Source organism: Anopheles arabiensis, chromosome 2, assembly GCF_016920715.1.
Source record: "Anopheles arabiensis isolate DONGOLA chromosome 2, AaraD3, whole genome shotgun sequence".
Lineage (NCBI taxonomy): Eukaryota > Metazoa > Arthropoda > Insecta > Diptera > Culicidae > Anopheles > Anopheles arabiensis.
In genome coordinates this window covers 62723649-62867827 of record NC_053517.1, presented here as the reverse complement: position 1 = coordinate 62867827, position 144179 = coordinate 62723649, and the positions used below count along the sequence as shown (strand labels likewise).

General features: G+C 43.3%; 6 protein-coding genes across 14 annotated transcripts in view; 2 read left to right on the top strand and 4 right to left on the bottom strand.

Moving 5' to 3' along the window:
* Positions 1-4058, top strand: part of LOC120897848 (homeobox protein extradenticle) — a 51412-nt gene extending 47354 nt beyond the window's left edge. For 8 of the 9 annotated variants that reach the window (XM_040303040.1, XM_040303031.1, XM_040303014.1 and 5 more), the window contains one exon: positions 12-293. In XM_040303040.1, coding sequence (XP_040158974.1) covers positions 12-293 — 282 coding nt within the window. Of the gene's footprint in view, positions 1-11 lie in introns of all 9 variants that reach the window. The other variant, XM_040302989.1, reaches the window with a different exon arrangement.
* A 5815-nt stretch (positions 4059-9873) lies between these two features.
* On the bottom strand, positions 9874-10709 carry LOC120893365. The gene is made up of 2 exons (XM_040295193.1): positions 10005-10709; positions 9874-9900 (listed from the first exon to the last, which is right to left on the bottom strand). Exons 1-2 carry the CDS (start codon positions 10707-10709, stop codon positions 9874-9876), a joined length of 732 nt encoding a protein of 243 aa, XP_040151127.1.
* Positions 10710-10751: 42 nt separating this feature from the next.
* LOC120893357 lies at positions 10752-20383 on the bottom strand. Its single transcript, XM_040295180.1, is given in 3 exon segments — positions 10752-12122; positions 19450-20140; positions 20142-20383. Coding segments are annotated over 3 exon segments (2304 nt in total).
* Positions 20384-20742: 359 nt separating this feature from the next.
* Positions 20743-22144, bottom strand: LOC120893348. Its single transcript, XM_040295166.1, has 2 exons — positions 21552-22144; positions 20743-20995 (listed from the first exon to the last, which is right to left on the bottom strand). Exons 1-2 carry the CDS (start codon positions 22142-22144, stop codon positions 20743-20745), a joined length of 846 nt encoding a protein of 281 aa, XP_040151100.1.
* A 39276-nt stretch (positions 22145-61420) lies between these two features.
* LOC120895192 lies at positions 61421-64092 on the top strand. The gene is made up of 2 exons (XM_040298309.1): positions 61421-63908; positions 63976-64092. Exons 1-2 carry the CDS (start codon positions 61892-61894, stop codon positions 63984-63986), a joined length of 2028 nt encoding a protein of 675 aa, XP_040154243.1. The 5' UTR covers positions 61421-61891; the 3' UTR covers positions 63987-64092.
* Positions 64093-102659: 38567 nt separating this feature from the next.
* LOC120897046 lies at positions 102660-104292 on the bottom strand. Its single transcript, XM_040301654.1, has 3 exons — positions 103611-104292; positions 103209-103499; positions 102660-103119 (listed from the first exon to the last, which is right to left on the bottom strand). Exons 2-3 carry the CDS (start codon positions 103473-103475, stop codon positions 103000-103002), a joined length of 387 nt encoding a protein of 128 aa, XP_040157588.1. The 5' UTR covers positions 103476-103499; positions 103611-104292; the 3' UTR covers positions 102660-102999.
* Positions 104293-144179: the final 39887 nt, after the last annotated feature.

Here is a 144179-nt window from a genome sequence, read left to right as displayed (position 1 = left end):
TTGTTTTGAAGGTTTCACAAGTTTCAAATTGGTTTGGAAATAAGCGCATACGTTACAAAAAGAACATTGGGAAAGCTCAGGAGGAAGCAAATCTGTACGCTGCCAAAAAGGCAGCAGGCGCATCCCCGTACTCTATGGGAGGACCTCCTAGCGGCGCCGCTACTCCAATGATGTCTCCCGCCCCTGCGCAAGACTCAATGGGTTATTCATTGGGATCTGGTGGTTATGATCAGCAGCAGCCCTACGATGGTAGTATGGGATACGATCAATTACACCAGGATTTAAGTCCGTAAATTGATAAAGAGGATTAGTCGGGTATACAAAAATCAATACTTCCGAACGCTACCGGTGCTGTTCTTGGCAACAATATCAGGATTTTGTGTTTAAAATTTCGTATTCGTTATTTTTAACATTTTTACTACAAACATTTTGCAAAAAACAGCCACCGATACCGATACACACTAGAAATGAACATGGAATAGCTCTTGAAGCGTGCAAAATATGAAGTGTATCTTTAGTTTTACTTTCTACCTTAAAGTACATCACACATCAAGATGAGAACACAAGTATACGGATAAATGGCATTAAACTAACTTTGAAAATAAGTCAAATAAAGTGTGTTTTGCCGAAATGATTGGTTCCCGCCTAACAATACAAATATTTAATTTAACGATAGCGCAAAGCAACTGATATGATTCCTACTGAAATTGAAATGGAAAAAGTCTCATGTAATACGTCACACTCATGACATGTAACTAATCATGAAGACATGTAATGAGTAGTAGAATTTGAAAATATTTGTTTCTTCGTAACCCATCCCTTGGCTTTGGTGAAGAATGGTATTTTAATTTCACGAATTACTATATAACGAATTCATACTATTGACATTATGAACCTCTTGGAATTCAATATATGTCACATTATGTGCTCTATGTTTTTGTTTTTGCAAGATGGATTGAAATGCTTTTCGCATGTTTTGTAACAAGCTGCAAGGTTGAAATAAAAATAGATGGATTCTACAGTGTACGCTTTACCCGATGTAGCCAACTGATTCAGAATTCATGTATTATATAATTTTACCGGATCAATAATATGTGTTATTTATGATGTTACTATTATAATCTCATAACCTTTTTTTCAAATACACTGGATGATTAAATGCATTATCATAATTTACATCGAAAGCCCTGTTGCATACACAGCAATCAAAATATTTAAAATCTTCGAGATCACCACTATCACCTGGCAATAAACCACAACATACTTTTTATATTTACTTTGCAAAAAAAAATTTTTTGGATGATGCTTCAGAAAGAAACTGAACACATAAAAATACCATTTTCATGATGAAATTTGAAGACAACAACATAAACTGCATAACTGAATACGGAGAGAAATGTAATCATAGAGGAATCTGGGAATCAAACTCACGGTGTATACTTTTAGATAATAGGATTGGATAAGAACGATGATAGAAAAAGCAGCGCTACAATGGATGATGCAATGGCAATAGAATGCAACACGCTAATTGGATGCAGAAAGTATAATGCGTCGCACCAAGGTCGAGAAATAGTAATCTTACGTGAACGTGACACTAAATACAACAACATAAAAAACTACATCGAAATTGAAAACTATAAGATAAATACAAAATTCAAATATTATAAGTTGCACACATACCGAATTTTGCCAATCTGTAGGGAATCTATTGAATTAAAACTGAATTAGTGTTTTATTTTGAAGGCCTATTTAAAATTACGTTAAAGATTAAGGTCATCCTGCATGTGCATTATTTTAGCCGAAATTTGCTTAAATTCCCAATTGTTTGATTTACTGAGAAGTTATGACGGTATACAAAAGATCATTCATGGCATAGGATGATGCGGGCAGTCAGCACCATAGACATTGTTTATGGTGCAAATTATATACGTAATTAAAAAATAATGAACTGCAAAGAATCCGCTTAGTTTGCGGTGAAAACTTTCTACAACAAGGGAGTAACTCACGAACAAACATTTTGCGTAGTGAAAAACGGCAAAAGCAAAATAAAAAATCTTCGGCACAAGTTATAACATCTGGACAGTCGATTTTATTTCAAACCATATTAAAAAATATGTTTCAAAATATGGCTATCAATTTCATGCTGCATGCAAACTCAATGGGACACGCATTTATGATAATTTTTGTGTAAGGCTAAAACTATACCACATATTAGTTTTCTTTTTTTTTTAATATTGTGTTTGCTTCTTTTGGAAGCGTTATATACATGCAATTGAATTTTTTTTAATTTGACTATTCTTTTAAATTTTCAAACGTTTCTAAGCTACTTGCCAGGTTACAAACATTCATATTACACGATTAAATTGCATTTTGTGATGTGCCCATAAAATATGATTCATATTTTCTTCCCTCTTCGAATTACCGAATTAAAAAATAGATTTTTTTTTAAATGTGTAATTTCATGAAAACCATGAACAAACAGGACATTGTAAAACATTAGAAACTAATGTACAACTAGTGTACCAGCAAAAGTGCTACGATCACGATTGTGTGATTACAATACAGATGTAAATCCTGAGCAGATAATATAGAAGCACCCAAAATCTTCAATTAACCATAGACCGTAGCATTTTTTGCTTCATTTGAGTAAAAAGTCAGTGAGTAAATTATAGCAAAGAGAGCTTCCAATAGTCAAAAAACGGTTACTACTGTAATTTGACGTACGACGCCTCTTGCGAAATACAAACAGAAATAAGATAAAATACATCTGAAACGTCAACGACAATATACGTACGAAAAGTGTATGTAGGTGCAAAAAAACTAGAAATAAATAATCTGCGAAAACAAAATCTCTAAATAAAAGTATGAATGACACATTGAATGCGAAAAGTGTTGGATCGCTTAGGCAGATGGAAAAAACTGAGTTGAAAAAAATAATCATTTGTATACGAATTATGAAGAAATAATTTCAAGAAAATCTAATAATTTCTGCAAACACAGTAGACAACTTTGACAATAAGTGTGTCTGCACAAATAAGTTTAAGCGTAGTGTGAACAAAGTAAAAAAACAACAGGAACATGTTAAGAGGTCGCGAAATAACATACATTATACACAATATTTTTAAATTTATTTGCGGTTGAAATATACTTCAGTGCCGTTCAATGCACATAGCGTTTTTCTGTATCCATAGTTATGATATGTGCTATGATTTTGGTATTCAACACATTGTGGTTATTCTTTTCATTTCATCTTCAGTACTAGTACTAGCCAATTCGAACAACTGCTTCAATGTATAACATTCACACGATTGAATGAATTTGATGATGAAATAATCCGAACTTAAACGGTATTGACTCATACAAATCAGCATAAAAATCTCATTTTACTTAAAAAACAAAAATTACACATAAAAACAAACAAAAATAGAAGAAAAATCTTATTAGTGTACAAAAGGATTTGTCTATTAAATGAGAAAAAATATTAAGACTCCCTCAGGTATACGAAAGCAAATGCCCAAAATTTTCAAGATGCAAGGTCCATAAAATGTCATTGTAATAATGTAAATGACATTAACCATTCACGAAAAAAAACTGTCTCAGTAATTAACACACATCTGAAAATCGATTTGAGTGTTATGTCTTCATAAGTGTGTTGTGTAACTACTTAGGCTGATTAAAAGCTTTTATTGTTTCAAAAGAAGTATCAAAATCCATTGATCGAAAAACCGCGTTAATTTCAACTCACTAAACAGTAGTAAAATATGATATTATGTATTTCGTTTTTTTATTCTGTATTTTTATAGACAAATACATTATACCGATAACAGAAAGTGTGGTAAAAATATTTCTGAATGAAACAAATAACACGTGTGAATGGCTAGCTGTTTCCAGAGTAAAAACGAACGCTGTAAGAAAAAAACACACACAAAAAAATCAAGTAGGAGACGAAACAAAAGCATGTATACGAAAACGATTTAAAAATCTATCTATTAAATTTAAATTTTATGTGTACTTAATTATAATGCTACAGAATAATAAAAAATCTACTTATTCATCTATATCATGTAAGAACAAAGTGGAAAGAATGTGTTTATGTATGTCCTATATAGGATTATTCAGAGTTTCTCATCTTTTTGGGACACTTTCATGACTATTGTTACGCGAAGTGAACTTAATGTGGTGGGATCGGACTCGTCGGTACTCTTTTTCGACAGCCACATTGGAAATTGGACTCTAAATGCACCTATCCAAAAGGGTACCATAGACCAGTTATCACATTCGAAGCTTACCTCGGAGTAAATGTGGCGATCAAAGTTGAACACTGACTTTATTTTCCATGATTTTCCCCATTTATTCTCAAATGATTCCTAAAAACATGTACCTATATTTTTTTGTTTTTTCTTCCTAAAAATGCTGCGTCGTCAACATACCGATCAGCCACCGATCGGACACGTGAATGTGGCATTGTTTATTATTGTTTGTCAGCGCAGCCAAACCGTTTCGATTGTTCGATCGAGCGGATGGCTGTGGTGACCTTCTTACTACTATCTATCTCCCTATACAAAATAAAGTAACAAATGACGCTCACATGTAGTGTTGGGTAAAGTAGCACAATTTAGTGTGCTGTGCGCACACACACATTGCCCTAAGTGTGCTGTGCGCACTGTGCACTTCGAACCAGTGCGGAAGTGCTAGCACAGTGCTAGCACTTTCGCACAGTACTACCACGTTCGCACAGTGCGCTCTCTGAGCACAGAGCGTCAGTGCCAGTGTGGCCAGATTATTTTGGCAGATTTCGGTAGCAGCGTCAATATTTTATCGATAGTATTCGGTAGGAGTGCCGATACCGACCATACGCAATGCCCCCGGACTACTCTAAAAATGGGCTCATGGAACGTACGCACTCTAAGCGAAGCCGGAGCCTTGAAAAAACTTGATGATGCCCTAGCCACACTGAGCATGGACCTCGTAGCTTTACAAGAGATTCGGTGGCTAGGGAACGGTGTGCACAACAGGCGTGGTAAGCATTGCTACGACATATACTACAGCTACCATGACCGCCACCGCGTGTTCGGAACGGGTTTCGCCGTAGGTCCCCGGTTGGAACCCGCAATCATGGATTTCAAGGCTATAAACGATAGGCTATGCACCCTGCGCATGCGAGACAAATTTTTTAATATAAGCCTCATAAACTTTCACGCCCCTACCGAAGATAAAGAGGAAGAGGAGAAGGACCTTTTTTACGGCCGTCTCGCTAGAACTATAGATGCGTGCCCCAGGCATGACCTCAAAATCATCCTGGGGGACTTCAACGCAAAAGTCGGTAGGGAGCCAATGTACCGCCAATACACTGGCTGTCACAGTCTGCATGAGCACAGATACGGTAATGGTAGTAGATTGGTCCAGTTCGTCGCAGCGAACAATCTGGTTGTAGCAAGTACCAAATTTGCGCGGAGGGACATCCACAAAATGACGTGGGCGCACCCGGATGGCGAATCCTTCAACCAGACCGACCACGTGTTAATAAGCCGCCGACGACAGTCGAGTCTGTTAAATGTCAGAACATATCGAGGAGCCAATATCGATTCCGATCACTACTTGGTTGGCTTAGTGATACGTTGTAAAATCGCCCGCCCCCGCGACAATGGGGGCGGAGAAAACACGCAGCCTAGGCTCAACACGGACTCTCTAAGGGACACTACTGTCTAAAAGGAATTCAAAGCCGCTTTAGAAGAGTCTCTACTACCAGAAAACAGATATTAAACTACGAGCGAGAGGTGGAACGCTCTAAAAACAAAAATAATAAACTGTGCAAGAAATATACTCCCACCACGTCGTGGCAACACCAAATCTGGCTGGTTCGACGATGAATGCAGACAAGTGACCGAACGTAAGAATACTGCATACCGAGCAATGCAGCAACGGCATAGAACGCGGGCATGCGCAGAGGAATTCTCACGGCTCAGACGCGAAGAGAAACGAGTTCACCGCTCCAAGAAGCATGCTTTGGAAGAGCAAAACATGCGGGAACTCGAGCAAACCAGAGAGGCGTACGGACCGACACGAAAATTTTACCAAGCGATAGCAGGTCACCGAAACAACGTTGTACCTAAGGTGCTGTCGCAACAAGGATGGAGATCTGGTCAGTAACCAGCCAGAGGTCCTCTCGCGGTGAGCTCATTACTTTGATGAATTACTCAACGACCAGCTTAGCGAAAAGCTAGAAGCGCCACTAGCAAATAGTGTCATGCTACTGCCACCTAGCATAGCAGAAACACAAAACGCTATCCTTCGGCTGAAAAATAACAAGGCACCCGGAACCGACGGAATTGCAGCCGAACTGGTCAAGAATGTAGGTGTAAGACTAGAAAACGAGATTCATCAAATCGTTACTGAAGTGTGGGATAGCGAATCGATGCCTTGTGATTGGAATCTCGGCATCATCTACCCCATATACAAGAAGGGAGACAGGTTGGACTGCAACAACTACAGGGGTATTACGGTGTTGAATACGGCCTATAAAATATTCTCCCTGACCCTTCAAGATTGCCTTGTCCCGTACGTCGAAGCGATAGTAGGAAACTATCAAAGAGGATTCCGAAACGGAAAATCAACCATTGATCAGATCTTCACCATGCGGCAGATCTTGGAGAAGATGGCTGAATACAGACACGACACATACCATCTCTTCAATGACTTCAAAGCCGTATATGATAGCATAGCCAGGGTAAAACTGTATGACGCTATGAGCTCTTTTGGAATCCCGGCCAAACTGGTAAAGCTAGTTAGAATGACTATGACCAACGTCACATGCCAGGTGAGGGTGGATGGAAAACCCTCAGGACCTTTTGCTACCACTAAAGGTCTGCGCCAGGGGGACGGGCTTGCTTGTCTCTTATTCAAACTGGCGCTAGAGAGGGCCATCTGTGACTCGAGGGTGGAGACTACGGGAACCATCTTCTATAAGTCAACCCAGATCCTGGCATACGCTGATTATATAGACATCATTGGTCTGCGGCTCTTCTATGTAGCCGAAGCCTACCAAGGGATCGAGCAGGCGGCAGAGAGCCTCGGATTGCAGATAAACGAGGCAAAGACCAAACTGATGGTGGCAACATCAGCGAGCCTACCAACAAATAATCAGAATCTACGTAGGCGTGACGTGCAGATAGGTGAACGCACTTTTGAAGTCGTCCCACAATTCACCTATCTTGGGTCTAAAGTCAGCAATGACAATAGCATGGAAGCTGAGTTGCGCACAAGGATGCTGGCTGCCAACCGGTCATTCTACAGCCTGAAGAAGCAGTTCACCTCAAAGAACCTGTCGCGACGGACGAAGCTGGGACTATATAGTACCTATATAGTTCCAGTACTCACATACGCCTCTGAGACATGGACACTGTCCAAATCTGACGAAACCCTCTTAGCCGCGTTCGAGAGGAAGATGCTCAGAAGGATACTTGGCCTCGTATGTGTGGAAGGACAATGGAGGAGCCGCTATAATGACGAGCTATACGAGATGTACGGCGACCTCACTGTCGTACAGCGTTTAAAGCTCGCCAAGCTGATGATGATGATGATGATAAGTCCCACCTCTTACCCCAACACAGGTTTGAGAAGGACGGAAGTATCTTTACGATAATATTACTCTAAGGTAGTTTTTAAGACGTCATTCAAAAGAATCCACCAAGTCATACACACACCCAAGACGACCGACGTAGTTTCATCAAGAAAAAACGGGTCAACTCCATCGAACACATCAGGACATAACTGCGACATGTATATGGCCAGTTCCACTGGTGCCACACCGGCTCCAGGGCACTACCTTCCGAAGCAGCAGAACCTAATGTATTGGAAATTATCAGGACACACTGCAACATGCATATGGCCAGTTCCGCTGGTACCAACGATGGCACCATGGCACCTTCCGATGCAGGAGAACCTAATGTATCTGGAATTGGCCACTTACAATCATCAATGAGTGAATCTCGCTGTGACCTCCCAGACATGCAGACAGCAAGCTGTCCACTTGTACGCGCGCGTGTCTCAAACTTATGTTGTCTCTTTCTTATATATTTTTTCTAATTTGTTTTCATATATCAAGAAAAATCTTATCATCATCATCAAGCTCATGATGACAAGTGCAGTTGTACATAGCATAGTGACATAGGACTTCTACACAAATATGACATTACACAGTTTGTTTAACATATGCCGCACACCTACGTTTGAAGTCTGGCAAGTTACTCGCATTCTTGATTTCTCCGGGTAATCTGTTGTATAATTGAATCCCCTTGAAAAACAAAGAGTTTTTCAACGAGGAGGCACCATGTGAAATTAAGTTGGGAACCCTCGGCTCATTTGCTCTGCGTGTACAGTTCCGATGAACATCAGATCCTCGAACAATGCGTTCCCCTAAATACCCTGGCAAAAGCCCCCCCAAAACTTTAAATATAAAGGTCATGGTTTGATACACAATCCTCTGCTCTACAGACATCCACTGAAGAATATCTAGCATAACAAAAGACGACGTACGTTGGCCACAGCCTAAAGCTAACCGCATAATACGATTTTGCAATCTCTGAAGCCTTTTAATTTGTCCCTGTAGAAAATTACACCGGGTGTGAAATTGGAGGAAAACTTATGATATTTTGGGAATAAGAAAAATAACGTGTAGGCGGTTGAACTTTCACTTTGAGTTCATTTGTACATGCTATAATTCATTACATAGTTCATTTCATCCTCATCTATTTCCCTGTTTATATTGTAGCCTTCAAGTGTTGTTTGTTTCTAATCCCGTTACCATAATCCCATAATTCATGCCATAATATAATTCAAATAAATATATACATTGAAATTCAAACATTCCGACCACCAAAAGAGAATTCTTTTTAAAATTTCAAAAATGCCATAAATTCAAAAAAAGAAGTGAGAAAATTAAAAAAATGCCACAAATTCAAATAAAGAAGTGAGCGAGCAAAGTATAAACCTAGCTGACCTATAAAACTTGACATCTCGCTAATGTCAACAAGGTTTGTTTACTATATTTCACGTGGTGAAGCTGCGCGACATTCTAACCTTTGCTGCTCAATGGGATTAGGTAGCAATGCGATCCTATTTACTGCTCTGACGATTTCCTTTCCCGTGCCTGTTCGTAGTGTAACTACTCTAACTACACCGTCTTTACCCGGATGTAAAGCAGTTATTCGCCCTTTCGGCCAAACGGTAGGTGGAACGTTATCTTCCTTTACTATAACTAGCTGATTTATTTCTAGCTTGACCGTCGCATTGTTTGCGTGCCTTGCTCTGGCTTGCAGCTGCTGCAAATATTCTGGGTACCACCGAGACCAAATTACTTGTAAATGCTTTTGCACTACTTGGTACTCTTTTAACCGATTGGAAGAAAGCTTACTTAAATCAACCTCCGGTACTGCCTGCATACTACAACCTGTCAGAAAATGAGCCGGGGTTAATGTTTCCAAATCAGTTGGTTCGTCGGATAATGGTACCAACGGGCGAGAATTAAGACATTGCTCAACTTGAGCTAAAAGGGTAAGCATATGCTCCTGTGTAATGCTACTAACTCCTATTGTTTTTAGAAGGTGCTTTTTGGCCGATTTTACTGCCGCTTCCCAAAGACCTCCGAAATGAGGTGCACGCGGAGGGATAAATTTCCACACCATCTCATTTTCGGCGCACCAATCAAAAATCCCTCTTCTATCAACCTCATCGATTTTTAGAATCTTGTAGATACGATGCAGTTCATGCGCTGCCCCCTTGAATGTTGTTGCATTGTCTGAATGCAATTCAGCAACCTTCCCTCTCCGCGCGACAAAACGACGTAATGCAGCCAAAAATGCAGTCGATGTGAGATCACTCACCAGTTCGATATGAACTGCCCTGGTCGCGAAGCAGACGAATATTGCGATATACGCCTTGGTGGGACTGCGATTGCGGATGGTGGACTTCAACAAGAACGGACCGCAATAATCCACCCCACTCACCGCAAACGGTCTCGTTGGTGTTACCCGTGACTCAGGCAAATCCGCTACCGCCTGTTTCACAAACTTCGGCTTGTTTCTAAAGCAAGTGTGGCACTGGTGATACACACGCTTTACCATATTTCGGCCTCCAATTAACCAAAACTTCTGCCGCAGTATGGTTAACATTGCTTGTGGTCCGGCGTGCATCTCCTGCTGATGGACCCTTTCTGCCAATAGCACTGACAGACGATGTGATGCTGCAAGGACTGTCGTATGCTTCGTTGCCTCTGGGATGTTGGCATTACCTAGCCGGCCACCGACACGTAACACACCCTGTGCGTCGATGTATGGGAACAACCACTTCAGCTTCGATCTCGCACTAACCTGCTTCCCTCGTTGTAGATCGACCAGCTCTTCCGCGAACGACTCCTGTTGTGCTAGCTGGCACAAACGCAGCTCGGCTTGCTGTAGCTCCTCTGCTGTAAGCGGTGGAACGGAGTGCAGCAACGTCTTGATGTCCGCTTTTACCTTAACGCGCTTGCACGATGATGCCTTGGTTGCCTTAAGCGTTGTGATGAACCGCAAGCAGAAAGCCACAACTCTCCTTAACTTGCCATACCTTGAGTATTTGGCGAACAGTATGTTGCTAAAATCACACATCGTAGATGTAGTGACAATGTGTGAGACTGCCAGTCGCTCTTCGATGTCAGCCTCGCCTTCCTTCATCGCCGGTTGATCATGGGGCCACTTCTCTTGTCCGTAGGACAGTCAACTCGGTCCATGCCACCAACGTGTACACTGCAGCAATTCTTCCGGACTCAGCCCGCGCGAGATGTCATCCGCCGGGTTATCAACTCCAGGAACATGACGCCAGCTGGAGATACGCGTTTCTTCCTGTATTTGTGCCACCCTGTTGGCCACAAATGGTTTCCAGCGACGCGGTGATGAGTTCAGCCAGTGCATTACTGTCATCGAATCTGTCCAACAGATAGCCGTAGCTGACACCTTGAGTGCAGAAACCACCTTCTGAAACAGGTGTACTGCTAGCCGTGCTGCACACAACTCCAACCGGGCGATTGAGTTCGTGTTTGCTAACGCTACCACCTTGGACTTGGCAGCTAGTAATCTGACCTGGATGCCTCTTGCGGATACTGCTCGTACATAGCAGCATGCTCCATATGCTCCTTGTGAAGCATCAGCGAATACATGTAGCTGCAGGTCTTCTGTGCCGGATTGTGAAACAAACCGAGGCACTCGTAATTCGCGTAGCGAGTACAATGTATTGTGCAGCTTTCTCCATTCCTCTTGCAGGTCCATTGGTAGTGCGCGATCCCAATCAGGCGTTTTGCCGTCTTGCTTCAACCCCCATAATCGCTGCAGAAACATTTTGGCAAGTATTACCGTTGGCCCTAGTAGGCCCAGGGGATCGAAGATTCTGGCCGTGTAAGACAAGACCAAACTTCGCGTAAGCTCTTGAGCTGGTCGTGGAAGGTCGACTCTGAACCGTAGCATGTCGTTAGACGGTTCCCAAACCAAGCCCAATGTTGAAATCGCTTGATCTTCCTGCCAGTCTAGAACTGATTTGATCGCTAGATCGTCGCTCGGAACTCCTTCAAGCGCTTCGGAGACGTTAGATGCCCACTTCTTCAAGAGGAAACCTGCCGATTCAAGCATTTGCGAAATTTGCGTTCGCATTCCAACGGCCTCTACTACATCTTCTGCTCCAGTCAACAAATCATCCACATAAAAGTCATGTAGCACTGGGTCGACTGCCAAAGGGTATTGTTGTTTGTGGTCGTGCGCAATTTGTTGTAGCGTTCGAGTAGCTAGAAATGATGCTGTTGCGGTACCGTAGGTCACCGTTTGCAACTCATACGTGGAAATGGGATCGGAGGGACATTCACGGTAACGTATGCGCAATAGATTTCGATCGTTTTCACAATGACGAATCTGCCGGTACATTTTCTCTACGTCTGCCACTATTGCGACAGCGTGTTTTCGAAAGCGTAGGATGATTGTAAGCAGATCATCCTGCACTGTTGGACCACTCAGCAGAGTATCGCTTAGCGAGTAGCCAGATGTTGTTTTGCAGGATGCATCAAAAACAACACGCACCTTGGTTGTTGTTTCGTAACGTAACTGACAGCATGGGATGTCAAAAAGGCCGGGAAGGACTTCGGCAGCGATCGGGTGATCGATCGCTGCGACTCGGTATCAGGCTGCGGACTAGGATGGTCGATGTTTTATAATTGTTGTAATAGAGTATAAGTTTTAATAAGAGTCCGAGTGTGTCGTTTTATTAAGTGTGTCAAATGTACGTCCCGTTCCGAAACACAACAGTGGCGACGAGTGTCTAATTCTTTGTGTATTATTTATCTTCTGGGGAGAAAAATTCCGCGCCGCAAGCGACCAAGGATGAGCACCGAGGAGACGGGTGCTGCGGAAGAGCAAATGAGGATCGATGAGGAGCAGCGTCGTGCATCGTTTGGATTGGCCAGCGCCAGCGGAGGGTTAAATCCGCAGAACGGAGGACTGTTGCAGCCGCAATTACATCCTTTTGCTGACCAGCGCATGCTCGGGAGTATGCCGCGAAGTGAAACCGCCGCGATGCAGATATGTGCTCAGCCGCCATCGCACTTGGGGTCATTGCCTCACTTCCACGGTGGTCAGGCGCCATCGCAGTCAGCTCCAGCGCCGCCATCGCAAATGCAGCAAGCTTCTGGTCCGTATGCTACCGAAAGTTCGATGTTGCAAACGCTTCAGCATCTGCAGCAGCAGATGACACAACAACAACAACTGATTAATCAAATGCTGTGTCAGCGTCTAACTAACCTTAGTGCACCTACGGCCGCGATACAGCCCGAACAAATAATAGATACGTTAGCTAGGAACATTACGGAATTCAGATTTGATGAGGAAGGTGGAGTTACGTTCGGTGGGTGGTTTGCGAGGTACGAAGAGTTATTTAAAAAGGACGCGGAGCGTATTGATGATGCAGCAAAGGTCAGATTATTATTGCGGAAGCTCGGGCCGGTCGAGCATGAAAGATATGCGTCATTCATATTACCGCAGCGGGCGGGAGATATCTCTTTTGTGGAAACGGTTCGGATGCTTACAAACCTATTTGATACACGGGAATCCTTGTTAAGTAAACGGTTTAAGTGCATGCAAATAACTAAGAAAAGGAATGAGGATCACTTAGCGTATGCGTGTCGGCTTAATAAGGCTTGCGTTGAGTTTGAGCTTAGCAAGCTATCGGAGGAGCAATTCAAGTGCTTGCTCTTTGTGTGTGGTTTGAGGTCAGAACATGAGGTCGAATTTCGTACGAGGCTTTTGGCGCGCATCGAGGATAAAGCCGATCTGACGCTTCAACAATTGTCGGCAGAGTGCAACCGAATAGTGAATTTAAAGAAAGATAGTGCCATGATAGAGTCCCCAGCACAGGAAAGTGTGTTGGCAGTCCAGTCAGAACGAGTACATTTTAAAAGGTCGCAACCGGGTCAGTTTATGGGACCAAGTAAACCATGTTGGGCATGTGGTGATAGGCACTGGGCGCGCGATTGTCCATATCGCAACAAAGAGTGTTTCAAATGCAAGGGGATAGGCCACAAGGCGAGCCATTGTAAGAAAGACCGAAGGCCATTTGGACAACCAAGGTTCCAATTTAATCGTGGATATAAGAAGCGGAATAACAGCGTATCACGGGTGGTTACGGTAAAAGTGCAGAATATAGAATCCGGAAGAAAATATGTGGAGGTATTACTGAATAATGCGCCAGTTCGCATGCAGCTCGACACAGGGTCGGACATATCAATTATCAATAGAAGCGCATGGAAGTCTATAGGGAGTCCAAAGCTTACGCCCGTATCGGTTATAGCGAAAACTGCATCAGGAGCTGGACTTGAGCTCGAAGGCGAGTTTATATGTGAGACCACATTAGGGAATGCAACGACAAAGGCAACCATAAGAGTGGCAAAGCAAGATCTTCTGCTTTGTGGTGCAGATCTGTTTGATGCTTTGGATTTGTGGTCGTTACCCATACAGAGTTTTTGCTGCTACGTAGAAGGCTCAGATTCGAAACCGCTTGATGTGCAGAAACGGTTTCCGCAAGTGTTCCAAGGCACGGGGCTGTGTAAGAAGGCAATTTTAAAGTGTGGTAGGTTCAGCGCGCACTTTGCTTACCAGTACCGTGTGCGGTAAGCCGATGCGCCGAATGTGGAGGAAGAGTGCAGAACGAGGCGGGGTATCGAGGCGAGAACGTACCGTAGTTGGTTTAATTGCGAATGAATTGTATCATTCGTTCACTTCGTTAGGAAGAGATGGTCAAGTTACGCTTATGCAAAGGACGGGTGAGACTACGGGACTTTACTTGCGCGATGGATCGGATTCCAGGCGGCGTTAAAACGCTGCGGGAGTATTAACCGATTAAGGTGCAAACTTGCACTTCTTCCGTAGAAGGGGTATTGCTGATCGGTCAACCGACTGAACAGCTGATAACCAAACGCGGTTACCAATTGGGCAGAGCCTTCGGCGGCTTCTGCTTAATGGGGAGAAACACTAAACACGAGTGATCTACGTGTCTGAAACTAGTGAACTGTCTCACTGTTTCGAATAAGCTTTATTTATAACGCATTCTTAAACAGTGATGACACAATGTATTTTTACACTTATTTTATGTTTACGACTAATATTGACCTACTTTCATTATGTGGTTGCTAACCTTCCTGTTTTGAGGTTTGTTCATCAAAATATAAAGTCAATGTCCGGTTGTTTGTTTGTCCCTTGGTGTTATTGTTGCGCAATCGTTTTGCAGCCGTTCTGAGTTGTGAGGCGCGTTTCATGTTACCGTCGCGTTATGTTTTTATAAGTTGTCGGTTCGCGCTTCCTGTCCTACGGTTTGTGTGTGCTAAGCATTTATTGCATGGTAGGTTTTCTGTCTCACCTGATTTGATTGCTGGTTAATTTGAATGTGTTTTTAGTTGGATGGTTTTGGTTAGCAACGATTATGTTGAGGCGGCTTTAAGAGTTGGTTCAACTGTTAGCAGTAAATCTGCTACAAAAGCTTGTGATCAAGGACAGCTGTCAGCCAATATTTAGACCAAAAAGGCCAGTAGCGTACGCCATGCAAGAGGTCGTCGAAAAAGAACTTCGGCGCTTAGAGGAGATTGGTGTGATAACCCCGATAAATCATTCATAATGGGCAGCACCAGTAGTGGTAGTAAGGAAAGCCAGCGGAGCAGTGAGAATTTGCGGAGATTATTCCACGGGACTGAATGATGCACTTCAGCCGTATGATTACCCTTTGCCTCTCCCGGAGGATATTTTCGCACGTTTGGCAAACTGCAGCGTCTTCAGCAAGCTAGATCTCTCTGACGCTTTCCTCCAGGTAAAGATAGATCCACAGTATCGGTCGTTGTTGACCATCAACACGCACCGTGGGCTTTTTAGTTACAACAGGCTACCACCCGGTTTAAAAATAGCACCGGCTGCTTTTCAGCAGATTATTGATGCCATGTTAGCTGGTTTGAATGGCGTATTTGGATACATGGATGATATCGTTATTGGTGGTTCAACAGTTCGAGAACATAATGCCAATTTAGAAGAGGTGCTGAAACGTATAGAAGAGTATGGATTTACTATTAAACCGGAAAAGTGTGCATTTAACGTGGAGCGTATCAGCTATTTGGGGCATGTTATAGATCGTAGAGGATTAAGACCGGATTCAGCAAAGATTGAGGCTATCTTTAAACTCCCAGAACCGACTGATGTTACCGGAGTCCGTGCATTCTTAGGAGCTGTTAATTATTATGGGAGATTTGTGAAGAGTATGAGGGAGTTGCGATACCCTCTAGATTGCTTACTAAAGGGAGACAAGCCATTTCGTTGGACTGAGGAATGCAGGGCGGCGTTCGAGAAGTTTAAAGCAGTGCTATCGTCTGATCTTTTGCTCACCCATTACGATCCAAGACAAGAAATTATTGTTTCCGCGGACGCATCGTCAACAGGCTTAGGCGCTACTATAAGCCACAAGTATGCGGATGGATCGGTACGTGTAGTTCAACATGCCTCGCGAGCACTAACAAAAACTGAGCAGGCCTACAGTCAGATAGATCGCGAAGCACTTGCTATAGTATTTGCCATCACAAAGTTCCATAAGATGATCTTTGGCCGCCGCTTCCTTTTGCAAACTGATCACAAGCCGTTATTGAGGATATTTGGATCAAAGAAGGGGATCCCGGCCTATACCGCGAATCGCTTGCAGCGTTTTGCCTTAAGTCTGTTGGCGTATGATTTTGAAATCCAGTATGTGCGTTCGGAAGAATTTGGAGGAGCAGATGTCTTATCGCGGTTGATCGGAAACCACAGTAAGCCAGAGCCAGAATGCGTAATCGCGAATATAGAGACCGACAATGATTTAGCGTACGTGGCAGTCAACGCGCTTAGTATTTTCCCGCTTTTGTTCAACGAGGTTGCTGAAGCTACGCAACGAGATTACCTTTTACGCAACGTGAAAAACTACATAGTGAATGGATGGCCGAAAACGATGGAACATGGCTCAGAGCTTGCTACCTTTATAGTAGAAGAGAATGGTTGAGCAACGTAAAAGGGTGCATTCTTTTTGGAGAGAGGGTAGTGATACCAAGAATACTACAAAAGCGATGTTTAATGCAGTTGCATAAGGGACACCCGGGAATCGTACGCATGAAGGCAATTGCGCGTAGTTATGTGTATTGGCCGCATATGGATGAAGACATTATTGAGACAGTGGGTACACTGGTTGACATAAAAATAGGAACTTTTTTCTGTGACCGAAAGAAATAGTTCTTGTCAGAAATATTTGGTAGCCCTGAAAAGGACTGTTTAAGTGGTTGTTGGGAGGAGGTGTTGCGGTGTTCCACTGAGCGAAAACACATTCTAACGGTCAATCTGGTGACCGTTATTCGCTATCACTTCCTGACAGCGTTTGGCCATATCGCCGATGAGTTTACGGCATTCGCTTCTGTCTATGCGTTCCCACATAAACTTGCAGCGTGTCCATAGATCATCGGCTGAACGTGCAGGCTGGTTCTTAAGCTGACGCTTGAGAGTTGACCACAGATTTTCAATCGGGTTGAGGTCAGGACTCAACGCAGGCCACGGTAGAACTTGCACATCCTGGTTTGCCAAATAACATTTAACTGTTCGCGATGTGTGCTTAGAGTCGTTATCATGCTGAAAGATGTAATGCTCTTCGTCTCCGAATTGTTGTCGGGCGTATGGCAACATCTCACGACTAAGTATTTTTCTATACCCTTCCGAGTTCAGTGTCCCGTTGATACGGAACAAAGGACCCGTGCCGTGCCAGGAGAAGCAACCCCACACCATAACGTGGCCGCCTCCGTGCTTTAGGGTTTTTATCGTATTTTTCGGATGATACGCCTGATTAGGAAAGCGCCAGACGTATTTAATACCGTCTGAACCATCCACATTGATTCTGGACTCATCCGAAAAAATGATTTTGCTCCACCAAAAGATGGATGCAGCTAAATGTTCTTCGGCAAACCGAATGCGCGCTTCTACGTGGTGCGGCTGCAGCTTACGAACCTTCCTCGGTCTCCGGGCACAGAACCCAGCGGCGTGTAAACGGCGAGACACCGTTTTCGCCGAAACTTGCAAACCAAGCTCCTGCTTGATACGAGTGCAAGTTTTGAAAGGATCCGCCCTGATCATCTCAACAATCCGCGCGTCAACGTCGGCCGTAGTTTTTCGCGGACGACCTGTCGATTTACCCGTAGCCTCGCTACGAATGGCGTTGTCAACAAACGTCCGCGAACGGCCGAACGCCTTGCAGATTGTCTTGATTGGCACGTTCTCACGATACAGCCCCTGAATGTGTTTTCGCTCCTCTGGTGTGCAGTGCTTTCCGCGACCCATGATGATTTTGTGGAATTTTTAAACAGCAACCTTTCACCTTGACCACTGATGGAAGAATGAAGCACAACACGGTTTGGCCCTCCTTTTATACTGCCGCAAAACGCTGCCGGCACTCAAAACTCAGATAAGTAGCGCACCAAAAATGAGAGTATAAAAGGCAAAATTCGGCTATTACAAATTCAGTACGCCTCGAACTGTTGGCGATGACACACCTAGTGTATGCAAAAAAAAACACACAAAAAAATTTTTTTCCTATTTTAATGTCCACCAGTGTACCTGTACATCATGTCAGTGCGCATCGAGATCTCCGCCGAAGGTGGAACCAGCAGCTTGGCCCAAGCCGTTAGGTCCGTGGAAAAGGATACACATTGATTATGCCGGGCCGATAGACGGAGTGTATTTCCTTGTGATCGTGGATGCGTTTTCTAAATGGCCAGAGATAATTAAAACCACGTCTATATCAGCATACGCAACCATAGCCTTGTTAAGAGCAGTATTTGCTAGATACGGAGCGCCTATAACCCTCGTAAGCGACAACGGCCCGCAATTTGTCGGACAGAACTTTAAGGATTTTTGCAAGCGTTACGGCATAGCACACATAACCACTGCACCATATCACCCGCAATGTAATGGACAGGCCGAACGCTTTGTTGATACGTTTAAAAGAGCTTCGAAGAAAATAAGAATAGCCGATATAAAACTCGATGAAGCTCTTGATACATTTTTGCTAACGTACCGCACTACCCCGAACCCTTTGTTAGACCGAAATCAAACACCCGCTGAAATAATGTTTAATAGACCTATTCGTACCGATTTGGATCTCATAAGACCGACTGCAAGCAAAACCGAGAATGAATCGTTGAAAACCACAAGAGCTTTGAGTGCAGGAGATAGAATATTTGCAAAGGTTTACGCAAACAATAAGTATAGATGGATGCCTGGTGTGATTAGTAAGCGAATCGGAAATGTTATGTATGAGATTAGATCTGGCAATAATCAGTTACACAGGCGTCATATAAATCAGCTACGTAAACGCATTATACCGAACCAAAGCATAGAAACCACTAGTATTAACTTGCCGCTTGATATTTTAATGGCTGAGTGGAAGCTACCGGAACAGCGCAGCCCGTTAGAAGTGTTAGAAGCTAGGCCACCTACTCCAGTTTTAACGAGTGATATATCGAACCCTCCGAGACGTCGTGAACGCGTGTATGTACAACTGGACGGTCCACCTCGCCGTTCTTCTCGCATTAGAAGACTGCCGCGCAGATTACAACCGTACCAGTTGAATTAAGAGAAGGAGATGTTGTGTAGGTAGCGCAGGTGTAGCCGCGACTCAATGCTGTCACGTAACTGACAGCATGGGATGTCAAAAAGGCCGGGAAGGACTTCGGCAGCGATCGGGTGATCGATCGCTGCGACTCGGTATCAGGCTGCGGACTAGGATGGTCGATGTTTTATAATTGTTGTAATAGAGTATAAGTTTTAATAAGAGTCCGAGTGTGCCGTTTTATTAAGTGTGTCAAATGTATGTCCCGTTCCGAAACACAACAGTTGTACTGGTCTCTTTGACTACCGCGTGATGAGGAATGTAGCAATGTGGTTTGTTGTCATCAACGGGTTCCGTGAGTTTGATCATGTGTCCCAACGACTCATACTCTCTCATAAATTTAATATATTCCCTTTCCATTTCAGGATTGGCCTTCAGTCGACGTTCTACACCCAGTAAACGACGATCTGCTATCTCTTTTGACAAACCCAGCGTTCTTTCAGGTTTGGGGCTTCGCGGCAAAGACACAATGTAGCGACCTTGTGCATTACGGCTCGTGGTAGCTACGTAATGTTTTTTGCACATGTCCTCCTCAATTGACAAGGCAGGACCTTCCATAGTACTCTCAGCCTTTAAAAACCGCTGGAGCAAGCGTTCGATGGCACCTTCGTTGGCGGCCGTGTGACACAATCGTAGATTGGGGCCAGCAAGTTGGGAAGTATTCCCCGAGACCGCCCATCCAAACGCAGTTTCTATCAGCCATGGCCTTCCGTTACCCAATGACTGTTTCCTTCCAGTATGTATCTCCCAGAACGTGTTTCCATCGATTACAACATCGACCTTTCCCGGAACGTGGAAAGACGAGTCTGCCAACTGTACGTTTGGGATGTTCCATTTCGCAATGTTTAAGGGAATGGTTGGAATTTCAGCTGACGGAGTCTTGAGCACTAGAAATTCCATTGACGAATGGAAGCGATCGAACGGTCGCTGTGATGGAACCCTTCACGTGCTGTTTGATTTGCTCTATACCCGTTACAGCAATGCTTACTTTGGACAGCGGTGTCAACAGTCGATGGGCCATAGAATCGGAGATAAAGTTGCACATCGATCCGGAATCTAACAGTGCTCGTGGTGTATGTTTATTGCCATGATCATCTACCAGTTGTAGTTGGACTGTTTCCAGCAGAACCACTTCATCATCCGACTGCGCAACCATTGTGACAATTGGCGTTACGTGCAGCAAGGAGTGATGGCGTGCATTGCACGTAGTGCATTTAAACGAGGAACGACAATCCCTCACATGATGACTGCGATTGAGGCAGTTCCAACACAGTCGCTCACGGGTGGCTACTTCACGGCGTTGCTGTACGTCCTTTCGCAAGAATGCAGGACAATTGCGCAGATTGTGAAGCTCTGCACAACCCAAAACACACTGTTGAGCTGAAACATTCGGCGAAGCTCTCCTTGCAGTTGTAACATTGCCCACAATTCTCGGCCTATGGTCGGAGACCCTTCTGTTGCCGACCACCTTTCTCAAACTGCCGTCACCGTTATTGGAAAACTCGCGCGATGATTTTAATATTCGTACACGATCTTGCAAAAGTCTACTAATTCCTTGTACTTATCTTTTTTATGTTGCGCTGAGTGGTTCTCCCATGCCAGAATGGTCGACGAATCCAGCTTCATCAGAAGCAGGTTGGCGAGCGGCGTGTCCCAGGTGTCCACCGGTTCGTCGAGCTTCTTCAGCCCGTTCACATGCCGCGTGAATTCATCGACGAGCAGCGCCAAATCGACGAGCAGCGGCTGCAGCTTACGAACCTTCCTCGGTCTCCGGGCACAGAACCCAGCGGCGTGTAAACGGCGAGACACCGTTTTCGCCGAAACTTGCAAACCAAGCCCTGATCATCTCAACAATCTGCGCGTCAACGTCGGCCGTTGTTTTTCGCGGACGACCTGTCGATTTACCCGTAGCCTCGCTACGAATGGCGTTGTCCACAAACGTCCGCGAACGGCCGAACGCCTTGCAGATTGTCTTGATTGGCACGTTCTCACGATACAGCCCCTGAATGTGTTTTCGCTCCTCTGGTGTGCAGTGCTTTCCGCGACCCATGATGATTTTGTGGAATTTTTAAACAGCAACCTTTCACCTTGACCACTGATGGAAGAATGAAGCACAACACGGTTTGGCTCTCCTTTTATACTGCCGCAAAACGCTGTCGGCACTCAAAACTCAGATAAGTAGCGCACCAAAAATGAGAGTATAAAAGGCAAAATTCGGCTATTGCAAATTCAGTACGCCTCGAACTGTTGGCGATGACACACCTAGTGCACGCAAAAAAAACACACAAATTTTTTTTTTCCTATTTTAATGTTCACCAGTGTACCGCTTCAGCAAGGCAGCCCACGTCACCTCGTAATTGTCTGCTGTCAATGTGGTGTGCTCGAAAAGCAAACCAACCTCGCCCTTCAAGGAGGACAGCAGATACTGCAGCTTCATTATATTCGGTATCTCACTGGCACTGTCGATCATCGCCACAAATCGGTCGCGGAACGTTAACCACTTGGTGGAATTGCCATCGAACGTAGGCAATTCGATTTTTGGAAGCCGCAAATTTACTGCACCTGATCGTCCCGAACTATTGAGTGTAGAGCTCGCTAATAGCATCGACTCATTCGACATATTTTGCGCGACCGTAGGAGGTGGTTGCTTTCGTAGAAGAAAGCCCTTAACGCGACGATACCGTGTATCCAAATCACACCGCTCAGTTACACTCGCATCTGTGGCCTCCTCATCGAGTTCCATCACTTTCGCATTTGCATGTAGGAAGTCCTCATAATACCTTTCTAGTTGTTCCAAACACACTGGTATTTCACTGGCATTTTCCTCGACGTAGCCGATCGTAAACTGTTCTATACTTTTCACCAATTCGACCGCTTGATGCCTTTTCAGTTGCACCGATTTCAACTTCTTCTCCATTTTTATTTTAAAAATTGGCGCGAAAGTTCACTGACTTCGCACAGCTTGCACGAAAGTTGTACGCAACGACGATCACGATTGGCGCGAGCTTGATGCGCTAATGGTTACTTACAAGGATGGCGGTTTTCGCAATGGTTCCAACGGTCGGCGTCACCTTTCTCACGAACTAGAATACGCACGCACGAAATGTTTTTATCAACACGGAAAAAACGAAACAAGAATCACAGCACACTAAAGTCAGATTTGCCCGTGATAGCGGGGCAACCCACGTTGTGATTTGCGCAACACAACGGATAGCAAACGAATAAGTCCACACTTTGGTTCACACCAACGGTCACGGAGTGCCGTTTTCCCAAAATTAAGGCCACGTAGTGTCCGTACACAAATTTTCACTGCACGTAGTGCTTCCTTTCACGATCCGGTTCCAAGGACCAAATGTAGAAAATTACACCGGGTGTGAAATTGGAGTAAAACTTGTGATATTTTGGGAATAAGAAAAATAACGTGTAGGCGGTTGAACTTTCACTTTGCTAATGTGTATTCACTTGTTCATTTGTGAATGTGTGTTCACTTGTTCATGCTATAATTCATTACATAGTTCATTTCATCCCCATCTATTTCCCTGTTTATATTGTAGCCTTTAAGTGTTGTCTGTTTCTAATCCCGTTACCATAATCCCATAATTCATGCCATAATATAATTCAAATAAATATATACATTGAAATTCAAACAGGCAAAAATCAAAATGTGGTGAAATCAGTGACTTATGGAGGTTAACTATCCCAAAAAAATCTTTTCTCTTGAGATCTTTTGCCAGCCTACTAATAACCCCACACTTTGATGCCACTTTAGCGATGACCCAGTCTATGTGAGTGTTGAACTTCAATCTGTCGTCTAAAATAACCCCCAGATATTTAACCTGACGGACTCTTTCGATTGGTTCCTTATTTATCACGATGGATGGGGGAGTGTCTAATACACCAGCAGGCATTACCATGTAACTAGTCTTCTTAACGTTTAATGCTAGCTTTTTGTACCTAAGCCAACCATCCAGAGCGTTTAAATCGAAATTAATCAGAGACTCTGCTTGCTTGATGTCTTTGTGCGAGATAAACAAAATAGTATCATCGGCAAAAAGATTGCTCTCACAAGACTTCAAAACCTGTTTCATGTCATTGATATACATTATAAACAAAATTGGTCCAAGAACACTTCCTTGCGGAACTCCAAGGGTATTTTCTATAGGCTCTTATATAGAGTTTCCAAAAACTGTTCTCTGAGTTCTGTCTTTTAAATTATTTTCGAACAAATTTAGCTCTTTCCCCACTATACCAAAACGCCTTAAGGTCTGCAGCAATAACGGTCTTGATATAATCTTAAATGCTCGTTTTAGATCCAAGAAAACGGCAACTATCGATTCCTTTCGATCCATCAACACCTTCCACCTCGCCAGTACAAGATTTAAAGCAGTTTCACACGAGTGTCCCTGTCGATATCCTGATTGTTCACTAATCAACAGGTCATTTCGAGTTAGAAACTGGACCAATTGCTCCTTAACCAACAATTCCAGCACCTTTTCGAGTACATGCAACATATTGATGGGACGAACCTCTTCCGCACTGGCAGCTCCGCTCACTTTAGGAATAGGTATTACCAATGATTCCTTCCAAGTCTCCGGAAAAATACCCTCCTCCAGCGACTGATTGATCACTATAAGAAGAGACTCTCCTACCACATGGAAGCAATCCTGAATAGTATTACAGTTAACATTTCCTATGCCCGCTGTTTTGGACAGGCTGAAACAAATAGTTTTTAATTTCTCTTTTGTAATTTTCTGAAATTTGAATTGGTTTCCTGGAGCATCATTACAAAACAAAGAATCAGGCGCTCTGGCATCAGCAATGTTTTGATTTATATCTAAAACACTTTACAAAAAACAAATTGAATTTCTGGCATATTATTGAATCTTCCGATTCTACCAACCCATCAAATTTTACAACAAAAACGCGTGATTCCTCTGACCTTAGTAAACTTTTAAGCACTTTCCACAACTCCTTGCTATCTCCTTTATGCTTAGATATCTCACCACTAAAGTAATTTCTACGAGTAGTTTTGAGATACCTGCTGTATGTATTCCTTAGGCTACGATTGGACTGAATACACTAGACTGAGTTTGATCTAATAAAAAGTTGGTATGCTTCGTCTCTTCTCCGTTTCGCACGGCTAAGTTCCAAAGTATACCACCTACTAGTCTCTCTTGCTTTTTCAATGTGTTCCATAACAAAAATGCAGCTTCGTTGAAGCTCGGTGCTTCTTGCCTTAAACCTTGTGACACATGATTGCAAAGAGCAAATTTAGAGTACCTATTCTAGCATTTAAATTTTCGTTGAATCGTTTCACCACGTTTCACGTTTATATTCAAAACAAGTGTTTCATTATCCGATATTTTTAATAACGGATCAGTAGTGACCTTGATTGAGTCTGTGCTACTGTAAACCTGATCGATCAATGTTCTGCTCTGCCTAGCAATTCGTATGAATTCGTTAACTTTTTGTTTCATGTTTACTGAATCCATTAAGCTTTTCAACTTCGCAGATTTTTCAACATTTAACCAGTCAATATTGAAATCACCGACGATAATGTTAAGTTTGCTAAAATTCAAGAACCTATCTAACCATTCTTCCAAAATGTCAACAAACCTTGAGTCACTTGCACTTGGCGAATGATACAATATCCCGTAATTGCCTGCTGTCATTCCCTTAGAAACTGCAACACCAAGAAACCAATTACCATCCAATGATTCATTAAAAATCACCTTTAGGACAATTTCGCTCCTGGCATAAACAGCTACACCTCCTGTATGACGTGAGTCGCAAGTGAGTTGGCCACTGAAGCGTTTGGACGTGTTTCTGCGTTGCTCCTGTGTACTGTCTGTTTTTGGTGTGATTTTGGTTTGAAATCGTTCGTTTTTGAGTTTGTGAAGCTGTTCCTATCGCAAGTTTTGCTGTGTTGCTGTGTTGAAGCATTTTGTTCCTGCATCGTACGAGAATTTCTACGAGAACGCGTGCCTGAATTTGTATTTTCTGCGTGATTTGTGTTTCATCGGAGACAGCGGTTCAGTGTTATTGACCCTGCTTAATACACTCAGAGAGTAATTCGCACCAGCTCATCAATAAGTGTCCTTTCCGTTCACTCTCACTGCTCACCTAAGTGATCGATACTCTCTCTCATAATGGACTGTGCAATCTGCTCTACTACTATCAACAAAGATCCGGTTGTTTGTATTGGCAATCTTCCTTTTTCGGAGTGCAATTCTGCCTTTCATCCGGAATGCATGAAACTTGCCGCCACTTGTGTTAAGGAGGTGGCACGCAATCGTGGTCTCTGCTGGATGTGCGAGAAATGCCGTGACTCGAGATCAGATTTATTCTCATCAATTTCGTGCTTGATGAATACACTGAAAGATGAGTTGAAAAATGTAATACGGAGTGAGCTTGATCAAAGGATATCTCAGCTGGATCCAAATAGAGTGATGCCGCAAGAGCGTGAGAAAATCGCTCCGACTGTGAGTACCATCTCTCTCACCGATAAAACATCCCACACATCCACCGATACTCCTATGTCACCAACACCAACTCCCGTCAAACAGAACTCACTACCACACTCTCAATCGCGTATGCTCTCTGATAATGAACACATAAATCCAACACAAGCAATTCTTCACACCGGCACTGCCAATGATCACATCAACACAGACACCATACAATTCATTCCTGCACCTGAGCCAAAAGTTTGGATGTTTGTAACTAGGATTGCACCCACTGTAACTGAGGAGAATATGAAAATGTTCATTCTAGGAAGGTTAAAATGCACTGACTGTTCGGTGAAGTGTGTCATACCAAGAGGTCGCGTTACAAGCTCACTAAAGTATGTGTCCTTTAAGATCGGCATTCCATCGGAGTTTGGCGAGCTCGCTTTCTCTCCTTCAACTTGGCCATGCGGATTTGTTTACCGCCAGTTTGAATTTCACCAACGTACACAGAAACAATTCACACCAACACTCCCGGTATCTTGCTTTCCTGCTTCAAACAATTCAACTGCCAGTAGTTTCTCAACTACTAATTTTATGCATTGTTCGGATCGTCTCTATAGTGTGAGTGTTAATCGCGGTAGTTAATTCTGCTCAATTTTATTTCCGATGTTCTCTTCTGGAAGCTCTCCTACATTGTGTAGTTATTCTAAACTATAGAACCGGTATGAACAAACCGGTTCTAACGCTAACGGTTTACCGCTAACGTTCACCGTTCCCCGATCAACAAATTCAATATGATCTAAACCGAACATAGCGGCCACCTAAATTTACTTAATTTACTATAGAGTTTTCTTTTCTGGTTGATTATTAAACCCTTCAAACGGCAACAGACAAATTTTCGACACCGGACGCTTGAAAATGCCTTCACGTGCTTTCAACGTCACGACGCGAACTATCCCATCTGGTCCTGGATGTGTCTCTACTATGCGGCCTAAGGGCCACGATAAAGGCATAGAGTCGTCTTCCTTTAACAATATCATTTGGCCTACTTTAATCGGAGTAATCTTCCTATCACGCTGTTGAATGTTATGTAACTCGGATAAATATTCCTTCTTCCATCTTCTCCAATGACGCTGTACTATTTGCTGAAGTACCTGATATTTGTGTAGTCTATTTTCTGCTTTTAGAGTAACATCGTCCTCTGGAAGGGCATTTAACGCTGTTCCGATCAAAAAATGGCCTGGGGTTAATACATCTAGTTCCTCAGGATCTTCGGACATAGGTGTTAATGGTCTACTATTTAATTGTGCTTCCACTTGCGATAGAACCGTAACCATTTCACCAAATGTTAATTTATGCGTGCCTATTACTTTCGTAAGCCCTCTCTTGGTTGCTTTTACAGCCGCCTCCCAAAGGCCACCAAAGTTTGGTGCCCTAGGCGGAATAAACTCCCATTCTATACCTTGTCTTGTAGCTGCTACTTGGATATCGTTCAAACTTTTTTGCATTGAAACATATCATAGAGTTCCCTTAAACAGTTACTGGCACCCTTGAAGTTCAATCCGTTATCCGAAAATACTTTCGCAGGAATGCCCCGACGTGCGATGAATCTCCGAAATGCGGACAAGAAGGCTTGTGTCGACAAATCTTCTACAAGCTCAATGTGTACGGCCTTTACACTGAAGCACACGAACACGGCGATGTAAGCTTTTTGTTGAGCAGCTCGTCGATGGACTGGTTTGAGGTACACTGGGCCGCAGTAGTCTATGCCCACTATCGAAAACGGTCTCGAAGGGGTGATACGATCTATTGGTAGTTGTCCGGGGGGTTGAAACACGGGCACAGGGTTCAACCTAAAACAAACAATACAATTTCGATAAATATGATTTGCCAATGTACGCGCCTTAAGAATCCAATATTCCATCCTGAGTGAACTAAGTGTTGATGTAGGTCCTCCATGCAACGACATACGATGATAGGTTTCGACGATTGCTCTCGAAAAATTTCCCATTGCTGGCATTATCCAAGGATGCTTTACTGCATAACTGGCGCTGCCAAGACCTAGGCGGCCACCAACTCGCAGTAGACCATCTTTATCCAAATATGGTCGTAATTTGCGAATTCTCGAATTGGCTGGAATCGGACGCTGATGAGAAAGTTCCTTGATCTCATCCAGGAAGTGTTCATGTTGTACGGTTAATATTAACCTTTTCTTGGCTCGTTGCAGTTCACTGAAGCTGATCGGTTCTATAAGTTGTGACACTTCCCCTTTTTTTCCTCCCCTCGTGGCAACTCTCATACAGAGGGCTGTGATACGCAGCATCTTCCAATATTCTGAGAAACGATCCAAGATCGGATGTTGTTCTGCTTTCACTACAGTTAGTACTACTTTTCGCCTTTCTGGTACATCATCTGCAAGTAGGTTGAGGTGGTCTGCATTTTCCCAAAAGTTGTATACGTCTGTAGAACGCAACCATTTTGGGCCATGGAACCACTCAGCTTTTTCCAATAAATCCACGGGCAAAGTGCCCCTTGATACGATATCTGCGGGATTTTCCGATCCCTTTACGTGAAGCCACTGGTGATTTCCGCATTCTTCTTGCACAAGAGCGACGCGATTAGCAACATAGGTCGTCCAGGTGTAGGAGGGTGACTTTAACCAATGAAGTACCACCATCGAGTCGGTCCAGAAGAAAGTGGAGTTTTGTTCAAGTTTCATCGCATTGCTCACCTTTTTCCAGAGTTTTACCGCCATTACTGCACCACATAACTCCAGTCTAGCCAAACTAACTCTTTTCAAAGGGGATGGTTTTGATTTGGCAGCCAATAACATCGTTTTTATCTTCCCCACATCATCAATCGATCGTGCATACAAACAAGCTCCATACGCTGCTTCCGAGGCATCCGAGAAGCAATGAAATTCAAATATTGAGGCTTCTGTGGCTACGATGTAACGCGGAACCGTTAATTTCGACAATAACGGTAGCTGTGATTGGAACTTAGTCCATTTCTCAGCCAGCTCGATGGGTAAAGGATCATCCCAGCCCTTAGTTGCAATCCATAACTGCTGCATGCGAATCTTGGCCCAAGAAATGACCGGAGCAATTAATCCTAGGGGGTCAAACAGTCTTGCAACCATAGAATATGCCAAACGCCTTGTTAATGGAGCAGGTGTCGAATGAGTATTTACAGTTATGTGCAGATTGTCAGAAGCAGGTAACCAAGAGATGCCTAATGCATTGATGTTTTCTTCGAGAGTAAATGATATTTCGCTGTCAGTGGCCCTTGTTTCTGGGGGGACAGCTTTCATTATCGATGTCTTATTTGAGCACCACTTTTTCAATTCAAAGCCTCCCTTCCTTAATATTTGAATTAATTCCATTTGCAATTGTAAAGCTTCGTTTTCGCTATTCGCCCCGCCAATAAAATCATCCACATAGAAATTTTCTCGCAGAGCCCTTTGAGCAAGGGGGTATGTTTCGCCTTCATCAACAGCAAGCTGTAATAACACTCGGGTGGCTAAAAACGATGATGGTTTGAGTCCAAACGTAACTCTCTGTAGTTCGTATGTGCTAATTGGGTTTTCTTCGGACGATCGCCAAAGGATGCGCTGAAGAGGGGTCTGATCCGCATGTACCTTTACCTGCAGATACATTTTCTCTATATCTGCTACCAATGCTACACGATGCATCCGAAAACGCAGCAACAGATCAAACAGGGGATCTTGAACAACCGGTCCTACAAGTAGAGCATCATTTAAAGAGAAACCCGATGAAGTTTTAGCCGAACCATCAAATACTGGCCTGATTTTCGTGCTTGTGCTGGATGCTTTTAAAACCGGGTGATGTGGAAGGTAACAGATTGGCTGATGTGTGACCTTTCTTTCTTCTGATATCTTGTTCAGATATCCTCTAGTCATGTACTCATCGATGACAGCTTCATAGCCCCTTTTCAACTCCGGATCGCGTTTGAATCGCCGCTCGAGTTGCAGAAACCGCTTAAGTGCTGTATCTAGAGAGCCCCCAATTATCTCCTTGAAATTATTCTTAAATGGAAGCTTCACTACGTATCTACCCTCTATGTCTCTTGTGTGATACTGCCGAAAATGCTCCTCACAATCACGTTCTTCTTGAGATTGTTTAGTTGATACTGGTAACTCGTCAACTACCCAAAAACGTTCTATCTGTTTGGCCAAATTGTACTCATCGCTGACAGTGCACACGCTAGCTTCAGGTATATTACATTGAGGGATGCACTGTATTTTACCCATGGTGATCCAACCAAAACCAGTTTTGACTAAAGCTGGTAGTGGTCCTTCGGCCTTTTTAATATAAGGTCGGTTTCCTTCGACTGACAAAAAATCGACAAAAAATTCCGATCCTAATAGCAACTCTATGTCTTGCATTTTATCAAAATTTGGATCGGCAAAGTCGAAATCTCTAGGTAAGTTGGTTCTTATTGCTGCTAGGTCTACACTTGGTTGATATCCAGTAATCCTCGGCATCAACACAAAATCCATCTGCTGTTCATACTTCTCGTTTCGAGCAGCAATTGATGTGGATACGGATCTTGAGGTAGAAACACTCCGCCTACCAACACCAAACAGACGCATACCATTTATGTTTTTCGCCAAACCAAGTCGTTCACAGAGGGCCTCTGTCATCAAATTGACTTGTGCACCATTATCTAATAGGGCTTTCACAAAAATCCATTGCCCGTTTGCTGATTCAACCTTTATAATTGCCGTAGATAGCAACACTTGATTCGCCTTTGCTACCGGAATACTAATAGCCGTCAAATTGGTTACCTCATGCTGTCTATCGAAACGTCGATCCTGTGGCTGAATGCTCTGTTCCAGCTTTAAATTACCATGCATTAAGGTATGATGCTTACCAGAACAATGAGTGCACCTGAATCTCGACTTACATGTCTTCGCCCAATGTCCAGGAGATAAACAGTTGTTACACAATTTTCTCGCTCTTACGAATGAAGCTCGCTCCTCCAGTGTTAATAATTGGAAAGCGCCACATCGCCCTAGATGATGCTCTTCGTTGCAATTTTCGCAAACTATTGGTGAGTTGCTAGCCAAAACATTTGCCACTAAACGCCGTTGCGGGGGCCTTCCTGTGAGACGATAGTCCGCCGCTGCCGCATCAAGAATTCTAGTCTGTGAATGTAGAAAATCATAGAGTTCACTGATCGAGTGTTTACCTGTCGCTTCCACCTGCACCTCCCAATCGTGCTTGGTTTCCTCATCCAGCTTAGATACCAAAAGTTGGGTTAGCAGCATACCATAACCTGATACATCTTCCCCTAGTTGGGACAAAAGTTTCGTATGCCGTTCAAATCCGTCCACTAAGTTATGTATGCCTTCGGTGCCTTTGCTTCTCAATTTTGGCCAATTAATGATCGCATTCACGTGTTGTTTTGTCAGAACATACTTGTTGTTAAACCGCTTTTTTAGCATTTCCCATGCGGGTTCATAACTGGCATCACAAGTTGGAAATGTGTCAATGACCTTTAGTGCTTCACCCTTTAGAGATGACCGCATGTAACACATTTTGTGAGTTCCACTTAAATGCTTGTTATCGTGCACTAATGAGACAAATAGATCATGAAACGACAGCCAATCTTCGAATTTTCCAGAAAATTCAGGTAGAGTGATTTTCGGTAGCCTCATGCTTTGTGCATTGTTTTCTACTAGTAATGGCGCAATTTTCCTTTCATCACAGCTTGACTCTGCATCTAGTGCAGTAAGAAGGCCAGCTTTAGTTTTGTAGAATAATTCCAAAAATTTGTTCGCCGTTTCTTGATGCATTGGCAGTTCAGCAGCCGGACACTCGTCTTCGATCGCTTGACGGTTTTCATCAAATCGTTTGTATAAATCATTTACATTATCGAGGCGGCACTTCAATATCGATTTATCTCCTTTCATTTTGTTTTCAACGAAAACCGCATGGCTGTCTAGCGCAACCATGCATGCATCTCTTCGGCGTACTTTCAACTCTAATTCAGCCATTTTCTTTACAACCTTTTCTTTGAGCGGAGTATCAGTATTTTTCTTTAGTGGTGTAACGTATTTCACTGCAGATTTTCGAAGAATCTGTTTGCTCACCGAAGTAATTTTGTTTGCTGGTACTGTCGTCCTTACTTTAAATTTCGCACGCGTTTCCATCTGTTTTCAACAACCCTTTCCCATAGTGCGCTTCGTGTGCACGTTACTCTCACTCTCGCTCTCCTTACGCTCTCGCTGCACTGGCTTACTGGTAGGTTTCTGCCCGCTTCCAATGTACGTGTACATGTGTGTACGCGTCCGCGTTAACACTATCCCTACACTCTATCAGCACGAGATTGCCTCTTTTAGGGCACAATTAAACCACGCGTAATTCACTTACGATCTTCACGAAACTAACTGTGCACAATTTTGCACAGAAACTTTTCGCCTTCACGTGAATTTTACGCAAACTTGGAAGTCACTAACTGCACACTACTCTGCACAGTATCCGCACTAACACTTTATCTAATGATCCTGGTCACGGCACCAATGTTCGGATCGTCTCTATAGTGTGAGTGTTAATCGCGGTAGTTAATTCTGCTCAATTTTATTTCCGATGTTCTCTTCTGGAAGCTCTCCTACATTGTGTAGTTATTCTAAACTATAGAACCGGTATGAACAAACCGGTTCTAACGCTAACGGTTTACCGCTAACGTTCACCGTTCCCCGATCAACAAATTCAATATGATCTAAACCGAACATGCATAATGATGTCAACTGCATAAATGTGATCCCACCAACACACACAACACAACATAATCCATCACCGAGCCATCATCTTAAAAATGCAAACTCACCTGAAACTCACCTGACTCAAAACAATTCCTCCGGTTCGACTTTTTTAAGCCAACATTAAGTCATTCAACTGTACCTATGGAGCCAGTACTAAACACATTCAATATATTTTATCAAAACGTGAGAGGCTTACGTACTAAAACCTCTGAATGTTTTGCTAATACTGCAATCGCCGACTGGGATGTTATCGTTCTTACGGAAACGTGGCTAGATGACAGCTTTCCATCTGAGCTTTTGTTTGATAACAACCGCTTTAATACATTCCGTACGGATCGTTCTGCAGCAAACAGTAACAAATGTAGAGGTGGTGGTGTCCTCGTTGCGATCAATGCAAATTATGCTTCCTCTCTGTGCTCGACAAACACATCTACAATTGAATGCCTTTGGGTTCGAGTAAAAGTTCTTAATGTTTCGCTAATCATCGGATCATTTTATTTGCCTCCTGATCAATCAGCCAACATGGACACCATAAATGCATTCTGTAATTCATTGCACTTAACGAGAGAGAAATATAAGAATGACTTTTTTATTCTGTTCGGGGACTTCAATCAACCTAATCTTAAGTGGGATATCAACGGCAAATTTCCGACACTGAATCTTATGCTTACCCGACTATCCCCTACCAGTCAAGCTCTACTCGATGAACTAAGCTTTGAAGGTCTTCGCCAACTTAACACTGTTCTAAACCACAATAACAACATGTTAGATCTAGTGTTTGCGAACGACAAAGTTACTGATTACATGAGGCCAATCGAATTATGCATCGAAAGTATTGTTGAACCTGATGGACATCATCCAGCTTTACTTACATACTTCACGCTCCCGCAATACAGTGTGCCGTCATCTCAACCCCCACGTCAAGCAGATTTCAATTTTAGACGAACTAATTTCACTGATCTCGTTTCTGCACTTAACCAAATCAACTGGGACTCTATCGCTGACCATGACGACATCAACGACAGTGTGGCTGAATTTTCTTCTCAAATGAATGAACTGTATGAACAATTCATCCCACGGTTTAATGTTCGTGCTCATCCACCATGGACCAATTCTGCACTACGTTTGGCTAAACGTCGAAGATCACGGGCCCTTAAAAAACTGCATCGACTAAAAAACAGCACTAATCAAATAAATTTTGCTCGCGCCTCAAAAATATATAAGCAGCTGAACCGAACCGCCTACGCCAACTACGTCAGGAAAATTGAAATCAATATCAAAAGACATCCCACATCATTCTGGAAATTTGCTAAAGATAAGGAATCCTGTGGACGACTTCCTTCCTCGATGCAGTTTGAGGGAAACACCATTACCGGAGATGAAGAGTTTTGCAATGCATTTGCCTCATATTTCTCTTCTGTGTACACCAACAATTCCTCGGTTCCGTCTAACTCAACATCGGCTTTATCCTTCATAAATGATGAGGTTAATTTATGCACACCACTAATCAACGATGATGAGGTGGAATCTGCTATTTCGTTGTTGAAGCTTTCCTACGCACCTGGGCCTGACAATATTCCCAGCGCAATTCTCATTAATTGCAAGGCTGCTCTCATTCCCATACTGACCAAACTATTCAACAAATCCTTGCAATCGAAATGCTTCCCGCGTCTTTGGAAATCATCGTGGATGTTTCCTGTTTATAAAAAATCTGACAAAAGTAATGTGTGCAATTATAGAGGAATTTCTATGTTATGTGCGTGCAGTAAACTGTTTGAAAAGATAATGTCTCGTCATATGCTCCAAGCCTTTTCACCATTAATTTCTAATGTTCAACATGGCTTTATGCCGAAACGATCGATTGAGACCAATCTAATATACTTACTTAACTTTTGCCACTCCTATATTGACAAGGGCTTACAGGTTGACGTCATCTATACTGACTTCTGCGCTGCTTTTGACAAGGTCAACCACTTTCTATTGCTATCTAAATTATCAAAGTATGGTGTTCACACAAATGTTGTTGAGTGGTTAAGAAGTTATTTAACTGATCGTTGCATTAACGTTAAGATAGGAACTAGTTTATCTGCCACATTCCATAATTTATCTGGTGTTCCTCAAGGGAGTATATTAGGACCTTTACTATTTATTATATTTATTAACGATGTCGTGTTTGCTATTCCTCATGTTAAATTGTTATTATATGCTGACGATCTAAAAATGTTCCTACCTGTTAAATATTCTGACGACTGTGAAATGTTACAAGACTCGTTAAACTATTTTTCTGCATGGTGTTTTAATAATGAAATGTTACTTAATGTTAGCAAATGTAGTTGTATAACATTCTCAAAGAAAAAAAAATCCTATTATTTATAACTACAAAATCAATGAAGACAGCGTTAAACGTTTTTCTCAGGTTCGGGACTTAGGAGTTATTTTAGACAGTAAGCTTAGTTTATCTAGCCATTATCAAACTATCGTCACTAAAGCTCTTAAACTGTTAGGATTTGTCTTACGTGTCTCGGCCGACTTTAAAGATCCTTTCAGTTTAAAAACATTATACTGTTCTCTAGTCCGTCCCATCCTGGAATTTGCCAGTGTAGTTTGGTGTCCCCATCAAATCACATACATAGATAAAATTGAAAAAATTCAGAAAAAAATCACACGTGTTATGTTTCATCGTCTTCCCTGGTCAAACCAAATTCCACGTCCTTCGTATAATGTTCGGTGTTTACTATTCGGCTTAGAGACTTTACAGCATAGGAGAACTACGGCTCAGATAACTTTTATGCATAAATTATTAATTGGAGATTTTGATGCACCTGACATTTTAAATTTTATTTGCTTTTCTACTCCCTCTAGAGGTCTTAGAAGTAGAGAGCTACTAAGAAGCCCTTTTAGATCGACTGGTTTTGGTGCCAATGATCCACTGCTCAAAATGATTGATGTGTATAATAGGTTAGGGTTATCAGCAGATTTCAATCAATCCGTTAGTCAGCTGCGTCAGCATATTCAAGTTAGTTCTAGGGCCATAATTTAAACTTGTACTCTGTAAGCATTAAGTTATTTAGGCATACTGCCCGATAACTTTGATTTAAATAAATAAATAAATAAATAAAAATAAAAAATAAGAGTGGGACAAACACGACACAACCCTATAACCATTAATATGAAACTGCTGAAATGCTTCTTCCTCAATCACATGAGTTTCAGAGATTAAGACCAGCAACGCTTGAAATTTCCTTACTGTCTCACGAAACATGGCGTAGTTGGACGAAAGACCGGCTACATTGAAATATAAAATCTCTCTGAACCGTCCCAACTCCTCCCCTACCTGCTATTGAGAAAGTTGCATACGCCTTTCTATCTGTTTTTTAAACATCGGACAATTATAAGCATTGGCCGCATGTCTTACATCTAGTTTAAGGTTTCTAACAGAGTTTGCTAACACGCAATTCACACATTTCAAAGAAGATGAAGTACATTCGGACGTTTTGTGTTCATTACCACATTTTGAACAAGCTTGCTTATTCTTGCACTCGGTGCTCTTGTGATTAAATTGACCACATTCATAACACCTCATAACATGCACGGACTTCGAAATTTTACACCTATCAAATCCCACATTTTTTTTCCTAATTTTGCCAGACATAGGTCAGACTCATAATCAATTTCCAAGACCGCATTATATTTTTGGTACTTGTAAATTTTATTTTCAAACATTCCTATGACCTTGACCTGTTTCCAGGGTATTCCCTCATTTTGAGTTTTTAAAAGATCTACTAAATGTGAGTCAGTGTATTTTTCGCTCATCCCAATTATCTTTACATGTGACAATGGTAAATCCGTTGCATACTCATCTCCCAAAATGTTTTCTACTTCTTTCCTGAGTTCATCTAATTTAACCTGAGCAGAACATTGAACATACACCTGACCGTCCTTGCCGTTACGGAATTCCGACACCTGCTGCTTCCTTGGATCCAGCTTAGCGCGAAGGTCAGCTCTTGTCTTATCACAAGATTGACCCACCTTTGGTACAATAACCAGAGTCTTACTATTCTTATTTTTGTTTGCTAAAATGGGTCCAGTAACCTTGTCAGAAATCTTAGGCGTCGAATTAACATTCCCCGTGTCAAAACGATTAATAATGGTTTGAACATTGCTGTTCCCACTATTCGTCCTTTTTCTTTTCTTAGTCACTGTAGCCCAACTTTCATCCTCTACTGTTTCTCTGGCCTTAGTATCGTCAAAGGTTGCACGCGAGGCTTCCTTTGCCTTATTTGAGCATTCTACGGCACTCAAGCTTTCACGCAATGTTTGGTCCAATTTGCGTTCCACTTGTGCGCAGAGCTCAGTTTTTAGAGTCTCGATTCCCTTTTCCAAGGCACTCGATATCCATACACTCACATTCGACTCCAAATTTTTTATGGATTGTGTGAGTAAATCGTACGATCCTCTCACATCTACATCCATACCTGCCAAGCCCGATTTGTGTTCTAAACATCTATCACACATATACAGTACATTCTTATTCTCATTAATTATTTTGGCTGCTATTTTCGAGAGCGAGGGGGTAACGCAGCGACGATGAAAGTTGCCACCACATTTCCCCGCACACAAAATTGGGTCATCGTTTATTAAAACTACGGCGGAGCATGCTAAACACTCCATGGCGTAAAAACAAAATTCGGGCGAGCTGTTTTAGAATTAAAAAAGTTATCATCACAGACATGAAAAAAAGGTAACAGCAAATGCACACAAACACTACTCTACTACAGCCTGCGATATCAAACGCTTACACTCGTGTACACGTCTTGACAAACGGACAACGATATGTATGCTAGCACGAACACAAACACATACCGAGTAAAGATTAATCACTTTCGACAACGCAGTGACGCTGTCGACCGAGATACTTCACCCGTGTTTTACATTCACAAAACAATAATACAAATACTAAACAATGATACCGCAGGTAGCACTAACATTAAGTACCAAGTAGAACAAAACAAAATAACACTTAGCTCTCTATTTCACAAGTTTTCACAGTTCACAAACGAGAGCTACACATTCACAGGACTGCACTTGTCCCCATTCACCTCAAGCTCCGGTGGGCTGGCATTGTTATACGCATGGAAACGGACGACCCAGCCCGTAAAATCTTTTTAGACCGTCCACAAGGACAGAGGAGGCGTGGTAGGCCCAAATTGAGGTGGCAACATGGCGTGGAGGCGTCCGCCATTAAGGCCGGGATAACGGACTGGTATTGTATTGTTGTTGTATTGTTTATTGTTTTAAGTGATTGGCCAAACAAGCGGCCTTATCACTGAATTAAAACTAAAACTTAAATAACTAACGCAGTGTACAATGACAAAACGGATCAACAGAATCTAGTAGGTAGGTGCCAGTCAAATAAAATGTAACGCTGATTAAATTTACGGGCCATCGCAGTCATTGGGTCGTTCTCGCTGTATGCACGTCTTGTAAGGTCAGTTCTTATTAGTCTGTAGTTACGGAACACTCTAGGAGGGACATTTATGTTGACTCTAGCCAGTAGTTCTGGCGAATCTATCTCACCGACAATAAGTTTGGACAAAAACGTACATTGGGCATTATCACGTCTCCTAGCAAGTGTGTCCAGACCAAACAACAAACAACGAGTATGATACGATGGACGAGGGGTTACATTACGCCACGGAGTGAAGTGTAGGACAATACGAGTAACTCTCTTTTGGACAGTTTCTATTCTATAGGACTAAACACTAGAGAACGGACACCAAACTGTAGAACTAAACTCGAGGATGGAACGAACATAGGACTTCCCGCACGACAAAATCGAGCAGTTTTTTAGATCGGATTTTCGATCGCTTCCCGTCAAAAGCTATCGAAAATGCGAACAGAAATGTCAGGGAAAACGCTTGGATTCCGTTCGAAGATATATTTCAGCGCTGAAAATTTCGTATTTTCATTTCATTTATAAATTTGAAACAATTTAAAATGCGAAATATTTCGCAGCGATGGGCTGCGAAATATGTTTGTAGTTTGAGTTTGAGAAGTTTTCGATCGCTTTGCGCAGCGGGTTATACAGAGTTAACAGGCAGTGTGGGTCATTAAGTTCTCTCGAATGTCGACGAATAAATCCTAGCATTTTGTTAGCTTTGTCTAAAATATCACAGTAATTTTGTCGGAAATCTAGTTTGCGATCCAGGGTGACTCCTAAATCCCCGACCGTATTGCACCGCGGTAGTTGTGTCCCTGATATGCTATAGATATACCTTATCGGACTAGCTATTCTAAAGAAAGACATTGACGTACACTTATCAACAGAAATTAGCAGGTCGTTGTTGATACACCAGTCAGAGAAAACATCAATCGATCTTTGCAGTGAAAGAGAGTCGGAAGTGTTCCGTACGATACGAAACAGCCTAACATCATCCGCATAAAGCAGACAATCTGCTTCCGTAATGGCCAGTGTGACGTCGTTAATAAAAAGCGAGAACAGCAGTGGTCCCAAGTTGCTGCCCTGAGGGACGCCAGATGAACTCTCGAAAACCTTAGAGGAGACACCATCGATTTGTACGTAGTAGCTACGTTCAGAGATATAGGACCTGAACCAATTCACCAGCGGAGTAGAGAGACCGATCCGGGCGAGCTTAGCCAACAGCAAGCGATGGTTCACACGATCAAACGCAGCCTTAAGATCAGTGTATACTGCATCCATCTGAGCTCCGGAAGTAAAGGCTGCGTGGCAGTTGGAGACGAATTCCTCCAGGTTTGTGGTAACACTGCGTCGAGGAAAGAAACCATGCTGGCGTGTAGAAATATAAGAACGACAGTGATACATTAGCGAGTTTTGTATGACGATCTCAAACACCTTGGCACAAGAAGGCAAGGTGGTTATACCGCGGTAGTTCTCAGCAGAGTTTTTATCCCCTTTTTTGTACACCGGAAACATCACAGAGGATTTCCAGGCCGTGGGTACAGTACTTTGTGCAAAAGAGAGTTGGTAGATTTGAGACAGAGGCTCTGCTAAAAATTCGCGGCATTTGGCAAGGATTGCCGTAGGAATACCATCGGGTCCATGGTTGTATGAGGTTCTGACTTGCTGCAGAGCACGTAGTACAGTATCTACCGAGATAATAATATCGCGTACGTCAATGTCAACAACATCACGGGGCACATTATTTAAAGCTGCTTCTAATGATAAGCTTGCATCATCCGTAGTAAAGCAGTCCTTGAAACGATCAGCAAATAAGTTGCACATGCCTTCCTTACTGCTTGTGGAGACGTTGTTATATGTGAGAACATCGGGGAGCGAGCTGTTACCGCGTTTTGATTCAACATACCTCCAGAATCGTGTTGGGTGTCTGATGAGCGAGAATTTCACTCGAATGAGATAACGAGTATGAAGTTGTCTGTTATAGCTTCTATATACATTATGGGCAGCAATGAACCTTAATTTGGAGTGTTGTGTACCATTTGTACTGTAAAAGCGAAAGCATGACGCTTTGTTTTGCTTTAGACGGCGTAAACGTGCATCAGACCATGGTGGACTGCGATGCGGTGGCATTAGAGGACAGCAATCAGATATAAGCGCCAGTAGTGTTGTGTTAAATAGTTCCAATGCTGAGTTAACATCCGGATTACCTTCCAGGAAAGACCAGTCAGTAGATTGAAGCAGTTCAGCTAGACGGATAAAGTTATTTCGCCTGTAGTTACGTGTGCCGGATTCACGGTTTGGTGAGGTAGAACGCCAGGAACGAGCTGTATTGCCAGCACCAGTTAAGTGTAGTTCAACAGGAGGATGATGAACATCAACGGCAACCATAGGGAAAGGTGACACCACCGGTGGGGCACAATAATGTAGGATCTCGTCAGAGACAATTATGAGATCGAGAATGTTATTCGATGCATTAGGTATAAAGTTGATCTGAGAAAGCCCATTACTATAGATGCAGTCAAGCAAAGAGCGGCAGTTGTCCGTAATTCGTGAATTCTCATAATTGATTCGCAGTGCAGGAACGTTAGAATCATCGATGTTCCAGGAAAGATTTGGAAAGTTAAAGTCCCCGAATAGGAGAAACGTATCGGTGGTTGCACAAGCAATATTATCTATGGTGGAGCAGATAGTTTGCATGGTAGTAGTGTTGTTTACTAAATCTGGAGGAATGTACACTACACCCGTGATAAAAGTACGTTTATTACCATAAACTCTTACCCAGAGTTGCTCAACGGTATCCTGTGTAGGACAAAGTATTGTACGTAGGTGTGAAGCAACGGCAATGAGAACCCCGCCACCGATTGATTTTTTACTATTTTTGCTGCTGCGGTCTGTTCTATACACTGTATAATTATCCGGGAACAATTCCGAGGAATCAATCGTTGAATCCAACCATGTTTCAGTCAGGATAATAACGTCATAGTGGGTTGTAGAAACATAGTCAAATACTTGATTGCATTTAGATTTCAATCCTCTAACTTTTTGGTACAGGAACAATAATTCGTCAGTATTATTACGGCAGGCGACCCCTGTAGGATTGACATGATAGCCGTGCGATTGTGTGAGTGTAGTGTCCGTTCTTTGGCGATGGTTTGTTTTGGTTTCACGATCATTAAGTTGCGTGCGCCTTTCGTCAAGCACTGCCTCAGTAGAAAAAATATTGTTTGTTGTAGGAAAAAAATCGTCTGGTAAGTGCAATTATTATTTACTAACGTTGTTTCAGCGCCGGTGTTCTTCGTTTCTTGAGACGTGTCAGGATGATTTGTGTGATTGTAAGTGTGCGCGATGTGCGTGGACTGAATACCGGTGAATATTAGAGGGTTTGCGGTGTTGGTGATGTGCGTGGAGTGTGTGCCGATAAAATTGTGTGATCCAGCAGTGGCGGTGACCGAATATTTAGCACCGTAGGCAAAGTTGTAGGGGTGGAGAGACCCATTGGCGGTTGTATACGAAAATTTGCACTCGGCTGTTGAGTTCGGTAGTCAATGAATTCACGTACTGATAGGCCAAGAGGCCAGGTGTCAGGGGAAAGAGCCTTGTCACGTAGTGATAAAGGCAATAACACTTTAAACGACAGGAATGAGAGTGTAGCCGTATTTGTACCCTGGCGAATAAGACAGTATGCTGTAGCATCGTCAATGGATAAAGCTTGTTTGACCATTTGTTCAATTTGGTCACTGGTTGTATCGGGAGAGAGCCGGGAAATATACAACGCGCATTTTTGCACCGCGGAATGAGCGGGAACTATTTTGATCGGAAATGCTGCTATATCCTTTTTTGTGCCAGTTATCACAGGTGGTGCATGAGTTTTGCGTTGAACATCGTCAGTTCGCTTCGTATTGTTGTTTTGGCTATTTCTTTGATTGCTCGTAGCACCGAATGTAAACAATGCGTGATTGTCCTTAATGACATCGGAAAACAAACGTTTGGATGGATTTATGCGACGAATTTTTGCGGGAGGGTGACTGCTACGTGGAGTTTTTAGGTCAAGTTGGCTCATCCGTGCAAACCCAGTTTTAATTTCGTTAGTCAATGGCTCCATAACGGTCTTGATGCTTTCGGCTACTGTCGTTATTGCCACCTGGAACCCAGATTGCATGGCTGCGTCTTTTACGAACTTGGTGCGCGGATTCATGAAGACGTTGTTGCAGCCAATACAGCACCAGTGTAATTGTTTATATTCCGAAATGCACAGGAACAGATCAGCGGGAACCGAGGTGCAGCGCTGATGAAATGGGGAGTCGCACAGGCAGCAGCTGATAGATGCCTCCGCAATTTCCATAGTGCAGGCGTTGCAAATACGGGCCATTCTACGGGAAACGGTGCAGGTTGTCGTTGCAGCAACAAGAGCGATGGCGTTCAGGACGCGTGAACTCAGACGCGATCCGAAATGCGAAATATGCGCGAGTTTTTGGGTCACAGAGATAAACGTACTATTGCACGATATACGAACGGTGTTCTTAAATACTGTGATTATACAGAAACCGAAAAATAGTGAGATAAACAGCGCGATTTTCAAGAAAAGATACTGAGCGATATGCGAAAGCGACTATTACAAACGTGTAATGGCCCTTTAGCGCTGTCTGCTGCATGGGCCTATGTCGACTCCAATTGACATTTACGAAGTCAACCACGAGGCGCGCGAAAGGGAACGATCGAAGACGACGGCGGCCATCGCGAATTGTATATTATAAATAGAGGCGAGAGATGCGCTCTCGTCCTTTTTTCCTGCTACAGCGAATAAAGACACGTTCTTTATAGTTCGTTAAAACAAAGTTTTATAAAACGTGTCTAGTTTATTCCATGCGATTAAGAAAGAAGTTGCATTTGCAACATTCTATAAAGAACGTGTAATACTGCGTATTAGGTGAACTTCTACCGCGTTCGAACTCTAGTTGTCCTTAACAATAAAAACTATCACACGTGAAAATCATTCTACTAGGTCGCCGGTGTGTATTGTTGTGTAAGTCTCGGGAGTGAACCGCGAGTTCGCTAGTAAAACGCGAAGTGTGCATCCGGAGCGTAACGTAAATCGGTGCGAGAAGTGACGCGAATTTAGAAGTGATAAGTGAAAATGTTAAGCAACAGCCCTGAAACAGAAGCCTCCTGCGAACAGCTCGCTGAACACGAGTAGCAAGCTGGACCCACGATGAGATCGAGCGCACGGAGTGGCGGGGCGAAGGACGCAACGTCTGGGATGGTCGTTCAGCAGCACGAGCAACAAGCGGCGCCGTCGACGAGCTCGATTGTGCGAAACACCGAGGCGAAGGACGCAACGCCAGGAAAGGTGAGAGTATCGGCGACCCCAGATGCGTTAGCAGCTCGTGAGCATGTGGTACGTAGGAGAAGACTTGAGCTTGATCGGCTTGAGTTCGAAGCGGAGAAGGCTCGTAAGGAGATTGAATTCGAGGAACGTGAACTGGAAATTTTGCGGCAATTTGGTCAGGTAGGCTCGTCGGGTCAAGTGGAGAAAACTGTAGCGTGGCTTACCGACACGGACCGTATCGGTATGGCTACCGGAGTGCAACGCGATGGCGGCAGCGCTGGGCACCATCGCCTGAGTCATCACCCGTTAACACCTACGGGAAGCCGTGCTAGCTTTCCCCCACATTACGATCCGACATGGTTCTATGATCAACGAGCGGCTGAAGAGCAAGAGTATGCGGCGTGGCGTTGCGCGGTGGATAATTCCTTTACGAAAGGTCGGGAAAGCCATCACGTTAGGCAGTACAATTTGAACTCGACAAATGTACAAAATGGTGGTACAAACCACGTGTCATCATCGCCATACGCCGGCCTCGGAAGCACGGAGCTTAATCAAAGCCATGGGAATGCGCGGCATGCAATCGGAAGTGAACTGCCTTCCTTTAGCGGTGCAATTTCAGAATGGCCAATATTTTATGCGCATTTTAAACGTTCATCTGCCGCTTGTGGCTACACCGAGGAGGAGAACCTTCTGCGTCTGCAAAAGGCTCTTCGTGGACCTGCTTTGGAGGCTGTTGAGGATCTGCTGCTACTTCCTAACAGCTTGAACGAGACGCTAGGTGTCCTGGAAGCGGAATTTGGAAGGCCAGAACTGGTCGTAGACACCTTGATCGAGAAAGTGAGGACGATGCCTGCTCCCAAAATTGAAAAACTGGAAACGATGGCAGCGTTTGGATCAGCTGTACGGAAAATGTGCGCTGCGATTCGAATCTCCGGGCTACGCGACTACCAATGCAACGTCGCGCTTCTGAAGGAACTATCGGCGAAGCTTCCCCCGACTACGCGCTTGGAATGGGGGCGGTACAAACTGCGCCTACCTGAGGTAACGCTTATGGATTTCGGTAAGTGGATCGCGGAGATAGGAGCGGGCGCAAAGCTAGAGGTGAGTCCCAACACTAACACCGACCAATATAACCGTGGGAATACCGATCGATCACAACCACCTAGAAGGGCCCGGGCGTATTTAAATGTTCATGAAACTACCTCTACTAACGAAGCACCCCGTCAACGCTCATGCCTAATGTGTCGCGGTGCTTGTAGAAGTCTAGGCGAGTGTTTTAGATTCCTTGATTTGACTCCTACCGATAGGCGAGCATTTGTGAGGAGACAAGAGTTGTGCCAGAAGTGTTTGAAGTTCCATAACAATGGCTGTTATGTGAAGTCTGAGTGTGGGAGAGATGGGTGTGACGGAATGCATCATCCTTTGCTGCACGAAGAAGCTGAAACTGCCCGGCAAGCGGTGGTATCTCAGGAGCATTGTTTTACCCACTGTGGTTCAAGTGACGGCGTCCTCTTTCAATATGTACCAGTGGTCCTCTACGGCTCAAATAAAACCATTCGTACCGTTGCATTCATTGATAATGGATCGTCCGCTACGTTTGTTGATCACTCCCTGGTAGAGGAGCTTAAAGTAGAGGGAACTCCCAGTCCCATTTGCCTAAAATGGACTGGAAACACAACAAGAAACGAAGCGGGTTCGCTAAAGGTTTCACTTCGCATATCAGGGATACATGACGGAGCATCCATTCATGAAATATCAGGGGCTCACACCATGCACAATTTATCTTTGCCCGTGCAATCGGTCTCTTCCAAGCAGCTCATGGAAAGATATAAGCACCTCCGTGGGGTGCCCTTTAGTACGTATTATAATCAGGCACCACGAATTCTCATCGGAACCGATAACAGTAACCTAGGAAAGCCGATAAAGACCAAGGAAGGGAAAAATAATGAACCGATCGCATTAAAACTCGACTCGGTTGGACGATTTATGGTCGATGTCCGATTGCCTCTTCATCCGCTAATAGTGATACACACTGCTTCCACATATGCGAATGTGAAGAAACTGGCAACGAAGCCCTAACTGATGCTGTGAAAAGGTACTTCGCCCTCGAGTCATTAGGGATTTTCAATCAATCTCAAACGCTAATGTCCACAGATGATACCAGGGCCATTCAGATACTGACAAGGGAGACTCACTTGAAGTCCGGCAGGTTTGAAACCGGGTTGTTATGGAAATACGATGATGTTCGATTACCTTGTAATAAAGACATGGCATTGCGGCGCAACGAATGTTTAAGGAAGAAAATGCGAAGGGATCCTGCATTAGCCGAAGCTATCATAGAAAAAATGAGAGATTACGAGAGGAATATTCGACGCGTAGAAAAGGAAGAGTTAGTTGAACGAAAATCACGCGATTGGTATCTACCCATATTTCCGGTAATAAATCAAAACAAGCCGGGAAAGCTTCGTATGGTTTTTGACGCGGCCGCAAAAGTTCATGGGGTGAGCCTCAACACCTTTCTTCTCTCAGGACCGGATCAACTAGCAGAACTAATGAGCGTTCTTCATAAATTTCGAGAGTTTCGGGTAGCTGTGGCTGGTGACATCCGCGAAATGTTTTTTCAAATCAACATGAAGAGCTGATCTTCTGGGATGAAAAAGAGACACATAATGCTGAGCCGACTACGTACGCCGTGACTGTCATGACATTTGGTGCAACGTGCTCACCAGGTACAGCTCACTTCGTCAAGAATAATAACGCCGAAAGGTTTGCTGAACAGTTCCCGCGTGCCGTCTATTGTATCAAATACGAGCACTATGTGGACGATATGCTCGCCAGCGCAGAAACGAGCGAAGAAGCGGCGCAGCTTGCTGAGACAGTGCGGCACATCCATGCGGAAGGAGGATTTGAAATACGCAACTGGGTGTCAAATTCTAATGAAGTGTTGGAGCGGCTACGATGGGGAGTCAGCCAGGAGGATGGTCGGGGTGTGGTCATGGACTCGTCGGCGGAAAAAGTATTAGGTATGTGGTGGGAGACTACAACGGATTCCTTTATTTTTCGCCTGAATTTAAAACACGATAAAGGTCTTCTATCTGGTACGCGAATGCCAACGAAGCGGGAAGTACTGCGCACATTGATGCTTGTATACGATCCATTGGGTCTTGTTGGAAATTTTCTAATGTTCATGAAGATTCTGCTTCACGAAATCTGGCGTGCAGGCTACAGCTGGGACCAACAGATCGATCAGGACTGTGCGGAGAAATGGCTTAAATGGATTAGCGCTTTACCATCACTTCAGTCCGTCCGGATTCCACGTTGCTACCGTGTAAAAACATCCGCCGCGGTGCGAAATGTACAGTTGCACATCTTCTGTGATGTCAGTGAAAATGGGATGGCAGCAGTAGCATACTTTCGTTTCGAAGAGGACAACACAATTGAATGCTCGCTAATAGGGTCGAAAACGCGCGTGAGCCCGTTGAAGTTCTTGTCGATACCGCGACTAGAGCTACAAGCAACAGTGATCGGGGTTCGACTAGCGACGAGCATTGCAACATATCATCGAATCAAGATCACGCGGAGGATTTTCTGGACAGATTCTAGAAACGTAATGAGCTGGCTGAAATCTGATCATCGCAGATATAGTCCGTTTGTCGCGTTCCGGGTCAGTGAGCTCCTAGAATCGACAGAGGTAAAGGAGTGGAGGTGGCTTCCTACTAAGGCAAACGTCGCAGACGAAGGAACCAAGTGGCAGAGGATCCCTGATATGAATCCGTCGAGCAGATGGTTTCGGGGGCCCAGTTTTTTATGGAGTCCCGAGGATGAATGGCCCGTTGAGAACCATATCTCTAGCGATACACCGGAGGAACTACGCCGTAACGTACTCCATCATTCCGTGACTGATCCACTAATCACGTTTGATAGATTTTCCAGATGGACGAGGCTTGAAAGATCGATAGGCTACTTGGTGCGGTTCGTTAACAATGCTCGACATCGGCTGACCGAAACGCCAGTAACCCGAGGACCGCTGACACAGGAGGAACTCTTGGCATCCGAACGCATTATATTTGCTCAAGTTCAGCTGGAAGCGTTTCCAGAAGAAGTAAAGTTACTGAAGCAGCACGCAAGGGAAGGAAGAGAAGTGAACAGAGCACTACAGAAAAGCAGCGCCCTTTACAAATTGTCGCCGGAGCTGGACGATTGTGGGTTAATAAGGATGCGAGGACGTCTGGATACCTGCTCAATAGCTAGTGAGCCGTTGAGAAAGCTGGTGATCCTGCCACGCCGACATCACGTTACCGGGCTGATCCTTCTGGCATATCACGTGAAATATCGTCACTGCAACCATCGTACCGCTGTAAACGAGCTTCGAGCGAGGTACTACATACCACGAGTCTTGGCCGAGTATAACCGAATACGGCATTCTTGTCAGTACTGTAAAAATGCGAATGCAGCACCGAAACCACCAATGATGGGTAGTATACCGAGATGCCGAACGGCGGTTGGACAACGTGCATTTACTTATACTGGGCTGGACTATTTCGGACCGATGTTAGTGGTCGTGGGACGTAGAACAGAAAAACGATGGGGAGTTATCTTTACGTGCCTCACAACCCGGGCAATCCACTTGGAACTGGCGCATTCTCTCAATACGACATCGTGCATCTTGGCCATACGTCGCTTCGTGGCACGGCGCGGGCCTCCGAGAGAAATCATAAGCGACCGTGGGACAAACTTCATCGGAGCGTCAAGGGAACTGAAGGAGGCAGTATCAGAGGTAAACGAAGATGAATTAATTTGTGAGTTCTCTACTTCAACTTTTAGATGGACGTTTAACCCCCCTGCAGCACCTCACTTTGGTGGATGCTGGGAGCGCCTGGTACGATCTGTGAAGCAAATCTTGTGCAAGTTCAACCTGCCACGACTCCCATCGGATGAAGTGCTGCAGTCTACCTTAGCCGAAGTGGAGATGATTATAAACTCGCGGCCGCTAACATATGTACCACTAAACGATGAGATGGACATGCCTATAACGCCTAATCACCTTCTATTAGGCAGCTCCGACGGTACCAAGCGCTCTGTCCCGTTTGATGATTCACCAGCGGCGGTATCAGCAACGTGGAGAACAACGCAGCGGAACGCCGACATCTTCTGGAAGAGGTGGGTCGCGGATTACCTGCCCACACTTACCCGCCGCTCGAAATGGTTCCAGTCGGTACGGCCCATCAAAGAAGGAGATGTCGTGATCATCGTGGACGCAAACCTGCCCCGCAATACCTGGCCAAAGGGGCGCGTGCTAGCAGTAGTGCGATCTGGAGATGGACAGGTCCGACGAGCCACGGTGCAAACTGCGAACGGAATTTTAGAGCGACCAGCTACAAAACTCGCAGTGCTGGATGTGAAACCCATGGAAGACGAAGAAAGTGGCGAAGTTTCCGATGTTACTAAGGATTGTGAGGGATAGGAGCCCTGGGGCACCAAACAGCGATACGGGTTTTAAAGTGATAACGAGCGGTTTTCACTGATGGGGAGAATATTACAAACGTGTAATGGCCCTTTAGCGCTGTCTGCTGCATGGGCCTATGTCGACTCCAATTGACATTTACGAAGTCAACCACGAGGCGCGCGAAAGGGAACGATCGAAGACGACGGCGGCCATCGCGAATTGTATATTATAAATAGAGGCGAGAGATGCGCTCTCGTCCTTTTTTCCTGCTACAGCGAATAAAGACACGTTCTTTATAGTTCGTTAAAACAAAGTTTTATAAAACGTGTCTAGTTTATTCCATGCGATTAGGAAAGAAGTTGCATTTGCAACAGCGACTTTTACGTTAAACGTCAAACGTCAAAATTGATGTCGTTGGCCTAGGGTTTGATCAATCCGTCACAATATTTGATCCGCTGATAGACGAAGGCGCGAGACCGTGAGCGGTTTCGGACACTCCTGAGGCAGGCCAAGACAGCAAAGCGGTTGTCGCGCCGGATAAGTAAGTAGGTTAGTAAGGATATACAAACGTTAACCCCAAATTCACGGGCACACTTTTCGGAAATCTTTTTCAGACTCGTTGTGCAGTCTTCGTCCACCCACGATTTTACGATTTCCAATTGCTCCGCAGTGAGTTTTTTGTTGTGTGGACCTCCTTTTTCGCTCGAATGGTTTGTAATCTCACCATCTTTCAAAAACTTATGAACAATTCGAGAAACAGTTTGGATGTTCAGATCCATTATCCTAGTAATGTCCGTCATGCGGTATTCCTCATGATACAATTTTACAATTTTTTGTTTTTCTTACAGTGAAATATTTTTTATTGACGGCATCTTTGATTGATTATGTCTAATGAAATCCTTTGCCTGAATGAGAAAAGCACATTAAACCGGGGAATTTGATAAAATTATTGTAATTAGTTACCTTTTCCTTGGCCTGATTGAATGTTTATGAACCGGCATCGACGCAATGTAAACAAACTATCTTCTGACACTAGACATTTGCAGGGTTGGATTGAAGCCCGGATAAATTTCCCCTACGGATTGCAAAATTCCCCATAGACATTGTAACTCTCCCCTAACTGCTTGAAAGATTCCCCTATATGATTGCAAATTTCCACACAATGCTTGTCACATTCCCCTTAGTGATTGAACTATTCCCTTATATGATTCGAAACCCTGTACCCCTGTAACCGAAACCAGCGTTGGCTGTTCATGTAGGAGTATCTTAGGATTGCGTGTAGAACCTCATATGGACCGTAGTAAGGTGTGGTTAGCGCGGGTCGGACGGTGTCGTTGCGTATGAACACGTGAGTACACCTGTTCAGATAGGTATGCACAAACGGTGTGTGGTTGGTATGCCAAGCGATGCTCTGTGGTCGAATGCTGCTCATCGTCTCCCTTAACGTTTTGGCAAAGTCGGATTGGTCGGTGTGATATAGAAATGATAACCACACCTTGGATAACCATTGGTTGTCTTCTGTCTAATGCCCGTTTATTTCTCCTTCATGCGGTTTGTCGCTTTGACAGATTGGCGTTGTCGGAGCTGTCTGAACCTGCACGTCACTGATTAAAGTGCAGGGCTGCCAAACATTACACACCCTCATGATGTTCTCATCACTTAACGTCTACTACAAAATCTGCCAGTGCCTGTGGCAACCGTCGGTTCCGCACCGGTCGACCTTCATTCATTTCTATGGGCTGCTCATCAGACTGGCCAGGAATTTCAGCATATTGCTCAACGCTTGTTTCCGCTTGCTCCTCATCAACTTCGACGTGAGCGTCTATAGAATCATTCGGGTTTGACCTTGCATCAAGAAAGAGATCTATCTCGTCCTCAGCTGCGGATGATGGTAAGGCAATGTGTGAGGTTGTCTGAAGGTCTTTTCCCCCGTATGTACTCGGCGCTCTTCGAATGTCAAGCACATGTCTTGGCGTGCCTTCCACCTCTACAGTGTTTCTTGATATGACACCAGTCACTGTGCCAGGCTTCCATTTGGTTGTACAGGTTACTTGGGGTGGCTTAACGAATACCGAATCTCCTGGCTTGAAAGGGCATTCCTCGACGCCTTTTTCTGAAGGCTCTCGAGGTTTTGCCGAAGATTGTCTCAATTTGTAACGGAAGATGGCATCTGCTATTCCTCTCGACAACAATCCGACACCAGATTGTACCAAAACACGGCCTGGAGAGGTGATGTGGCACTTCTGGCAGCTATTCTTTTAGTTGTTCGATGGTTACGTTCGACAATACCATTACCGGATGGACGATAAGCTGCTCTATATCGCCTCACTACATTCCAATTTTGACACAGCAGTTCGACATAGCTAGACCGGAATGCCAATCCGTTATCCATTAGCAATTCATCAGGAGGTCCTCTTTGACGAAATACTCCTTCCAACAGCTGACTTATTTCTGAGCCACTGTCTGTTTTTATCTCACGCCATATCGCAAACCGTCTTGGTCCACAATCTACTATTGGGGCCCTTTCCGTTTGAAATTCGTAGGCTGAAATTTCAGCCTGTCAGCTGTTTGTATTGTATAGCAGTTTTCGAGCAGCTATCTACTTGAGTATAATATACAGCTGGGCTTGTCCCAAGGTTTATGAATTTAGAAGGCTGATTTTTATCGCTTCTGCTTCTAAATAAAGATTGTAAAAGTGTTTTGAGTATTCGTCAAGCCTCCAGAAAGCTTGTTTGAGAAAAAAATATCACCCGTTCTGACAAAAAAGTGATGTTCAAAATTGGTTATGAAAAAAAGGTGGTCTCATACCTGGACTACATACACTTTGCTTCCAGATTTCACCACCTGATCTCTTTAATGCACCTTGGGATAAATGTAAGCAACACCGTTTTTTCGAGTAGGTACTCGAATCTAATTCTAGCTTTTAGGCTAATATTTTCTAGACTGAAAATCGCAGGCTAGTTTTTTGTGTGGTTTTGTATGGAGTGTTTACATAATTTCAGCCTCCTGCTGTCAAACTCCATACAAAAAACTGACTAGGGGGGGTTCCGTTGTAAGTTCGTAAGTTCTTCTTTCCGTTGTAAGTTCGTAGCAAGGTGGATTAAAAATATCAGGTGGTGGATTGGGGCCTTTGGGGGGTCGCCTTAGTTGAGGGACTTTACGTCATTTTAGAACCGTTGACCATATGTTTCCGCACACAAAGCTTAGCAAATATAACAGATTTCTTTGTTATTATGTGCATTTTAGTGTGTCTATTGATTTTATCGAAAAAACGTAATATATTAACAAAAGATTTGATGATTTGTTTATGCACGAAATTTTAAATCATGCTAGCATGAGTTCTAATCTCAAGTAAATTGTCCATGCGGCTCGTAGATAATGAGGAATTAAGGTAAAAATTGAAAAAAAAAACACAAAGAATTCTAGATAAAATTCACAGAATAACACAAAATAACACACTTTAATGTATGTTTCAATGTTAAATAAGAACTCACAAAGTCCAAAATATATTTTTAAAGAATATTTATTCGAAAAAATGGGGTAGATAAATTATATGAACAAATTTAATTAATGTAAACAAAGTTTGAATCCTGGGGACCTTACGTCAAGTGACGAATTGTCAAAATGCACTAGAGTCCACCACCTGATATTTTTAAATCCACCTTGGTTCGTAGGCTGAAATTTCAGCCTGTCAGCTGTTTGCATTTTATAGCAGTTTTCGAGCAACTATCTAAGTAGGTATAATATACAGGTGGGATTATCCCAAGGTGAATGAATTTAAAAGGCTTATTTTTATCGCTTCTGCTTCTGGATGAAGATTTTAACAGTGTTTTGAGTATTCGTCAAGCCTCCAGAAAGCTTGTTTGAACAAAAGTTTTCACCCATCTTGTCAAAAAGTGATATTCAAATTTGGTTATAAAAAATGCTATGAGACCACCTGGACTACATACACTTTGATTCCAGATTCCACCACCTGATCTCTTTAATGCACCTTGGGATAAATGTAAACAAACCTGTGTTTTCGAGCAGGTACTCGAATCTAATTCTAGCTTTTAGGCTAATATTTTCTAGACTGAAAATCGCAGGCTAGTTTTTTGTGTGGTTTTGTATGGATTGTTTACATTATTTCAGCCTCCAACTGTCAAACTCCATACAAAAAAACTGACTAGAATCGTGAAGGGCCCCTAGAATTGTGAAGGCCCCCATTGTAAGATATTTACTTGATGCAAAGTGGGTTACTTATTTATTAATTTAATCATTAGGTATCGAGCCTCCATGGCCTACATACACAAATACAACTAATGTCTTAAACTATGGGTTCCTAAAATTAGACGTAATGCAGTCTCGAATGACACTAGTACATTTCGGTACACTAACACCGGTACACCTGTCCTGTCTACAAAATTTGAAAATAAATTAAAATTCTTGGACATTAATAACAACGGATCCCTAGCACAGAAAAGACGATAACGAAAGTCAGTCAGTTAAAAAAAGGTGGTCTCATACCTGGACTACATACACTTTGCTTCCAGATTTCACCACCTGATCTCTTTAATGCACCTTGGGATAAATGTAAGCAACACCGTTTTTTCGAGTAGGTACTCGAATCTAATTCTAGCTTTTAGGCTAATATTTTCTAGACTGAAAATCGCAGGCTAGTTTTTTGTGTGGTTTTGTATGGAGTGTTTACATAATTTCAGCCTCCTGCTGTCAAACTCCATACAAAAAACTGACTAGGGGGGGTTCCGTTGTAAGTTCGTAAGTTCTTCTTTCCGTTGTAAGTTCGTAGCAAGGTGGATTAAAAATATCAGGTGGTGGATTGGGGCCTTTGGGGGGTCGCCTTAGTTGAGGGACTTTACGTCATTTTAGAACCGTTGACCATATGTTTCCGCACACAAAGCTTAGCAAATATAACAGATTTCTTTGTTATTATGTGCATTTTAGTGTGTCTATTGATTTTATCGAAAAAACGTAATATATTAACAAAAGATTTGATGATTTGTTTATGCACGAAATTTTAAATCATGCTAGCATGAGTTCTAATCTCAAGTAAATTGTCCATGCGGCTCGTAGATAATGAGGAATTAAGGTAAAAATTGAAAAAAAAACACAAAGAATTCTAGATAAAATTCACAGAATAACACAAAATAACACACTTTAATGTATGTTTCAATGTTAAATAAGAACTCACAAAGTCCAAAATATATTTTTAAAGAATATTTATTCGAAAAAATGGGGTAGATAAATTATATGAACAAATTTAATTAATGTAAACAAAGTTTGAATCCTGGGGACCTTACGTCAAGTGACGAATTGTCAAAATGCACTAGAGTCCACCACCTGATATTTTTAAATCCACCTTGGTTCGTAGGCTGAAATTTCAGCCTGTCAGCTGTTTGCATTTTATAGCAGTTTTCGAGCAACTATCTAAGTAGGTATAATATACAGGTGGGATTATCCCAAGGTGAATGAATTTAAAAGGCTTATTTTTATCGCTTCTGCTTCTGGATGAAGATTTTAACAGTGTTTTGAGTATTCGTCAAGCCTCCAGAAAGCTTGTTTGAACAAAAGTTTTCACCCATCTTGTCAAAAAGTGATATTCAAATTTGGTTATAAAAAATGCTATGAGACCACCTGGACTACATACACTTTGATTCCAGATTCCACCACCTGATCTCTTTAATGCACCTTGGGATAAATGTAAACAAACCTGTGTTTTCGAGCAGGTACTCGAATCTAATTCTAGCTTTTAGGCTAATATTTTCTAGACTGAAAATCGCAGGCTAGTTTTTTGTGTGGTTTTGTATGGATTGTTTACATTATTTCAGCCTCCAACTGTCAAACTCCATACAAAAAAACTGACTAGAATCGTGAAGGGCCCCTAGAATTGTGAAGGCCCCCATTGTAAGATATTTACTTGATGCAAAGTGGGTTACTTATTTATTAATTTAATCATTAGGTATCGAGCCTCCATGGCCTACATACACAAATACAACTAATGTCTTAAACTATGGGTTCCTAAAATTAGACGTAATGCAGTCTCGAATGACACTAGTACATTTCGGTACACTAACACCGGTACACCTGTCCTGTCTACAAAATTTGAAAATAAATTAAAATTCTTGGACATTAATAACAACGGATCCCTAGCACAGAAAAGACGATAACGAAAGTCAGTTATTAAAAATTGTCGAGTTCTTAAAGGTCTAGTAGGGACATACAAATTTACATGACTTAGCAATAGAGGTGCATTAATTCTTCCAGTTAATAGTTTAAACATAAACATTCCTTGGGCAACCATTCTTCTCTTTTCAAGAGTTTCAAGCCCTAACAACTGACACCTCGTATGATAAGCTGGTAGCACGACGTTATGTCTCCACGGAAGCCGCTTAATAGCTACCAGGGTAAATTTTCGCTGGATCCTCTCAAGCCTCAAGCCTTGTGGTATATCACTTTTAAAGTACAACTGAAAAAAGGGTATTTTGTTGTAACTATCACTTTACTTATGCTCTCTATAATCGGACAGAGTTTCCCCTTATAAAGTCTAACTTGATCTGACTATCCTAAATCCTATCCCGCTATTTATACTAAAATTTCCCTATCTAATCCTAGCTTAAATCATTTGCTTCCTATGTATCCTTAATTCCGTCGTATGCCTAATTTCCTATGCTACCTATTCTATCCTAATCTTTGCGTATTAGCTATCCTATTCTAACCTATACTAACACACTTCTACCAATCACAACTATTCCTATAAATGATAGCTTACTATAATTTCTGCTATACTAGTTTACTATAATTATGTTCATTACGCCTATGTGTATGCGCCACACCTCCCCCCTTAGAAATGAAAATCGTATAACATAGATTTTCATCGCTTGACTAACCTATTTTTATGTACAGTACTTTTCTTTTTGCTGTATTTTCTTACGATTGTACAATTTGGGTTTTGTATTTTAGAAACAATACATGGACCTAAATATAAAGGATCTAGTTTCCTCCTGTTTTCGTTCTTTAAGTACACCTCATCTCCTGGTTCAATTATTAGCGGGTTGATGCTGCAGTTTGGAGCGATCTGTCTTTTTTCTTTTTGCTCAATTAATTTCTTTCGCGCTACTTCGTTTGATTTCTGAAGTTTGTACTTTAATTCATTGTAATAAAGTTCGTGATTATACACAGGTTCTATTTTGCCTGTCACTATGTCTTGTGGGAGATTTGCTTTTCTCCCAAATAATAGTTCAAATAACGTATAGCCAGTATCTGTATGTGCTGTGGTGTTGTAAGTAAACTCATAGCATTTGACCCAGTTATCCCAATCATCGCCATGCTCGTTGGTAAATGCTCTCAAATATTCGTTAAAAGTTCTATGGTTCCGTTCTAAAGCGCCTATTGTTTGTGGGTGATAAGCAGTCGCAAACGTCTGTCTGATCCCCAGTGCCTCTGCTACTTTTTTTCAACACTTCGTTGTTGTATTCTAGACCTTGATCCGACCGCATTTCTGCAAATTTACCGTAAGTTAAAATGACATTCTCTATGAGAGCTCTTGCTATTGTGTTGGCCTTTTTAATTCCTGTTGGTATCAAGATTACATATTATCACATTGTACAGTAACAGCGTACCTGTTGTGCTTGGCTGTTTTTGGAAGAGGGCCCACTGTATCTATTGAAATTATTTCGAACGGTCTTAAGGGTGTCTAAGGGTGTCGATGTTACTACTGGCTTCTCTATTGTGTGTCGTGTTATTTTATTTATCCTACACATCTCGCAATTTTTAACGAAGCCTTTTATATCTTCTTTCATGTTTTTCCATTTGTATTTGTCTCTTATTTTTAGATAAAGGCGATATTGCCCAACATGTCCTCCCGAAGGTAGCATGTGATAATTGTGTAAAATTTCTTCTATTTCTGTTCTTGATGTAATCCACTTAGGTGGTACAAATCCAATAATCTCGCAACCGAAAATGGTTCTATTTACGATTTCCTTAATGGTTTGAGGCGAGTATTGAGTAAAAATTTCATCTTCCATGGAGATAGCTAATTTGTCTCTATTAAGCTTTTTTGCATAAGTACATAATCTTAGAAGAGCAGCCTCGAATGCCTGACTTCCATTCTGATTAAATCTGATTATTGTACTTTCTAGTTCCTTGTTGTAGTTGTTGTTAAAAAGTGTTATTGTAATTGAATCTTTATTTAGCTTTGACTGAATTTTTAACACTTTGACCGCCAGCCTGACGTCACAGTTTTTGAGTGAGCACGTAGCGCATGGCAAGAGAGCGATGAGAGCGACAGTTTCTCGTGCGATTGTTATCACTCTTTTGTTTCATTGCGATAAGCGGCGTAGCACATGTCGTTCTCGTTCTCTCTTTCCTACCCCATTCGTTCTCAAGAGAATCACTGAGCGTCAAATACAAAGCTGAACGGTGAGCAAAACCGTCATGCGAATTTATATGACACGGCGCTTAAAGTGTTAATAATTTGCTGGTTTACCTATCTTCTCGCTTGTGTCGTTTTGTGTTGCAGGATTTGTTTCCTCTCTATTAGCTCTAGTCATTGCCCTAGTCTTTACTACTAAGGCTTGATTGTTGTTGGCCTCATTAGTGCATTCTTGCAGTGATTCCAGACGATCAGAGGTAGTTACTATTCTTGAGAGTGCGTCTGCCCCAACGTTAGTTTTACCGGCTACGAATTCTACTTCAAATTCAAACTCCTCAAGGTCCAATCTCATTCGTGTTAGTTTGGAGGTCGGATTTTTCATGTTAAACAGAAAAACTAGAGGTCTATGGTCGGTACGAATTTTAAATTTTCGACCATAGACATAAGGTTTGAAATAATTGATAGCCCAATGTATAGCTGTCAATTCTTTTTCTATGGTTGGCTTGTTTTTCTCACCCTTGGTAAAGCTTTTAGAAGCAAATGCCACCGGGTGGTCATTTCCTTCGCATATTTGCGATAGTATGGCCCCACATGCCGTGCCCGACGCATCAGTAGTGATAATGAATTCTTTTGTAAAATCAGGATATTTGAGGACCATAGGTGATAGAAGGTTGTTGCGAAGGGTATCAAAAGCTTGTTGACATTCGGACGACCAATTGAATATTTTTCCCTTTTTTAACAATTCGTTTAAAGGTTTCGCGATTATCGCAAAGTTACGAATGAATTTACGGTAGTCATTGCAAAAACTAACAAATCTTCTAACTTCGTCTGAGTTAACTGGTTTGGGGTAATTTTTAATTGCTTCAAATTTGGATTCGTCAGGATATATTCCCTTGTCTGTAATTTTGTGCCCAAGGTAAGTAACTTCGGTTTGGAAAAATTTACATTTTTGAGGATTTAATTTAAGATTGTAGTGCCGTAGTCTATCAAAAACATTCTTTAAATTATCAAGTAGTGCATCCTGTTATGATTATATCATCGATGTAAACGAACGCGCTCTCAGGGGTTAACCCAGCCATTGCTATTGTAATCATACGCTGAAAACTATTTGGGCTCACGTTTAGTCTGTGGCGACCACGGTGTGGCCCTATCACTGTTCGGAGCTGACCTCCGGTTGTACACACCGCACACGGTTAATCCAGGAAACGTCAGCCTGACATACACCGCGCACGGATTAACCAAAGACGTCAACGTGACATAAGCCACGAGGCCGCGCAACCAAGGTGGATTTAAAAATATCAGGTGGTGGACCTTAGTGCATTTTGACAATTCGTCACTTGACGTAAGGTCCCCAGGATTCAAACTTTGTTTACATTAATTAAATTTGTTCATATAATTTATCTACCTCATTTTTTCGATTAAACATTCTTTAAAAATATATTTTGGACTTTGCGTTCTTATTTAACATTAAAACATGGATTGAAGTGTGTTATTTTGTGTTATTCCGTGAATTTATTCAATAATTCATTGTGTTTTCGACATTTTTGATGATAAAAATTAAGAAAGCATTATTTTTTCAATTTTCACATTAATTCCTCATTATCTACGAGCCGCATGGACAATTTACGTGAGATTAGAACTCCTACTCACATGATTTAAAATTTCGTGCATAAACAAATCATCAAATCTTTTGTTAATATATTACGTTTTTTCGATAAAACCAATAGACACACAAAAATGCACATAATAACAAAGAAATCTGTTATATTTGCTAAGCTTTGTGTGCGGAAACCAATGGTTAACGATTCTAAAATGACGTAAAGTCCCTCAACTATGGCGACCCCCCAAAGGCCCTAATCCACCACCTGATATTTTTAATCCACCTTGCCGCGCAACACACTTCCGCCCAAGGTGTTATAAATGATAAGGTTAAGTTGTTCAGAGCAAAATGACATTTCTCGACTTGACATTTCTCTTCCGGGGGCTCCGGTATAATAATCGGGGAGGGCTGGTGAGGGATAATGAAATTTGTATGCAGAGAGTGACAGATGTCCCCCACAATGTCGCCCAGCAAAATCGATAAAAATCAACCTTCTAAATATATTATCCTTGCTTCCGCCTCATCTTTTATAAAAACCCAGCGAACACTATACGAGATCTCTTTTTATTCTCTTCTCAAAGACACATCCAATTTTGTAAACCATTCGACAAAGTTAAATAAATCTTGGCAATCTCAAAATATAAAAATGGTCTACCGTTTATTCTGGTAGCCAAAACTGGTGACCCCGACGTGATTGCGAAGAAAAATTTCTTTTGTTATCGCGAGTGTGAGTATTTCGACGCGAGTGCGTGTGTTTTATTGTGAGTGTGTGCGTAGTGCGTGTATTCCGTGAGTGCGTGAGTGCGTCGCCCGACCAAACATTTTTTTCGCCGCGAGTGAAAATTGTGCCAGTCAAGTGTCCACAGGATCCACGATCTGGCAGTCAGCGACCGACCGACCCCTCACGGAAGCAGATCGACGAGAGAGAGAGAGAGAGAAAGAGCACTCCAACGGTTACACCAGCAGTTCACGCCGACGATCCGGCTTGTGCGACCAGCACACTTGCCGACGTTCCGGCCCGTGTAACAAGCTAACCTCGCCGACGATCCGGCTTGTGCAACCGGCACAATCCGCCGATGTTCCGGCTCGTGTAACCTGCGAACACCGCCGACGATCCGGGTTGTGCAACCTGCACACTCCGCCGATGTTCCGGTCCGTGTAACCACCGAAACACGTCGACGACCCGGCTCGTGCAACTAGCACGCTAAGCCGATGTTCCGGCCCGTGTAACCATCGAAACATCGCCATACGATATACGAAGCACACTGACGTTACGGCCCGTGTTGCTAGCAGCGTTCGCCGACGATCCGGCCTGCGCGACCGACAGCTTACGCCGACGATCCGGCCCGTGTAGCTAGTAGCCCACGCCGACGCTTCAGCGTACGACCCCGCGCACCGCGCCAACGTTTCGGTCCACACAGCCAGCAGCCTTCGTCATCGATCCGGCACAGGCCCTCAGCTGTCTACGCCTGTGAGACCAGCGACCCGTACCAACGATCTGGCTCGAACCAATTACGCCGTCATTCCGGTAAGCCCAAATACGCCGTCAATCCGGCCAGTGCAAGTGACATCGTCATTCGCGACACACCATTTTCTGACACAGCGACGCTATTTTATTCATGTCGGTACAGCGCACCATTTTGTGTCAATCAGTTCAGCGCGCCATTGTGTACGAGCAGATAGCGCCATTGTCTTCGGAACCCTACAGCGGCATTTCGGGTTTTCAAAGCACCGTGCAGCGAAACCACGATTTCACACGTGGCGTAAAAGATTATGCAACACGGCCCCGACCTGCAGCGCGCTTCCCTAGCATTACCGCTCGTCCCAGAGGCGGCTGAGATGAGACCGGCTGATGTTAACGACGCGGCTGCAGCAGCACCTACGATGGAGCCCACCGCAGAGCGCCAAGTGGACACATGCCACGCCATACGACTGAATGTACCGGAGATGGACACCAACAACCTACCGTCGTTTTTCTGTGCTTTAGAACATTGGTTCGCAGCGTCCGGTATCACCGCGAAAATGGACAACCGACGTTTCCATAGAGTGATGGCTCAGATACCTCTTCGTTGCATGGAATGGAATGCATTTCACCTCTCGCCACGACCAGCGCTTGCAACACCATGGCCGAGGTACGCACGACGACCGATTTCGAAGCACAAATGACGCGGAAAGTGGACGACCTCAGCCGCCAGCTCAACGAGTTCATGCGACAGTGCCGCCAAAGCGACCGCTTCCGGACTCACCCTCGTTCACAGCCACCGACACCGCCACGTCGTGTCACTGACGCCACCGATAGACAGTGCTACTACCACCGCCGTTTTGGAAGAACAGCACGGTCCTGCCGACAGCCTTGCTCGTATCCAGCCCCCGTGTCCCCGAGCTCGGGTCAACCGCCGTCATCAGCATGAGGATGCGCCGGGAACATCGGATCGCAAGTGAACACCATCTCACCTGTCAGCAACCGGATGGTGATCTTCGACCGCAAAACACAACACCGCTACCTAATCGACACTGGCGCTGATGTTTCCGTCATCCCGAAGTCAGCTAACTACATCCCCACGAAGCCGTCTACGATGCGGCTATATGCAGCCAACGGTTCGCCGATAGTGGTATATGGTGAGTCCCTCCGTACAATTGATCTTAGTTTACGCCGTCCTTTTTTGTGGAATTTCGTTATCGCGGACGTAAGCTCTGCCATCATAGGAGCGGACTTTCTGCGCCATTATCATTTACTTGTAGATCTACGCCATCGCTGTTTAGTTGACGCGCAATCTAACCTTCGCGTAGCCGGTCAGGTTAGACAACCCGACAGTCCACCCAAGGCACACTGGACTGACAAGGGAAACTCGTGAGTGCCCAACAATCTGCCAGGTCACAGCGCGAGAGAGGAATTAGAAAGATGAAGAAAGAGTGAGAGGGAAGTCAAGCGAGCGAGAGGAAAGATAGGGAAATCGATAAGTTTGGCGATAAAAGGGCAGGATGCGCCTGTACTCGCTCTTTTAGTTGAAACGGAAACCTGTAACAGTGGACTAATTTTTTGATTTCACCATCAGCACAATAAAAGCACAGTGTTATCTAAAAAAATCCACACCGTTTTCAACATTTCAAAAAATTAGTTTACCACTACTACCAGTGCGTGTCGTCAGTGCGGAAAAAGCCCTTATACGCGTATCATAAAATCGTTTCGCGGAACGGAAAAATACAATAATTTGTGCGCGCGTGTGCTATAGTGGAACGATATAATGGCTCAACGTGATTCGCATCGTATGCCACGGACGGAGGAAACCCTTGCATCGAATCCGGATATGCCCCTTGAAAGCGGCAACGTTTCCGGCGGGCTAAGGTACGATCCATCCACTCCGGGACCACCGCACGCTTTACCGTCAGAAGGATGTACCCCGAGAAGCGTCATCGCCTCATTGAACGCTTCAGGTGAGCCGAGGTATGATACACCTACCCCGGGACCATCGAACGCCGTACCTGCGGAAGGATGCACTCCGAGCAACGTCATCCCCGCACCGAATGCTGTGGTGCTTCGCGAAGGGGTGCAAAGAAAGGCGGTAAGTTCCCCAATCCACGAAACACATTACACTGCATACCAGGGCCGCGCTGATGCTCGCGAATCGCGACGACGACGGCTACAAGCACTTGAAAGGGAGATAGCGATGCTGCGGAATGAAGAGGACGATAGTGGCGCGCAAACACTGCGAGATGCAGAAGACGAGAATGGCGCGGCGGCCATCGCGGAGCATCCTAATTACGGTGGCACGGGGGGGACGCATTACCCGGAGTTTGCGGAGTGGGTGAAAGGTTTCGAGGAATCCTTGCGTCGTACCTACGAAGCGGAAAAAGCAACATCGCAAGGTCAAGCTCCAGGGGGGAACGACCTCGGTCATCGCGCCATTGCAGTCCCGGCACAACACACACAACCGAACACCGCAATTACATCGTCCTATGGTGCACTACCGTCGCACACGATGCATCAGAGCTACGAAACACAACCGACGAACTCGAAGCAACAGAGATACGTAACTCAGCCGACTTACGCAACGCCGATAACGCATGCATCTCAGCCGATTCACGCGACACAAACGCTTTCTCACGCAACACATTCTCACCCGGCTTACACCATACAGACACAACCGATATACACTACACATTCACGCCCGATTCACATGATACCACCACAACACGAGTATGTCCAACCACTCTTCAACACCAGCGCGCTAAGTCAGAGCCAAATAGCGGCCCGTCAACCAGTGCCCCACGACCTTCCGATATTCTCCGGTGAACCAGAAGCGTGGTTACTATTCATAGCCACATACAACCGCACTAATGCTGCGTGCGGCTACACGGATGATGAGAATATCGGTCGTCTACAGTATGCGTTGAGAGGAGCGGCGCTCGAGGCGGTTGGAAATCTTTTGTCCTTTCCGGCTGGGTTGAAGGAGGCGATGGCGACCCTAAAGGCACGCTTCGGTAGACCGGATCTGATTGTGGAATCCATGACCGATAAGATCAGGAAGATGGCACCACCGAATGTTGACAAGTTGTCCACAGTGGTGGAATTCGGTTATGCGGTGAAGCGGTTGGTAGGAGCGATGACGGCGTCCGGGTTACGCGGATACATGTACGACGTGGCGCTACTTAAGGAGCTGGTCAGGAAACTACCGCCGGTCTTATGCATAGACTGGGCAAGAACGAGGAGGCATCTTGGGGAAGTGACGCTGGTGGAGTTTAGTCGGTGGGTGGGCGATTTGGCGGAGGATCTGTGCGGTGTCATCGACGTGATACCCGGGACAGGCGATGCTGACCTTTACCGCCGACAACCAGAATCGCATCACAATCGTAGTCAGCCACAGCGGTTTCAGACCCATCGTGCCCCGCCAGCGCCTGTCGATCGACGGCCGCCGGTTGGAACTGGACGCGTTCATCCGGCCTACTGCAACACAACGGTGCTTAGTAACGCTCCTTCGACGATAAACGCCACTGACTCGCTACCTGTTTGTACCCTGTGTGGCGGGGACTGTCCAGCTCTCGCCCAATGCGAACGGTTCCGAAGATCAACGGTTGCTGCCCGGAGGGCGTTTGTAAATGAACGCAGGATATGCCGTAAATGCCTTCGTTATCATGGAGGCGGATGCAGCGTAAAAATGCCGTGCGTAGTGAATGGATGCAACGGGCAACGCCACGAGCTACTCCTCCTGGATGACCAGACACCAGCCAGCCCCAACCAGCGCGATCTTCCAAATGGTACAGGTAAGGTCGTTGACGATGGTGCTGCTACTTTATTAAAATACATACCCGTTACGTTGCACGGTCCCAGTGGGCGAGTAGATACGTTCGCTTTTTTAGATGACGGCTCTACATCCACGTTCATGGAGCATGAGCTACTTAAGGAGCTGGGAGTTAGCGGAACACCGCACCCGCTATGTCTACAATGGACAGGAGAAGTGACGAGAGAAGAAAAAGAATCGGTAAGGCTATCAGTGCGCATATCGGGTCGCGGAAAGTCACATGCGATACACGAGCTACTTGCAGTACACACGGTTAAAGAGCTTGCGCTTCCGGCACAATCTCTCAACGTAGCACAACTGACAGCCCAATATACTCATCTGAGAGACCTTCCATTCGAGCCCTACGCTCACGCCGTACCCCGCATCCTCATAGGCATCGATAATTGCCGCATAACACGAGCCCTAAAAAGCGTGGATGGAAGGTGTAATGAACCGGTCGCTTCGAAAACCCGGCTAGGCTGGGTTGTCTACGGGCCTTGCTCGGTTGCGAGGGTAAAGCCGAGTTTCACAGGCTGCTTGATTCAAAAATGTTCATGTAGTTTCGCGCCAGATGAACTTCTAAATGACGCGGTGAAGCAATATTTTAATCTGGAGTCGATCGGCATTGACAAATCAGTACGGCCGCTGCGGTCTAAGGATGACGAAAGGGCGTTGACCATACTTGAGCGAGAGACGAAGTTCGACGGGCAGCGATACGAGACGGGACTTTTATGGCGGTACGACTGCGTAAATCTGCCTTGCAACAAAGCCATGGCGCTAAAGCGGTACGCTTGTCTGAAACAGAAGATGTTGAAAGATCCGATATTAGCTAATGCGGTAAAAGAAAAAATGAAAGAGTATATGGCAAAAGGGTATATACGGCGCTTGAGCAACGAAGAAATTTCAAAAAAGCATGCAAACGACTGGTATCTCCCCATCTTCCCGGTGATTAATCCAAATAAGCCCGGCAAGATACGCATGGTGTTCGACGCTGCGGCCAAGGTGAACGGCGTTTCCCTCAACTCGCTTCTGCTAGCCGGACCGGATTTGCTGGCTGGATTGCTTGCCGTTCTGCTTAAATTCAGAGAGTTCCGTGTTGGCGTTGTCGGAGATATCCGTGAGATGTTTCACCGCGTAGGAATAAAGAAGGAAGATCAACGCAGCCAAATGATCCTTTGGGGCGAAAGTAATCGCGGTGATCCTGACGTTTATGTAGTCACTGTATGACGTTTGGAGCAGCCTGCTCGCCGACGAGCGCGCAGTTTATTAAGAACCGAAATGCAGAACGATACAGGAAGGATTTTCCACGGGCGGTGGATTGCATCAAAGAGGAGCACTATGTTGACGATATGCTCGCCAGTGTGGAAACAGAAGAGGAGGCATTCGAGCTCGCTGACACGGTTCGCTATATACACGCGAAGGGTGGTTTCGAGATTCGGAATTGGGCGTCTAATTCACGCGAGGTGATATACCCATGCTGCAAGCAGCACCAGCCAACGGGAAGGACATCCAGATGGGAAATGATCCCCCTACCGAGAAGGTGTTGGGGATGTGGTGGAATACCGCGTCGGACACATTCACGTTTCGTTTATCCCCAAAATATGATGAGGACTTGTTAGCTGGACGCAGGCGGGCGACGAAACGCGACATCCTGAGAACGCAGATGAGTCTATACGACCCGATGGGACTCGTGGGTCACTTTATAATGTATCTTAAAGTCCTACTACAAGAGATATGGCGAGGCGGATTCAGTTGGGACGAAGAACTGGACGGTGGAAGAGCAGACAAATGGACTACCTGGCTACGAGTGCTTCCTGCGGTACAGAACGTGACAGTACCAAGATGCTATCGACATGTTTGCTCGACGAACGCGAAAAGAGAACTGCATGTGTTTTGCGACGCCAGTGAGAACGGAATGGCTGCGGTAGCCTACCTGCGATTTGAAGAAGGCGACCATATAGAATGTGCTCTGGTAGGTTCCAAAACGCGTGTTGCCCCACTAAAGTTTCTGTCTATCCCCAGACTGGAACTCCAAGCCGCAGTCATAGGAGCACGGTTAGCGGACACTATTCGTCGAAGTCATCGGCTGGAGGTTAGTCGCACCATCTTCTGGACGGACTCACGTAACGTGCTGAGCTGGCTACATTCCGATCACAGGCGTTACAACCAGTTCGTAGCGTTTCGAGTAGGCGAGCTGCTCGAAAGCACCGATCCGGAACAATGGCGCTGGATACTGACGAAGATGAACGTCGCGGACGACAGGACGAAATGGACAAAGTTGCCGGACCTGTCGGCACAAGGGCGCTGGTTTCGTGGCCCATCATTCCTTTGGGAATCAGAGGATGCGTGGCCTGCACATATTGACGCAAAAGAGACACACCAGAGGAGCTTCGGAAGAACGTACATCACCATCGAGTCGTGGAATCACTCGTTGTACTCGAACGTTTTTCGAAATGGAACCGGATGTTACGAGCTGTAGCGTTCGTTATTCGCTTCGTGGCCAATATTCGACGCCGCATACCTAAAGAAACTGGCCCACTAACACAGGAAGAGCTAGCGGAAGCCGAACGCGTGTTAATTCGGCAAATACAAGGCAAGGCATATGACAGTGAAATCACCAGTCTACGAAAACAGGCCATACAGAAACACCCGTGGAAAAAAAGGTATCGCGCGAAGCAGCAGCATCTACAAACTTACGCCTATCCTGGACGTCCAGGGGATACTGAGAGTGGGAGGCCGGTTGGTAGAAGGCACAGACATCAACGAACACTCACGGAACCCGATCATCCTACCTCGGCAAGACTACGGAACTGACCTGATAATTCAAAACTATCACGAGCGCTACAAGCACGGCAACCACAACACCGTGTTAAGCGAATTGAGGGCGCGGTACCATATTCCGAAGCTACTGGGGGAGTATAGACGCGTTAGGAAAGGCTGTCAGAGGTGTAAAATCAACAACGCGAAGCCAGAACCACCACAAATGGGTAACTTACCGCCACAACGTGTCGCAATTGCTCAGCGTGCCTTTTCGTTCACAGGTATCGACTATTTCGGCCCGTTTTTAGTGGTCGTCGGTCGAAGAGAAGAGAAACGATGGGGTGTCCTAGCTACCTGCTTGACGTCGAGAGCTGTCCATCTCGAGGTAGCAGCTTCCCTCACCACGGCGTCGTGCATATTGGCGATTCGACGGTTCATCGCCAGACGCGGTATGCCTCTGGAAATGATCAGCGATAGAGGTACCAACTTCGTCGGAGCCTCGCACGAGCTGAGAGAAGCGTTGGAGGAGGTTGATCACGACGCCCTGATGACGGAGTTTTGTGGACCTAAAATGAAGTGGACCTTCAACCCGCCGGGAGCACCTCATTTCGGCGGCTGCTGGGAGCGTTTGGTACGTTCCGTAAAGAAGGTGCTTTATCAGTGTATCTTCCCCAGACGACCTACGGATGAAATACTGCTGTCAACATTCACGGAAATAGAGCTCATCATAAACTCACGACCACTCACCTACGTGCCCCTGGACGACGAAATGGCTCAGCCTCTAACACCGAACCACCTGCTTCTCGGAAGCTCCGATGGGAGCAAACCACCGACGGTTTATTGCGATAGTCCCGTTGCCATTAGATCGTCGTGGAGAATGGCACAGCATGCTGCGGATTTGTTTTGGACCAAATGGGTAGCAGAGTACTTACCTACACTTACCCGTCGGACCAAGTGGTTCGAGCCGGTGCGGCCAATCGAAGTAGGGGATTTAGTCGTAGTGGCAGACAACAATCTTCCCAGAAATTGTTGGCCCAAGGGACGAATTGTGGCGGTAAGTCCTGGTAGGGACGGACAAGTAAGGCAAGCCACCGTGGTAACGATCAATGGAACATACCTTAGGCCTGCGCACAAATTAGCAGTTTTAGACGTTTCACCTTAGAGTCAAACCGCGTGGTTACGGATCGCATGTGACAGTAAACAAACAACACACACACGCATACACAAAAAAAACACCTGACAGATGATAGGAAGTTTAGCCACGGTTGATAGAGTCGTAAGTTACGGTCGCGGAAAGAGAGGTTGCATCACGGTTAAGCGGGTTGACGGTTTGTGTTAACGGGCTACAAAGTTTAAGCGGGTTACACGTTCGGCGTTTACGGGCTATTGACTAAACAACCATCTCAACCGTAGCAAACTGGGGGGACAATGTTGGAAACTCGTGAGTGCCCAACAATCTGCCAGATCACAGCGCGAGAGAGGAATTAGAAAGATGAAGAAAGAGTGAGAGGGAAGTCAAGCGAGCGAGAGGAAAGATAGGGAAATCGATAAGTTTGGCGATAAAAGGGCAGGATGCGCCTGTACTCGCTCTTTTAGTTGAAACGGAAACCTGTAACAGTGGACTAATTTTTTGATTTCACCATCAGCACAATAAAAGCACAGTGTTATCTAAAAAAATCCACACCGTTTTCAACAATGTATGTGACGCGTCATCACCCGTAGCCGACCTGCTAAATGAGTTCCCCGATTTCATTATGAACTCATCCCGAACGAGAAATCCGTCTGAAGTAGTACACCGCATTGAGACCACGGGCCCGCCAACGTTCGCCCGCTCACGGCGTCTACCACCGGACAAATATGCTGCAGCCAAAGCAGAGTTCGAGTCCCTTGTACAACTCGGGATTTGCAGGCCGTCTAGCAGCAGCTGGGCCAGTCCGCTGCACATGGTGCGTAAAGCGGATGGTACCTGGCGTCCCTGCGGCGATTACCGCGCTCTCAATGCACGCACCAACCCCGACCGGTATCCGTTGCCATATCTGCACGATTTCACCATGCAGCTGGAAGGGAAGACCATCTTCTCGAAGGTGGACTTACAGAAGGCGTACCATCAAATCGCCATCCATCCGGACGACATCCCCAAGACGGCGATCATCACTCCCTTCGAACTCTTCGAATACACCACTATGCCTTTCGGGTTGCGAAACGCGGCCCAAACGTTCCAGAGACTGATCCACAACGTCCTACGCGGTCTCGACTTCGTATTCCCGTACATCGATGACATCATAGTCGCCTCAAGGACACCGGAGGAACACCGAGACCATCTTCGACAGCTTTTCAATCACCTCACGCAACACGGGCTAACCATTAACCTGGCGAAGTGTGAGTTCGCCCAAATAGAAATCTCTTTTTTAGGACACCGCGTCACCGCCGAAGGCATCCGGCCGTTAGAAGATAAGGTGGAAGCTATTCGTCAGTACCCGAAACCGACCACCGTCATGGAGCTGAAGAGGTTTTTGGCCATGACGAACTTCTACCAACGCTTCATCCCTCATGCCCTACGAGCACAAGGGCCACTATTGGACATGATACCCGGCAATAAGCGGCGCGACAAAACACCGCTTCCCTGGACGCCCGCTACCGACGCAGCCTTCGAAAACAGCAAACAGCAACTTGCCCAAGCCGCCTTGCTTGCGCACCCTGTGCAATCGGCGGAGCTATCTCTCTGGTGTGACGCATCTGATTTCGCCGCCGGTGCCGCACTACACCAGGTCGTCGATGGGCAGATGCAACCGCTTGGATTCTTCTCCAAGAAATTCGACAACGCGCAACGTAGATACTCCACTTACGACCGCGAGTTGACAGCAGTGTACCTCGCAGTTCGACACTTTCGTCACCACCTGGAAGGACGCTCGTTCCACATCTATACGGATCATAAACCACTGGTTTATGCGTTCCAACAGTCGCTGGACAAAGCATCTCCGAGGCAAGCACGACACCTCGACTTCATCGGACAGTTCACCACCGACATCCGTCACGTGGAAGGGCAGGAGAACGTCACCGCCGACCTACTGTCCCGTATCGAAACAATCCAGTCCTCTTCGACTATCGAATTCAACGAATTGGCCGAAGACCAGTCCCGCGATCCCGAACTGACTGACATCCTCAGCGGTAAAATCAGGACGGATCTGGTCCTTCAACGCGTCCCAATTCCTGGCAGCAGCAAGACACTGTTTTGCGGCTGTCCTATCGGCATCATCCGCCCGTACGTCACGAGACCTTTCCGACAACAACTACTTCGTGCCGTTCACAGCATGAGCCATCCCAGCGCGAGAACCACCATTCGACTGATGACTGAGAGATTCATCTGGTTGAACATTCGCCGAGACACCAGAGAATTCGTCCGCAGCTGCTTAGCCTGCCAAACAACGAAGGTCCATCGTCACACACACAGCCCACTCGTACGATACCCGTCACCAGACACCAGATTCGCCCACATCAATCTGGACATCGTTGGGCCGTTCCCGATAAGCAATGGTTACCGCTATTGCCTTACCATCATCGACCGTTTCACCCGCTGGCCGGAGGCCATTCCCATCACCGACATCGCAGCGCCAACGGTAGCGTCAGCCCTGCTTAGCGGCTGGATAGCCCGCTTCGGCGTCCCGGCTTTCATCACTACCAACCAAGGGAGGTAGTTTGAGTCGACCCTCTTCGCCGAGCTCACCCGAGCGCTGGGCACCAAACACCTGCGAACGACAGCTTACCATCCTCAGGCCAATGGTCTGATCGAACGCTGGCATCGCACCCTGAAAGCAGCCATCTGTAGCAGAGATTCTACCCATTGGGCCGATCACCTGCCTATCATCCTGCTTGGATTGCGGACGGCATTCAAAGAAGACATCAAAGCTTCCCCAGCAGAACTCGTTTACGGCAGCACGCTGAAAATTCCGCCCGAGTTTTTCTGCAGCAGCCCACAGACGAATCTTCCCGACACGACCGAGTTCACGCAAACGCTTAGAAAGGCTATGGACAACATTCGACCAACGCAGACCGCCTGTCACGACAAACGAGCTTCCTTTGTCCACGCAGATCTGAGGACATGCAGCCACGTTTTCGTCCGCAACGACACCGTACCCCCCGCCCTTACGCCACCATACCAAGGGCCCTACCAGGTGTTACAGCGTTCCGGTAAGTCGTTCCAGATCCAAATTAACGGTAGATCGACCAACATCTCCATCGACCGCCTGAAGCCCTGCTATTCGCTACAAGAGCCGACACCTGTGTCGCAGCCAACGCCGCCACCACCTGCCCCACCACCACCAGATACATCGTCATCTCCGAACGATTTCTCGACCGGTGTCACTCGTTCACAGCGTCGCGTCATTATCCCGCTTCGTTTCCGGTAACACCAGTCTGATGGGGGAGTACTGTGGCGACGACGGTGTGGCCCTACCACTGTTCGGAGCTGACCTCCAGTTGTACACGGTTAATCCAGGAAACGTCAGCCTGACATACACCGCGCACGGATTAACCAAAGACGTCAACGTGACATAAGCCACGAGGCCGCGCAACACACTTCCGCCTCATCTTTTATAAAAACCCAGCGAACACTATACGAGATCTCTTTTCCCTTTATTCTCTTCTCAAAGACACATCCAATTTTGTAAACCATTCAACAAAGTTAAATAAATCTTGGCAATCTCAAAATATAAAAATGGTCGACCGTTTATTCTGGTAGCCAAAAGTCCAAAGGGTAACCTTTTTTATGGTTTGCAACTTATTACTTATTTATTTTAACATATTAAATATTACATAAAATAGACGCGTTCACGAGACACGCACTGTACAAGATAAAACGGGACGAGCACGCGCTACGTCCGTCCGGGTCGGCGGATAAAAGATGAAGAGACCGATCCCGAGCCCTTCATTCCCGAACTTAGCCGAGCAGCGCCGAGCTTAGCCGAACGCGTACGTCAAGCCCTTGTCACGTGGCGACAGGGTTGAGTAGCGGTGCTGCGCTCAGTTTTCCCAACACCTCCCCCTTTTAATTCAGTCGGTACGCGCTGAACCTACGAGGCAGTCTTCTACTCCTAGAAGAACGTCGTGGTAGTCGTGCCTGCTGGTGGTTGACGTCCTCGAAACCCAAGGATGGATGTGCTGCTTCCCGAAACACAGGGAGATGATGCTGAGACATCCGGCTGCGATGTGGACACAGGCGCTGATGGCTCGGACAAGGGAGTGGAGCTTTGTTCCGTGGGCAAACCCCACTCCTCTAACAGGATCTGTAGCGGCAGATTATCTTCATCCCGCTGTCCTTGTTTCCTAGAGACTGTAGTACGACGACGAAGCTGATTCACGTGGCGCCGAAGCCTCCGTTGCTCCGTTGTGATGACTTCGTACATTACGGTGCCGATGCTGCGGGTGATCTCCCCTGCAATCCAACTCCATGAATTGCCGCGAAATATTTTAGCGTAAACCAAATCTCCAGGACGCCATTTGGGGAATCCGATATTCGCTGAAGACTCCCGTAATGGTGAGGGCCGCAGCAGATGATGAACCGTCCGTGTCGCCCAGTTGAACATGACTTCAGCAGGCGTGCGTTGGTCCAACATTGGATTCGGGGTGGAACGGTATGTTTTCAGGAACAGATTCAAAGCCTCCTCAAGCGATGCCTTTTCGATTCGAATTTTCTTCAAGGCCCGCTTGAAGGTATCCACAAACCGCTCGGCCTGGTCGTTCGATTGGGGATGGAACGGTGCAGTCGTAATGTGTTTGTTCAGGCTTAGGCACGGAAGCCCTGCCAGTTGATTCGTGTTTAACGAAACACGAAGATCATTCGTTGAGTTCGGAGCGTTCGGACACGATCGATTAGTTTATAAGTATAAGTGAATTGCGTGAAATAAACTCTCTTCTAATTGTGCAATACAAGGAACAACACCCGGTAATTATAAAACGCTGGAAAAAGTTACACCGAAACGCGAAAGAACATTATCCGAAATCGTAAGATTAATCATTGGTGCCGTGACCAGGATAACGACGGATTCTGGTTGAAATAGTTTTACGGATTCTCGCGATATTTGTGATTATTGTGCGTGTAACTTTGCTTTAGTCGCAACACCGTCGACCGAGCTCACTGTGTTCGTGAAATTTAGCGTCATCCTAAAACCGAACTATGGCAACCCTAACAACGCATCCTATCGTCCAGAAGGACAGCGTTGCTAGCGATGTTACCGGATTACGAAAAGTTTCTCATAGACTTTTACCCAGAACGGGATGCAATGCAGATCGACCCTCTCATTGCAAAAATCGAACAGCTTTCCATCGACTTGGAAACTGTGCAATGCCAATTAGAAGACGCAGCAGTCACACACGACGAAATTGTGCATAATGCCGTTGTACGCGATGATTACGATGATCGTTTGATACGCATAGAAGCCGTGTTAAAATCAAACAAAATGCGTTTACAAAATACACTCAAGCTCTGCCTAAATTGCTTGCACGACAATCACCACACGCGGGATTACTCGTCGCAACACAAGTGTAAGCACTGTAGTTCAGCACACCACACACTGATACACACACCGCACTACACCAGCACATTTGCCACTGCACCGAAGCCAGCTGCGTCAAATGCTCCTGCGTATAATACACAAAACACCGACACATTTTCCACTGCACCGACGCCAGCTGCGCAAAATGTTCCCGCGTGTTATACACATAAAATCGGTGCATTTTACACTGCAACCAAGCCAGCTGCGCAAAATGCTCCGGTGACACACACACACAACACTGACGATCACACGGCAAGCACTCAAACAAACAGCGAGGCAGCACTGAGACAAACTTCTGAGAAAGCTCTGTCTCAAACTGCGGTTATTCATGCTAGCGATGCACATAGTATAATGCATCCGGCAAGCGCACAGTTAGATGGTGTAACTCAGCTTATGCCAATCATCGATCGATTCGCTTATACATCAAATACAAAACATATTTCGATCGACATCACTCTGACTGGTGCGGATCAATTTTCCATCCCGGTACAAAACACGGTGCTTGCGAAGTTTGCGTCCAAAGCCACCCACTACTGGAGCTGGATGTTGATGTTTTGATGATCCCCAAATTGTTCGAAATCTTTTACATGCCATCGGTAGCATGCATGGCATCACGAAATGAATCCACCGAGCGATTCTGTAAAGAAGAAGAAGCACAAGTTAATGATAGATACTCACTCAAAGTACGAAAGCACGAAAAGTTTCACGAAGTGACAAAACACCAAGCTGTTCACTTACCTATTGAGCTACATTTAGATAAAACGTATGACGTATCCAATTCACTTAATGTGCTCGCTGCTTTATATGCTGAACAGATCGAGGCGCGAAAGCTTTTACCATACGAGGAGGTAAAGGCTCACGTTGTTTTATATGATCCAGAGCAAGATGATTCATGCTTCGATGTGCAGCACCTTTCGCACCAGCGACCGTGGAAGCATTTATCCTGCGCGTATTATCCTGCAGATTTCGTTTCTCACAGTATGTCAGCAGAATTCCTGAAAAGTAAGCTGCGGAGCTTCGGTCCGGATTGGTTTTGTCTACCCGCTTCCATCTGGCCCAACTCTAATCCTGAACCAACCGAAGAAACGAATCTTGAGATTCGTATGGTGAGTGCTGCCGTAATGATAACGCCTACTAATTTTCCTTTGTTTACGTGTTACAGCTACAAGCGATTGTCGCGTATCGTTGCATACTGCATTCACTGCGCACGTAACACTAAGGAAAGGTCACGCACTCAACGAACAGCAGAAGGAAGATTGTTGGAAACTCGTGAGTGCCCAACTATCTGCCAGGTCACAGCGCGAGAGAAGAAATGGATAGATGAAGAAAGAGTGAAAGGGAAGTCAAGCGAGCGAGAGGAAAGATAGGGAAAACGATAAGTTTGGCGATAAAAGGGCAGGATGCGCCTGCCCTCGCCCTTTTAGTTGAAACGGAAACCAGGAACAGTGGACTAATTTTTTGATTACACCACAATAAAATCAGCACAATAAGTGTTATCTAAAAAAATCCACACCGTTTTCAACAAAGATCATTGCACTCGACGGTACGGGATGAGCATTGGCCGTTAGATGGAAGGCTAATTTTGTATTGGTCAGTTGAGATAATTTTTCATCGGTGCACACGACATCAACCGACAGTTTAATAACTACAACTTTTATCACTACCACGATTGACTGCGCGATGCGGTTTACCAGCACACAACGTGAGTGCTGCAAGCGAGCTTCATGAGCTAGTAACTATCTGTTCCGCGGCGAACAACTATACTTATTCGTTACAGATTGCAACCGAATTTGCACTTGGCACTTCCCTCTACCCACACCACCACCCCCTTGCGGATTGTGGAAGGCAGCAGCGAAGACCGTCAAGCGATAACCACCTACACTGCAGCTTTCACCTGCACTACCGGTCTAAACTTAATCGAGGCAGCGACGCGTTCGCGTCCTCTTCTATCGATGCCTGATGACCTATCGATTAGTCGTCACTTACACTTAGCGCATATCCTAGCCGGCACATAGGTTCAGCATTTGTCGACGGCTTGCCTACAAGAAGTACAACGCGTTTGTTCTATGGCGATGATGAACAACAACAGCTTAGCTTACCTGGCAGACAGATTATCCCGGAGATCGGTATGCTCCTTCGCAACACCACACGGCATGCGCACACCGAAGACGATAAGCTGGCACGGGTAGTAAAGCTGAAAATAACGAAAGGTATCGTAACATGCCCCCTCATAAGAATTTGTATCTTACCTGCATCTGAACGCGAAGGCACATACGTTTAACTTCCGTTATCTTTATTTGTTATTGTTTTGATTATTGACTTGCGTCAAGGGGGGGAGGATGTTCAGGCTTAGGCACGGAAGCCCTACCAGTTGATTCGTGTTTAACGAAACACGAAGATCATTCGTTGAGTTCGGAGCGTTCGGGCACGATCGATTAGTTTATAAGTATAAGTGAATTGCGTGAAATAAACTCTCTTCTAATTGTGCAATACAAGGAACAACACCCGGTAATTATAAAACGCTAGAAAAAGTTACACCGAAACGCGAAAGAACATTATCCGAAATCGTAAGATTGAACAGTGTTCAATGCCGTTAGCGTCGCAGAACTCCTTGAAAACTTCACTGGTAAACTGAGTCCCGTTGTCGCTAACCAGTGTGACTGGTGGTCCGAATCTGGCAAATATTCCTCTCAAAAGAATGATTGTGGAATGTGAGGTTATACTTGCAGTTTTCACGATTTCGGGCCACTTCGTGAAGGCGTCAACTGCGATCAAGAAGTATGCACCATCGATTGGTCCGGCGTAGTCGATGTGCACTCGCTGCCAGGGAGCTGATGGTTTTGGCCAGGGCGCTGGTGCAGACATACGTGGAGACTTTGCTGCGGCCTGGCAAGCATCGCAAGTAGCGACGCAGCCAGTGATGTCGTCGTCCAATGATGGCCAGTAGACGAAACTGCGCGCTATCGCCTTCATCCGCTGTATGCCTGGATGTCCCTGGTGGAGCTGCTTCAGGCACCTCGTTTGCAAAGCCGCGGGGATGACTACCCTCTCCCCGAACAAAATGCAGTTCCCAACGGTTGTTAAGGCGTCCTTCCGGCTGTAAAAACGTGCTCGATCCTTGCCGAATGTGACGTTCCTTAGCCAACCGTCCGTGACGTACCGATATACGTTACGAAGTAAAACATCGTTGCATGTAGCTTTTTCAACTTCTCTAAAACGAATCGGAAAAGTGTTTAGTGATTTTATGGCTACAGAAAACTTACAGCTTCCTCAAGCTCGATGCTGGCGATCATATATTCTGGGTCCGGCTTAGCATGTTTGTCAATAAGCCGGGATAGTACGTCTGCGTTGCCGAATTTGTTCGTTGGTATGTACTCGATGTGGAAATCGTACAGCTGCAATGTTAGTGCGAATCTTTGGAGCCGATTCGCCGTGTAGACAGGGATTCCCTTTTTGGAGCCAAAGATTCGTAGCAGGGGTCGATGATCGGTTTGAAGCCGGAAATGTCTACCGTACAGCATTTTATGAAAACGCGTCACCGCAAAAAATGATAGCCAATCCCTCGCGGTCTATTTGGCTATATGCTGCTTCGGCTTTTGTTAATGCACGGGACGCGTGTTGAACCACTTTTGTTGACCCGTCTTTAAATGTGTGACTTACTGTTGCACCCAGTCCGACGGAGGAGGCATCTGCGGCTACGATGATTTCAGCTCTAGGGTCATAGTGAGTTAAAAGCAGGTCAGATGTTAAAATACGTTTACCGTGAGGTTACCGTCCTTTAGCAACTCGTCCAGGGGGTACCTCAAATCCCGCATCATGGGAACAAATTTGCCATAATAGTAAATGGCCCCCAAAAATGAGCGAACCTCCTGTATGTTTGTTGGTGCTGGTAAATTATTGATCGCATTGATCTTTATCGGGTTGGGTCTGATTCCATTACGATCGATTATATGGCCGAGATATTCGATTTTCTGCATCCTAAATGCACATTTCTCGGCACGGATAGTGAATACAAACTCTCTTATGCGTTGAAACAGATTGGCCAAATTTGTATCGTGCTCGATTTCGGTATTGCCCCCAACGACTACGTCGTCCATGTAACCTGACGTATCGTGCAGACCGGCGAGCATCGTGTCGATGATTTGTTGGAAAGCCGCAGGCGCGATTTTTATGCCGGGAGGCAAACGGTTATAAAGATAAAGTCCCCGATGCGTGTTTATCGTCAAGAGAGGTCTGTAACACTCCTCGATCTCGACTTGCGAAAAAGCGTCCGACAAATCTATTGTTTCGTCGCGAATAATTTTCGGATAAAGTTTCCTTTTCTTTCTTTGGTTTTTGCTGCTAATAATTACCGAAGCCGTTGTAAGAAATTGCTGGAGATGAAGAGAGAGAAAAAGCCTTTTCGCTCTCTATTTATTAATTGAAGATCGATAGAGATGTGTACATGAACGGGCACGGATGTGATCCGATCCGCGGTTCAAATCTGCACGATTCGCGCAGCTGCTCGAACATCCTCCCCACCTTGACGAATGTCAACAAAAAGTTGTTTCCTACATTACACGGGGTTTTCGCTATCAGTGCTGAGCGGTAAAACGCATATTTTCGTGATCGGTCGCGTAATTATTCCCTTAGCTGTCTTGAGCGTAACGACGCGTACTATCTTGTCTTCACCGGGATGGATTTCAACGATACGCGCGAGAGGCCAACGAGTGGTGGGTAACGATTCGTCCATGAGGATCACTAACCTGCCGGGAAGTATGTTGCTGTTGTTGCTGCCACCACTTGCATAACTTTTTTGCATTTCTTGTAGATACTCAGTGGCCCAATGCTTCCAAAAACGCTGAACTAAAAGCTGCCACTTCTGAAGATCATCTAGCGTGCAGGATTTCAGCTGGGTGTAGTCCGGTTCAGGCACGGCGAACATCGATGTGCCAATAAGGAAGTGTGCCGGTGTGAGTGCAGCTAGCTCGTTGGGATCGTCGGACAAAGGCAACAGCGGACGGGAATTCATCGCTGCCTCGATTTGGTGGAGCACAGTGCAGTAGCCTTCGTACGACAGCCGCGTATTGCCCAGGTGACGATAGAGGTGTCGCTTCGCCGTCTTTACTGCTGCTTCCCATAATCCGCCGAAGTGTGGAGCCTTTGGTGGGTTGAAATGCCAAGTGATTCCCCGGTCAGCGCATCTGGTAGCCACGGTGTTGCGGTGTTGTTCGTCGTTGAACAGCTCAAAAAGCTCCTTCAGTTCACGTTCTGCGCCTTCGAAGTTTTTCCCATTATCAGAATGGATGTGGGCTGGCAATCCGCGTCGTGATGTGAATCGGCGTAGCGCTGCTAAGAATCCCGCCGTTGTGAGGTCTCCTACGAGTTCCAAATGCACAGCTTTCGTAGCGAAACACACGAAAACGCACAGATAGCTCTTAGTAGCTGCTGCCTTCCGGTGCGCTGGCTTCAAATAGAATGGACCGGCGTAGTCCACTCCGGTTACAGAAAACGGTCGGCTCGGTGTGATGCGGGATGGTGGAAGCTGGCCAACCGGCTGCCGTGCGAGTGCGGGATCTTGCCGAACACAGCGGAAGCAGTTCCTTGCAATGCTTTTTACCAAGCGACGTCCATCCATTGGCCAATACAGCTCTCTAATGCGGGATAGCAATAGCCTTCCACTAGCATGTTTCATCTCTTCATGATAATCTTCCGCAAGTAGACGAGTGAATTTGTGGTTCTTCGGTAGAACAGCTGGATGCTTCTACTGATACGGTAGTTGCGACAAGTTCAATCGTCCTCCCACCCGTATTACTTCTTCTGTATCCAGGAATGGGGTAAGTTTTCGTAAAGGTGATTGTTTCATCAATGCTTCTCCCTTTTTAGCTGCTTGATTTCCGCGGAAAATGCATCTTGCTGGGCTAGTCTGCAAAGCACAGTTTTGCAGCATCCACGTACTTGGGCGTGATCGTCTTGGATGCGTTGGTGTGCGGTATCGGTCGCTGGGATCGCGCCTTCTGCTTGGTGTTGCGCACAAACCGTATGCAGTATGCAATGATGCGTACCATTCTGGTGAAGGATGAAGAAATGCCAAACCATGGATGAGTTGGTGTACAAACTAAAGCGGCACTCACCTGGCGTGTTTCTAGGTCCGCCTCATCGCTTGGTTCTGGATCTGAGCTGGGCCAATGGGACGAAGGTTGCACAAGCCAATCTGGACCGCTATTCCAAAGCTGATTCTGCGTGAAGTGTGCTGCCGACATGCCTCGGGAAACCAAGTCAGCAGGATTGGATGTGCCAGGAACGTGCCTCCATTGCCTTGGATGAGAGTAGTGTTGCACCTCAGCTACTCGATTTGCCACGAACGTCTTCCAGGAGTTGGGAGGTGACGCAATCCATTTTAGCGTCACTGTTGAGTCGGACCAGAAAAACGATTCGGCGCACACGATCTGCATTGCCTCCTTGACGCGATGATGCAGATGGGCGCCCAGGACAGCTGCGCTTAGTTCAAGCCTTGGCAACGTGACGCGCTTCAGTGGTGCCACTCGAGACTTCGAAGCTAATAGGCTGATGCGGACTTCTCCCGCCGCGTTTTCACAACGAGCGTAGACACATGCTCCGTAGGCGGCCTCCGAAGCATCGGTAAATGTGTGGAATTCTACTGTTGCATCTGGTAAGAGAGCGTAACGGTTAGTCCTGTACTCGGATAACATTTTCCAGTCGCTCTGAATCGCCTTCCATTTTTTTACAGATGTGATTAGGAACAGGTTCATCCCAGCCGGATTTGAGTAGCCATAGCTCCTGCATCAGCATCTTAGCACGCACGATCACCGGTGCTATCAATCCGAGCGGATCGTACATTTTGGCAATGCTCGACAAAATAGATCGCTTGGTCGACGTGGCTTCATCAGCCTCAGTGTTGGATTCAAAACACAGCTCATCCGATTCAGGCTTCCACGAGATGCCGAGTGCTTTGACCGTCTCGTTGGGTATAAAATGCAGCGATGAGTGTGTGCCGATATACTCGGTGCTTAAGCCGGAGAGCACGCTCAGATTGTTTGAGGTCCACTTGCGCAACTCAAACCCACCTTTGGCAAGTAGCGCCAGTGGCGGATCTAGCCTTTTGGGGGGGGTTCCCTAGGCGGAACAAATGCCGGGGGCCCCATCTCTTATTTGGTTCACGAAGTGGGGAGGGGTTTTTTTAATATGAATATACAAATATATATATATATATATATATATATATATATATATATATATATATATATATATATATATATATATATATATATATATATATATATATATATATATATATATATATATATATATATATATATATATATATATATATATATATATATATATATATATATATATATATATATATATATATATATATATATATATATATCATAAAGTTGACAAATTTTATCCTAAGTTCATAATTCATAAGTAATATACAAAGAATAAGTATAAGTACACACAAATATTACGATATGCCAAGAACAATTTTGTTTTACGCTGTCGAATGCTTTCCGAGGAAGCATTAAACAGCAAACACAGCAGATCACAATAACCAATCGGTTATAGTAAACCTTAAACTTAAATTTATATTAATAACGACTATCTACAACGACGCTATCTACAACGACTTTAAGAGAAACACTTCTGGTGCAAACAGGTATATCATACACAGGGTTTCCTAAGGTTTTTGATTGCTTCCCAATTTTATTTTTGTAAGTGTTCCCAAGATCTTTTAGGCATTTCCCAATTTTTTTGAATTCTAATGCAGGTTAATTACTAGATACCAATAAACAGTGGAAACAAATAAAAAAATCCATGGGATATGACGAACAAATCGTTTGATGAGCCCAAGAAGATGCGGGAACCGACAAATTAATCGTGGGCAGCCATGTATCAAGGAGAATTTTGCTCCTTTTTTCAGTTCATAAATTTTTCTTGCCAAAGTCATCTTTGAATGCAGACGAAAACAATGATGTTTTTCCGTCTACATCCAAGCAATGTTTAACATTAGAAAACAATCAAAATCTTTTCGAAACCAATGAAACACAGAATAGTCCATTGGAAACACATGATAGTCCGTCCACAAATATGTCCAATATTAATGATATTGCATTGTGGAAACGTCCCTTTTCGGATGATTTCATATTCAATAAGATTGTTAAAACGAAACCTTCAAACTATGACGACATTGCAAGTTCAAAAACACTTTATACATCTAACGATCAACCCTATTATCGCAGTCTCACCAAAGATCACTTCTACAGGAAAAAAAATAACGGTGGTATCGAAGAGAGAACTTGGCTTGTGTTCTCAGAAACTTCAAAATGTGTTTATTGCTATCCGTGTTTACTTTTCTCCAATTCTTCATCTAAATTTGTCACTGGGTTAAATAACTGGAAATCTATTACCAGCCTTTTGACGACACATGAAACATCCAAAGAGCACATAGGTTCAATGTGCATTCTTTATAAAAGATCCCATATATTAAATAGAATCGATACCGACTTAGAATTAGACATAAGAAAAGAGGAAGAGTATTGGAGAAAAGTACTCACACGTGTAGTTAGTACAATAAAATTGTTAAGTAGATTAGGAATAGCATTTAGAGGACACGACGAAAGTGAACAAAGTGAGCGGAAGGGAAATTATTTATCTTGTCTAGAGTATTTGAGTGAATATGACAGTTTTTTAAAAGAACATTTTGAGAAACATGGTAACCAAGGGCGTGGAAAAGTCAACTATTTATCGCATCATATTTGCGACGAGTTTCTAGACATAATGAGTGAAAGCATAAAAAATAAAATAATCGAAGAAGTAAAGTTAGCCAAGTATTATAGTATAATAGTAGATTCCACACCAGACATTGCTCACATAGATCAACTAACTTTCATCATACGTTTTGTTGCATCTTGTGGTAAAGTCAAGGAACGTTTTTTAGGTTTTATTCCGATTGACAAACATAATGCGTCTTATCTAGAACAAGAAGTATTGGGTAAGTTAGATAACTTAGGGTTGAATATTTCAAACTGTAGAGGACAGTCATTCGATAACGCATCGAACATGGCCGGTAAATATTCCGGACTACAAGCTCGCATTAAACAACATAGTGCAAGTGCTGTATTTATTCCTTGTGCTAATCATTCTTTGAATTTAGTCGCTAATTTTGCAGCCGAAAATTGTACAGCAGCTGTACACTATTTTAACTTTTTGCAAAAGCTGTATACATTTTTCTCCTCTTCAACCCATCGATGGAAAGTTTTAACCGACAATTTAAAAAACACCCGCATCAGCCACCTGTATTGTTAAAAAGATGTTCAATAACCAGATGGTCAGCAAGGGCAGATGCTGTTCACGCGTTGAAAGAGGGTTTCAAAAACATTAAAGATGCTTTGTCAGAAATCTATTCTGATAAAGATGAAAAATATGCGACATTAGACGAAGCAAATGCACTTCTAAAACAAATGGCAAAACATGAAACAGTGCTAATGACCGTTATTTGGAACACACTTCTACAAAGAATCAATGCTGTGAGTAAATCACTGCAGACGGTAGAATGTGAACTATTGAAAGGGGTTACATTACTGAAGTCACTTGTTAAATTTGTAGATCATTTTCGTGTTGATTTTACAAAAGTTGAAGACATTGCCAAAGAGGTATCTGATATATCTTCATTTTTTACCACAGATAGGCGCTCCCGTAAACGAAAATTGTTTTTTGATGAATCTCAAGAAAATAGTTACGAATTTTCAATTAGGGAAGACTTTATAGTAAATTCTTTCTATGTGATATGTGATAATGTTAAAGCACATATATCACAAAGGGCTGAAAAGTACGAGGCAGTTCTGGAACCATTCAATGTTTTTTATGATTGGGATTTGTCAGAGGAAACCAGAAAAAAATCTCTAAACAAACTGTCTGAAGCATATAAAAATGATATCGATAGTAGTAATTTGCACGACGAGTTCGACCATTTTTTATCTTTATAAAAGATAACGAAGGTTTGGCAAAACCGCGTCAAATAGATACAAATGGAAATGATTGCAAGGTGAATTTACATGCTATGTATGAAGTGGCTAAAAACATGTCGTGCACTTTCCCTAACATGGAAACATTGCTTCAAATACTTTTAACAATTCCAGTTTCAAATGCATCTGGTGAAAGATCGTTTTCAGTGTTAAAACGAGTAAAATCTTATTTGCGAAATGCCATGGGGGAAAAAAGATTGAATAGTCATGCGTTGTTGTATATTGAGCAAGATTTGATGAATGAATTGGAAACAGAAAACAATTATGGCTTAAACCAATAATAATTGCTACAAATATAATACTTTTCATACTAGCCAGAAATTATATAGTTTACAACATACATTTACGTATCGATACATAATTTTTAAATACAATTTACAGCATTTTAAATGATTGTTTCGTTTTGTTACTTGGCATATTTCTTGGCTTTCATCGTAATATTTGTATGTACTTACGGTTCTGGTAAATAAATGTGGCCGCCAAGAAGGCTTGTCCTGTTCCAGTTAACGCTTAAAAAGAAGAAATTAAAACACGAAACTTACAAAAATCAATTAAACATTATTCATATCAAATCGAATATACTACTGATTAAAAAATTAAGCATTAGCATACCTGGAGTTTTCTTTGTAGATCATTAATACTTCATACGGAAGAGTTGACAAGAAAGTTTGAGGGAAAGTTTTCAATAAAAAACCTGCTATAAATGAAGCCAGATGTTCTGTTCATTGTTGTATTCTTTTTAAATAAATTTTAAACAGGGGAAGGTAGGTAAAAACGGACCATGAAAATATGCATACATTATCTTAAACTCGTCTTTGATCATAAAATGTGTTGAATATTTTGGATTTTTATCGATTTTCATGTTTTTGTTTTCATCAAATAAAAACATGTTTTTTGTGCAGTTTTTAAATGTTCGGGTAAGACGCACACCTGAGGCCGAAAATATACGGACCAGACCGCCTGTTGAAAAATGTATGGATATGGCAGTTCAGAAAAGTAGCGGTTGAAAGTTTGTATAGTATATGGGTTTAAAGCATGAGGAATTCCGCGGACACGAAATTCCGATCCGTGTATTTTCGGCCTGATATGGGAAAGATGGACACCATGAAGGGTAAGATGGACACCCACAAAAAACGTTGGAAATTGAAAAGGTTTATAATATTTTTACATATACCATTAATTTCCACGTCTTGGTACGTACATAAACTAAGTCTTGGTCAATTGCAACGACGGTTCCTTCAGTCGTTAACTTAGGAATTGTAAGCGCCTCTTCTAACACTTCGTAGAATACAGAATCTAAACCATTATTGTAATATCGGACAATAACAACTGACGTTTCTCCAGCTTACAACAGTCTAGACCTTACCTTTGAAATTACTCCGCGAAAATTCTGCGACCATAGCATGTTCGAGGGACTAGTAAATTTTTCATTTTCAAGCTATTTTCTCCATTGAAAATTGAACTTTTTGTATTTGTAATCCCATTTTTTTCTTTTTTTTTTTTGGCTTAACAACCGTTGTCGGTCAAGGCCTGCCTGTACCACTTCTGGGCTTGGCTTTCAGTGAGTTATGTATTTCCTCCCATAGCAGGATAGCCAGTCCTACGTATGGCGGTACGCTCCATTCGGGGCTTGAACCTATGACGGGCATGTTGTTAAGTCGTACGAGTTGACAATCCATAGTATCTCTCATCTATTTCTTAACGACTTCATACCAGTGCTCCCTCTTTTTGTGGATTAAAATTGTCCATGTCGTGACAAGATATTGATTTTTTTAGGTGCCTCACTAGAGTCAAGCGAGTAATAGCATAACGCATGACTAAAATTTTGACCGGCGCTTCATTTCTCGTTAATTTCAACACTTTCTCTGGTCGTTGGAAGGTTTATATCTTCGAAATACACTTATTAAACGTATTGAATGAAATAGATTCAACGCAAATTGATATAAGAAGTAAAATAAATTATCAAATTCGGTGTCCATCTTTCGCTGCAACAGAGTGTCCGTCTTTCCCGCTTGGGTGTCCGAATTTATAAACCACCAGAAAACAATATGTTTGAATTTTTCGATTTCATTCTTCCACCAGTTTTTTGCTTAATAACCACCGCAACACATTCATGTAATAAAACTTCTAAAAATTTAAATAAATGCAAGTTACAGAGCTTAAGATGCGCAGTAGTCAAATTACATCTACAAGGGGTGCGCACGATTGAAAATTTGTTTTGTTTCTTGAATTTAACCAATGGATATATTATCCCAAAAACGTTCTCAAATGTGTTGTTTTACTTTCAGTTTGGATGCTTCATTGTTGAATAATTCGATATTAACATTTTCCATGCATTTATGAGAAGTGTCCATCATACCCGCAGTGACCGTCTTTATCTACCTTCCCCTACAAATGCCTAAATCACTTTTGTAGAACCCATTACATAGCTGCGTCAAACGCATAGAACAGTCGTTTTTTAATTTCTGTACTATAATTATCTTGGCATTGTCCGGATGCACATCTGAGGATTTAAGGGCGTTATCAAGATCTATCAAGGAGAACATGTCAATGTGTTTAGAGTAAATTGACAGAAAGCCATGGGAAAATTTTGACAGTTAAATTGAACATTGTCTATGTTTAGCGATGGACGTTGCTATGGAGTGAATGAGAGTTTTGTTCAGCATTTTGCACTCATTTCCTTTTATAATCTTACAAGAATTAGAATCAAATTAGAATATTCCATGGCTGATACAATCCAAGGATCTCTTTTATCATTCGTCGCCGGGTTATAAGCAAAAGACGGTATGCATATTGTACTTGTGTGTGCCGATTTGATGTTTCATTTTACTCTCAGTGTTTAACGGAAAGTAAATAGGACTTCTTTTAACCCAGTTGCAACATATAAAGTGCTGTTTTATGCCTATTAAACTTTTTGTTCTTCCAGCAGGACCGTTGCAAACGGTAGTGATTCGTGGTCATGGAATGGCAAGCAATGAGATTATCTATATACAGAGTGCACTGCAATTACTTCTCCTTTATTCTCCACAAGTGATTGACCGCAAGAAATTTAACTAATATAATCTTCCTAATAGTAAGTTCGTCTACTTTTCCACGTTAACTATTAGCCATTTTATGTAAACACTTTTTCATGAAACTGTCAAAAGCGAGCTGAAAATGGCAACCTAGCAACGGGCTTTCGACCTGTTCTCCTTAATAGATCTTGGGCGTTATCGTCAGCGTAATCTAAGGCTTACTTTGTTAAGGCTAACTTAGGCACTGGTCTAATCTTGTTGCGCGCAACATTGTTGCTGGCAAAATGTATGGATTTTGACAGCTCGCGCAACTTTGTTGCCAGCCAAATTCAAACCAATTTGATTTTTGTCTGGCAACATTTTCTATTTACCTTGGTCATGGTAATCGGGTGTATGAAATGACACAGCAGCAGTGTGCGTTTTGTTGACATCCGCTAAATTTGGATTTTAAGCATTTATAATACATTTTTTGGTGTATATTTCATTTTTTCAACACTTTATTCAACAAGTGAATGAAAAAAATAATCTCTGAGCTGTTAATTGGCAATTTTTTTACGCTAAACAATGTCAAAGCGAAATGTTGCCAGCAACATTCATAGACCACCTCAGCGATATGTTGCCGAGCAACAATGTTGCGCGCAAAAAGATTAGACCGCTGCCTTAGCTTCCACAACTGTGGGACGTAAACTAACAACTCTGTGTACACTTTCATTTCTGGGATGTAAACTCAATACACAGAATATTCCAACTCAAACGACATGGCTAGTGTTGAGTGACAAGATTTAATGTAATTTGCTGTAAGCAGTATGGGAGATTCACACACACACATCTGCATACAATATGACTTCACTGGTTTGGATACGATAGCTTGCCAACTTGTGAGTTTGCAGTCCATAATTAGGTAGTTTGACTGACGGCAAATGTGACGATTAAAAGAGCGCAGAAAAATGTTACTCTCAAATCTTAGTGATCCATACTAAAATGCATCACAATGGCTTCTTTGCTTAATAACTTCATGGTAATCACACCGGTGTTTCTTTCTTATGAAATCTACCTCGTAGGCTGGAGACGATCCAACTATTCACGTGCCAATTAGTGAACAATCCAACTAAATAAGATCCAACCTGTGAGTCTATAATGTATATATCAGGTGGGCTTATGGTGTTCTTCCTTCCTAATACAATGGCACACGATTTGACAATTTGTTCTATGACAAAATCTAGTGTGTCTTGAAGATGAAATGGTGTCTCGCAGAAATGGATGACGGCCAGTTTTTGGATTGATATCAATATATGCAGGTCACCAGATACCAACAAAATCACTGTTTCGTAATATATGATGCAAAGGAAGTAAATTTTAGTTCGTTTAGCCAGAAAACAAGGAGTAGTGTGCCAACCATACAAAACACGGTATTACGCTTATGAAGAGTTGAAATCAATAGCTTGTGAATTGTAAAAATGTAGGTCAATTTTAGGAGTGAGTATTGTGTAAAATCATCAAAGCAACCAGTCGATTAAAAATAAAAAGAAGAAGAAACCCCGATTTGACAGTTAGTTTAATGATAATCTGGTTGCTTTGATGATTTTACACAATACTCACTCCTAAAATTGACCTACATTTTTACAATTCACAAGCTATTGATTTCAACTCTTCATAAGCGTAATACCGTGTTTTGTATGGTTGGCACACTACTCCTTGTTTTCTGGCTAAACGAATTAAAATTTACTTCCTTTGCATCATATATTACGAAACAGTGATTTTGTTGGTATCTGGTGACCTGCATATATTGATATCAATCCAAAAACTGGCCGTCATCCATTTCTGCGAGACACCATTTCATCTTCAAGACACACTAGATTTTGTCATAGAACGAATTGTCAAATCGTGTGCCATTGTATTAGGAAGGAAGAACACCATAAGCCCACCTGATATATACATTATAGACTCACAGGTTGGATCTTACACCTGTTTCCATCTACGTTCGAATCTCGTGCCATTTGCATCGAATCGAAAACCGCCTGCTTCGAATCGCATGCCACTACGATCGAATGCGTGCAACCATGGTTGAATCGCGTTCCACTACGGTCGAATCCTGTGCCACTACGATCGAATCGTATGCCGCTACCATTGGATTTCTGAAAGGTAGGGCATAGCAAACTGTTTGTTTGCGTTTGAAAGCTGCTTCTTTCGTCGCCAATGGCAATTCGTTTGTAAAATTCTAATAAAAGGTAATTATTCACTGATTACACGTAAAATCCTTGTTATCAACGAATATCGTGGTCCCTTGTTGATGGTAAAATCCTTGTTTTCAACTAATATTCGGTGTTCGTTTTTGATGGTAAAATCCATGGTTTCAACCAATATTCGTGGGGTTTGCCTATAATCAGAGAATAATTCCCTTTTATTAGTATTTTACAAACGAAATGCCGTCGGCGAAGAAAGAAACAGCTTTCAAACGTAAACAAACAGTTTACTATGCTCTTGCTTTCAGAAATCCAATGGTAGCGGCACACGATTCGATCGTAGTGGCATATGATTCGACCATAGTGGAACGCGATTCAACCGTACTGGCACGCGATTCAACTGGGGATGCACGCATTCGATCGTAGTGGCAAGCGATTCGAAGCAGGCGGTTTGTGATTCGAACGTAGCTGGAAACAGGTGTATTTAGTTGGATTGTTCACTAATTGGCACGTGAATAGTTGGATCGTCTCCAGCCTACGAGGTAGATTTCATAAGAAAGAAACACCGGTGCGATTACCATGAAGCTATTGAGCAAAGAAGCCATTGTGATGCATTTTAGTATGGATCACTAAGATTTGAGAGTAACATTTTTCTGTGTTCTTTTTAATCGTCACATTTGCCGTCTTTTAAACAACTCAAATGTTTAGGATTGACACGCCTCCAAATACAGCTAATCCACAAACCAACAATAGAACCATCCTGAGACGATGAAACAATAACTCCACACCAAGTTGTATGTACAGTCCGAACTCACTGGTTGAACTTCGATTCCCTGTAAACTATTGAGTATGTACTTTTTAGTTGGCACGTTTTTCTATGCAAATAAAAATCATGCAATGATTTTTATGATTCTATGCAATGAAATTTTTTTCGGCATGCCATGAGATTTTTTGTTAATTTTTCAAAAATCTGATTTTACATACAAACTTGTTAATAGTATATATGTCTAGAGTCCTTGCTAGCTTACTAACAGAAACTGCTAGCTAGCAAAAGTAGCTCATGATAGACTACCCTTTGGTGTACAAGCACAGTTAAAACCGCCCTTATCTTGCCATTATTTGTATTAAGGCCGGGGGACATCATCCGTACTCCCTAAGGTAATTTTTTTTCACTAGCGCATCTGGCGACGACCAGCGCAAGCTAGATGTCGGTATAATTTACGTGTCAAAATTATTCATACTTGGTGTCTAATCAAGTTTCGACCAGGCTACTTGAATGCCGTTTGAAATGTTGATAAACGTCCATAAATTGCAACAAAGTAGGCTGTTAATTGTTGTTGTTGGACAAATCGTCATTCATACAAAGCGCTGGGTAACATTTCTCCCCATCTTCCAATATCTATCCTACATTGGGTAAAATTATAGCCTCCTCGAGCCAAAACACACTACGGAATACGATCAATGTAGCCCGGCCTTTATACTTTATGCCTCATCAAAAAATTATGAAAAGCGGTGTTTTTTTCATAAGTGTTGAATTCTTGTTAAATTTCTAATATTCAATGAATTTTTTTTTTTTGAGCAAATAAATTGTTTTGATTCGTTGGAAATAAAGTTCATGATACTTAGTTCTCCTGTGAAAAAGGCATCCGAAATACTGTGTTTTTACTGTTTTAAAGCAGGGCTACATTGATCGTACTTCGTAGTGAAATTTCGATTTTCACTATCGCATCTGGCGGCGGCTGACCGAAGCATTTTGCCAAACAACTTGGAGCCACTTCAGAAAATATATTTATTATCCATGTTTTTTACTTAAATCGGACAAGAAAAGTTTTGTAAAAGGTAGATGCAAATATTCTGCACGCATTGCATCCATTTTCATGACAAAAAACGATGGAAAAACTACTTTATTTTGAGATCCAGCACGACCATTCCCTCGATGACCAAAAAAAGCTTCTACCAACCGCCGCCAGGTGCGCTAGTGAAAATCTAAATTACACCAGCAAGTATGATCAATGTAACCAGGCCTTTTAGTTTGACAAACTTAACTTTTTTCATATTTTAAAAAAAATTTTCTTATAATTTAAATATGTTTTCTTCTACTCTTTTTAGAGGCAAATTCGTCAATAAGTTTTTCTGTTTCCAATTCATTCATCAAATCTTGCTCAATATACAACAACGCATGACTATTCAATCTTTTTTCACCCATGGAATTTCGCAAATAAGATTTTACTCGTTTTAACACTGAAAACGATCTTTCACCAGATGCATTTGAAACTGGAATTGTTAAAAGTATTTGAAGCAATGTTTCCATGTTAGGGAAAGTGCACGACATGTTTTTAGCCACTTCATACATAGCATGTAAATTCACCTTGCAATCATTTCCATTTGTATCTATTTGACGCGGTTTTGCCAAACCTTCGTTATCTTTTATAAAGATAAAAAAATGGTCGAACTCGTCGTGCAAATTACTACTATCGATATCATTTTTATATGCTTCAGACAGTTTGTTTAGAGATTTTTTTCTGGTTTCCTCTGACAAATCCCAATCATAAAAAACATTGAATGGTTCCAGAACTGCCTCGTACTTTTCAGCCCTTTGTGATATATGTGCTTTAACATTATCACATATCACATAGAAAGAATTTACTATAAAGTCTTCCCTAATTGAAAATTCATAACTATTTTCTTGAGATTCATCAAAAAAACAATTTTCGTTTACGGGAGCGCCTATCTGTGGTAAAAAATGAAGATATATCAGATACCTCTTTGGCAATGTCTTCAACTTTTGTAAAATCAACACGAAAATGATCTACAAATTTAACAAGTGACTTCAGTAATGTAACCCCTTTCAATAGTTCACATTCTACCGTCTGCAGTGATTTACTCACAGCATTGATTCTTTGTAGAAGTGTGTTCCAAATAACGGTCATTAGCACTGTTTCATGTTTTGCCATTTGTTTTAGAAGTGCATTTGCTTCGTCTAATGTCGCATATTTTTCATCTTTATCAGAATAGATTTCTGACAAAGCATCTTTAATGTTTTTGAAACCCTCTTTCAACGCGTGAACAGCATCTGCCCTTGCTGACCATCTGGTTATTGAACATCTTTTTAACAATACAGGTGGCTGATGCGGGTGTTTTTTTAAATTGTCGGTTAAAACTTTCCATCGATGGGTTGAAGAGGAGAAAAATGTATACAGCTTTTGCAAAAAGTTAAAATAGTGTACAGCTGCTGTACAATTTTCGGCTGCAAAATTAGCGACTAAATTCAAAGAATGATTAGCACAAGGAATAAATACAGCACTTGCACTATGTTGTTTAATGCGAGCTTGTAGTCCGGAATATTTACCGGCCATGTTCGATGCGTTATCGAATGACTGTCCTCTACAGTTTGAAATATTCAACCCTAAGTTATCTAACTTACCCAATACTTCTTGTTCTAGATAAGACGCATTATGTTTGTCAATCGGAATAAAACCTAAAAAACGTTCCTTGACTTTACCACAAGATGCAACAAAACGTATGATGAAAGTTAGTTGATCTATGTGAGCAATGTCTGGTGTGGAATCTACTATTATACTATAATACTTGGCTAACTTTACTTCTTCGATTATTTTATTTTTTATGCTTTCACTCATTATGTCTAGAAACTCGTCGCAAATATGATGCGATAAATAGTTGACTTTTCCACGCCCTTGGTTACCATGTTTCTCAAAATGTTCTTTTAAAAAACTGTCATATTCACTCAAATACTCTAGACAAGATAAATAATTTCCCTTCCGCTCACTTTGTTCACTTTCGTCGTGTCCTCTAAATGCTATTCCTAATCTACTTAACAATTTTATTGTACTAACTACACGTGTGAGTACTTTTCTCCAATACTCTTCCTCTTTTCTTATGTCTAATTCTAAGTCGGTATCGATTCTATTTAATATATGGGATCTTTTATAAAGAATGCACATTGAACCTATGTGCTCTTTGGATGTTTCATGTGTCGTCAAAAGGCTGGTAATAGATTTCCAGTTATTTAACCCAGTGACAAATTTAGATGAAGAATTGGAGAAAAGTAAACACGGATAGCAATAAACACATTTTGAAGTTTCTGAGAACACAAGCCAAGTTCTCTCTTCGATACCACCGTTATTTTTTTTCCTGTAGAAGTGATCTTTGGTGAGACTGCGATAATAGGGTTGATCGTTAGATGTATAAAGTGTTTTTGAACTTGCAATGTCGCCATAGTTTGAAGGTTTCGTTTTAACAATCTTATTGATGAAATCATCCGAAAAGGGACGTTTCCACAATGCAATATCATTAATATTGGACATATTTGTGGACGGACTATCATGTGTTTCCAATGGACTATTCTGTGTTTCATTGGTTTCGAAAAGATTTTGATTGTTTTCTAATGTTGAACATTGCTTGGATGTAGACGGAAAAACATCATTGTTTTCGTCTGCATTCAAAGATGACTTTGGCAAGAGAAACTTGTCTAAGGCATTTTTTTGCGTTTTAATAAATTCTTCTTCTTTTTTAATTTTTTGCGCTTTTCTGCGCCGCTTTGATAACGCTTCATTTTTTTTTATTCCTATTGGGAACGAAACACTAACTTGATTTGTAATGTTTTTTTTTGTTTAATACTTACCGTTTCAAATTTACCTCAATAAAAAATGGTCATAAAAAATACACAGAATTTTTTAAACGATGAAGCTTAATATAATTAAAAATGTTAATCTCAAATTCGCCAGCACATTCACGCTCCTACACTAATTGTCAGGCCTTACTTACCTTGAGGTAATTTTAAATTTATTAATAGTGTATGATTAAATTTAAAAAAATGTATAAAAAGGCAAAAATACAAGAAAAACCAAATGTAGCACATGAACTGAGCACTTTTAAGCAAAAGTACTTGAGAACACTTTTGTTTTCAACACATTTAACATATCAAACTTAAACAAATTTTTGAGACCAAAACACAATAAACCGTGCACAACAAATCAAACAACGAACTAAGTTCACATAAAATATTATTGAACACACGCACCGAGCTAGTGTTAATATGAAATACGCGAGCAAACTTTTCTTTTCAGCACTTGTTTCACAACGATTCACTCTTTCGACTTGAACCAATAAAAATTGCGATCAAACTGAACCTTTTTGCTGCCTTGAACCAACTGAAAATGAATTTACTGTATGGCTTTGTACGCAGCTTAAAATTATCAGGAAAAAATTGCCTATGGAGGTTTGGCAAAGTGTATATGAGCTTGTGCTAATCTTTACACGGGAGCCAACGGTTTGAAGCAGAGGTTTTCAACCTAGAGAGGAATTTTGAATTTTTTATCAAAATTTTGATTAATATGATAGTTTGATACGATCTTTCCCAGCTCATGAGCTTGTGAAAAATGAAAGTGGGAAGTGAAATTATATATGCACCCTACATGGGGAAAAAGCTACAAAAAGGTTGAAAACCACTGATTTGCAGTGCGTTTTTTTGATCAGCCGAAAAACTTTTCCGTCGCGTGTCAGTGCTACAGTTTTTTTTGGTGTGGGTGCGAGTAAACCAAAAGGGGCCCCTAACCAGTTAAAACTGGTGAAGAGGATCGTATTGGTAACTTGGAATGAAATTCTAGAGAAATGAAGTGTGTGTCGGGGCCCCCAGCCAGTTAATCTTTGTTTTTTTGGTGGTATAGTGTGACATGCCAGATCAATGTGTGTGCAAATGGTTTGCAGTGCGTTTTTTTGATCTTCCGTGTCAGTGCTACAGTTTGTTTTCGGTGTGGGTGCGAGTAAACCAGAAGGGGCCCCTAACCAGTTAAAACTGGTGGAGAGGATCGTATTGGTAACTTGGAATGAAATTCTAGAGAAATGAAGCGTGTGTCGGGGCCCCCAGCCAGTTAAGCTTTGTTTCTTTGGTGGTATAGTGTGACATGCCAGATCAATGTGTGTGTAAATGGATTTGTGGTGCAAACCAAAACGGTTCTTACGACAGATTTTTTTTATGATACGGCTCGCGGGGCCCGCAGCAAAACAGCAACACGTTTTTGTTGAGATTTATGCACGCTGGAGCGAGAAGGCATGCCAGATGATGTGAGATAGCACAAGGCAACCGCCTCGTAAACTACAGTGGCTTGCGCTTGGTGCAGTATTGTTGATCGGTGATACCCGGAATCAGAGAACTTCACTGGAGCACACTCCTGGTTTTTGCGGGACCGGATAGAACATACGTAAGTTTAACAAACGGGGGGGGGGGGGGTTGTACGAAAACAGAATATTATAAACTTCGACGGGGCCCCTCTATAGTCGGGGCCCCAGGCGGCCGCCTAGTCCGCCTACCGTTAGATCCGCCGCTGAGTAGCGCTGATAACTCCTTACGCAGCTGAACAGCTTCGCGAACGTTATTGGCACCACCAATGAAGTCGTCCACGTAAAAGTTTCGTTTCAGGGCTGTAGGTGCAAGCGCATACTCAGTCCCTTCATCATCTGCTAGTTGTATAAGTGTGCGTGTAGCCAGAAACGAGGAAGGTGCTAGTCCGTATGTAACGGTGTTGAGCTCATATACTTGGATCGGAGCTTGCGGCGAAAATCGAAAAAATATGCGCACCAATCGACGATCATCAGAATGCAGCAATATTTGTCGGTACATTTTAGCTATATCTCCCACAAGTGCTATTTGGTAGGTACGGAATCGCAACACAATATCAAGCAGCTCGTCCTGCACGATTGGACCAACACATAGAATGTCATTCAAGGAATAACCGGTGCTTGTCTTTGCAGATCCGTCGAACACGACCCTTACTTTCGTGGTGGTACTGGAGGCTTTAAATACGGGATGGTGCGGTAGGTAGTACGCCCGTTCATCCCCACTATCTTTGTTCATGAGCGACATGTGCCCCAGCTCCAAATACTCCTTCATGAAGGCATGATAGTCTTCCTTGAGCTGTGGGTTGCGTTCTAGCCTCCTCTCCAGCAGCTCGAAGCGTCTCAAAGCGGTAGTTTTAGACAGGCCAAGATTTTCCGTGAAGTCGGTCTGTTTGGGCAATCGTACAATATATCGACCCGACTCGTCGCGCTGAGTGGTTTCTTTATACAATGTTTCGCATCGCCGCTCATCAGGTGAGTACGAATCATTGACGCTTAACTCTTCCAGCTTCCAAAAGCGTTCGAGAGACTCCTCCAGGGATGTCATGCAGACGATTGTGGACGCGGCGGTGCAATCGGTCGGAGATTCAGGATTCTGAGGAAAGGTAGGACCAATCATGACCCACCCAAACACGCTGTTCAGCATAGTTGGAAGGTTCGGAGCAAGCTCGTGCGATTTTACGTTCGTAAAGAAGGAAGCGTAATGACGGGCACCAAGGATGAGATCAATCGGGGCTGATTTATCGAACTGCGGGTCAGCCAAAACAAATTCCGAAGGAATGTTCCAGCCGCGAGTGGAAACATCATGCGCCGGCAGATCAGCGATCACCTTGTCTACTATTAGAAAATCGACATCCAAGTCAAAGTGTTCAACACGTGAAGCAATTTGAGCTCGAACCGACCTCCTCACCGTTCTGGTAGATAGTCCTGCTCCTTTGAGGGTTATGTTAACCGTGCTACTTTTCAAAGCCAACCTCTGAGCAAGGCGATTGCTCATCAAATTGGGCTGTGATGCGCTGTCTAAGAGTGCACGCACAGGATGCAGGATGCCGTGTGCATCGGTTACATTTAGAAGTGCAGTTTGTAATAATATTTGTGAAGGTGATTGTTTTATTGCAGCTGCGTAGCTGCGTTGTATGCTAGCCGTGTGATCATCAGTGGCGTGTGTTGTGTGTGAAGGTTCATCTTGCGCAGCTAGCATTGGAAACGTAGTGGAAGATGTGCTGGGAGTGCTTTCAGAGTGAATCATTGTGTGATGCGCCAAGTTGCAATGACGACACTTGTACTGTGACGAGCAATCGCGGACACGGTGATTGTCTCGCAGACAATTCAAACACAAGCGGGCGTCAAGTACCTTACGGTACCGCTGGGCCGGATTCATGGCATTAAATCGCTGGCATTTTGTTATGGTGTGCGGCATATTGCACAACGGGCATTTATTAACATCGCGGTCAGTGGTAGCAAAACTAGCAGTGCGCGGAAAAATGGTGCGTCTTGGTGATATTGGTGCTTCTATAGGTGATGGCTCGGGTTTGTTTACTAATAGCGTCTCGAGTACGCGCATACGGCGGTGCAAAAAGGCAATCAACGAATCGTAGCTCGGATTGTCATTGGTCGAAGCAAATTCTTCCCAATCGCGCAATGTGTTAGAGGGCAATTTTGTGCAAAGTAAATGCTCCAATATGCTACTCCAGCCGTCAGTTTTCTCTCCCAAGTGATTTAAAGTTTTTTTGTGACGCTCGAACTCGTCCACTAACTGGTGCAGGGTTGTCGCACTTTCCCTCTTCGCTGGTGTGATGCCGAACATCGCTTGTAAGTGGCGTTTTTTCAGTAGATATTCATTCGAATATCGCTCAGCGAGTGTTTTCCAAGCTAATTCATAGCTGGAGGCGCTTATTGTAATGGCCTCGATCACTTGCGCTGCTTCACCTTTTAGGGCTGCGTGTATATAATGGAATTTTTGTATTGGCGGCAAATCAACATTATCGTGAATCAAACACTCAAAGGTATCCCTAAAGGTCAGCCATTGCATATAATCGCCGTCAAACTCCGGCAGAGCGATGGTGGGCAGTTTTATGCCTTGTAGCGGGTTCCTACCGGCTCCTTGCTGCGACACTTCGCTGCGCGGAATTTCTCTATATTTCGCTTTCAATGCCGATTGAACGCGAATCAAGCGCCGTTCAAAATCCTCCCTAAGGGCGGCATTATTATTATTATTATTATTTATTAATCTTCAACGGGCCGTATGGCCTAATTAAGATGTAACAGTTCAATAAAAAAAAAAATACATAGCAAAAACAAGATTTGCATCGCAATTCACTGCGGCCACGGCAAAAGCCGGAGACGTTCCTTGAAGCACTGAGTTGAGATGTCGAAGTCGAAGCAATCCGAGACAGTGTTGAAGACAGCCGACATGCGGAACATAGGGTCTGACCGACCAGCACTGGAACGGGGTTGAGCGAGCCGTAGAGTTTCTCTAGACCTAAGTGTTCGGGATGGTGCATAGATATCGACTCGATGCAACAATGGCGATGAGTCGATAGAGCCATTTAGCAATCCAGCGATGAAAGAACACTGTGCATTGCGTCTTCTAACCGAAAGAGGTTCAAGGCCTAGAAGACGGCACCGCGCAGCATACGGAGGAAGATTATTGCGATCCTGCCAGGGAAGTAGGCGTAGGGCATATCGCGTGAGTTTACGTTGAATCGCCTCAAGTCGAGCAATTGAAGAAGCGGTAGTTGGGCTCCAGACTACGCACGAATATTCCAGAACCGAACGAACGATACAGTTGTACACAGCTTTGATGCACATGGGGTTGTGGAATTCATTAGTTGTCCGGATAACCACGCCAAGTAATTGATTTCCTCTAGCTACAACGTCATCAATATGCTGTTTAAAGTTCAAACTAGAGTCAAGCAGAACGCCCAGGTCTTTGGCATGATTTTGTCGATTAATTGCAGTGCCGTCTATGAAGTAGGTACCAGTTACTGGGCTCCTGCATCGACTAAAAGACACACAGTAGCATTTCTCGATGCAGATAGTCAGTCCATTACGCTTGCACCACGAACAGAAAATTTCGATGCAGTCTTGCAGGAATGTACAATCACCTGTGTTGTTAATAGGCGCAAAAATTTTTGCGTCGTCGGCAAACAGACTGATACTGTCGGGAGGTAAAGCGAGGGTAACATCGTTGATAAACAATATGAAGAGAAGCGGGCCAATGTTGCTTCCTTGTGGCACACCCGAGCTGCTGACTATTTCTTTGGACACTTTGCATTGTGTGTCATCTCTTCAGCAGTGGTTGCACTGTCCTCCAGCTGCTGTTGAAGGCTTTCCAAATCCTTGCATATTTGGTCAAATTTGGCCATACGAGTTTCCACCTCGATAGAATCCCTATCGGGCTGGTAGTTTTGAAGAAACTCTTCGTAACGGGCCAAAATGGAAATCAAAATCGTTCGTCTCGACGACAAAATAAGCGGTTGAGCTGGCATCTTACTAAAACTGCGATTATCGTGTGCGCGAGTGTAGTGTAAAGTGCAGTGTAACGGTCGGGCAGTGAAAGGCAAAGGTGTTTAACACTTTATCGAAAAAATTGCGAATATTCAGGATATCGGCACAATCCTGGTCACGGCACCAATGTTTCGTCGCGAATAATTTTCGGATAAAGTTTCCTTTTCTTTCTTTGGTTTTTGCTGCTAATAATTACCGAAGCCGTTGTAAGAAATTGCTGGTGATGAAGAGAGAGAAAAAGCCTTTTCGCTCTCTATTTATTAATTGAAGATCGATAGAGATGTGTACATGAACGGGCACGGATGTGATCCGATCCGCAGTTCAAATCTGCACGATTCGCGCAGCTGCTCGAACATCTATTTTGCTGAAATATTGGCAGTGGGCCTCGATCTCGACTTGCGAAAAAGCGTCCGACAAATCTATTTTGCTGAAATATTGGCAGTGGGCTAATTTCGCAAAAAATATCGTCTGGCAATGGTAGGGGATACTCATGAGGCTGCAACGCGTCGTTTAGCCCGGTCGAATAATCACCACATATTCGAACGTTACCATTGCTCTTACGAACGACGACGATTGGAGCGGCCCAGTCGGAGTAATCGACAGGCGTTATTATTTTAGCTTTTTCTAGCCGTTCGAGCTCATCGTCAACTACTACCTGCATTGCATATGCAACTGGCCGTTTTGGACGGAAAACGGGTCGACTATTTTCTTTAAGCTGCAATCTGATTTGCGCTTTCGTGCAGAGCCCCGTGCCATTAAAAACTTCCGGAAAACTTTTCTGCAGATTCTCAGGGATATGCGTGTGAGTTGAAATTGTAGCACAAAACGTATTCATAGGAACTGATGCAAGCTCGAAAAGATCCACTAGATCTGCTCCTAATAAAAGAAGCTCACCCGGCGCCACGCGAATGATCGCTGGTTTTGTGACATTATTTATTGAAACTGTTGATGAAAATTCCCCCAAAAGCTTCAGTTCTTCGTTAGAGGCAGTTTTCGCATTTACTGAAGGCTTCACCAATGATGGTTGCCCTAATTTCCTCCATGCTGTTTCGTCTATGACGGTTATGTCAGACGCTGTATCCAACTGCAGGAGTATGACCGTTCCATTGATGGACACATTGACAAATTTGCGGTTTGCTTGTACGCTGCACACCCTAACGGTATTAGTAGAAAAAAATTGATTTCTTCCCCGGCGAACACCTTTTCGATTGCGACAGCGATTTTCCCGATGACCAGCCTTGTTGCATACTCGACACTTTTGTGTAGCTTGCGGACAATCTTTTACCCAATCTTTTACATCAGCGCGCTCTTCTATGCGAGTGAGCAATTTGAGCCGAAAATCTTTATCCGTTTCCTCCTTTAACCCACATACAAAAACGAGACACTTAAGCTGCTCTTCGTTCATCCCTTTTAGCTGGAAATCGACACACGCTCGATTGGCACGACACGCGTACACCAGGAAAAATCTTCGGAACGGGATTTATTGAGCTGCATGCACTTATAACGCTTACTTAATAGCGATTCAGCCTTGTCAAAAATTGATTTCAGCTTCTCGATTGTGGCTTCCAGCGTAAAATCACGAGGATAACGGGGTAATATAAAATTAACGTACCTTTCGTGCTCCATTGCACTCAGCTTACGCATGAGCAGCTTCACCTTTGCGGAATCGTCAATCCGTGCAGCATCATTGATGAATAAATCCTCGTATCGTGAGTACCAGGCCTCGAACGTGATTCCGGCTTCGGCCTCGAAGCGGAACTCGGTGATGTTACTGGCCAATGTATCAAGGATTTGCTCCGGGTTGGGTGGACTCGGCTGGAACTGCTGCTGTGTGTGTGATGCTGTTACCGGTTGTGATACCGGCTGCTGCTGCTGCTGCATTAATTTTGTCATCAACTGTTGCTGCATTTGCTGCATTTGCTGTTGCTGTTTCATTTGATGTTGCAAAAGTTGCATTAATTGGATCATTGCCTGCGCCTAAACGTATGGTCCAAAACAGCCGAAGTCATACAAAATCATGAAAATGTCTGCGCCCTTGTGTTCCGGCGTCCTCGTGAAGTTTACCGAGCCGAACCGAACAGTTGTGTTCGATAAATATGTGTGCGTATCAGGTAGCAGCATTTGTACTGCTTACCTGCCGTATGCCGCTGTGATACCGAGCGAGACGCATAGACAACGCATCAAAAGGACATGTGTAGCCGTGAGGAAATTTTTCTGTGTCTCTTTTGCCTTGTCCTTGCCTTTAGATCCTGATGAGTGAAGCATGCATACCTTTCGGGTACGTTCGGGGTATTAGCTCTGTCCCTCTCATGTTAATGGGTAAGATAGAATCGTTTGCCATCGGCTCTGCATTCGGGCGTGGGCAGGCCCGTGGACGCTGTCTGTTCGCACACATTGAGGGCTCACCGTTTGCGCATGATTTCGACAGCGATGGCGGGTGCTGGGTTGTGGCTTGCGGGAACGATTGCGCTTGCTGGCTTGTCGCTGGCTAGAACGATGGCGCTTGCTGGCTTGTCGCTGGCTGGAACGATGGCGATTGCTGGCTTGTCGATGGTTGGACACCCGTGGGCTGATCCATGGCAGGAGCGTTGGGCAGGAGGGGCTGACCAATTACCGGTTGCAGAAACACCGGTCCCGGAACCTCGAAATGCTGCGAAAGTCTTCGCTGCTCTTCATCCGTCTCGATGTCTTCCGGACTCGTGTCCTTTCGGCGCCGTTTACGCGTTGACGGAATTTTGCACACGTATTACTTTACACTTTTTTTCACTACTAAAGTCTTTTTCCTTTTTACTCGTCGCCACTTTTATGGTTTGCAACTTATTACTTATTTATTTTAACATATTAAATATTACATAAAATAGACGCGTTCACGAGACACGCACTGTACAAGATAAAACTGGACGAGCACGCGCTACGTCCGTCCGGGTCGGCGGATAAAATATGAAGAGACCGATCCCCAGCCCTTCATTCCCGAACTTAGCCGAGCAGCGCCGAGCTTAGCCGAACGCGTACGTCAAGCCCTTGTCACGTGGCGACAGGGTTGAGTAGCGGTGCTGCGCTCAGTTTTCCCAACACCTTTTGAATTGATAGTGGCCTGCAGCAGTGGAAAACGCAGTATACTTCCGCGATTCTTTATCCAAAGGTATTTGGTGGAAACCTGACATGAGATCTAGTGTTGAGAAGTATTTTGCCCTACCGAGTTGATCTAATATTTCATCGATCCTTGGCAATGGAAATTTATCTGGCATTATTTTTTTTATTTAATTGCCGGTAATCTACGACAAGTCTCCATTTTTTCTCTGTCTCTGATTTTTTCGGAACTAACAATATTGGGGAATTATAGAATGATACTGAATGCTCGATAATATCATTTTTAACATTTTATCGACTTGTTGTTTTATTTCATCTGATTGGGAATGAATTTGTTTATAATTCGGAACGAAACACGGTATGTTGTCTTTTAGCTGTATCGATTGTTTGTAAAAATTATTAATGGAAATTTTATCTTCATTTACGCAGAACAGGTCTGTATATTTTGCTAGGAGGTTCTTTAAGTCACTTTCTATTTATTGTGGGACATTTTTCATATCTATACTATTTATTATACTATCAAATCTGGTTATTTCGTTGTTACCGGAGGGTTTCGTAACATTATAATTTTTTACTTGATCGACTTGAGGTCTGAAGAACTTCTAGTTGATAAAAATGTTTTTCTCAGTTGTGTTTATAAATTTTACGTATTGGTTTTCCTTCGATATGATTGAATTGCCACAAAATAATCCTGGCCTTATTTCTTCTGCAAACACAATAGAATCTTCGTCGATGTTTGGCAGTTTTACCTTTCGTATCACTTCACTTCGCGTGGGTAATATGAAACCATCATTGGATTTATCTTCTATGGGTTGGCAGACGGCCATGCCTTCTTCTTTGGCTCAACAACCGATGTCGGTCAAGGCCTGCCTGTACCCAATTGTGGGCTTGGCTTTAAGTGACTCCCCCCCATAGCAGGATAGTCAATCCTACGTATGGCGGCGCGGTCTATTTGGGGATTGAACCCATGACGGGCATGTTGTTAAGTCGTACGAGTTGACGACTGTACTACGAGACCACACGGCCATGCCATTGTGAGTAAAATTGAGTAGCCAATGCTCATAATCAATTACACACCTATAGTTTGCAAAAAATTCTCTGCCCAAAATACCATCTGCCCCAATATCTAATTCTTTTGGTATCAGGTGATATTGGTGTTTGACAGACGTCTCTCCGAATTGTATTGTAGTTTTTTTCCCGTCTTTGACAGTTGTCGACATAGCGTGTCTACTGCTATCGCTCCGCATTTATCCGCTGTTTTATTGGTGTAATCTGGTTTTGCTCTAATCAACACCAGTTTTAGTGTGTCCATAAGTGTAGTCTCGTGACCCTGCCATCGTGTTCCTGACGAGAACCACCGTGTTCGCGATATATTTGGATTTTATTTGTGTCTCCTTCGACGTTCATCTGCAGTGGCATCTAAAATGGAGGATGTGTGTTATGCATGTTCGGAAGCACTGGGCCCGGTTGAAGGGTCAATTACGTGCCTATATTGTGAGGGTACATACCATCTGGCGTGCACTAAGGTGCCTGTATCGGTCATCGACGAAGTGAAACGGATGGCCTCCCTGCACTGGAGTTGCATTGGGTGTACTAACGCCATCGGGAATCCGCGTAGCAAGGCGGTCAAGGGCATGGGTATGCAGGTTGGGTTTCAGGCAGCCCTCACAGCTGCTGTTGATGCCATGAAGGCTAGCTTGGTCCCACCGGTAATACAGGAGATTCGGGATGGCTTTGCCGGAATCGCCACGGCCCATTCGGCATCCTTGCAACATAGCAATCAATTGCTCCCAGATGCACTACCAAACGGAAAAAGACGTAGATTATTTCGTGATGCAGTTGCATCCTCAGATGCCGTGTTTGTTGACAGTGCAGCAATCTCAAACGTCACAAATACAAACAACACTCACCGGATCGATCGTCCTTCACTACCACCAATAATCACAGGTACTAATACAACCTCCGCTTCAATACCAACTGTTTCACAGACACCAAGAACCGATTATTTGTGGCTGCATCTTTCAAGGTTGGCTGCGTCCGTCACCATAGAGCAAGTTGTCTCGTTGGTGTGTTTGCAGTTGGACACTGCAGACGCAATTGCTTTTAGTCTGCTAAAAGCAGGAACGGTTCCTCGCCCATTGAGTGCTGTATCGTTCAAGGTCAGAATCCCTGCTGCCCTTCGTAGTAAGGCACTTAACGCAGCCTCCTGGCCGGTCGGGCTCGGTGTGCGTGAGTTCATCTCGCTCCCGCCGCGATCTCTACATTCACGAACACAACGCACGAACACTTACACACCGATACCTCAACAACCCCGTAATCAGCAGACACCGGCACCACTACAGCCTCGCACTCAACACTCACCGGCACCACAGCAGCCTTGTACCCAACACAATAATCCCCACAATAATCCGTACTCACCTGCACATATCCATGAACCCGCACGAACACAAATCGAACAATCTCCAACCGATATGAACTGCACTCTCCCTTCACCCACTCTTCCGTCCACGTCACGTTCAAAAACACTTCAAACTACACTGGTTCAATTTTTTCCGAAGTAACCGCACTACAGCAGCGCACCCATATTTTGCGCATACGGTCGAAATCCTTCGACCACCGTTATGCAACCACCGTTTGTTTATTGCCGCTGCCTACCTGCCTCCTAACCATAGCATGAATGAGGAGAAAATAAGTGCATTGATCGACTTCGTTGCTAATATCTGCACTACTCTTGGTCCGAGAGACAGGTTCATGCTTATTGGTGATTTCAACCAGTCTACGCTATCCTGGACATCGGCGTCAGAGGAAAATGGAGCTGCTTTTGATTTCTATAAGCCTCATGCACGCTCCACGCGCAGTGTCCAGTTCGTTGATGGTTTGCATCAGAGTGCACTATACCAGCTTAACTCCAATACTAACTCATCGGGGCGAATACTTGACCTAATTTACGCAAATTGGCCAGCTGCATCTACATGTTCTTCAATACGTGTCTGTGAATATCCCCTTACTACTATCGACGAACACCACCCTCCGCTTGACTTTGACTTGGACAAAGTAGCCCCAGTTACGATCACTACAGCCATTGATGCTGATAAAAGGCTGAATTATGCTCGTGTTGACCTTCCAAAATTGGAGCGATTGATTTTATCTTTTGACAATTCTTTTAACTGTTCGGACTATTCAACCATTGACGATGCCACAGAGGCTTTTTGTGAGTTCATGAGATCTGCTATATGTGAATGCACTCCTGTTAAAATTCCTCGTCGTGGACCACCATGGGCTGATCGCACACTAAATGGATTAAAAAAAGAAAAAAGAAAAGCCTATTCTGATCAACGAGCAGAACGAAACAGCACGTCACGTCTTTATTACAACAGAGTTCATTCTATCTATCGCCGATATAATAGATCCTGCCACCGAAGTTATTTGAAACAAACTGCACGTTCCCTCTGCAAGTACCCTAGGCGCTTTTGGAGTTATATGGACAAAAAACGAAAATCTGCTGGGCTACCAAGCATTATACGTTATGACGGTGACAGTGCCTGTTCCCTGCCAGAAATGTGTAAATTGTTTGCCTTGCGCTTCAAGGACAACTTCGCTTCTCAAACTACTGGTCCAGAAGATGTGGCCGATGCTCTCTCTAACACACCTGTTGGTGCACTGCTCCCTATGCTACCAGTCATCACTGTCGATACGATCATCTCTGCCATCAAACGTGTCAAATCCTCATATACCCCTGGCCCAGATGGTATACCGGCCGTTATCCTAAAGTGGTGTGCTTCTGCGCTTGCTCCCTCGCTGATGAAGATTTTTAAGGAGTCCCTGAGGTGTGGAACCTTTCCTGCCACTTGGAAATCTTCCTGGATGACACCCATCTACAAGAAGGGCTGTAAGAATGATGCTGTAAGCTATCCTGGCATAACCTCACTCAGCGTGTGTGCAAAGGTGTTCGAAATGCTAATCTACGAGCCATTGTTGGCCTCGGCCTGCAACTATATTAGTGTGAATCAACATGGTTTTGTACCCAGGCGATCTACAACGACTAATCTACTAGAATTTGTTCGCAAATGCCATAAATCTATCGATAACGGTTTACAACTAGATGCTATTTATACGGATATCAAGGCAGCATTCGACAGTGTATCGCACTCCATCTTGCTAGCGAAACTCGACTTACTTGGGCTCCCAAACCCTATGATAATGTGGCTTAGATCGTACCTTACAGATCGTCAATATTCTGTGAAGTTAGGCCCGTACATGTCAAGTCCAGTGCATGCATCTTCTGGAGTCCCGCAGGGCAGCAACCTGGGTCCTTTGCTGTTCCTTCTTTTCATCAACGACGCGACATTGATCCTTCCGGCTGATAATCATCTACTGTACGCAGATGACGCGAAAATTTTTCGTGTTATTCGTGAACCAGAAGACCACGCCCGACTGCAAACTTCCTTGCATGAGTTCCAGTGTTGGTGCAACCGTAATGCTTTATCCCTATGCACACATAAATGTGAAGTCATCACTTTCAGTCGTTCTCGCTGCCCATCATTGTATGAATATGCGCTTGAGGGACAGTCCTTGGTGCGGAAACTATGTGTTAAGGATCTAGGTGTTTTGCTCGATACAAAACTATCATTTAAGGATCAGCTGAATCACGTAGTAGCCACCAGCAATAGAATGCTAGGACTAGTTATCAATATGACTCGCGAGCTTAACGATATACCTTGCACCAAGGCGCTCTATTGCTCACTTATCCGGTTGTTCCCAGCACGTCAGGGCAATTAACCCGTAACGGTGCTCTCGTCGAAGCGAGGACGATTGGAAGCAACTCTGATCCTTTCGATCCCAAAGCTAACCAAATAAATAAGGCTTATTTCATTGGCTGTGAGAAGTTCAATTTATTGCTCATTTTTAATTCGCGAGCCCTTCTCGCAACGCGTGCTATTGTAGCGATGCGTAATTTACACTTACGTGAGAAGGCCGGCCTAACATTTTTCCTTACTTCCTAAACTAACTTAGTTTCCTAATTAAATAATTAAACCTAAAATTCTACCTTACTAATCCTTAAATAATTATATGACCCAGCTTTTATTCTTGCTATGCTATGCTACATAATTCGATTCATTTCTTGCTATTAATTAATCCAAATTAATCCTAACGCTCCTACGCTTATCCCTTATTACTTCCTATGCTCTCTATTGTCGCTTACTTCCGTAAGCAAGATAGGATACGCTTACGCGCGCATCTCGGGCATTAATGCCCTCTTCCGAAAAGAGCAATTCGAGAGCGGCGCGCCGTTGAACCGATCCTAGCCGTTCGCTCATTCCTAGCTTGCCCTCTCCTTCTAACATGCCATTCGGCCACGTTTAGCCTCTCTCTCTCATCCTCAACCACTACCGGACTAGTACAAATATTATATTTTCGTCAGCGACATTCTTTCCCCTGTAATTCCTCGTAGAGGGGTTACATTACTAAGCTGACGAAACTATGATTTTGTAATTTATTCCTCCCTACGAACTTCTAACCTAGCTACCTTCACCGCTGGACGCTTCAGTGTTGTTTTACCTACTTTTATTGTTACTGAACGAACTTGTTTATCGTGCCCTTCGTGAATTTCCGTGACTATTCCCTTAAACCATTTTCCGCGGGTCTGCTCATCAGGGAATGTTACAACATCGTTTACGCGTAGTGGCTTCACCGGACTCAACCATTTTTCTCTCTTGACTAGTCGAGGTAGAAATTCCTTTATCCACCTAGACCAATATTGTTGAGCGATATATTGCGATTTCTTCCACCCTCTCTTTAGTGCATCGGTATCCGTTATGTTACCCTGAGTAAGTTCCGCTTCTCCAGAACACCCAATTAAAAAATGGCTCGGAGTGAGGAGTTCGTCATCCTCGTGATCGAGGGGGATGTGGGTTAGAGGTCTATTATTTATCATAAATTCGATCTCTATCAGAGCACTTCTTAAAATATGCTCAGGGTATGGCTCATGACTAATCGAAAGCAGACTCTTCACTTCTTGTACCATGCGTTCCCATGCTCCGCCGAAATGTGGTGACGCGGGTGGATTGAAATGAAATTCTATTCCCTCCGTAGCGCATTTTTCTTGCAAAATTCCCATTTCACGGCATGCTCCCACAAAATTCGTTCCGTTATCGCAATACAAGTAGCCCACCTTTCCCCGTCTATGTTGCATTGCGCGCAGGCATATAAGAAACGAACTTGTGCTAAGATCATTTGCAAGTTCCAAGTGCACGGCTCTACTAGTGAGGCATGTAAATAGTGCACACCAACGTTTTTCAGTTCGCCGTCCTATCGATACCGTTAGTGGCCCAAAATAATCTGCACCCGTGTGTGTGAAAGGTTTAATAAATGGTGCTGTTCTACAAGCTGGTAAGGCTGCCATCAAGGGCGCTTGGGGTTTAGCACGGTCGTTTCTACACCGTTGGCAATTTGTTACCACCTTTTCAGCGCTGCTCTTAAATCAATAACCCAAAAACGCTGACGAATTGCTGCTATGACTGTTTCCGGTTTTTTATGCCAATATTTTTCATGGTAGTAACGAAGAATAAGTGTAGTTATGTAGTTATTTTTCGGAAGTATTATCGGTCTCTTGGTTTCTTCGCCTAAGAATTGTACTCTTGTCAGACGACTCTCAGCCCTCATTACTTTTTCTTTGTCTAGAGTAGGACAAAGGGTTCTTAATGGGCTCTTATTGGGAATGGGATGTCCTGCAGACAGCAGCACCATCTCTTCATTGAACCCTTCCCATTGGGCCTTTTTGAGTAATATTTTTTCCGCCGAGTCCAATTCCTCCTTTGTTATAATGGGAGACCATGACTCGAGTTTTGCCTTAGCTTTTAACCAATCGAAATATTTTAGACAAACAGCAAGAGATTTTCGTAGCTTGAGCCACCTTGATGACCAATCTACGTTAATAACACTCCAATCTAATTTGTTGACTGTTTTAGCTGTGCAACTGTGTCGCATTTCCTCCATAGTTACCACTTCTATCTTTTCTGTTGAGTGTTTATAATTGTTTTTTAGGAATGCAGGCCCTTTAAACCATATTGATGGTCCGTTAGTGACCTTAGTGGCTTCGTCTGCTGGGTTTTCCTTTGTACCTATCCAATGCCATTGATTCGAGCAGCTTCGATTTAAAATTTCCCCGATCCTTAGAGCTACGAATTGTTTATATTTTCTTGGTTCCGAGGTGATCCACGCTAGCACTGTCTTCGAATCAGTCCAAAAAAGTGCTCCATCTAATTCCATCCTCATTTCCTTTAAAACAGTTTCTGCTAGTCTGGCCCCTAGAACTGCTGCTTGCAGCTCCAGGCGTGGGATCGACAGGGGTTTTGTGGGTGCAACGCGGGATTTAGCAGCTACGAGACTAATATCAACCCCTTTTTGTGCGTGGTGCGTAAATACGCCACTGCTGCAAACGCCTTTTCAGATGCGTCTACAAATACGTGAAGCTCACGCCTTAGCACCTCTGATACCGATGAGTAGCATCTGGGAATGTTAATTGTCTCCACTTCCTTCATCCTTACCACCCATTCCTGCCATCTCCTTTGCAGCTCCGCCGGCAACTTATCATCCCAATCCAATCCTTGCCTCCAGATGTCTTGCATTAATATTTTTGATTCTACCACGTAGTTAGCAATTAATCCCAAGGGGTCGTAAATTTTCATTGTGTTTGATAGTAATATTCTTTTAGTGGCATTCCCTCCTGTTTCTATTAAGCCTTTTATTATATACTTAAGTGAGTCCCTTTCTCTATCCCACCACTGACCGAGGATTTTATCATATGTGTTGTCTGATTCACATATTTTCATCAGGTTGGAGTCACTCACTCTCTCTTTAGGTAGACTTTCCAATACTTTAACTGAGTTCGATAAAAAATTTCTGATAGAGAATTTCGCTTCATCGTGTATATTTATCACTTCCTTTGTTCTCTTGATCGCCAATTCATCAGAATCGAAACTGTCTAGATAATCATCCACATAATGGTTGCGGACAATTGCAATCGCTGCTTCCGGATACCTCGTTTGAAAAAGTGCTGCATTTTCGTTCTTAACGAACTGGGCGCATGCGGGGGAGCATGTTGCCCCGAAGGTCATTACCTTCATTTCGAAAATTTGTGGTTTATCATTTGGGTTGCTACGATAAAGAAATCTTTGAGCACACCGGTCCTCCTGCCTTATGCCCACTTGGTGAAACATTTCCTTGATGTCACCTGAAATGCCCACGCGTCCCTCTCTAAAGCGGATCAGTATGCCGAAAAGAGATGCAACTGCATCAGGTCCGGACAGCAATTGTGAATTAAGTGATATGCCATTATTTTTTGCTGCAGCATCAAATACAAGTCTCGGTTTAGGTTTGGGCTTGTTGTAATTTATTATAGCAAAGTGCGGTATGTAATTTAGTTTGGGGTTATGTTCATCTTTCAACAGATTGTTCCCTTCGATCGCTTGAGCGTATCCCTTTTGACAATATGCAGCTATCTCTTCGTGATACCATTTCTTTAGTATCGCGTCTCTTTCCATCTTCCTTTCTAAACATTGCAGTCTTCTTAGTGCTTGAGCGAAGCTTTCCGGGAGTCTGATCTCATCTCTCTTCCATAGTAGACCTATTTCATACCCGTTCTTCGTTTTATTTAATGTTTCCTTCATTAGTATTTTTGCTCTCTCTTCTTCTTTTGATTGAGGCAAGTTGGTGACGAGCTTAACACCGAACTCTTCGGTAGAAAAATACCCTTTCATTAGATCCGCCATTGTTTTTTCTTCTTTGCCATTCTCCATGAGAGAAAACAATCTTTCCTGTTTTGATTTTGAACTACTTGCTCCTAGTAATACCCACCCCAGGTGGGTTTGCATAGCTATTGGTCCTCCCGCGCGTCCTAATTTGGTGCGTAATGCACACATGAGGTGAGCATGTGGTAACCCGATAATTATTTTGGGTAGTCCATCGCGATAGCTTGCTAAATGAATTCCCTTTAAATGCCGATATTTTCTTTTAAGCGCTGCTCCATCAACGGTTTGTTTTGGTAGCTCCATTGACTCTACTGTTCTCAGGCCATCAAGGTTAATAAATTTTCCAGACTGGTCCTTAATCAAAATGGACACAGTTTGGCTGCCTGGTTCCTCCTGAATGGATCCGTTTGTCCAAGCCAAAGAAAATGGCCGAGGTGATCCCTCCACTTGCAGTTCTTCTTTGAGATCGCGTAAAATCAAACTTGCGGAAGACCCTGAGTCCATAAAGGCAAAGGTCTCAAGTTCATTATCCCCGTGGCGAATGGTCACAGGTATAATTTGAAAGTATATTTCAGGTAATTCCGGTTCCTTGTGAATGTTTAAATTTTCCGTGCGTACCGGTGTAGTTGTTCTGGGTAGGGTTCTGGATTGAAATGCGATGGAGCAAGGTGTGGTGTCTTCCCCGACAACCATACTGCCTGCATTGCGGAGGCAAATAACAACTATGTGCATCGTGGTTAGTTTGATTGCAACAGTTAACACAGATGCGCATACGTCTCACGGTTTCCCATCTTCGTTCTATTGGCATATTTTTAAATTCTTGGCAATCAGTGGCTCTGTGATCATAGCCACAAATGAGGCATCTAAATCGAGATCTAGGAGGTGGATTGTTATAAGAGCTGTTTCGTTGCTGCGGTCGAGTATCGCGATTGACAGATTGAATATTATGTGGGAGCCTTTGAGAATTGTCTTGTTTCTTAGTGGTTTCGGCTGTTAGCATTATTGCTAACTCTTCCGTAGGCTTCAACCATGTGGCAAAATCTTTCAATGTTTTTATCTTATTTTTCCCAGTTTTTCTATTATCATCTAGGAGGTGCATGTACCACCTTTCCTTTATATTAGGTGGAAGTCTTTGTGCTAAGTCTTTCAAGAGGCGTTGGTCGTTGAGGTATTCTTCTTGATCTAGCGTTACCATGTTCACCACAAGGTTGTTTAAGGCGTGCATGAAAGCTGTGATTGACTTCGGCCTTTGCATTGTAGGATTCTCTACGTTCATTAATTCCTTCAACAGCGCGTTGTAAATCAAATCGGGCGCTCCAAATTCTTGCTCTAGACGCTTTATAATTAAATCGACGTTCTGCGCATCGAGCATTAATCCGCCTACGCACGTCGCGGCTTCCCCCTTTAATGATCTTTGTAGGCGAGTTAGATTTTCCAAATCGGAAAATTTTCCTTCCGAAGAAGTTTTATCATAAATGGATTTAAAATGCGTCCATTTTTAAAAATCCCCGTCGAAAATCGGAAGCTCCATCAAAGAGTCCTTTGTTGCGCGCTCCTTCAATGCGTCAACCATTCCCCTGATAAGCACTTCGGAAACCGAGCTAGAGTTGTTTGCCGATGCGCTTGTCGATGCAACATTCCCTTCTTGCGTCTCGCGTTTTTGTGGTTTATCTCTTTTCTGCTTTTTTAATTCTGTTTGTAACTCTAGCATTTGCGCAGCTAGTCTAGCAATATTGGGGTTCGTTTCCTCCAAGTCGCTTATCTTGGTTTCGAGTCGCTTTTGCATTTCGACCTGCATTTCTATAACTCGCAGCATTTCCGCGCGATCTTCCTTCATTTTGACTATCTCCTCCCTTAAATGCCCTAGCTCATTTTCTTCCCCTCCCTCAAAAAGTACAATTTTCTCCTTAGAATTGGCCATTTTACTCACGATTTCGCAGTATTACGCTTCGCTGGTGTTACTAGGCTTGTAACAATGTTGACGTTACGCTGCCGCTGCTCTGCTACCGCTGCTCTGCTACCGCTGCTCTGCTGCTGCTGCTCTGCTGCTGCTGCTCTCCTGCTGCTGTTGCACTTCTCACTTGACCGGGAATGGCGTCCTCCGGTTGCTGCTCGGGCGGGTGGCCCTTCTTCCTTCCTCGTTGGCCGGGAATGGCTTCCTCCGGCTTTCACTTCACTGCACTTCACTTCACTGCATTAACCAGGAATGGCGTCCTCCGGATTGCGGCTTGGGCGGGTGGCCCTTCTTCCTTCCTCGTTGGCCGGGAATGGCTTCCTCCGGCTTTCACTTCACTGCACTTCACTTCACTGCGCTGGCCGGGAATGGCGTCCTCCGGATAGCGGCTTGGGCGGGTGGCCCTTCTTCCTTCCTCGTTGGCCGGGAATGGCTTCCTCCGGCTTTCACTTCACTGCACTTCACTTCACTGCGCTGGCCGGGAATGGCGTCCTCCGGATAGCGGCTTGGGCGGGTGGCCCTTCTTCCTTCCTCGTTGGCCGGAAATGGCTTCCTCCGGCTTTCACTGCACTTCACTCTGGTTCACTGCGCTGGCCGGGAATGGCGTCCTCCGGATAGCGGCTTGGGCGGGTGGCCCTTCTTCCTTCCTCGTTGGCCGGGAATGGCTTCCTCCGGCTTTCACTTCACTGCACTTCACTCTGCGCTGGCCGGGAATGGCGTCCTCCGGATAGCGGCTTGGGCGGGTGGCCCTTCTTCCTTCCTCGTTGGCCGGGAATGGCTTCCTCCGGCTTTCACTTCACTGCACTTTACTTCACTGCGCTGGCCGGGAATGGCGTCCTCCGGCTGGCTCGTGCCGGGAATGGGGTCCTCCGGCTGGCTCGTCCTTCCTTCCTTCCGTGCCGGGAATGGCGTCCTCCGGCTGGCTCGTGCCGGGAATGGGGTCCTCCGGCTGGCTCGTCCTTCCTTCCTTCCGTGCCGGGAATGGCGTCCTCCGGCTGGCTCGTGCCGGGAATGGGTCCTCCGGCTGGCTCGTCCTTCCTTCCTTCCATGCCGGGAATGGCGTCCTCCGGCTGGCTCGTGCCGGGAATGGGGTCCTCCGGCTGGCTCGTCCTTCCTTTCTTCCGTGCCGGGAATGGCGTCCTCCGGCTGGCTCGTCCTTCCTTCCTTCCGTGCCGGGAATGGGGTCCTCCGGCTGGCTCGTCCTTCCTTCCTTCCGGGCCGGGAATGGTGTCCTCCGGCTGGCACGGAACCTTCTCTTGCTCTGGGTCTTAAGGTAGAGTTACTATCCTCTCTGGAGCCACCAATGTTCCCAGCACGTCAGGGCAATTAACCCGTAACGGTGCTCTCGTCGAAGCGAGGACGATTGGAAGCAACTCTGATCCTTTCGATCCCAAAGCCAACCAAATAAATAAGGCTTATTTCATTGGCTGTGAGAAGTTCAATTTATTGCTCATTTTTAATTCGCGAGCCCTTCTCGCAACGCGTGCTATTGTAGCGATGCGTAATTTACACTTACGTGAGAAGGCCGGCCTAACATTTTTCCTTACTTCCTAAACTAACTTAGTTTCCTAATTAAATAATTAAACCTAAAATTCTACCTTACTAATCCTTAAATAATTATATGACCCAGCTTCTATTCTTGCTATGCTATGCTACATAATTCGATTCATTTCTTGCTATTAATTAATCCAAATTAATCCTAACGCTCCTACGCTTATCCCTTATTACTTCCTATGCTCTCTATTGTCGCTTACTTCCGTAAGCAAGATAGGATACGCTTACGCGCGCATCTCGGGCATTGCTCTTCCGAAAAGAGCAATTCGAGAGCGGCGCGCCGTTGAACCGATCCTAGCCGTTCGCTCATTCCTAGCTTGCCCTCTCCTTCTAACATGCCATTCGGCCACGTTTAGCCTCTCTCTCTCTCATCCTAGCCTCCTGAGAGTGGCACATCGTTAGACCAGAGGAGTCAAACTAGTAGGGGGTGGCGAACCACTACCGGGCTAGTACAAATATTATATTTTCGTCAGCGACACCGGTCGTTGATGGAATATGCAAATATCGTATGGTGGCCAACTGCAGCGCGTCCGTTAGCTCGATTGGAATCAATCCAGCGCAAAATTTCACGATTTGCACTTCGCTCATGGAACCAAAGAGCCTTTTGCACTTCGCTCATGGAACCAAATCGAGCCGATTACCGGACTAGGTGTTTACTACTCGGGCTACCCACCCTAAGTGAGCGAATACGAAAAGCCAGGTTGTCGTTCATCACGGGACTTCTCGACGGCCGTATTGACTCTCCGTCACTACTGGCTGCCATCAACCTGTACGTTCTGGCCAGGCCGCTCCGGACTCGGGCAATGTTGGCCCTCGACGACCGTAGAACGCAATTTGGCTCCTCTGACCCGTTCCTACTTATGTGCCGTGCTTTCAACGCAGTCAGCGACGCTTTTGAGCCGAGGATTTCGCCAACTGAGTTTAATGATCGTGTTTCTGTGTTAAACTTGGTTCCATAGTGCACATTTTTATGTTCTTTATTGTAATCCATTGCAAAGAACTCATTGTAAAACATTGCTAAAATGGTTCGAGAGGGCATTATTGTCGATCGATAGACAAATAAACATAAAATAAACATAAAAGTAGTGGCTAAAGTATCTATTGTATGAGTAGTTATACCTGTCAGATTAATTTAGTTTTGCGCAGATACGTGTTGGTTGGAGTTGATTTTATTTATTTTAAACAAAGAAACATCTGCTCCGGTGTCTATGATTAGGTGACTGTATTCTTCCGTTGACATTGCTACTCTTACTTTGATAAGGTTATTGGCATTTAGATTTATGGCTAAGATTGGTAATCGGTATGCTGCGGGTTTTCTTCAAAAAAATGTTCTTGTTCTGTGGCTTGTGTAATGTAAATCCTGTTATAGTTTCTATTGGTATTTCTGAAAAATCGTCGGTTATTGGTGTTGTGAAAATTATTTTGTTGATGATGTTGATGATTATTTGTTTGCCAATTTGAAGTAAAATTTCCTCTATTTTGTGACCTGTTGTACATATTACGAGTGTACTGATTTGAATATCTATTGTCAAACGAGCGATTGGGAGCATTAAAGTTTTTTCTAAATGCGAACACTTGTTGAGCTGAATTGTGCATTATTTCGCTTTCTAGTGCCTTTTCTGTTGCGTCCGATATAGAGGTGTACTGCCCTGCTTGTAATATAATCCTTGTTTCCGTGAGTTTGACCATGTCAATGAGTGTTTCTATTCCTCGCTTGACTGCCATATTGTTAGCCACTTACTCCGGTATGTTTTCCGGCATAAAGAGAGAGTTGGCCACTGAAGCGTTTGGACGTGTTTCTGCGTTGCTCCTGTGTACTGTCTGTTTTTGGTGTGATTTTGGTTTGAAATCGTTCGTTTTTGAGTTTGTGAAGCTGTTCCTATCGCAAGTTTTGCTGTGTTGCTGTGTTGAAGCATTTTGTTCCTGCATCGTACGAGAATTTCTACGAGAACGCGTGCCTGAATTTGTATTGTCTGCGTGATTTGTGTTTCATCGGCGACAGCGGTTCAGTGTTATTGACCCTGCTTAATACACTCAGAGAGTAATTCGCACCAGCTCATCAATAAGTGTCCTCTCCGTTCACTCTCACTGCTCACCTAAGTGATCGATACTCTCTCTCATAATGGACTGTGCAATCTGCTCTACTACTATCAACAAAGATCCGGTTGTTTGTATTGGCAATCTTCCTTTTTCGGAGTGCAATTCTGCCTTTCATCCGGAATGCATTAAACTTGCTGCCACTTGTGTTAAGGAGATGGCACGCAATCGTGGTCTCTGCTGGATGTGCGAGAAATGCCGTGACTCGAGATCAGATTTATTCTCATCAATTTCGTGCTTGATGAATACACTGAAAGATGAGTTGAAAAATGCAATACGGAGTGAGCTTGATCAAAGGATATCTCAGCTGGATCCAAATAGAGTGATGCCGCAAGAGCGTGAGAAAATCGCTCCGACTGTGAGTACCATCTCTCTCACCGATAAAACATCCCACACATCCACCGATACTCCTATGTCACCAACACCAACTCCCGTCAAACAGAACTCACTACCACACTCTCAATCGCGTATGCTCTCTGATAATGAACACATAAATCCAACACAAGCAATTCTTCACACCGGCACTGCCAATGATCACATCAACACAGACACCATACAATTCATTCCTGCACCTGAGCCAAAAGTTTGGATGTTTGTAACTAGGATTGCACCCACTGTAACTGAGGAGAATATGAAAATGTTCATTCTAGGAAGGTTAAAATGCACTGACTGTTCGGTGAAATGTGTCATACCAAGAGGTCGCGTTACAAGCTCACTAAAGTATGTGTCCTTTAAGATCGGCATTCCATCGGAGTTTGGCGAGCTCGCTTTCTCTCCTTCAACTTGGCCATGCGGATTTGTTTACCGCCAGTTTGAATTTCACCAACGTACACAGAAACAATTCACACCAACACTCCCGGTATCTTGCTTTCCTGCTTCAAACAATTCAACTGCCAGAAGTTTCTCAACTACTAATTTTATGCATAATGATGTCAACTGCATAAATGTGATCCCACCAACACACACAACACAACATAATCCATCACCGAGCCATCATCTTAAAAATGCAAACTCACCTGAAACTCACCTGACTCAAAACAATTCCTCCGGTTCGACTTTTTTAAGCCAACATTAAGTCATTCAACTGTACCTATGGAGCCAGTACTAAACACATTCAATATATTTTATCAAAACGTGAGAGGCTTACGTACTAAAACCTCTGAATGTTTTGCTAATACTGCAATCGCCGACTGGGATGTTATCGTTCTTACGGAAACGTGGCTAGATGACAGCTTTCCATCTGAGCTTTTGTTTGATAACAACCGCTTTAATACATTCCGTACGGATCGTTCTGCAGCAAACAGTAACAAATGTAGAGGTGGTGGTGTCCTCGTTGCGATCAATGCAAATTATGCTTCCTCTCTGTGCTCGACAAACACATCTACAATTGAATGCCTTTGGGTTCGAGTAAAAGTTCTTAATGTTTCGCTAATCATCGGATCATTTTATTTGCCTCCTGATCAATCAGCCAACATGGACACCATAAATGCATTCTGTAATTCATTGCACTTAACGAGAGAGAAATATAAGAATGACTTTTTTATTCTGTTCGGGGACTTCAATCAACCTAATCTTAAGTGGGATATCAACGGCAAATTTCCGACACTGAATCTTATGCTTACCCGACTATCCCCTACCAGTCAAGCTCTACTCGATGAACTAAGCTTTGAAGGTCTTCGCCAACTTAACACTGTTCTAAACCACAATAACAACATGTTAGATCTAGTGTTTGCGAACGACAAAGTTACTGATTACATGAGGCCAATCGAATTATGCATCGAAAGTATTGTTGAACCTGATGGACATCATCCAGCTTTACTTACATACTTCACGCTCCCGCAATACAGTGTGCCGTCATCTCAACCCCCACGTCAAGCAGATTTCAATTTTAGACGAACTAATTTCACTGATCTCGTTTCTGCACTTAACCAAATCAACTGGGACTCTATCGCTGACCATGACGACATCAACGACAGTGTGGCTGAATTTTCTTCTCAAATGAATGAACTGTATGAACAATTCATCCCACGGTTTAATGTTCGTGCTCATCCACCATGGACCAATTCTGCACTACGTTTGGCTAAACGTCGAAGATCACGGGCCCTTAAAAAACTGCATCGACTAAAAAACAGCACTAATCAAATAAATTTTGCTCGCGCCTCAAAAATATATAAGCAGCTGAACCGAACCGCCTACGCCAACTACGTCAGGAAAATTGAAATCAATATCAAAAGACATCCCACATCATTCTGGAAATTTGCTAAAGATAAGGAATCCTGTGGACGACTTCCTTCCTCGATGCAGTTTGAGGGAAACACCATTACCGGAGATGAAGAGTTTTGCAATGCATTTGCCTCATATTTCTCTTCTGTGTACACCAACAATTCCTCGGTTCCGTCTAACTCAACATCGGCTTTATCCTTCATAAATGATGAGGTTAATTTATGCACACCACTAATCAACGATGATGAGGTGGAATCTGCTATTTCGTTGTTGAAGCTTTCCTACGCACCTGGGCCTGACAATATTCCCAGCGCAATTCTCATTAATTGCAAGGCTGCTCTCATTCCCATACTGACCAAACTATTCAACAAATCCTTGCAATCGAAATGCTTCCCGCGTCTTTGGAAATCATCGTGGATGTTTCCTGTTTATAAAAAATCTGACAAAAGTAATGTGTGCAATTATAGAGGAATTTCTATGTTATGTGCGTGCAGTAAACTGTTTGAAAAGATAATGTCTCGTCATATGCTCCAAGCCTTTTCACCATTAATTTCTAATGTTCAACATGGCTTTATGCCGAAACGATCGATTGAGACCAATCTTATATACTTACTTAACTTTTGCCACTCCTATATTGACAAGGGCTTACAGGTTGACGTCATTTATACTGACTTCTGCGCTGCTTTTGACAAGGTCAACCACTTTCTATTGCTATCTAAATTATCAAAGTATGGTGTTCACACAAATGTTGTTGAGTGGTTAAGAAGTTATTTAACTGATCGTTGCATTAACGTTAAGATAGGAACTAGTTTATCTGCCACATTCCATAATTTATCTGGTGTTCCTCAAGGGAGTATATTAGGACCTTTACTATTTATTATATTTATTAACGATGTCGTGTTTGCTATTCCTCATGTTAAATTGTTATTATATGCTGACGATCTAAAAATGTTCCTACCTGTTAAATATTCTGACGACTGTGAAATGTTACAAGACTCGTTAAACTATTTTTCTGCATGGTGTTTTAATAATGAAATGTTACTTAATGTTAGCAAATGTAGTTGTATAACATTCTCAAAGAAAAAAAAATCCTATTATTTATAACTACAAAATCAATGAAGACAGCGTTAAACGTTTTTCTCAGGTTCGGGACTTAGGAGTTATTTTAGACAGTAAGCTTAGTTTATCTAGCCATTATCAAACTATCGTCACTAAAGCTCTTAAACTGTTAGGATTTGTCTTACGTGTCTCGGCCGACTTTAAAGATCCTTTCAGTTTAAAAACATTATACTGTTCTCTAGTCCGTCCCATCCTGGAATTTGCCAGTGTAGTTTGGTGTCCCCATCAAATCACATACATAGATAAAATTGAAAAAATTCAGAAAAAAATCACACGTGTTATGTTTCATCGTCTTCCCTGGTCAAACCAAATTCCACGTCCTTCGTATAATGTTCGGTGTTTACTATTCGGCTTAGAGACTTTACAGCATAGGAGAACTACGGCTCAGATAACTTTTATGCATAAATTATTAATTGGAGATTTTGATGCACCTGACATTTTAAATTTTATTTGCTTTTCTACTCCCTCTAGAGGTCTTAGAAGTAGAGAGCTACTAAGAAGCCCTTTTAGATCGACTGGTTTTGGTGCCAATGATCCACTGCTCAAAATGATTGATGTGTATAATAGGTTAGGGTTATCAGCAGATTTCAATCAATCCGTTAGTCAGCTGCGTCAGCATATTCAAGTTAGTTCTAGGGCCATAATTTAAACTTGTACTCTGTAAGCATTAAGTTATTTAGGCATACTGCCCGATAACTTTGATTTAAATAAATAAATAAATAAATAAATAAATGTTTTGTTTGAGATACTACTTCAATATATGTGTTCTTCTTCTTTGGCTCAACAACCGTTGTCTGTCAAGGCCTGCCTGTACCCACTTGTGGGCTTGGCTTTCAGTGACTAAATGGTCCCCCCCCCATAGCAGGATAGTCAGTCCTACGTATGGCGGCACGGTCTACTTGGGGATTGAACCCATGACGGGCATGTTGTTAAGTCGTACAGACGTACGAGTTGACGACTGTACTATATAGACCGGCTAATATGTATACACACACACACACATATATATATATATATATATATATATATATATATATATATATATATATATATATATATATATATATATATATATATATATATATATATATATATATATATATATATATATATATCTATATATATATATATATATATATATATATATATATATATACAGGGTGGCATCGTAGAAGTGATACACTTTGTTTTTGTAATAAAATTGACACCAGGATTGATTTCTCTTAGGAATCGATTGAAATAGCTTCTATTGGTACTAAACCTGCTTTTCATTTCATTTATTTCAAATCTTTCACCTTTACACTTGATAACCGCCCGTAGGCGCTTTTGGAAATCGTTGCAGGCCGCACGCACAACTTCATCCAGCATTTCGTCCCATATCTTTAACAACCGTTTCTTGAATCCGTCCAAATGCAAATGTTTGACGTCGCCCAACTTTTCAAGCATGTATCCCCATATGCAGAAGTCCAACGGGTTCAAATATGGAGACGACGCAGGCCATTCCGATGCACTGATAAAAAAAAAGCAAAAGCACATCGCACCACTTCTGAAAGATCGAAGCCTTATGGGCTGGAGGTGAATCATGTTGGAAGCAAAAGCTGTCGTTGCCAAAAAGCTTCTTAGCGTATGGCTTCAAGTGGCCTTGAAAAACGTGTTCTAAATAGTTCTCCTTGTTGATCTTCACGCCTTTGTCGAGAAAAAATAACGAAATCTTCTCTTTGACCGAGATAGCTCTCCAAACCATCACAGCTGACGCATTTTGATACCGTTCGACTGTTCTTTTGACGGCTGTTATATCCCGAATACATGCTCCATAAATACGATCACTCTGCTTATTCAAAGTTTCCTCCAGAGTGAACAGTTTTTCGTCCGAAAAGATGATGTTGTGGCCTGAGTGCGTCTTCAGCAACAAGCGAGATCTGGTCACCCTTTCGGTAATAGATTTGCTGTTTAAGCCGTGATTTTTTTGCTTTTTAAACGCTCTGTAACCAAGGTCCTTTTTCAGAATGCTTTGCATGGAAAAGTGACTCACGTTCATTTAACGCGCCATTTTTCTTCCCGCGCGAGCTGGATTTTGCCCCACACGTTCCTTTACCGCTTTGATCACCGCTGGAGTCCGAACACTTAGTTTTTTGCCCAGTTTCTTATTTGGAACAACCGTGCCTGTCTCCTCGTATCGCTTGATGGTCCGGTAGACGAATAGTCGACTTAAATTGAGATGAGACAGTTTCTGCTTACTCTGTATGTTTGTCAATCCATGCAAATGCAAGATTTTTATTTGTTCGCGACTTGAATCCATTATAATATATGAGAACACTGAAGTGAACACTAAGTTTACGTTTTTCACGATAGAGAGTAAACAAATTAAGCAGCCAAAATATGCAAATGAGTTTGACACACAGTGACAAAAAACACAATACAGGAGCACTCGAATAGGTGTATCACTTCTACGATGCCACCCTGTATATATATATATGTATATGTGACCAATGTATATATATAATTATTATTTTTTTTTTGCACGAAAAAAAATTAACTGAGCAATTACAATTATAATTTAATCCTTAATCCTTAGCTCCTTAGTATAATTAAACCCAAAAATATTCTTTGTAACCCGATTCTATTTCACTACGCATATCCTACCTTACGGGGGGGGAGGGGTCATTAGCGTATTTCGCTGCCGCATTTGCCGTCCGATATTCTCGAACACTTCATACGCCGTCAACTGCTCTCGCCAAACGCCGTCCGCTGCTCTCGTTGATTCTCACCTTCCGCTGCCGTCGTCACAACACACCCAGCCAACAATTTCCCAAGGCGCCCCGTGTAAAAATTTTTTACTTTAAGCTTTCCTTAAGTTTTTACACTAGCAGCAGCTAAAGTAAAAACTTTCAGCACGGCACAAACCGACGCACACATTCAAATGCTTGGATTGCTGGTCCTGCTCACGCATACATTTGTATTTATCCCTCCCCTTATATTTTCGGATTTCTGGTTGTAGTAGTGACGCTTTTTCTTTTTGCTTTATGCACACTTTCGTATGCTGTTTATTGGTGTTACTCTTTCCACATGCGTTTTGGCACACTCACACTCTGTACACGGCTGGATGCTTCACCCCCTACAATTGTAGCGGTTCCGTTACCCTTCCTCTCGTTCCTCCTTCTGCCCTTCTCGCTAGGACATCCTCGACTGGTGCTGCGCGTGTTCAGCCGGCGCCTGTCTGAAAATGATGTCACGGACTGGTGCTGCGCATGTTTAGCCGTATCCTAGGCGTCCATGAAGTGCGCTCTTCTAAAGAGCTGTGATGAAATCTGTTGATGAAAATTAACCTATAATTAATCCATGTTTTTTTTATAACAAACTAAACAATATTTTGCACATAGGATTATAGAAACGCTTACCTTGATATTTTAAAACCGGACACCGTTTTCCTTCCGTCGATCGTTTTGCGAGATGTTGGCAACCGTCGATTAACATGCGCGTGCACCTGTAACTTTTTAGACGACAAGCGTTAGTTTAATGTACACATTCAAGAACACACAAGAAACTTACCATAGAAATTTACAAGGATAAATCATTCCATAATTGAAGAAGAAGGAACACGGCACAAAACGTAAACGAGCAAAGCACGGGGCACAAGAAATCACACATCACTCCAACACATCCTTCCACAGTGAAAGTTCTGGACAGACTGAGGATGCTTAACACCCGGATGAGCGCGATAGCAGAAAAATCATGGGAGATCGAGAGAGATGTGTAGTCTCGGTTCAGCGGAATACGCATACAGATGCATGCGTGTGTGTCACTCGAAGGATATCGGTTTCCCCTTCTCCCGTTTTTCGTTCATAGGCCACACGATCGGCGTTGTTCCGTCCAAAATTTAGAGAAAGAAGACATGCTCTCTCGCTTTGGCACACAGGAAAGTTTTCCAATAGCTTCGGTTTTGTGGTTGGGAAAAGGGCGCAGACTTTTTCATGATTTTGTATGACTTCGGCTGTTTTGGACCACGCGTGTAGGCGCAGGCAGAGATACCTTGAATAAGTGCTTGAATAAGAACTTGAATTGGCGAAATTATTCAAGTGATCCGTCGGGTCCCGAAGGCGAAGTAAACCCGAAGCCGAAGCAAAGCCCGAACGGAGGTCTGCACGAACCTTCGTTTTAATAGCCCCCTCCTCCTTTTTTACCAGATTTTCTTTCCAAAATCTAACAGTGTCACACACACGTATACTATAGTAGAACTATATACTATACTATACTATAGTAGAACATTTTGATTTATTGAAGCAAATAAATCGGATTAATGAGAAGCACTAACAACTATTTCACACACAGTCAACACTTCGCAAATTACACAAATTATGGCACTTTATATTAAAAACACTTTTGTCGCCTGTTCCGTGAATAAAACGCAACATTTTCACCGTACTTTCTGCACTCCAGCGCTGTTGATCATGGTTGTCATCTTTCCACTGTAGGGGAAAGCGGGGCAAAATGGGCATGCTAAGCAGTTTACTGAATATTCCATTGAATATGCCACAAAACACAATTATTCATACATTATTGTATGCCTCCACTATTTATCTATGGATTAAAATTGCCACATAGAATGAAAACAACTTAAAATCATGAAAACAGTGTAAAGTAAAAGTTGATGTTTTACGAGAAGCTATTTTGACACGCGGGGTAAAATGGGCATAGCCCTGGGGCAAAATGGGCATATGTAAACAAACTGTGAAACGTCAAAACACTGGGGTAAAATGGGCCACAACAACTGCGCTTAGGTAATGGTCTATGCTTTTGCGCACCGTTTCGTGAATTGTATTTTCGTTCTTTTGTTTTGCTGGTCAGGAAAGCCCTTAAAATTCTTCCAAAAATATGTTATCAAAATTAAAACAGTTTTTACACATTTAAATTTACAAAATCGATTCTTTTGAAGCTGTGTCTGTTATCATTATTGAGGCGACAAATACAACACCATAGCCTCACCAAACGCCATTTGTCAAAAGTATCTGCCCATTTTGCCCCAAGCGTAACTGCCCATTTTGCCCCACGTGAAGCATTTTTGTATTTTATGTTATATTAGTAAAAATACGCATTCGATCGCCTTGCTTTCTTCGGACAAATTGTATAGAAATATCATATCTTTAATAATATATAATGTAAAACTTCAACGCATCCCTGTGACACTGGGTTAAGCTTATTTTCGAAGTGACAAAAATTACATCAATATGCTACTAGACCTTATTTTGCACTTTTCTTGGTTATTTGTTGTGTTAGGGTTATGAAACTTACATGGTGTTCATAAAACACTCTAATGAATACATTTTGAGCATTGGAAAGTAGCTTTGTAGTCAAATAATGCTTAAATAGAGGGTGCCCATTTTGCCCCGCTTTCCCCTACCAGATATTTGCACCAACATTTGCACCAACATTTGCACATCACAAACACTGGTTTTGTTGTCTCCGTTCGCCGTGAATCACTCATGAAATGGAAGAAAAATGATATTAATTAGAAGAGAGGATATTGGTTGATAATTTTAATTACTTTTACTTACCTCAAATCAAACCAAACTCCTTTTTTCACGGGGATTATTCGCTGACCACCAAGCGCTGAAACACCACAGAAGGACCAACCTCACTGGACTGAAAGTGAAGCCTACTGCGTTAATGTGTGTATGCGCTTCTGCCAAGCCAACCGCGCCGTACTGCGTGTATAGCCAAGAGCGTGTGTGTGTATATTTGCACCACTGGACACAGAACACAAATCTCACCGCACAGCAGAGCGTCTGTCGCCAAGTGTATGCATGTGTGTATTTGTACCACTGAATTCTGAACGTCCACCACACAGCGTGTATCACCAAGTGCGTGGCTGTGTGTAGTATCACCGTCGACTGCAGAAAACTACCTGCACTAGAACAGAGCGCTGGTGTGGCCAAATGTGTGCATGTGTGTACTTGCTCCACTGAAAGCCGGTATCGCACCAGATTTCGTGTGTCGCCTTGTGCGCGCGTGTGTGTTATTGTCACAGCACACTCGTTCATCATTTTTTTTTTTGTTTTTTCGCTTGAGCCACTCGATTTTGTTCTTCGCTGATTTTGGCAGCGTACGAGGGGGTTTCGGTTTCACCCAGATAGCAAAGCCGAAGGCCTTTGTATGGGAGCCATCGCGCTCATCAAGGCTCACTGCGAGCGCCTACACGCGTAGTCTAAAACAGCCGAAGTCATAAAAAATCATGAAAAAGTCTACGCCCTTTTGTTCCGGCGTCCTCGTGTTTTCCAATAGCTTCGGTTTTGCTGTTTGGGAGACTTCTCGTATCGCTCGCTGATAATGTGATGCACTTCTCTTACTGTTCGCTTCTCTCGTCGTACACTTCTCTTTTCGTTCACTGCTGTCGTCACACAGTATACTCCTGCCTTCAACCGCCGTCGTCGCACACTTCTCGTACCATTCACTGCTGTCGTCACACAGTATACTCCTGCCGTCTACCGCCGTCGTCGCACACTTTTCGTACTGTTCACTGACCTCGTGGTACACTTCTCATATTGCACAGTGCACTCGCCGTGCACTACTTTCGTCGCACTGTTCTCATGCCTTCGACTGCTGATGATGATAGCAATCCACCACTCTCATCGAAAAGATCACTAGTTCTAATTTTGTGGATATTTGCAAAAAAAAATGTCAAAATTCAGGTGTAGGTGTAAAATAGTATCTCGTCAAACATTGCGAGGGTTGCGAATGATATCATCTGCTCGATATCTTATGGTATTTTAAATAATCTTTGATTTTTATTAATAGTTTTTTTGTTGCGGTAGTATTTGTCACATTTTAAATTTTTGATTGAAATGACAAAAATCAGGAGTTAAGTATGCTACAATTTGCACTGTTACGCCAGGACTCCACAGAGCATAACACGAAGCGCAACATAACAACTGACAGCTGCCAAACGCTTCCCAAAACGCATGGGAAAGGAGGTAAAGCGTTTCATTAACTTTCGGTTATCGCAGTAGGCTGGTAGTTTTTCTACGAGCAATGAGCGGCCTACTAAGGATGTTCAAAATATGATACCAGCAATAAAGCGTTTTATGAAGCATTTGGCAGCTGTCAGTTGTTATGTTGCGCTCCGTGTTATGCTCTGTGGAGTCCTGGCGTTATACCTTCTCTTGGGTTGCTATAATTATAACTGCTAAAACTAGCTGTGAAAAAAACTACCAAGACTCGCAAGCTTTTTAATGCGAGGGCTCTGGGGCGGTGAACTTGTATGGCGTGCGAGCCCTCGCGCGCCCTCGCAAATCGCTGTCAATTGCATGGCGGGCATGTCCGTGTCCTGTCACGGTCACCATGTGGTATATCACTTTTAAAGTACAACTGAAAAAAGGGTATGTTGTTGTAACTATCACTTTATATATGCTCTCTATAATCGGACCGAGTTTCCCCTTATAAAGTCTAACTTGATCTGACTATCCTAAATCCTATCCCGCTATTTATACTAAAATTTCCCTATCTAATCCTAGCTTAATTCATTTGCTTCCTATGTATCCTTAATTCCGTCGTATGCCTAATTTCCTATGCTACCTATTCTATCCTTATCTTTGCGTATGAGCTATCCTATTCTAACCCATATTAACACACTTCTACCAATCACAACTATTCCTGTAAATGATAGCTTACTATAATTTCTGCTATACTAGTTTACTATAATTATGTTCATTACGCCTATGTGTATGCGCCAAACTCTCAATTCTAGTAACTTGCTCCGGAAACCAAGCAACTGAAGCGTACTCAATCAAAGGACGAACAAGGCAACAGTAAAGTGATTTTAAACAGAGAGGGTCATGAAACATTTTGCTACTTCTAATTATGTGTCAAAGAGTCCTATTAGCCCTAGCAATTACGTCGTCAAATTGTTTGTCTAAATAAAGTTTCGTGTCTAATATAATGCCTAAGTCCCTAACAGTTTCAGATCGAGGCAATGAAGTGTCAGAAAGAACATAATTAAAACATAAAGGAGTTCTCGCACGAGTTAACGAAATAACCGAGCACTTACTGACGTTGAGTGACAAACAGTTTAAGGAACATCAATTATTAAAAACAGAAAGAAAGCCTTGCAATCGGAGACAGTCATTTGAACTACGCACAGGAAAGTACATTTTAAGGTCATCCGCGTATAGTAGAACCGGGCAGTCAGGTATAGCGTAAACAATGTCATTAATAAAGATATTTAATAATAAAGGCCCTAAAATACTGCCCAGATACCTGCCCAGATAGAGAAAGACCAGATACCCTGCTAAATTCTCTAGAGATGCAATCCCAAATCTTAACACGTACTGATCGACACGATAGGTAGGAATTCAGCCACTTAACTATACTGATATGAAAACCAAGCTTTAAAAGTTTGCTAGTCAAAGTATGGATATTGACGCTATCGAAAGCAGAGTGAAAATCAGTATAAACAGTATCTACTTGGAACCCTTTGTCTAGCTGCTTGTAAGTAAAATGCAAGAACTGCTCTAAGTTTGTAACGGTGGAGCGTCCTGGTAGGAAGTCATGTTGCAAAGGTGTAAATACGTTAATAGCGCCATGCATTATATGTTTATGAACCAATAATTCGAACAGTTTACTGGGAGCACATAGCATGGAAATAGCTCGATAATTTGAGATAGAAGTTCTGTCGCCTTTTTTGTAAACAGGAAATATCCATGACTTTTTCCATTGGTCAGGGAAGAATCCAGTGCGAAGTGATTTATTAAAAATGGTTGCTAGTGGTGAAGCCAATTCGTCGATGCATGAAACGATCACTATTTCCGGAATGTTATCGGGTCCAGAGGCTGAGGAGGGTTTCAGCTTTGAAGCCATTAAACGTACATCATCGATTGTAAAAGAAGGCAATGAAATGTCTACGCAGTCCTGAGCCACGTAAACGTAACGCTTCCTCTACCTTCAGGTTTTGTTCGGGAAAGCTCGTGCAGCTACGCGCAAACAGCTCAGCAAAACCATTACATATTTCTCGCGTGTCAGTAAACAATCGACCATCAAGTGTCATGCATGATGGGAGGGAAGTACATTTCATCTTACGGTCCATAAAGTTCCAAAATGATTTTGGACAAGCCCGAATGGATATCTGGACACGGCGAATGTGATTAGCATACAATTTTTGGTTATGAAACTTGAAGACCCTTGCAGCCTCCATGAAATTGCTTCTATCGGCTTCATTGCGTGTACGACTGAATATACGATACGCAGAACGACGCATTCTTTCTAACCTTTTAAGGTATCTAGTGCACCATGGTTGTGAATTTGTAAATATTTGTTTAGGTACGAATTGTTGAATGATGTTTGACACTGCTGACGTTAAGTATTCAGAAGCAGCTTCTACCTCCATGTTTTGAAGTCTATTCCAATCAGTGTCCCTCAACGCTTGCATTATGCTAACAAAATCAGCTCGGGCAAAATTATAAGCAGATACAGCACAAGGCAAGACTATGCCGGAATTATCGTCTGAACTAGTGTGGGAATACTGGAGCGTGATTTCCAATGGTGGATGGTGGTCATCAACCGGAACAATCGCAACAAGGGAGACATGGACTGAGTGCATAGGCACGCTATTTTCAAGCTCATTTGAGACGAACACAAGATCCAATTGTCTTCCTAGATCATTTACTATGCCACTAATTTGTTTTAAGCAATGATAATTTATCAAATCCAAAAGCGATTTTGGCCAGGCACAGATGACGCGGTTTCATAGTGCCTATCGACAGCACGCCAGGCGATCATTGGTTGGTTGAAGTCACCCAACAGACAAATCGTATCGTTGTCGTTCATAGAAGCACTCACACTATCAAGAGCCTCGTCGAAAGCAGTCATAATTGACAAATATTTAACTTGAAGGCAATAGGGTTTTAACCCAGCAGTGTTCAATAAACGTTTTATTGGTGTGCACAGGAAGGCATTTGAGACGTTTGGAAACAGCGATCAGGACACCACCACCAATCTGTCTGACACTGTTATTAGCATTTCTATCGCTTCTATAGATAGCGTATTTGTCACAGAGTACCTGCTGCGATAGCATTCAAGCCATGTTTCTGTGAGAACAATTATATCATGATCAAGCTCACTAGAAGCAATGTAAACATCCTCAAGTTTAGTGCGTAGTCCATGAACGTTTCGGTAATATATGGTAAGGTCCTTATTATGCGGGTTTAGTGTTTGACCATTGTTTACAATAGTGGTCTCTGCGCGTGTCGATACAGTTGAATGTGGTAATATAGTTGTGTTTTGGTAATATATGGTAAGGTCTTTATTATGGGGGTTTAGTGTTTGACCATTGTTTACAATAGTGGTCTCTGCGTGCGTCGATACAGTTGAATGTGGAACGAAATGAAATGGTAGTTGTGTATAGCACTGAGTCGCGGAATATTTAACACCACAACATTCATTAGGTTGTTTAATTCTAGTACCGGGTAGATCAAAGTTGTGTTCAGGCATTCTGGAGGTTGTTCGTCCATGATTGGCATACCGGTAACAGGTGTGTAATTTGTTTGTGAAGGCATAACAAAACTCGGTAGAGTTTTGGAGTTTTTTCGATCGACAAATTCCCGGATCGGAAGGCCACTTGGCCAAGTTGCTGGATTCAGTGCTTTAGTACGGAGCGATGCTGGTATTAGCACTTTGAATGATAAGAAGGTAACTGTAGATAGGTCAGAGTCCTTACGCCACAAACAATTGTAACGGTACTTTATTCGCTGGATACGTCCGTCCTCACTCACTATCGCTCATCTAATGCCTATCTCTCTCTCTTTTGATAACTATCGCTCTCATCCTTATCTGCCTGCATCTTATCGTTTTGCGCTTATCGTTTCGCACTTAAGGCGAGTTTACAGTTCGGACACCACACATCCATCGCTGTCCTCAGCGTCATCTTTTTCTTCCGCGTATGCTTCTTTGTGCCGTTTTCCTGTCCTACACTTCCCTCGAATTCTAAATCTTGAACTCTTCCCCATTTTTTCAGTCTATCCACCGCATACGTGGTCTGCAATGGTCGTTGTGTCCAGTGTTGCAAAATGTCACTGTCAATGTCACAAAAAAATCTGACTGAAACAAAATCCATATCAGCGTCACGTACTCAATTGTGATAATCAGAGATGATACTCAGAACGGTTGGTGTGACCAAAACATGCTCATGACATGTTTGTGACCATCGCTTCGCCAGTCACTACGTCACGACTTTTTTTCTGTGATCAGTTTTGCAAAATGTCACTGACAGAGTCATGACAAATTCCGACCGCAACAAAATCATCTCATCGTCACGAGCTCTACTGTAATGATCAGAGGCAAGTCTCAAATAGCTGGTGCGACCATCACATGCTTGGTGACATTGTGTGCAACCAACTCTTGGTCACTCGGTCACTCGGTCGCGTCATTTTCAGTCGGTGATCATCGCGATTATCACGGGAGATATGCGGTGCGTGCGAGTGGTTCCAAGAAACAAAATGAGCATGTTTTCTCGCTCTGTTTGACCCGACAGCTAGTCGAAACAGATAGAGAGAGAAAGCATGCTCATTTGGTTGCTAGAGCCCACGCGCCGAGTATATTCCAATAATGTCGTGATTATCGCCGACAACAATGTCGTGACCAAGTGAGTGACCAAAAGTTGGGTGCTAAACTAAATGTCACCAAGCATGTGATTGATTCCCCAACTGTTTGAGTATAGTCACTGATCATCTCAGTTGTGTACGTGATCTGATTTGAGCTTCGTTTCAGTCATGAGTGTTGATGACTGAAACAGTGGCATTAGGCAGCACTGTTCACAGAAAAAAATCACGATTATGCTTGCGCCGGCATTAAGCTAAGCTTGTCAGTCAGAGTATCGCGTTTAACTCAAGCACTCGTATGTCATGTTCGGCATGTCATGATGCACTTTTATTGAGTATCAGCAGTGAGCATCAAGCTACCACGGATATGTTTATTGTTTTCGTTGGTGAAAATCTCGTGATACTCATGACATTTTGCAGCACTGGTTGTGTCCTTTGTCTCCTGGTATGTCCTCGATAACATATCTGTCGTTAGCTAGCACTGCCACTACCCAATAGGGTCCTTTGTATCGTGTCTCTAGTTTACGGCTCTCGCCCGTGGCCAATATATCCCTCTCTACCAACACCATATCACCTACATTGTACCTGCTGGGTGCCCCTCGCCGTTTGTCGAAACCTATTTTTTGCTTTTGTTGTTCTCTGTCTATCTCCTCCACGGCTTTAAGTTTTCTCTTCTATGTTTTGTATTTTATTATCGTCCTCGTTGTGGAGAACTAAAGCTATGATATTACGATGCATATCCCTGGGGTGGTACGATAACACCAAGCTACTTGGGCTCTGTTTTGTAGTGGCGCTTCTGCTATTATTTACCGCCTATTGTATTTGCGATAATTTCTCATCCCATCTTTGATTTTCTTCTTCTACCATGCATCGGAGAGCCGTCAGTATAGTTCTGTTGTACCGTTCTACCTGGCCGTTTACTCGTGGGGATCCTACTGCAACCCGAATGCTTTGGCTATTATTTGCTTCACGATACTCCTCAAACGTTTTAGATACAAATGCTGTGCCCCAGTCCGTAATAATTCTACTTGGTGTTCCGAATATTGCTGACACCTCTTCTAAGAATCGTATTACCGGTGCTGTTTTGGTCGAGCTTACTGTTTTGAGTATTGCAAACTTTGAGAATCCGCACACCATGGCTAATATATACTGGTTCCCTCTTGCTGATTTTACAAATGGCCCTAAATGGTCTATGTGTAACGTATGGAATGGTATCGGTTCCTTAGTTATCGGGTGCATGTAGCCTTCTGGCCGTCCAGTCTTTTTTTTATTGTATGCGCAATTTGGACACGCTTCCATGTATCCCTGTACGTACTTTCTCATCTTAGGAAACCAAAACTTTTCCCGTAAACTTTTCAACACCCGATCGGTTCCAAAATGACCCATTTCGTCATGAAATGCTCTCACTATCCTCCATCGCACCCTAACTGGTACGACCCACTTATTCGCTCGTGCTACCTTCCGCATTAATCTATGCCCTTCTATATTATAATTGTTGTATCTGTTTTTCAGCATTGGTTGTCGCAGGTTTTTGTAATGTTTTGTAATGTTCAATATTCAATATTCCTGCCAGTTTATCATCCTGTTGCTGCATGCTTGCTAAGAAGTCTTCGGTATCTATGTCGATAGCTAATATTTTTTCTACGACTATGGTCTCTTCTCTCTCTTGCTCTACTGCTCCTCTGCTAAGTGCATCTACGTGAGCCATTTTGTTACCACCTCTATGCTCGATAACAAAATCATATTCATATTCATATATCATTTTTAAGAACCATCTTATCAACAGCGGTTCTAGTTTGACAGCTGCGTTGTGGTGAAGTAAGAGAGAGGGACAGGTAGCACAGGCGAAGCAAACACGGGCGAAATAGAGAGAGTAGGAATGGTTCATCCCGAAGGAGCTTCGCGTGCAACGGATGAACCTGCGCAAGTTAAGTGGAATGACCGCAATCGGGTTTGCGCGAAGTTTTAAAACGGGAACGAAGACGAAAATCGACCTCTTTCTACCATCGCGCCAAGAGAAGCAAGTTCAGTGAATTTTTTAATACAGTTAAAGTGAATTAAGAAAACTGAAGTTTCAAGTTTTATTTCGCGAAAGAAAGAGCTTTGTTGCTGGACGCAACAGCGCTACAATCCGTTTTTACCACAAATGGACGGCCTAGCAGATATTGTCGGAATCGTTCTATACTGGCTACCACTGCTAGTATTTCCAAATCGTAGCTGTGGTAACTGCTCTCTGATTCTGTCGTTTTCTGGCTGAAAAAACTGATGGGTCGCCATCTTACCCCACCTCTGCTTAACAGTATCCCAGCTAAACCTTCCTTCGATTCGTCTGTATGCAACTCAATGTCTGCGTTCCTGTCATATAACGCTAATAAGTGTCTTTCTGTAAGCTTCGCCTTTAACGCTTGACACGCTTCCTCTTCTTGTCGCCCCCATTTGAAATCCACACCTTTTTTTGTTAAACTGTGTATTGGTCTGGCAATGATACTAAATTTCACTAAAAATCTCCTGAAGTAGCCCGCCAGGCCTAGGAATCGTTGGACCTCCTTGCTATCACATGGTGTTGGAAATTCCTTAACCGCTAGGCATTTAGCTTCTCCTAGTTTAACCCCGTCTTTTGATAACTCTACTCCTAGAAACTCCACTTTTGACATTAAAAATTTACTCTTTTTCAGGTTAATTGTAAATCCGTGTTCTTTAACTGCCTATAATAAATTTTCCAGTACCTTGATAAATATGTCGTCCACATACGCTACTACATTTTTTTGCTTCAAGCCCTTGACCATCTTATCTATAGCACACGAATACAGGTCTAAACTAATGAATACTTTTGCGCCTTCTAACGTATTTAAGCATCTGTCTATTTCCGGTGGTGGGTATCGATCTTTTACCATCTTCTGGTTTAGCGCTCTATAGTCAATAGCCATACGCCATTTGCCATCTTTTTTCTTAACTAGCACGATTGGACTGTTATATGCCGATACCGAGGGTTCTATTATGTCGTTCTCTAGCAGTATCTTATACGATTTCGTGGACCACGTTTTCTTGTGCGTAAGGCAGTTTTCTGGTGTAGCGACCTTGGCCGCTACGATATAGACCGTCGATGACAGCTGATAACGGCGGCCGTATCCGTACAGGCGGCTAAAGAACACGAACCTTGAAATAGGAGAGGAGGTGAGAGAAAGATCATCGTGAGAATGGAGAGAGGACAAGGTTGACGATCGAAGGAGCAAACGGGCGATGGCGGTAAAAAGATGAAGGAGATTCTGGTGTCGGTGCTTGGCTAGATCGGAAGTGTAGTTAATTGAAATAAAAGTTCTGGTGTTGGGGAGCATAAAATTTAGCATTTTATTTCTAATAAATAGTTCTAACCGTTTCATCTGGTGACAGCGGTAAAGCGCAAAATTTAGCGCATATAAAGTCATTTCTGGCTGGTGTTCTTAACCCGGGTAATTTGGTAACGGTAAATATTTTAGTGATAAGTGGCGCAGGAAAACGCAGCGTCATAGTGGTAATTATAGCTAGTGAATTAATTTTAATATACATATATTTAGTGGCCTAATAGTAAAGTGCATAGTTATTAAAATATTTTGAAAAGTTATACTGTCCGAAAAAAACTTTATATAGTGATTTTTTTTTATTATTCATAGTCACATATTTTTTTCGTACATATAACATATAAGGTACTGAACAACAAAGTTCTGGCTCTAAGGAACAGAACTGTTCAAATTAACACCGAAAATATAACAAATATTCGTATCACCCAGACTGCAAATCATTTAAATTCAACAACAATTAGTGAAGTGTGTTTAACTAAAAATTATAGCTTCAAAGAACGCCTTCAAATACTTAAAGCAGAGCTTCTTAATCAAAGCGCGGAACTTGATAGAGCAATAAACGGAACGCATAATAGCATGGCTTACGAGTTTCCCATGAAACAGGCAATGCTTTGCATTCCTGAATTTAACGGAGATGCAAGAGATCTGGATGGTTTTTTGTATCAGATCGAATATTTTGCAAATCAGATTCCGGAAGGAGAGGCTAAAGAGGATTTGATTCGTACAGTTATGTTTAAGTTAAAAGGAAAAGCAGCTGGTTTTTTTTAATCGTAGTTTGGAAGATACGTGGGAAAACGTGAAGATGAAATTGATTAGACAATTTGGAGAAAAATTTGACATCGAAGCCATTTTTCAACAAGTTGAGACGCTTCATCAAGGGGTCAATGAACCCTTCCCCGAATACAAAGAAAGGGTGTTAACACTAAAAGAGCAAATCATCAACAATGACATAAATAACATGGAAGATTCATACGCGATGAAAAATTTGAAAATTCACTTTTTTGGCCGGTTTAAGGAAGCCAGAATTGCAAATACTCGCGAGAACAAACAAACATTTACATTTTAATGAGCTGTTAGAATATCTCCAGGAAGAGGTAGTTCAAATAGAACACATCCGAAAAATAGAAGAACGATTAAACCGTACAATGATTTCCGAAACAAACGACACTATAAACAATGCTCTTTTCACCAATTCAATCCACAATAGTGTTGATAACGGAAGCTCATCCATCCCACATGTCCAAAATCGCGGTATTACTAGAAACCAGAAGTATGTAGATTTTCGGAATAATAGTAGAACACGCTGCGATAATTATATTAATAGCACTCAATTGTCAGACCCGAATCATTTTGGGCTACCACAACAAAACAGCACTACATACAATCCTAACATTACTAACAACACTAACAATTTTTCACGGCCAAAAAGATTTCCAACACCGTATAGAAGCTATGCTGCACAACATATTACAATACAAAACAATTATTCACAATATACTCCAACACAAAACAATCATCCACAAAGGCCTTCTCAATACAACCATTTTAGAAATACATATAATCAACTCCAATCACATAACAGTACGAATCAAAAAAACTACAACACGGAACACTAGTCGCTCTAAAAAAAATTCTAGTGTTCCCATCGTTAAAACTGATTTGTTCTGCCTTAGGGCAGAAGAAGCACAAACAATCGAAAGGGATCCGATAACAAATAGTGAATACATACACAATTATGAATCACTAGATATAGCATTCACTAAGGAAGGTAAACTGATGGTTAAAATCTTATCAGAAAATGAAAAGAAAAAAAGATTAATTATCTAATTGATTCGGGAGCATGTTCGAATGCATTGAGTTGGGAATTAGCAAAAGAGCTTGGGTGTTCTACAATAGATTATCAGGATAAAGTAACGTTTTCAAGTTTTAACGGAACATTATCCGACACTGTGGGTTCAATTTTTATAAATGTATACGATGGAAAATCGTTGTATCGAAAAAAATTTTATGTTATAAGAACACTTGGTGTTCCTGGAATAATTGGGGCAGAATTTTTAATAAAATATACTGGTAATGTTGGGGAAAACTTTCGAACAATAAATTTAAAGAAACCATCAGGTGAGAATATAGAGGAAACAGAACAAAAATGGGAACAGAATACAAATACTGTTATCGAAGATAATAATACTACACCACAAGATAATTTTGAACTTCTCCCAAATATTGAGAAGCAACTTACAGATTGTAATTTAATTGAAACAAGCAAAAGCACTCCATTGGTGGGATCAGAACGATTTGGGTAATTAATGAAACAAATCAATATCGATCATAGTTCAGTAGTTCAATGGCAACGGATTAAAAACAATTCTCATTGTGTATAAGGATATATTTTACTTGCCGGGAGATAAACTTACATATACCCAAGCGGCAACGCATGAAATTGAAACAAGCTCTAACATCCCCATTTATAATTTATCCCCATTTATTTATATCCCTATTCCGACGATAGATGATATTATGGACAATATTGGAAACAGTAAATTGTTTTCAACAATTGATTTGAAATCGGGTTTTTTTTTCAAATTCCCATAGCACGCAATAACGCTGCAAAGACTGCATTTTCAACGTCTAAGGGGGCTGTTGGTATTAGTGTATCAACGCAAGCTGGTAAATTTAATGTTGTATCTGTCTATAATCCTGGATCCAATTCAGACTGCAATAGTTTTAGACGAGACATTATAGCTCTATGCAATATTCCAGGAAAATTTATTATTTGTGGAGACTTTAACGCGCGGCACCAGCTGTGGAATTGTGTAAAGTCAAATAGGATGGGAAAATCCCTTTTTGAAGAAGTACAAAAAGGCAATTTTTCAATTTATCATCCGCAGAGCCCAACTTATTATCCGTGTGATGCTGAGCGCTCACCATCTACCCTTGATCTTGCTATTACAAACATTCACCATGATTTTTCTGCATTTCAAACTATCACGAATTTTGACTCCGATCATCTTCCAGTTGGTTTTGAAGTTAGTACATCAACAATTTATGTCCGTAATCATCAAAGCGTTCCGGATTACCAACACGCAAATTGGAAAGAGTTTAGAAAATTCGTTGATAGTAAGTTACATGTTACTAATACAAATTTGCAAATAATAACAGATCATTCACAAATTGATTTATTAATTGAATACTTTACCAACTTAATAAGTAATGCACTTGACTTATCGGTCCCATTAAAAACACCTGACCACTATAAAATAATCCTTCCCGACATAATTTTAAATAAAATTAAACAAAGAAACTTGGTCAGAAAATAATGGCAGAGAAATAGAAGGTGTTTATATCTTAAATCTTGGTACAACGCCTTAGCTAATGAAATCAAGAACGACATAAAAAAAAACTCGCAATACTGCATGGCAGAGTAATTTATCCAAAATGAACAAAGGCAAAAACAATGATAGACTCTGGAAATTCGTAAAAATAATGAAATCCGATTGTAAAATTATCCCTCCCTTAAGATCCAATGATAAAGCATATTTAACTGACAAAGAAAAATGTGAAGCTATCTAAACAAATTTTGAAAAAGCGCATAACATCACCCATTCACAAAAAAGTTCAATAGAAAATCAAGTGAACCAAACAGTGCATGCTTTTAAAGCCCGGCAACTCTTGGTACCAAATACAGACCCAACTCTATTTTGCAAGCCCAAACAAATTCAAACCATAATCAAAAAACTAAAAACAAGAAAATCTACCGGTTGTGATAAAATCAACAACCGCTGTTTAAAACAACTTTCTAAGAAGGCAATTAGCTACCTATCATTTATATTTAATTGCTGCTACAAATTAAACTATTTTCCTAATGCCTGGAAAACTGCAAAAATAGTCCCAATTGAAAAACCCCACAAAGATCCTAGTAATCCAGCAAACTATAGGCCAATAAGCTTACTAAGCGGCTTATCAAAAATTTATGAAAAACTTATAGGTAAACGCATCTTAACACATGTTCAAAACAATAACATCATTCCACCATATCAATTTGGATTCCAAAAAGGTCTTTCAACCACAGATCAATTGAACCGATTAACCAAAACAGTTAAAGTGCAACGATGCCCAAAGAAATCAACAGGATTAGTACTTCTCGATCTAGAAAAAGCCTACGACACCGTGTGGCACCAGGGTCTAATTTATAAGCTTATTCAATTAAAATTTCCTCCCAAAGATATTCTCTTGATTGAATCCTTTCTCTTAAACAGAAAGTGTATCATTCAAGTGTCATCAACATACTCAGAGCCATACACCCCCCCTGCCGGTTTACCACAGGGTAGCGTTTTGTCACCTTGCTTGTTCAACATTTTCATATCGGATATTCCCTCAATGAAATCAGCAAAACGTTCTGCTTTTGCTGACGATTTTGCTATGTCGTCCTCAGCCCGTTTCCCTAGGACTATATTACAAAACTTAAGTCATGGCATTAAAAAATACGTTGGTTATTGCACTAAATGGAAACTAAAACTAAATGAAAATAAAACAGAGGCTATTTACTTTACCCGTTTCACAAGTGCCAGGAAAAAACCTTAGACAAACCTAAAAATAAACAACTTGGAAATTGCATGGAACAACAATGTAAAGTACCTAGGTATAAATCTTGATAAAAGGCTAACCTTCAAATACCAAACTGAGCAAAAACAAATAAGTGGTGAAAAAGCAATGAAAGTATTGTACTGTTTTATAAACAGAAAATCAAAACTTAGCAGAAAGAACCAGTTTTTACTCTATAAAACAATCATTACACCAATTATTGTGTACGCATCCCCAGTGTTATTTATTTGTTATTTGTTATTTATTAATTAAAATTCAACGGACCGCAAATGGCCCACTTGAAGCGAATTCATTTACATTCATTCATTATAACGTAGTCACATTTCGGTCATTCATTTGTCACGCTTAGTCTTAAGTAACATAATTAACATGTAAAAGGTCGCACGACACGAATACTATTTAACAATGCGGTGCGCGACATGTCAGGTTGATGACGATCACAAATGACATTAAACTCACGGCACATACGAATAAACGGATCAGAGGAGCCAAAGCGAGTGCGGCGTTCCTCCACGTCAAGTAGTGATCTAGCTCGGAGCGATCTCGGCGGGACATACATGTTGAGCCTCGAAAGAAGCGCGGGCGAGTCGATCCGATTGTCAAGAAGTCCCGCGACAAACAGCCTCTGAGCGTTGCAGTTCCGCTGCTTCAGCGTCTCGATGCCAAGCAACGCACAGCGTCCCTCATAGTCAAGTTGGACACTCCAGGAGCGCAAAGCGAACCGCGTGAATTTGCGCTGGATCGACTCTAAACGAGCTAGGGGGCGAGCAGCTGTAGGCCACCATACTACTGAAGCGTATTCTAACACTGGTCGCACCAAAGCACAGTATAGCGTCTTGATGCAGATCGGGTCAGTGATGTCTCGTGCTATTTGTTTTAGTAAGCCGATCAATTGGTTACCCTTAGTGACAACGTGTTCTAGCTGGTCGTGGAAGCTCAACTTTTCGTCAAGGAGCACTCCTAGATCCGTGACACAGCTTTTGCGACCAATGGTAGATCCATTTAACGCATAGTCATACACTAAGGGGCACCGCTTTCTCGCAAACGTAACGACAACACACTTCTCGACGCACAATTCAAGACCGTTCAAAGAGCACCATGACTGGAAGGCACTTAGAGTGGCTTGAAGGCGGAGTTGGTCTGACCGGTCACGGATAGGCAGGAACAGCTTCGCGTCGTCTGCATACAGTAGGTGGCCGTCAGGAGGGAGCAACCGTGTTACGTCATTCAGGAAAATGACAAACAGCAGCGGTCCAAGGTTACTCCCCTGCGGCACCCCCGAAGAAGCATCGATACGGAGCGACGTATGGGGTCCCATCTTCACGCAGTATGTGCGACCAGCAAGATAGGAGCGCATCCAGGCCAGCAGCTGCACAGGCAGACCAAGCGTTTCGAGCTTTGCGAGCAGCAAGGCGTGCGGAACGCTATCGAAGGCAGCCTTGATGTCTGTCACCCCAAGGGGGGCCTCGTTTAGGTCGTTTCACCGGCGTGCATTCATTCAGGGCTTGCAACATGAACCGCTCAAAATCTTTCACAGCGAGGTCAAGAGTGGCGTAACGGGAACAATCGAAGATATTCGCGAACGAGGCGATCATCGGCAGGAGCCTCTTAAAGTCCGTCCGCGCGTAGTCAAGGCGTGGTGTTAGCGCAGGAACGGCTGATTCCTCTCGTGGTAGCGGGATGGCCAACTCAAGCGCAGGGTGATAGGTGTCAATTGCTAACAGCGGGGTGAGGCAAAGTTCAAGCGGAAGGCAAACAGAAGCAACAGCATTATTTGCAAACACCAGGTCTAAGACGCGTCCGCTGGTGTTAAGATGACCATTGATCTGGAAAAGTCCGCTATGATGCATCTCGTCCATAAACAGAGCGGAGAGAGCCGATCGCGTACGTGGCTCATAATGCAGAAATGGCAGATCCGGATCATGCTGAGCGGCTGACCAGGAGACGAGAGGTTGGTTGAAGTCTCCTAACAGGAGTAAACCGTCTCCGGGATGCATAGTTGAGCATAATGAGCGAATGCAGTTTTCGATTTCACGGAGCGTGGCAGCATTTGCAGCAAGTCTAGGCGGGAGGTATGCAGCAATGATGAATAGTCGGGAATTGCCTAGTTGTATTACAACGCACACTAGCTCAAGCGATGGATGCACCGTTGTGTGTTCCCGTGACGTCAGAGACTGAGAGCACGCAATCAACACACCTCCACCGCGGGAACATGTACTGTTGTCAACACTACGATCGCATCGGTAGACTCGGAAGCTATCGTCAAACAGCAAAGCGGAAGGTAGGCTAGGATCGAGCCAGGTTTCCGTAAGCACTATTACATCGAAATTGGATTCCAACACCGACAGGCGAAACTCATCGACCTTCGTGCGCAGTCCCCGCACGTTTTGATAGTAAACAGAGGCAGTGGAACGGGCAGTGCGAAGCGCATTAGCAGCAGGAACAAAACAGGTAGGTGTTTGTGCAGACTTAACAGAGGTTCGTCTATTCGTGAAAGAAACGGTCAAGTGTGGTCTGTTGTAAGTTGGTGTTGGAAGTGCGGCGAATTAAAAGCGGGCCGTCAATGAGTGTTGAGTTAGGACCATGAGTGGTGTCGTTCAGCGTGTGTTCTCCCAATTGTGGTGATGTTAGTGTTTGAGCCTGTGATGTTGATGCGTGTGCCGGTGCGTGATAGACAGTGGATGTTGGTGTGCGAGGCATCGATCGGCGATCGATGACAACAGGTGTGCGTGTGAGAGAACGGTGTTTGATGGTGATTGGTGACGATGAGTGTCCATGCTCTCGTTGACGGGATTGTACAAATTCACGTACTCCAATACCGACAGGCCAGGACGATGGGGCGAGTGCTGCGTCACGAAGGGCGGCCGGTACTCTCACTTTGAAAGAAAGCCAGTTTACGCTGTCAACACTGACTCCCTTCCTCAGCAAGCATATGCTAGGACGTCATCGGTGGCTAAACGGCGTTTCACAGAAGCGACCACTTGCTCCACGGTGACGGCAGTGGACAAGCGAGATAGTCGGATCCATATTCTGTCTGTGGCCGGCTGGGGAAACGCTGCTCGAAGCGGTGACGATAGCGAATCGGTTCCCATGAGTTCATCCGGTAGCGTAGACGGGGGTGGGATGCCGACTGTAGTGTTAGTGTACGCGCTTGGTGATGACTGTGCTAATTCTCATATAAAGAAGCTGCAAATATTTCAGAACAAATGTCTAAAACGGATCCTTAATTCACCTCCTTGGCATAGAACAACAGATGTACACAGACTAGCAAATTTACCAAGTTTGTTTGAATACATAAAAAATACTATGGCTAAATATAATGACAGACAACTAAGACTAAGGGAAACACAATGAACTACTTTAGACGTAAATAAAATAAGTTAGGATAAGTATTAATTAGAGAATAGTGAAATACCTGAAATACTCAAACGGTTGTCGAATGGAACAGAATGCTTCAAATCGAATGGCCAAATATTGGAATCATGCCGAGTGCCAAGATCATGTGGACATCGTGGCATAAAAAATAAATATATTTTATTTTTCGTTGTTCATACTCGCATATCATAATACATCTTTTCCAACCCGTTCTGCCATATGAGTACTAATTTAAATTTTATAATAGTTATTTGTCTAGTTTAGACTAGCTAAATTATAACAAAAAGTAGAATAGATGTTACAAATTGCACCATAATACCAAATGCAACACCCTTTTTGGTTTCGCTTATCACGATTTTTATAAACGATACGCGACGAAGTGCGATGAATATTCCTGTGAGCATGGGAGAGTGCACAGGCAACACATACTGTATGCGAGAAAGAGTGAACAGTTATCTTGCATGCAGCAAGCAACAGCCGGACAAAGCCGGTTTTTCAAAGAACGGAACGAACGAACGATAGCACCTTGCTAACAATATTGAAGCGGCAAAAACCGGAACGGAACGGAGTGAACGGAACGGAATGAACGGAAAGAACGGAATGAACGCAAAGAACGAAATGAACGGAACGGAACGGAATGAACGGAATGATCGGAACGGAACGGAATGAACGGAATGAACGGAACGGAACGAAATGAACGGAAAGAACGGAATGAACGGAATGAACGGAACGGAACGATTTTGTATAAAGGATCGGAACGGAACGGCCTACATAAAGAGCGGAACTTTTTTACTAGGTTCGGACCGGAACGGCCAACACTAAACGAAATACAAGAAAAACAAGCAAACAAGACAGTAGCCGTAGTTACACGCCAACAAAGTAAACAAATATTAGGGTCACAAAATAAAAAAAGAGAATAATGTACAAGAAGATGTTGTGAAAGACGAACAAGAAGATCACTGGGAAAATTTGTTAAAAATACATTGGGATGGGGATCTAAATAACAAGGAAATGCAGAGAAAAGAACAGCTAGATAAGATTAAACAAACAGTTAAAACCAAATTTAAAAATTACAGCTCAGATCTGAACAGGATTGAAATCGAAAGAAGCGAAGTCAATACCGTGCTTCAAGGATTTCATGATGCCCCTTTAGGAGGACATGTAGGGGTAAGAAGAGTGAAGAAAAGGATCAAGTTGTTGTTCTTTTGGAGAGGAATGGATAGTTACATTGAAGGGTATGTCAGATGTTGCAACTCATGTCAACTCAATAAGATTGGAAAATTTAACAAAATCCCTATGCAAATTACCACTACCTCGAAATACGCATTTGAAAAACTATATATGGATATCGTTGTCCTACCAGAATCAGAGGGGGGTAACAATTATGGGATTGTCAGTCAAGATGATCTTACAAGATATCTTATAGTTATTCCCTTAGAAAACCAAGAGGCAACAACGGTTGCAAAAGCGTTTGTTGAAGGGGTAATCTGTCTTGTAGGTACCCCATCCGAACTAGTAACAGATCAGGGCACAAACTTCATGAGCCAAGTCACGAAAGACACTTTTAGGTTATTGAAAATTAAAAAAATTAATACTTCGGCATACCATCCACAAGCGAACGTAGTAGAGAGAGCAAACAGAGAACTAAAAATTTATCTGAGACAATTTGTGGGAAAAAATTATCAGACGTGGGACAGAGTATTGCCATATTTTGCGATGGAGTACAATACTAGTGTAAACTCCTTTACAGGGTTTACTCCTTACGAATTGGTATTCGGTAAGAAAGCTAGATTGCCAACATCAATATTCCATAAAACAGATCGTAAAAAAGTCATATACGGATATATTTATCCGTATATATATTTGTGAGGAATTAAGAACA

Bases quoted from the DNA above. Each gene is read 5' to 3' on its own strand.
- LOC120893365 (XM_040295193.1), bottom strand. From the start codon at position 10,709: ATGAAGGAAGGCGAGGCTGACATCGAAGAGCGACTGGCAGTCTCACAC. The intron at 9,901-10,004 runs GTGAGTGGGGTG...CTTCGCGACCAG, and splicing joins CACCAACGAGACCGTTTGCG to GGCAGTTCATATCGAACTGG.
- LOC120893348 (XM_040295166.1), bottom strand. From the start codon at position 22,144: ATGGAGAAGAAGTTGAAATCGGTGCAACTGAAAAGGCATCAAGCGGTC. The intron at 20,996-21,551 runs GTACACTGGTGA...CTGTGCCCGGAG, and splicing joins TGGGCTGCCTTGCTGAAGCG to ACCGAGGAAGGTTCGTAAGC.
- LOC120895192 (XM_040298309.1), top strand. From the start codon at position 61,892: ATGGCTCAACGTGATTCGCATCGTATGCCACGGACGGAGGAAACCCTT.
- LOC120897046 (XM_040301654.1), bottom strand. From the start codon at position 103,475: ATGTTGCAAGGATGCCGAATGGGCCGTGGCGATTCCGGCAAAGCCATC. The intron at 103,120-103,208 runs GTATGTACCCTC...CCTCCATTTTAG, and splicing joins ACCTTAGTGCACGCCAGATG to ATGCCACTGCAGATGAACGT.